Source organism: Saccostrea echinata, unplaced genomic scaffold (assembly GCF_033153115.1).
Source record: "Saccostrea echinata isolate AGI-Se365-2 ecotype Australia unplaced genomic scaffold, CSIRO_AGI_Sech_v1 ptg000005l, whole genome shotgun sequence".
Lineage (NCBI taxonomy): Eukaryota > Metazoa > Mollusca > Bivalvia > Ostreida > Ostreidae > Saccostrea > Saccostrea echinata.
The window spans coordinates 17,034,489-17,171,122 of record NW_026889754.1 but is presented as its reverse complement, the minus strand read 5'-3'; the positions used below and the strand labels follow the sequence as shown (position 1 = coordinate 17,171,122).

Here is a 136,634-nt window from a genome sequence, read left to right as displayed (position 1 = left end):
TATACATACATCTCTACAAAATTTAGAGAGGGGAAATTGAAAATTTCTTATTTTTTATAAGTTCAAGAGAGATGACTCTGTCAAAAATCATCGGACTGTGACAAAATTCGAACTTGACCTGCGTATTCCTATGACGTATCCATATGAAAGTGTGCAACTGTTGCAGAGACAGGTAGAGCTTTTTCCAAAAAGCTTCCCGTCTTTTGCAACAACCTTAAACAATAAACTGACCGAAACTTATCAGGTCATATAATTCTTGAAATTGTCTTGGCTTTGTATGTTTTCATTAGTTATTTTTACTGACATAAGCCGGTTAACAGATGCTCGGCTGTCTCCGTTAACTTCACTCTGCTGCCGAATGATTTCGGTTTCCTTTGTGATATGTAGATGAGGTGCGAATCGGCAGAGGTGTGCCGAGTGCTGCCGAGATAAGAAAGGCAGTGCAAATCAAAGAGAAAAAGAATACATACAAGCTGTAAAGCTTGCATGTAATAAGCTTGCATGTAATAAAGATCAATTCTTTTAACAATGAAAATATAGATACATGAAGGTTTTTTGGTAATTGCTATAAAAAACTAGCATGTTATTTCGAATTAATTACTGCCAATTTCCACTGTTCGTTTTGTCATATTTTTTTACGATTGAAAATCTTGAAAAAATGGTTAAGTCGTACGAAATTAGATCATCAGAAAATTATCTCCCTTGCCTTGAACAGCTTTCAAACAATGAAATAATTTTAAAAAAATCTCATCATGCAATTTCTACCAATCACAAAAGAGAGGAAGTGCATAGTCCGAAGACTGTAAAATACTTCAACTCTGTATACCGTCTTCAAAGAAAGACGTTAATAATGAAAGGAAATTGAATGATGACGGAATGACAAAATGACGGAATAGGGTAACACTATATGCCCCGACCATTTCATGGCGGGGGCATAAAAAGACAAGAGGACCATGAGCCACATCGCTCACCTGAGCACAATGGCTAGGCAAAAGCTGAAATCAGTTCAGTATTGAAAAGATTACGGGGGGGGGGGGCGGGGGGGGTGAATTTTAAACTACCTGAAACTACTATCAATTTAACAAATGGCTTTGTTCTACTTGAGAAGTTTTTTTTTTTTTTTTTTTTTTTTTTTTTTTTTAATTTCCTATATATTCCCTTGTAAAAATTTGATCCCCCATTGTGGCTCCTCCCTATCCCACGGGTCATTATTTGAACAAACTTGAATCTACACTACCTGAGGATGCTTCCATATCAATATGACTCAACATAGCTTTCCTGATCTTGAGAAGAATTTTTTTTTTCAATATGTTCTTAAGATTACGGGGGGGGGGGGGTTGAATTTTAAACTACCTGAAACTACTATCAATTTAACAAATGGCTTTGTTCTACTTGAGAAGTTTTTTTTTTTTTTTAAATTTCCTATATATTCCCTTGTAAAAATTTGATCCCCCATTGTGGCTCCTCCCTATCCCACGGGTCATTATTTGAACAAACTTGAATCTACACTACCTGAGGATGCTTCCATATCAATATGACTCAACATAGCTTTCCTGATCTTGAGAAGAATTTTTTTTCAATATGTTCTTATGTAAAACTGTCAATCCCCAGTTGTTGCCCCACCCTACCCCTGGGGGTGTTCATTTGAACAAAATTGAATCTACACTACCTGAGGATGCTTCCATATCAAAATGCTAAACATGATTTTCTGTCCTTGAGAAAAAGATATTTTTCTATATGTTCCTATGTAAAATTTTCGATCCCCCCATTGTTATCCGACCCTATCCCCGGAGGTAATCATTTTAACAAACCTGAGGATGCTTCCATATCAAAATGACTAATCATGGCTTGGCAGTTCTTTGGAGGAAGATATTTTCCTATATATTTTTACATAGGACTTTGATCCTCCATTGTGGCCCCACCCTACCCCCGAGGGTCATCATTGAACAAAACCCTAAGGATACTTCCACATAAATATGACCAATCAGGGCTTTGCTGTTCCTGAGAAGAAGATTTTTAAAATTTTTCTATGTAAAACTTTGATCCTCCATTGTGGCCCCACCCTACCCCAGGGGGTCATCATTTGAATAAACTTGAAACTATACTACTTGAGGATGCTTCCATGTCAATATGACCAATCAGGGCTTTGGTGTTCCTTGGAAGAAGATTTTTAAAAATTTTCTTATATATTTCTATGTAAAACTTTGATCCTCCATTGTGGCCCCACCCTGCCCCCGGAAGTCATGATTTGAACAAATTTGAATCTATACACTACCTGAGGATGCTTCCATATATGAATATGACTCAACTCATCATGGCTTTGCTGTTCTTGAGAAGAAGATTTTTAAAGATTGTTCCTATATATTTCTATGTAAAACTTTGATCCTCTATTGTGGCCCCACCCTACCCCTAGGGGTCAATTTGAACAAACTTGAATCTACACAACCTGAGGATGCTTCCATATAAATATGACCCATCATGTCTTTGCTGTTCTTGAAAGGAAGGTTTTTTTTAAAGATTTTTCCTATATATTTCTATGTGAAACATTAATCCTCCATTGTGGCCCAATCTCAACCCCAGGGGTCATGATGTGAACAAACTTAAATCTTCACTGCCTAAGGATGCTTCCATATAAATATGACCAATCAGGGCTTTGATGTTCTTGAGAAGGAGATTTTTAAAGATTTTTCCTATATATTTCTATGTAAAACATTAATCCTCCATTGTGGCCCCATCCCAACCCCAGGGGTCATGATGTGAACAAACTTGAATCTTCACTGCCTAAGGATGCTTCCATAAAAATATGACCAATCATGGCTTTGCTGTTCTTGAGAAGAAGATTTTTAAAGATTTTTCTTATATTTTTCTATGTAAAAATTTGATCCTCCATTGTGGCCCCGCCCTACCCCCAGGGATAATGATGTGAACAAACTTGAATCTACACTACCTGAGGATGTTTCCACATGAGTTTTATCTTTTCTGGCTCTGTGGTTCTTGAGAAGAAGATTTTTAAAAGATGCTATTAATTTTCCCCTAATTCGTAATTATCTCCCCTTGAAAGAGGGCGTGGCCTTTCATTTGAAGAAACTTGACCCCCTTCACCCAAGGATGCTTTGTGGCAAGTTTGGTTGAAATTGGCCCAGTGGTTCTAGAGAAGAAGTTAAAAATGTGAAAAGTTTACAGACAGACGGACTACAGACAAAATGTGATCAGAAAAGCTCACTTGAGCTTTCAGCTCACGCAGGTATGTTAAGGCAGTACACAGATCATTTTTCGGCGAATTTAGACTTTTTCCATAAAATTTGACATTGATAAATCGAAAAAGCCATAGATAAAATATTTACTATTATTATCCATTGAGTCCTAGGCTAAAAAGAAGCCCTACGACGTCATCACGTGACATCTATAAATAGAAAAATTGCCTTAACGAAAAAGTGAAAAGTTCAACACTACTCCGGGGATAATTCATTTCCTGAATGCTTTATGGTAGATTTGATCACGTGCCAACCCGTATTTACATCCCGATAAAAGTTTTAAAATGATACCGTATTACTTATATTTACATTTGTGACCAATTTATTACAAATAGTTGGGTCCTATAGTTTTAATCCAATAAATTTATTTTTTAAAACCTCAACGGTATAAATTGAATGTGTTGAACGCATCGATTACTTTTGACGTCACTATGAAATTACGTAGATCGTTTATTACTAAACAATCAATTTATGATCACATGACGAACCTGTTTTTACACAGGTGTAAAAACGACTTGTTCAAATAGTGTTATTTAAAGGAAAACATTTGCAAATGTAAATATTTCCTTATGAACCACACACAACATTCACGGTATATGTTTTAAAATTCCCGTTTAATATATCTGTTTACATGAATTCTCGTCACGTTAAGCTTCACTCTGCAAATATTTGATCAGTAGTTATGACGTCATGGGTTTGGTATTTAACCCATGCGATAAATACTTAGCTATTTATACCACCCCTAAACGTTAAGATTTAGTTTATATTATGTTTTTGAATGATTTCAATTATTTCGTGGACCTTATATTAAACTTTAAGGACAGACGATACGTTCCTCAATAATATATAATATTTTCTAAGATTTTGTCATTGAAGTATCGCTACTTTAACAAGTTTCCTCACAAAAAAACTGAGATACCTTACCAGACATTTGTGTAAGATACCAGAGGATGTTGTTTCCTATAAAATCCTTTTGGAAATGAAAGAAAAAGTGAGCAAGCTCACATACCCCACGCTCCCCCAAAACTCGACAATGCAACACGTAATGAATGGCACAATGCATTTTAAATACACAGTATAATTCAAAAATGAGTTTTCGAAAAAGAGTAGGCTCACTGGGGGCCGCCAGAGAAACCCAAACCTTTCAAAAACCGATTAAACTGATTATACCGCCGAAATATGGCTGAAAGATTGCCAACTCGGCGTTAAACAATATTTAATCAATCAATCAATCAAAAAGGGGCATTACTTGCAAAAAATCATCACATCAAAACTTCTTGCATATAAGGACATTCAAATCTTTGTATGATACAAATTTAATTGGGCTGAAGTTTCTAGATAAATAATGGAATCAAAATTTCTTGTTAATAAACAAATCTATACATTATGTCTGAAATACCTACAAAGTTTCAGGAAATTCAGTGCAGGAGTTATACTGACAAACTGTTATTTAAATTCCTCAGTAATTTCGATTTATTAATTAGTGTAAGTCCATGTCCAACACATGACAATTTACACATTTAAATAATTGATGGAAGCAAAATTATGATGTAGTCATATGAATTTGTTTATATACTGTACTTACGAAATTATTTAAGGCAAAGCACCAATTTCGGGGGGGGGGGGGGAACTACGCAAGATTTTGTGTGTCTGTATGTTAAATCATTAATATTTTGATCTCAAAATCAATAGGGGTCTTTTAAGATCATAAAATATTTCACATAAAATTTCATTACAAATGCTGATTCCAGTGGATTTCCATATTACCTAGCTGGAAAGTTTCTTCAATAATAGGCAAAACTCTTAAGGCAAAAATAATGGAATTGGAATTTCCTGGTAATACATGTATGCACATCTACACACTGTGTACTAAATATCTGCAAAGTTTAACCAAATTCTGTGCAGCGGTTTAAGAGGAGTTACGCTGACAAACTGTTCATCTCTATATTCAAGATATGGCCAATAATCTAAGTTGAAAAGTGCCGAAATTCCCAGAAAAAATAAAGGAATCGGAATTACTGGTAATATGCACATTTACACATTGTGTGCTAAATATCTGCAGAGTATGACGAAATTCTGTGCAGCGGTTTATGAGGAGTTACGCTGACAAACTGTTCATCTCTATATTCAAGATATGGCCAAAAATCTAAGTTGAAAAGTGCCGAAATTCCCAGAAAAAATAAAGAAATCGGAATTTCCTTGTAATATGCACATCTACAAATTGTGTCCTAAATATCTGCAAAGTTTGATGAAATTCTGTGCAGCGGTCTTTGAGGAGTTGTGCTGACAAAAAAACAGGACTGACGGACGGGTCAAAAACATTATACCTCACGCAACTTGTTGCGTGGGGTATAAAAACTTAATTTGCCAATATCACATTTTTTAGTGTTTCAATTTTTTAAAGACAATTAGAAACAAGTTTAGAAATCAGAAGGTAATTAAAATTTGGAATATTTTCCATACAATACGAAGATATACAAAACAGATATTTGAGGAACGTATTGTCTGACCTTCAATACAGATATAAAGAAATCATTTTCTCTTAAGTTCACGTCATACAGCTTACTATGACGTCATATTGTATAGACATGTAAGATATCTGGGTGTAGCCTTAACATACCCGCGCAGGTGAGCTAAAAAAAGAAAAAAAATTAATTGAACTGTCACTCGTCAAAAACAGGTTTCAATGAAGACCAGATGGAATTAAAATTGAAAATTTTTTTTCTTTTGGATTGATAAAATTTTTTCAACATTGTATTTGACTCTAAGATGACATTATAGAACACTGAAATTTTTCGCCTGCATCAAGCAAGTGAAGATATATTGTTTTTTTTTGTATAACAAGTAAGTTTACAATTCTGTTATTTTTTGACAAAGCCTTACTGATTCTAACAAATATGCACATATTCGTACTATCTTTCGCGCATGCGTATAACTACTTCAGCGAGTAAATGTAATATAAGTATCTTGTTTGTTACTTACCAACACAGATTCCCTTTAAGACTTGTATGTCATCAAGCATTGCCACACTAATGGGGCCTTCCATAAACACTGCTCGGATATGTATCTGAGAAAAGATGAAAGGTGCACCTCTGTATCATATACCCCCCCCCCCAAAAAAAAAAAATCACAAACCCTTAATTATAAACGCCAAAAAATTATATAATAAAATGACGTTATAATATATACATCTTAGAGTCTAAAAATTCACATACTCAAACATTTACCCTTAATTCGTATGAAGCAGATGGCTTGAAAACATATATCCTAGCACCACATAATACATATGTGGCCTAAACAATCCCATTCTAGAAATGATACATGTGTAGACTATAAGAAATCACTTAAGCATTGAAACAACATTTTAGACGTTCATCATATCATGACACGGACGGCTTTGCTGACATGTCACGCGCATTAGAACGTTATGAAAATTTGTCTTGATAGCTGTCCGCATTATGGCCCAATAAGCACCCAAAATTTATAATTCAGTACTTATATTTATTGATTTCATGGTAGTTTGATAAAATATCGCTTTTTTAAATATATTTTGCTTGTGTAATTTATATACACATAGCTAAACTCTGGGAGCAGCCGTCAATATTCAATGTCAGCGTGACTTTTAGTTTCGGTTTATGGAGTTACACTTGTGAGGCCTTCAACAATTTGACGTCAAAATAGAAAATCATTACTCTAACGTCTCCGTCCGTGTTAAGAGAGAATGTCACGAATCATCAAGCTTCAGATGGAAACTTAAAATTTTGACTTCCTGTTTTCTTTTATTGGTTATAAAAAGTGTTTATAGTACACAACTTTTACATACATGAAAATGATGTTTGACCAACAAAACTATTATTTCTTTCCCTTATTAAGTTTTGCCATGGAAACCACTGTAATTTAAGAAAACAAGCTTCAGTTTTCACTTTTATAAAAGAATATTTTTACAAAAAGAATACAGATATCACCTACAACAGCCATGACTTAAACTTATATATATAAAATCTACAACAAGCTGAACATTAAAATGAATTTGATTCTTACACAATAAAGGTTGATCTTCAAGAATCTATACTTATAAATTAATAAATTTTGCAAATAAACTCCGAAACGGATGCACCAGAGTTTTTACTTACTCCACTAAGAATACACTAAATACAATATGATGTCCGTAAACTATATTTAGAATTCACTCGCATTGTAAGTATCGTACATTAAATTAAAAGTCTACTTTTATTTTCTATAAACAGCCATAAAATAGCAAAAACATGAGTACGGTGGCGTTACCGGTTGGCGGATCTAAGTTTCAGGCAATTTTCAATGAAACTGACAACAATCAATCGTTTATTTATTTCATAAAACGTCATCACTGAATTATTCAATCAAAACTTGATTTAAATGACATAAAAGAAATAAGTTGTGAGAACCGATTAAAAAGGGAAATGTGCAAATTATTTTTGTCATTCATCGATCTTAATATTGACGGAAGCTTCTAGAACATCATATAGCATCGAGCCCGATGTTAAAAAGAAACCGAGACGATTATAGCTACAGGAACATAAAAAAAATCTTATGTGTGAATGGTCATTGAAATAATGGTAAATCATTGATAACACTTTAAGTTGTGAATAAATTTATATATCGAAAGACTATTACATATATGTAATAGGTTTTCCTAATAATTTTACTAAGAGCATCGTGGCAACGAACCCGAAGTACATTTTCTACTTCGTAATAAAATTGCTTACATGAAAAGAGAAAATTAATGAATAAGATATTGCTCATATACAATTAAAACTGTAAAACTTTGTGCTTTAATCAATACATTTCAGTTTTTTTTTTCTGAATACAGTCTTTTGTATCAAATACTCGGCTTATTCATAGGGCGTTAAAAGCTAATTTTTACACAGGTTTATATAATATTTAATTATTTATGTACCTTATTGATATGTTAAAAGGGTAAAGTACATTTTTTATATATCAATAAGGTACATACATATTTATAAACCAAGACCCAAGTACCTGTGAATTTTTACCCCCCTCCCCCCCCAAAAAATCAATCAATTTATCAGTAAAATGTGCGTATTCGCTGCTTTTATCTTTGACGGAAATGAAATAAGAGCATCTGAAGTACAATATCCATAACATAGTACATGTAGAACAGGTTTCACAATAAACGTCAATTAATGAAATTGTTATTTTTTCAAGTTTTTACAAAAGGGGGTGGGGTAGGGGGTTGGAGACGCACATACAGGATTTTGAACAAAGTATTTCTTCCTGCTATAAGCCTGCAGGCTGTCAGTAGAAACTACAATATATTTTCTGTTGGTAGTGGTATAAATTCAATTACCCGCGCTTGCGCGGGGTTTCAGCTAGTGACATAAAAAATTGAGAAGCATTTTTATCATTTTTATGGAAAAAACGGTTAAATTTTATGCTTTTACTCTTAAAAAATGTTAAAAATACACAGCAAATTTTAAGGAAAACTTTCAATTTCTTCCAAATTGATAATTGTTAATGTATATTTGCTATTATACTCTTGCATTATCAATAAATATAGTGATATTATGAGATAAAAATCCTGTTATGTGTCCATAGCAACCAATTTTACTGCATAGCAACCAAGGCATTTTCAAGAGATCGTGTCAAAAAATAAAGGAGAACATGTATTTAAATACAAAAAATTAGATAAACAAGCTTCATTTCTCTTAGGAATAATACAGCATACTTAAATTTCAGCCTTAATCATATTCTGTGCATAGCAACCAAATGATGTCCATAGCAACAGTTAAATTATGTTTTACGCCAAATAAAGGTTAAAAACACACATCAATTTTTAAGGGAAAAACCTTCAAATTTTTCCACATTGATATTATTTCATGTATATTTGCTAATACACTCCAGCAATATCAATAAATAAAGTGATATAATGTTGAAATAATTATGTAATATGTCCTTAGCAACCAATTTTACTGCATAGTAACCAATGTATTTTCGAAACACTGACAAAAAAGAAGAAAATATGTATTTATATACAGAAAACAAGATATTTAAGCTTCAACTCACTTATAAATTATAAAAAAAAACATACTCAATTTTCTGCATCAGTTATGTAATCTGTGTATAGCAACCAAATGAGGTCCACAGCAACAGAGCTGAACAGACATTTTGTAATCCTTAAGTTATCAAAAAATGCTGGTAACAGTCCAATGAACTATATATATATATATATATATATATATATATATATATATGAAAATTCAAACAAAAACATGATAAATTTATATATGAGAATTGTTTTTTTTTTTTTGTTTTTTTTTTAGGTTTAACCTTTACAAAATTTGTCTTAAATTCAATATTTCTCTTCTTTTAATTGATTAGTCATTCCTCATTCAACGAAAGCTTCAATCCATTTAATTTTCATCTGTTTCTTGATAGGGCAATGCCCATGTTTACAGCATTCAAAGAAATTATCTCAAACTGTAGTTTTTGGAACATAATCATGCAGAGAGACCCATAATGCTGGTGGCTTCTGTCATCTCACTTGTCTCAGTCATGTCTGTGTCTTCACTCCCTGGCAATCACAGTCTCTCATGAGAATCTGACTGCTGTGTAAAAACTTAAAAAAATAAAAATATTAAACAAAGTTGCCCAAACTACATTTCCTTACATGGAGAAAAATTGACAATCTCAAAGGATATTTTTTCCTTTAATCTGAGTAAAATTAAAATATTACCTTGGGTTCAAATTAGCAATTTATGAATTAACAGAAAAAAATAAGAAGAGTTCCAAAGGTCACACTGCTCACCTGAGCCACCTATGCAATGCTATTATTTTTTTTAGAAAGTTTTTGAAAAACATTCCAATCTATATTCCCATGAAACATTCATGTTCTTACAAGGGCTGTACCCTAGCATCAAGAGGCCATGACTTATACATACTTGAATCCACTCACAACAAATGAATATGCTGGATAGCAATGTGACTTATGTAGCTAATCTGTATAATGTAAAACTTGCTTCCATATTTCAGCGCCACTCAACCCAGCTTGTATTTACAAGACTTGAGAATTTTGATTTTATATTTTTGCTTGTAATTGGCACAAAAGGATACAATGAGTTCATTAAAGAAATGAATTCAACTTTTGAAAATTCATAAGGACATGTCCGTCTGTCTGTCCATCCGTCTGTAAACTTTTCACACTTTCAACTTCTTTTCAAGAACCACAGGGCCAATTTTAACCAAACTTGGTACAAAGCATTCTTGGGTAACAGGAAGTTAAAATGAATGGCCAAGCCCCCTTCCAAGGAGAGATAATCAAGAAAAGACAAAAATAGGGTGGGGTCATTAAAATATCCTCTTCTAAAGAACCACTCGGCCATGAAAGCTGAAACTTGTGTGAAAGCATCCTGGGTTAGTGTAGATTCACATTGTTTAAATCATGACCCCCGGGGGTAGGGCGGGGCCACAATAAGGAATCCAAGTCTTACATTAAAATATGTAACCAAAAAAATCTTTAAAAATCTTCTTCTCAAGAACCACTGGGCCGGAAAAGCTGAAACTTATGTGGAAGCATCCTGGGGTAGTGTAGATTCTAAATTGTTCAACTCATGACCACCGGGGGTAGGGCGGGGCCACAAAAGGGAATCCAATTTTTACATTGAAATATGTAGAAAAAATCTTCTTCTCAAGAACCATTGGGCCAGAAAAGCTGAAACTTATGTGGAAGCATCCTGGGGTAGTGTAGATTCTAGATTGTTCAAATCATGACCACCGGGGGTAGGGCGGGGCCACAATAGAGAATCCAAGTTTTACATTGAAATATGTAGAAATTTTTTTTTAAATCTTCTTCTCAAGACCCACTGGACCAGAAAAGCCGAAGCTTAAGTGGAAGCATCCTGGAGTAGTGTAGATTCTAAACTGTTCAAATCATGACCCCTGGGGGTAGGGCGGGGCCACAATAAGTATTACGAGGGGGGAAATCAGGTGAAAAACAGCAAGGCCAAAGTTACTCAGGTGAGCGTTGTGGCCCATGGGACTCTTGTTTTAAAGATGCCACTAAATTTTTGCTAGGTTTATTCCCTCTTGAAAGAGTGTGTGGCCTTTCTATGAATAAACTTGGATTTCCTTTACCCAGGGATGCCATGTAATACTTTTGGTTGGAATTGGCTTAGTTTTTCTGGAGAGTAAGTCAAAAAGTTTACAATTGGACAGACAGACGAACACTGAACAAATGTGACCACTTGAGCTTACAGCTTAGGTGAGCTAAAAGGTGCAAATAAAAAAAGAATCCCAATAATTATTATACATGATAATATACTTACATTATCTTAAGATCCATCTGTGCCTAATATAACTGATACTGGTTTCAATAGATCATTTCTTCATTCTCTCTATGAAAGTATAAAAAAATTATAATTATAGGTTTGACCTTGAAAACATGCCTGTTATTATACTGACTTTTCCGTGAATGTCAAAATGTGACACACACCCTTTAACTTGAAATTTGTCAGAGAAATAATCAATGGAGGAAAAAAAAGACCCCTAGACCTCGGAGGCACTTGATTTAACAGGAACATAAATGCAAACAATAGGTCACATATAATGTTTATATTCACGTTCGATATTGTCAAAATTTTACACAATACATGGTTCTAATTTAGCCTTTAATAAACAGTTCTAATAGATGTAATTAGAATATGAAGTCCGCCGACAACCTGTATTATACGTAATAACACTCCACATGCTCCTGTGCTAAATATAGTGCCAAGCGACTTAATACGATAAATAAAAAACAAAAGAAAAAAACGGGGCGGGACACTTTGAGAGGGTCGAGAGAGGCCGTAGGGAGTTATGGTATAAAATTTCATTGCAAAAGCTCAAAAGATTCTTGAGATATCGTCCGGAAACGAAAGTGTTGCACACAGACGGATTGTATGAATTTACGACCTTGAATTTTGACCTTTTGACCTCAAAATCAATAGGGGTCTTCCTTGGGCCACAGGGAGTTGTTATGTAAAATTCCATTGCAAAAGCTCAAAGGATTCTCGAGATATCGCGCGGAAACGAAGTGTTAAAACAGACAGAATTTATTAATTTATGACCTTGTCGTTTTACCTTTTGACCTCAAAATCAATAGATTTCTTCTTTAGCCCATAGGGAGTTGCTATGCAAAATGTCATTGCGAAAGCTCAAAGGGTTCTCGAGATATCGCGCGGAAACGAAAGTGTTACAGACAGTCAGAAATACAGACGGACGGACGGACTTATACTGTAAACAGATGATTGGAGAAAATTCGGATTAGGGAGAAAATTGATCGCTTTTAGAAATATTTTTTTTTAAATTGCATTACCTGATTTGTCGTAAGGTTTTTGTTGTTGACAAGATTCCAAGCTTATGAATCTTTTTCCCTCTTGAAACAACATGAATTTTCCTTGATTCAGTGCTCCAGAACATGGAAAGGTTGCAGACATTTTTTATTTCTATCATAGAAAAGCTTCCAAGGGAGGTAATTCATGACAATAAAAGATGGGAAAATTACCCATCAGTATGATAAAAAATCCTTTCAATTTAAACCCACTTAAGAATGCTTCTTAATTTTAATTTTGATATAAATAGTAATAATGTTCACCTTTTTGAGAATAGCGTCAGATATTTTTTTATTTTCTTGTTGTAGATCTGAGAATTCAGTCACCGAAACAGGGTCAAAAATAGGCTAAGTGTATGTAGAAAAACTAATAGAAATTTAAAAGTTTTTGTTCACATGTATAGACAAAATATAACAAGAGGCCCAAGGGCCTTAACAGTCACCTGAGTACAACAATTTAGGGGATCCATAAACTGATAAATGAAGCTCTAACTAATGCCCAATAGCAAGAAAATTAGTACGATTAAGATCAACAAAATAACTGGTCTAGTATCTTTCTATCTGTCTCCCATTTATCACAATTACCAAGCAATCTATAGTATTACATGTACCTCTCACATTGACCTCACTTGGCCTTTGAAGAACATTTAAGAAGATAAGTTATTTTTGTTTCAGTTTTATTCATCTATTATTTCCAAGTCTACCTGATTGTTAAAACTATGAAAGTACTTTTTATTTTTATATTATACAATAAATGTTCTTTCATAATTCTCTTATTCTATTAACCTTTCAAATACATTATCTACAGTGATTAATTATCAAAAGTGAATGGCAAAGGGGAATAACTTCACTCAATAGAATACAAATGACAAGAGCCCTGGCCAGGACCAGAACACTTGACTAAATGTCCAGATGTTGAAAATTTACATATTTGGAAGAGGTAGCATCATCATCACTATGCAATTAGTTGAAGATTTTCAAAGAATTCACATATTTTCACTATATTATCAATAGCCCCCTCCCCCTCTCAGAGAAACAACAGAACCCCTGGGAGCACAAGTTTTAAAAAAATTGTAAAAGCATCCTTGCTCATCACAACTATACACTTGTTTCTTTGCTTTATAACCAGGAGTAGAAAAAAAATATTTTGAAAGAAATTATGAATTTTCACTATATAATCAATAGAGTAGTCCCCCCCTTTTCACCAGAACCCGTGACCCAGGGGCCACGAAATTCACGATTTGGGAAGAGGCAGCCATGCTCATCATAACAATGTACTTAGTTACTTTATTTCATACCCATGAGCAGAGAAGAAGATTTCAAAGATATAATGCAATTTCACTATATAATCAATAGATCCCCACCCTAAAGCCAGAACCTCTGCCCCAGGGGCCATGAAATTCACAATTTTGGAAGAAGCAGCTATGTTCATCATAACAATGTACTTAGTTAATTTATTTAATACTCATGAGCAGAGAAGAAGATTTTCAAAGATATAATGCATTTTCACTGTTTAATCAATACAGCCCCTCCCTAACACTAGAACTCCTGACCCAGGGGTCATGAAATTCACAATTTTGGAAGAGGCAGCCATGCTCATTATAACTATGTACTTAGTTACTTTATTTCATACCCAGGAGCAGAGGAGAAGATTTTCAAAGATTTAATGTATTTTCACTATATAATCAATAGAGTCCCACCCTAACACCAGAACCTCTGACCCAGGGGCCATGAAATTTACAATTTTGGAAGAGGCAGTCTTGCTCATTATAACTATGTACTTAGTTAGTTTATTTAATACCCAATTGCAGAGAAGAAGATTTTCAAAGAATTAATGCATTTTCACTATATAATCAATAGAGCCCCGCCCTAACACCAGAACCCCTGACCCAGGGGTCATGAAATTCACAATTTTGGAAGAGGCAGTCTTGCTCTACATAACTATGTACTTAGTTAGTTTATCTAATGCCCAGGAGCAGAGAAGAAGATTTTCAAAGAAATAATGCACTTTCACTATATGATCTATATAGCCCCAACCTAGCACCAGAACCCCTGCCAATGGGGCCATGAATTTCACAATTTTAGTAGAGGGCTCAATCCTTATTACAATCATACCAACAGTTTGACTGCTTGATGTCCAGGAGTAAAGAAGAAGATTTTTAAAGATTGCATTAATTTTGGTGGTTTTAGCCCCACCCCTCAGGCCCCAGGGGGGGGGGGGCAGGGACCATGAAATTCACAATTTTTGTCCCCCTTCACCCGCAGATGCTATATGCCAAAACTGGTTGAGCGGTTTCAGAGAAGAAGCTGAAATGTTTAAATGTTAACGCACGACGGACGACGACGGACAAAAACAGATAGCAATAGGTCACCTGAGTGACTTAGGTGACCTAAAAATACTAGTTTTTTAAAAATAATTTTAATCAGTTTTATTAATATTTATTGATTTTGTATTTGTTGTACTAGGCAAAAGTATTGCAAATTGACTGAATCTGAATTTTTCTAAAGCGTGTATATTACTTCCTTTGGGATATGGTTACCATGGAAAATATTTGGCAAATCATTATAAAATTTTACCAGAAATGATAAAACTGTTTAAGAAGTTTATTATTGCAAAAATCCCGAAAATTTTCAATTTTATAGTTTCCATCAATTACATTGAGTAAGCTTGATGATTCATGACATTCTCTCTTAAGCAGACCCGTAGGAAGGAATATTTCAGTCTGGAAGGACAATTAAACATTTTCATTTGGGGGGAGGGGTGTACAACCAAGAAAAAAAATCCTCGACAAGTAAAATAAAAGGAGGGTGCCATCACACCCGACTTTATTAATGAGAGGGCACAAGCATGAAGAACGTATGTCTTCTATATTTTTATATATATAGGCAAAATTATTGGAGGAGCCCCCCTCCCCCCCCCCAGTTCATACGGCCATGTCTAGGTGTCTTAAAACTTTCAACATACTATACAAGACAAGAAAAATTCATATGGAATGTAAAGATTAAATGCTACATGTACATGTTAATAAAAAATTTCACATATAAATAATGCATAAATATCCTAAACTTATACATACCCGGAAGTACTTGACAGATGGCAACTGGGCATAACCATAACTTAAATTGAAAGTGTCTTGTGTGGAATGTGTAATTATTGGAATATCGTTGAAGAAGGCGTCAAAGTCTGTTTGATACGACACAAACAAGTACGCATTTCCAGTTAATAAATATCTGTACCGTAGGCAACGAGACTCGGTCGGATCCACAGATAATTTGGGTGAATATAACACACTAAAAGTTAAACTATTATGATGAATCTCGTCGAATAAGTTATCCGAAAAAACCATGATTTTGCCATATATATCAAGCTCTGGAAAAAAAGAAGAAGCTCAATTGAATCAACTCGGTCCAAGATGTTCTTAAGAGTTTTGCTGTTCTGTAGATTTATTTGATTTGAAGATTTAGGGTTTTTTGTTAACATGCATTGTGTAAACATTGATCCCCCTTTTTTAACCTCAGCCCAGTCCCTGACTTCATAATTTGAAAAATAAGATTTGAATCCACTTAACTTGGGAACATTTATTCAGCGGTCAATTTTTAGCGGAAGATTGTGGAGGTGACAAAGAACTGCGAACGATAGCATTGTTCTCCCGCCTACCTCCAAGTCAATTTTCAAAAATTAACACATTTGAATGATTTTTCATATTTATATAGATATTTATATGAATTTTCATAAAACATTATTTGTTTAGAAAAACAAAGAGAGATAACTCTATAATTTGGGTAAAACTTATGTTTTTCACTATAGAAATCAACGGAAAACGGAAAATATTTTTAAAAAATCTCCCCCCCCCCCCGTGAAACAAAAATTCCTTTTTACAGGTAATATGGACTGTCATTTCACAAATTCACACCAAAGCTTTTTGTGTTTCACGGGGGGGGGGGGGGGGGACATATGTTTACAGACAAAAAACTACAAAAATGCTTATTTTTTCACCAGTTTCAGAGGGTTTTACAACAAAAACATTGTATTTTATTAATAATATATGTTTAATTTTATATGCGTAAAACATAAAAAGAGATTTAAGGAACATTTATTCATATCCAAGAATATTTTAAAATGTGTTGATGCTTTAAAGCCCGATTTCAATGGAAAATATCGTCTACCCCCCTTATTTAAAGAGCTGGAATTATGGGTAATTAACTATTTAACACTGGCAGTAAAATTATCAGTCAATTACCATTGAACTGTTCTTTGCATTCAACAAAGATTTTACTGTCAAATTGTCATTAGTATTAAATTAAATGGGTTTAAAATGTAGGCGGGAATCGAGAGTTAGCGTGCGTAGTTCTTTGTAAAAATGGCAGTGCCAAATCATTCCTAAGATATAAATATTGCAATAGCCAAATATTCCAATAACTTAATCCTGACATTATATAAATGCGTCAGATCTTTTTCTCAAACATGTTAAGCGGCTCATGTGCCACAGCGCTCACGTGAGTCATTATGGCCCTGCTGTTCTTCATCAGATCTCCCCTCATATGGCTATATATTCTTATGTAAAATTTTAATAGCCTATAGTGTGGCCCATTATGGTTTTGCTTTTGAGATGAAGATTATTCCTACATATTGCAAGGATACTCCCTTTTAAATTTAATATTTATGGTGTTATCGCCATTAAATTTAGTATTCATGGTGATATCGCCATTAAATTTAATAGCGATGGTGTTAACAGACACCGTCAATTAAGCCTCTTTTAAATCATTTGATTCAAAAAAAGGTATGATTGATTAAATTGATATTGAAACATTTAAAATGTTTCCAATCTATATTTATGTCATACTTTTAAAAACAATACGCTCCATATCCCACCTACACAAATACATGTACAACAATACTAGTAATTAAATTTACTGTGGATAATTTTACACATACATTGAAAAAGCAAAGTAAATTCTCATTTTTGTCAGTTGATAGAAATACCAGTAAATATGAATGAAAAAAAAGAATCTTAAATACGTCTTTTGGGGATTTCCTTAATTTTTCATCTTTCAACGTTACAACACATTAAGATCTAAGTATAGTTTGATGAAGAGATCATTATGAATTGTTTTTAAAAAAAATTAAAAATGAATTTACACCTTTGCATTTCAACATTAAAAGAATGTTCTTCTACGTTTCACTTCTATATTTCTTTTACTATATAAATAAAGCATGTCCTCAAATGACTGCAAGTTATTGATATATGTAGACATGAATTCTGAAGGCAGAAAATCATATATATTATACACTGAAAATAAACACACATTAGTTAATCTGATAAGGATATTGTCAAGTGTTGACCCGATCAGCTTCATTCCTACTGTTTTGCTGGACATGACTGATGCATTCCAGAATGGCTTAATGTTCTGTTACCTGTTATTCATAATGTTTTAATACTAATACCAAGATTTATTTTGTTTTAACGTCCAATGCTCTGGTCTTGAGTGATTATTAACCCTAACTAAAAATACTGTCGTAAACTATAGTTGTAGTATCAAAGTTTTCACTATGGTAATTCAAAGGTTTTACTATAGTTAATCAAAGTGTCTTAACTAGGATTTTCAGATCGTTATATTTTATTTTTTTTCAAATTCCTATAGGCAATTTTCTAATATTAAACTGAAATATTACTTGTATATTTACATATTCTTTCAAAAATTTACATCATTGGTATTGAATTCAGGAAATATAAAGACTCTTAATCTTCAAACAAGTTCTAGAGTAAAGTGTCATTGTTAATCAAAGTATTTACTATATTTAATTATAGTAAACTATATTATTTTTTGTTAGGGTTAAGCGCGTTTCCATTAGTCCTCATGCTCTCCAATTAATAGTTAAGACAGTAGGATTTATTAATTACTGTGGAATCATTTTAATTAATAAGGGTCAATGTTCGTGGGCAAGCAAAATTTTTCTTGTTCGTGGGACGTAGTTTTGTGGGTTACGTGTTTATACAGAAGATTCAATGAAACGGTGTGTTTACAAAACAAACAAACAAAAAAAAAAAAAAAAAAAAAAACGATCATGGGGATGTTAATTCGTGGGTAAGGGTGATCCACGAAATCCACGAGCATTGATCCCCACGAACAATGATGATTCCACCGTATTTGTTGTTTTACGTCCTATTCGAAAATTTTTCACCTATATAGAGTCGTCACCCTATACTCGTGAAGGACTTCAAATTGAGAGCTATACTCGGCACTCAGGGCCATTGAGCAGTGAAGGTTCTTTATCCTGCCGATACCCACCGTAACATGGGGCCGCCTACATTTTAAGGTCATATCCAAAAGACTCTGACTTTCACTTCTAATGCCACGCTCTTTGCGAAAGAAAAAGTCACGACCTGTGTTAAACGTCTTTGGTTGGACAAGGTGCTGGGAACGAGAATCAAACCCGGATAATTCGAGCGCCCTACTGCTTGGCTACCGCAACATGTATAAAGTGTTGTAAAGTCATTCATGGGACAGTTTGTCACATTAAAATCTACATCTATATAAATGGTCTATATTCGAACACGCAAGCAAAATCATATTCCCCTGTGGTGAGCCTGCGTTTTTCACTATGTACATAGTTAACACTTTTTATGCCTCAAATTACGGGACCTTTAAATGTAATGTTGAGTCTGTGCGGCAGTTGGACACGTCAGTCATCATAGGAAAGGACGTTCTTATACTTCTCTAGAGATTTTAGTAAATTTTGCAATAGAATGGTCATGGCAGACTTCAACACAGTTTACCTGGTATTACATATATGTATGGTCCCACTTTTCTGAGGTAAGCCTTGTTTTTATTTTTTCATTAAAATATAAATGTTGTAAATACATGTATCTTAAAAAAAAACAGTTTCGGAATTTCTCAACATAGTCAGCCTTAACTGTTTTGCTGTTTGAGATTAATTATTTTTATATTTCTGTATACGTTATTTATATGTATAGTTGGTCAAAAGTGTTCGAGTAATGATTGTTTTACGGTGTCCCGTTCGTGTCTTTCAGTATGTCCTCTGTTCTGTAATATTTGTTATAAAGTTTAAAAGTATAATACGTATATTGTAGTAAAGCATCTTTATGCTATTTGTACGTCATATGTAAATGTGTATGCACTGTATAACTTACAATGTGTAAAGTGTATGTCCACCTTGACATTATAATGTGCATGGGTAATTAACAGGTCCTCTTCCTGTTGGTAGATGTCCCGGCACCAGACACGGTCACATCTAGAGTCTTGGGCGCAAGACGTATACCTTTTGTGTGTGTAGGCCTCCACGGCAGTAGGACAGGAGGATATATTTCCGTACCAGTCCGGAGACCAATTGTATCGTAATTAAGGACAACCGTCATCGCCGAGTTGAACACTGACAGTTACCCAACTCAATCCAGTTTATGTTGTATATTTTGGATTATTAAATGTAAATGTTTTAAAAGTTGAAAGAAAATTTGTTGTAAATAAACCAATTAAAAGGGTAGTTTGGATCAACATCCTGTACGCTTGGTCATTAACATGACAAAATTGGTCATTAACATGAGAGTTGCTTACCAATTTTCGCCCGCGTGGCGCAGTGGTTAGAGCATCTGTTCTTGAATCGCGGAGTAAGGAGTTGATCCTTATGTCGCGGGTTTGAATCCCACTGTGGGACGTGGAGACCGGTCCTTCGGATGAGACCGTATAAACCGAGGTCTCTTGTCGCAGTAGGTGCTGGCACGAAAAAGATCCCTCATTGCTCGATGACCCTGAGTGCCAATTAAAGGTCAAAATTTGAAGCCCTTCACCGGTATATGATGACGTCTCTATATGAGGGAAAAATTTCGAATGGGGCGTAAAACAACATACAATCAATCAATCAATTTTAGGTTTGTTTTGGCTGGGACTAGAACCACGATCACAGAGCGAGGGCTCTACCAACTGAACTACTGTGAAGGTCAATTGAAAACAAGAAATTGGAGTAACTTTGGGCATTTTAGTGTATATCATGAGGATTGTTTATATTTACTCTATCTATTGAGTGTTTTTTCTTAAACACTTTTTTGAAGACCGGTAATGAAAATATACAGGTTGCACAGCGATTCCTCAAATTTTCATATTATGACATCAATTTTCAGTGGGAATATACTATAAACATGTAGCAAATTGATGAGGCCAATCCCTATATATGTATTGAATTGAAAGAAAGCATATCGACCGAGCAGGAAGTGCTAAGGTCTGTATATCTAGGGACTGTACCAAATCAAAAGGCTATATATTTTGTTTTATTTATTTTGTGTCAGTTTACAAAAATAATTTCCAAATTTATGTTTCTAATATACAGAAATTTCTCGTATAAATAAGGCTTATTCTGACGCAACGATTACAAATAATAACAGACGAATCTGATTTAAAAGAAACCAATAAAAACATCCAGTTTATGTTGCACTACTCGTATTATGAACTAATCGTTATTGTTTCACAGGTTATTGTTTTCAAGTTTAGAAACACCAGGAATGTAAGCTTGTTTAGAAGCTTAAAACAGAAACATCCAGTTTATGTGATGTTTTAAATTTGATCATGTGATCAAGCTTCAACAACTTAGATAGCTAGTTGGGAACAATAGAGGAAAATAGCACGTTTAGCAGTAAAAATAACACGTTTTCCTACAGTAAAAATAACACGTTTTCCCACAGTAAAAATAACACGTTTTCAAACAGTAAAAAAAACATGTTTCATACACGTTTTCACACAGTATTAAAGTAATACGTTTTCACAGACTAAAAATAGCACGTTTTCACACAGTAAAAATAATTTAACACGCTTTCAAACAGCAAAAATAACACGTTTTCTCACAGTAAAAATAAAACGTTTTCACACAGTATAAACAACATGTTTTCACACAGTAAAAATAACACGTTTTCACACAGTAAAAATAACACTTCTGATTTACCTGCCTAAATACACATTGTATTATACAGGAAGTTAATGAAGACTTACCTGGTGAGATGTTGTATACCTTGTAGTTAGTTATTGCCCCTAGCCTCCAAGCAATTGCATTGGCAAAACTTATATCGTTGAAGCAGTCCCGGAAGTTACCATTTATTCCACAGAATTGCACCGCATGATCGAAAGCTGTGAAAACTTGTGGGTTCTTTAGTACTCTTCAGTTGCACATATTCGGATTAAATTGACAATTCACTGAAAAGAAAAATAAAAAATGAAAGCATATATATTCCCTGTATTTTTATATATACATATTCCCTGTACTTTTAGACATATATATTCCCTGTACTTTTATACATATGTATTCCCTGTACTTTTATACATGTGTATTCCCTGTACCTTTATACATATATATTCCCTGTACTTTTATACATATATATTCCTTCATCCCCTGTACTTTTATATATATTCCCTGCACTTTTATACATATATATTCCCTGCACTTTTATACATATATATTCCCTGTACTTTTATACTATATATATTCCTAAGAAGAGATATTGTACATCGTATTGGTAGCTTAGCAACAAACAAGTTTGTACAGTAGTTTTTATTTACGGTTTTCATACACTTTTTGGTGTGTGTGTGTGTTTAAGTTTTGGTATGCCTGGTTTCTCTGTTTGTATTTAATTTTCATTTAATGATCAGGAATTTTGGTCTAGACTTCGTTTCCGGCGCTGGTCCTTACAGTGAGTTCCCGACATGCTGCAAAAAGAGTACATCTTTTGAGCAGATAACTTTTCCAACAGTTTTTAAGATGGAAACCTTTTTATTTGGCGGATCAGTTTTGCATGTATCGGAAATATGTAGTGCTTGTATTTTGATTTTTGATAATTTATGTGAAAAGAATAAATTGTGAACATAGTCATTTTTTGGAAAATATTGCATGTAAGGTACACTATTTGTCCAGATAACTACTACAGTTTTCAAGATAGGAAGTTCTTGTTTTACAGATCAATTGTACATGTATCAGAAATGAGCATAGTATCTGGATTTTGATTTTTAATAAGGGTACACCCCTTTGTCCGGATAACTTCTCCTACAGTTTTCAAGATAGAATTTTTTTGGTTGCGCAGATCAATTGTACAAATATCAGACGTACGTAACTTAGACTTTGATAATATATGAGAAAAAAATGCAAACTGTTTGAACTTGATCATAAACGCAAAATATAGGTACCTCTATATTGTTGGGTTGTAACCTCTTACTGTTTTTAGAATAGAAAGATTAAAAAAAATAAGAGAGAAATATCAGTAATGTTCACACAAATGGTAACCCGGTTTGCTGTCACATTGTACAACTTTTCCCTTGTTTTGCAAATTATTGCATATAGGGTACATCATTTGTAAGCATAACTCCTACAGTTTTCAAAAATAAGAACTTTTTTATTTTGCGGATCAATTGTACACATATCATAAATGCATATTACTTGGACTTTATTTTATGTTATAATTTTCATTTTTGATCATTTATGAGGGAAATACCATTTGTTGAACTTAGTCATTTTTGTGCAAAATATGCAAATGGAGTACATTGATTCTGTTGGCATTTCACCTCCTACAGTTTTCGGAATAGAGAGTTTTTATGATTCATTTCAGAAAACAATAGTAGCGTTCACACCAAAATAAAACAACAGTCTGCTGTCATATTGACAGCTTTCCCCTTCTCAGTGATTTTTTTTCTTTTGAAATCTAAAATGTGGCTCTATATTATAAGATCCTATAAAATGATGTACATGGCACCTTTCAGAAACACGTGCATGGACATGCAATGAAATCTGGCCCCAAGACCATAAACTGAGAACAGACTTAAGTCAAATTTTCAGATTAAAATAACTTCTGAAATAATTTTGATAACAAAACAAATATTTTACCATATGTGTAAATTAAAATAATTTAATTTTGCTTGTATTCTAGCCTCTGATTGGTTAATATCCAAAAAGGAACACAAATTATTTCTGTATAACCTGGTTTGGTATGGGGACACCCCCCCCCCCCCCTGACAACCAGCTGAATCATCTGTATCCATACAATCCTCTCATTTCCAGTCCTCGGGATTCATGGAAAATTCCAGATTTAATAAATGTACCTTTAACTTAACAATAATTCGATCTTACCACGTGTAAACAAACAACAAGGCTGCCGCTAGGCCTATGCATCAGTTTTTACCTCCCCTCGCTTCCCATCACTTCCGTTACTTCCGTTACTACGGTTGTATTATTGAGCGGCAAATTTGAACTAATAAAAAGCAACGAAATTTTGCACCCTTAGTTATTTAATGATTTTAAAATTAAATTATAAGGAATGACTCTAATTCTTGGCCAAATTATTCGAGTATAACCTGGTTTGGGTCAGTTTACGCTGTTTTATAATCCGCTTCGCGGATTATAAAGCGTAAACTGACCCAAACCAGGTTATACTCGAATAATTTGGCCAAGAATTAGAGTCATTCCTAAAATATTTTACAAACCTGCACATTTTTGATTATTTATAATGTATTATAAATGACAAGCTATTCAAAATCAAAATTTTGACTTATGTCTGTTCTCAGTTTATGGTCTGGAGGCCCGATTGGCTTATGCTCACTTTCATTGATGTGCGTTTTACCTGAAATACTTTGTAAAAAAGATTGTCTATAATTTAAGACTGTACAATTTAAGTTTTAAGTAATTGAGGCACTAAATGGGTGTAGGGAAGTGTTTAGGGTAACATATGTGACCGTCATCGGTACAATAATAATTAGTTACGTTTTTCTGTTGAAACCCTTCTTGAAAGTAAACCTTGGAAACCTGTTATTTAAGGAGTCTCGTGGGTGTAAGTTCCAAACATACGATTTTTGAAAAATTTTGTATGGTGAATTGTCAGTTCATAAGTAAACTCTGTGCAAAAAAAGAAAAATATTCCCCGACTAGTTTGTCAGGTAACAGCGCTCAAAATATGGTCATTTTTATTGGTCCTACGTGTAATTTTACATAGGATTATATAGGGAAAACGGACAATACCTTCTTCATTTTACTATTAAAAAAGACACAAACATAGGATTTATTTGAAATTTATACCAAATCATCATCAAATATTCACCTTCTGAAAAATAAAAAAAAAATTGGGTGTTATGGACTAAATTTTCTTATCATTGACAAAAGTTCAAAAACTTTTACTGATTTATCTGTTATACTGATTTATCAGGAAATGCAAGTTTTGAATGAATTCATAATAAATGCAGAATGTGTACCCATCAATTTCTTACATTTAATTGTCTTTTAGTTTTAATCACCTATGTCATCACAATAGATCATTTAATGTTCAAGGTCATAATTATAAGGTCAAGGTTATGAAATAAAATTAACTAGAACTGTCCAAAGTGGACTTATACCCCCCGCTAGGTTTTTCAGAGAAGGTGCCAAGTCACTAATACTATGATTGGTGTTCAGAATTTGTTTAAACATTAACTGGTAATTGATCATTATAAATTTTTAATAAATGAAACTAAGGCGTAGCCTAATTGAACATCAATACTGATTATATGGACCGAACACGAATTATGAATTTTTCCTTTCAGTGACCTTGAACTTGCACAAATGACCTTGGATCAAAGTCCTGACACACCCTTAGGTCATAAGCAATCTTTGTGCAAAATGGTAACTCACCAAGTTTATCCATAAGAAAGATATGGACCCGACAGGATTTATGAACTTTTTCTTTCATTGACATTGAACTTGCATAAATGACCTGGATTCAAGTTTTTGCATAAGAAAGATATGGACCAGACACAAATTATGAACTTTTTCTTTCATTGACCTTGAACTTTCCCATATGACCTGGATTCAAGTTTTTCCTAAAGAAAGATATGGACCGGACATGAATTATGAACTTTTTCTTTCAGTGACCTTGAACTTGCCCAAATGACCTTGGGTTAAGGACATGACACACCCTCAGGTCATGACCTTCGGTTAAGGTCATGACACACCCTTAGGTCATGAGCAATCTTTGTGTGAAGTAGAAGATTCTAATGCTCCTCCGTAAGAAAGATATGGAACAGACATATATGCACAGACAGCTAGACAAATGGACAAGGTCATTCCTTTATAACCTCCAAACTTTGTTGGGGGTATATTATAAAAATAATTAATATAATATGCATTTATAGTACATGACCAGATGGTATTCTTGCATATGTTTTATATACATTGCAAGAGAGAATGCATGATCATGTATCTCGAGAAATATGCATGCTTGCAAACATTTTTTCAATAAACTTTCCAAATTTTAAGACCACAGGTCAAGGCCAATTGTAGGAAAGTTGGAATAAAAACTTTAATAAAACAGTGGCTTTACATCTTGAATGTCTAGAATATACATGTATATTTTATATGTTATGAGACTGTGTAGAAAATACAGCAACACTGATCATACTGATATAGGAATAGAATCAAATTAAAATGCATGTATGCATCTTTTGAATATCATGTATAATGATAAAAATATAACAGGTATAAAAAAAATATAGAAATAATAGAACGATGGTAAACAAGCATTCTGTGAGTATTGCCATAGCAATACTAGTCCCCTATTGGCAAGTGAAATCTGGTTCCCATGAAAAATTGAAAATGTCCTAATTCAGTCAAAAATCAATGAAGCGGAATGAAATTCAAACTTGATATATCAATTAATTTAAAGTCTTATTAAAAAAAATTAGCTCAATATGTTCAACCTTTTAAAAGAATTGTGGAAAACCATTAAAAATTTAAAAGGTCATAGTTCTGTCAAAAATCAATGAAACAAAACCAAATGCAAACTTGATCTATAACTCATCAGGATACATTCACATACCAAAAATGAGCTCAATATCTCCAAGCGTTTAGAAAAAAGTATGGAAAACCAAGTGGGACAGACTGACAGACAGAGAGACAGCTAGACAACTAAACAGACAGACAGATAGATGGGCAGACAGACGAAGAGGAAACCTATAGTCTCCTCTGGTTTCACTTGTAGGGGACTAATAATCAGATTGCTTTAAAGCAAAATTTATTCCCCTTAACACACTGCATACTTTACAAATAATTCCTAAGTTGGATGTAAATAAGTATTTCAATCAACTTAATTTCATAAGAACATTTTTAAGGCTAGTCAATATATAAAATATTAATTATATTCAACTAGTACATGTGTATTACAGACTGACTCATGTCAATTAAGATATATACCAGATTTAGAGCTAGATATAGGCTGCTTGAATTGAATCATTATCAACAAGCATTCTGAGAGTATTGCATTAGCAATACTAGTCCCCAACCGGCAAGTGTAATCTGGTTCCGTTCCCGTTAAGAATTGAAAATGCCATAATTCCGTCAAAAATTAATGAAGCAAGACAAAATGCAAACTTGATCTATAACTAATCAAGGTAAAGCCACATACCAAAAATCAGCTCAATATCTACAAGCGTTTAGAAGAAAATTGCGGAAAACCCGTAAAAATTGAAAAGGCCGTAATTCCGTAAAAAATCAATGAAGCGGAACGAAATGCAAACTTGATCTGTAACTCATCAAGATACACTCACATACCAAAAATCAGCTCAATATCTGCAAGCGTTTAGGAAAAAAGTGCGGAAAACCAAGTGGGACAGACTGACAGACAGACAGAGGGACAGACAGACGGACAGACAGACAGACAGACGGACGGACAGACGGACAGACTCAGAGGAAACCTATAGTCCCCTCCGGTTTCACCGGTAGGGGACTAATAACATACATATAAAGAATGAAACACTTATGAATATGCAACATCTATGATTTTTCAGTTTTATGAGGACTACAGTGTATATATATTCATGGTGGAGAATAGATTATTGAAATGTGTTTCTCACGTTCCAGCATGCACCATACTTTTGAAATATAATCTCCAAATATTTCATTTTATTATTGAAATGCATACTGCATGTATATATAATATATACAGTGTACTTTACATGTAAACAATAACGCACATTTATAATTAACACATCATAAGAACTGGTATGCTTATCTTGCTTAGTTCCAGGTTTGTGTCATCATATTGTACAGAAATCAGGGATAAAAAAGTTACTTTACTAAAAAAATTCATGTATTCTAATTGAGAAAAATTTATTAGAGCAATTAAAAGAAAAGGAATAAAGGTTTTCAACCTTAAGGTTCTTATAATCAATTGACTTTATAATTTTGAAAGAAGAAGTAGGCTATAGTCATCAAATCCAAATCTGCAAGCAGAAATATATATATGTACATGTAATTCTTTTTCTAGGCAAGCATTCATGTACAAAATTCAGTGACTCAGTGGTATGCCCCTTTCTAAAATTTTTGTTATTGATAATTAACTAAAATTTCATTTCATATGATGCATTCTAGTCCTATAATGACAAAAAAATATATCCTTATAAATTATATTCAATAACCTGTAGCAACCTTGACATTAATATCAAATACTTTCCGACCTTTGACATTGTCTGTTGGGTAAAGCATCTTTCCTTAATCACTGTTAATACACTTTGTTCATGGAGCCACAATCTGGGCACTGGACATACAGAATCCTTTTCATTGTAAATTTTTCTGATCTACTCCTTATTGAATGCATTTTACAGATGATAAAAATAATAATATCAGGGGAGTAGCTCCAATTGTGGCAACTGCCTCATTAGATTTTTCAGCAACATCCCTTAATACATTGCAGAAAATATTTGTTTTAAAACTAATGGTTTTCATCCCATGTTTACTCCTTTATCCCGTGGATATCACTTATTGGATATTTTTTTGATATTTGATAAAAGGAATGTCCTGTGATTTGTGGTTGGATATGATTGTTATCCAACTTGTGTGTTTTTATCCCCTCGCCAAGGCTCAGGGATACAAAAAAAAATACACAACTTGTTGGATAAAAATCATATTCAACCATATATCATGGGAGATTCTATATATATTTAACATTTAAACAAATCTATAAAATGTTGTATTTTCATATAAAATTAATAAAATATGTATTGTACGTATGTTGCATTTCCATAGCAAAGTCTAAATAGTGCCTATATTTCTTTGTAACAAGAATAAAAAGTAAAATGTAGGTATAAGAAATAAAATATCATTTTTTGAGTTTCATCGGGATATGACATGAAGTTGGTGTGTAATCAATCTACTATAACACCCCTTGGGCATTATAGAATTTGATCACCTGACCGACTTCATGTCATATCCCAATGGAACTCTAAAAATGATATTTTATTTCTTAAATGTGTTAGAAGTTTGAACATGTTGAAAAAACATTTTTTATTTAATATATTTAACCCTTTTTTTAAAAAAAAAAAATGCAGCATCTTATGATTAAATGCAAACTGAGGTTTAAATATTGAAACTGGTAAACCTTACGAAATTTCTGTCCAAGACAAGTATGATTTTTACATTCTAGGCCTAAAACCCTATAAAAGAACAATGGATTTTTCTTCGGGTGGCTTCGCCCCCTGAACCCCCCTTCACAGCTCCTCCCTGGACCTGCTGGGGGCCTAAGGTGCTCCCCACACCCCGGCTGCAATAGTTTTGCCTCACTATAGAATTTTAAGTCAAGCTAAGCCCCTGAATATACCTACAGTAATCGTTAACACACAAGATTGTTGTGCTTACCTTGTCATTCATTTTGTAAACACTGAAAATGAAGCACATTACAGAAGTTGTTGAACGTGAATGAATCGCTAAAATGTACATAGAAATGATACCCATATTCTAATTATTTTGTTTACCATCTCTGACATTTCATTAAAGCGAAACACCCTGAACTAATGTTGAGATCCCGGGTTTCTGATTGAACACCGTTCAACACGGTGAAAATGAAGGTGTTTACCGAAAAACCGGAAGTGCATATATTTATATTTCTGATTATATTTTAATGAATTTAATTCACTGAAAACTCCTAGAAGAATTGCTTTTTTATTATTTTAATACGAGTGACCATTTAAGACTGCTTAAGAATTATTTTCAACTTAGCTTTTGTTTTACGACTTATGCGCGTCATCATGCGCAGAAGGCGCGAAGTTTTAAACCCGCGACCTGCCTTAACACTAACTCATTACTAACAGTTTCGTACTCAGGTAAATTTTAATCATCAGAAAACCGGGCAGACCCTTCAATGCAAATGTTTCCTTAGAGCGAGGAATAGTGCAGAAACTTCTAATGTATATTTGCTATCTTTTGAAAAATGATGAACCACACGTTTTCTGTCTTACGTTGATGGTTATCTATGTTGAAATCATAAATACACAACTATACAAAGATTCCAATTTTGAGGAAACAGCGCGAAAACAAAGATTTAGACTTTTTTGGTCAGGAATCGAGTTGTGTTTTATATAATAAGGAAAACTATGTCACGATTCCTATTAGATTGTGATAACTAGCTTTTTTACACAGTGTACACATTTGATGACGCTTCACTGATCTTGTGAGGACTTGCATCAAAATACTTTGTGTTGAGGAACATTTATTCACCGAAATAAGAAATCTGTATACCTACTTTTTTTTTCTCTTAAGTTAAATCCTTATCCGAGCCATGAGGATTATTAGGCCGATGTTTCCCTAACAAAAATTTTCTATAGTTAATAACGGGTTACGAGAACATAAAACCTAATATTAAATCTGCAATCCAAAGTAAACAAGCTAATTCAGAGAATTTGTGACCCCTGCTTAGGGAAAAAAGAAGAGCATGCGCAGTTCTGGTGGTGGTGGTGTTGTAGGGGGGTGGGGTGGGGGGTGGGTGGGGGTCGGACTCCCTCCACCCCCCAAATTGGTAGAATTGTTAAATGTATACATGTATATTGAAGCAAATGAAAAATGCCAATACGGATATAAAGATTTCATTGCTTATTCTTTAATATGTGTATAGAAGATTCTTTTTATATAGAGTATTTATCACACTGTAATAATGATTTTATGAGTTTGTACACGCTAGACGTTATTACTTTTTTCATTTCGCATGTTGAATACTATCATTTAGTAAATCAAAAAAAAAAAAAAAAAAAAAAAAAAAAAAAAAAAAAAAATCAGAAAAAAGGATTGTCCGGGATTTGAACCTAGGACCTCTCACTTGCTAAGCAAGTACCATACCCCTAGACCACGGAGGTACTTGATTACAAAGGAAGATAAATGCAAACATTAAGTCACATATAATGTTTATATTCACGTTCGATATTGTCAAAATTTTACACAATATATTGTGTCTAATTTAGCCTTTACTAAACAGTTCTAATAGATGTAATTAGAATATAAAGTCCGCCGACGACCTGTATTATACGTAATAACTCTCTACATGCCCCTCTGCTAAAAATAGTGCAAAGCGACTTTTAGTACAATAAATAAAAAAACGAGACGGGATACTTTGAGAAGGGCAAGAGAGACCATAGGGAAGTTATGGTATAAAATTTCATTGCAAAAGCTCAAAAGCTTCTTGAGATATCGTCCGGAAATGAAAGTGTTACACACAGACGGAATGTATGAATTTACGACCTTGAACGTTGACCTCAAGATCAATAGGGGTCTTCCTTAGGCCACAGGGAGTTATGTAAAATTTCATTGCAAAAGCTCAGAAGGATTCTCGAAATATCGCGCGGAAACGAAAGTGTTAAAACAGACAGAATTTATGAATATATTACCTTGACCTTTGACCTCAAAATCAAGATGGTTATTCTTTAGGCCATAACGAGTTGCTATGCAAAATTTCATTGCGAAAGCTCAAAGGGTTCTTGAGATATCGCGCGGAAACGAAAGTGTTACAGACAGACAAAAATAAAGACGGACAGACGGACGGACAGACAGACCCAAATTAATATCCCCCACTTTCAGTTAAAGTGGGGGACAAAAAAATACATAGAGGATATTCAATGTTTTGTGGTTGGAATTTATTTCACGAGTGAGACAGGATATCTTGATATTTTCACGAGTGCGAAGCACGAGTGATAATTTAAAAAAAATATCCTGTTTCATGAGTAAAATAAATTCCATTTCCAACTACAAACATTGAATTTTCAATTTATTACATTTTCTTTGGTTTTCCCTCTGCCCCTGTCTTTTCTTAACACGGTGTAATAGGCTGTGACGTCAAAGATTAACGGTTGAGACGTCATAACATAACAATTTGTGAGGCAGAAGACATTGTAACATGGATTTTAGCAAGATTTTAGAGACGGTTCGGTTTACTATCTCCATCTTATGACAGACCAGAAATTGTTTTTTACTAACTTTCATATCCTTGCACACTGTGAGAGAATATCTCTTTGGTATCCTTTCACATTGTGAGAGAATATCACTTTCATTCAATAAATCAATCATAGTATTTCACTGTTGAAAATGTAATAATTTGATTAATAATAATAAAAAACTTTGATTTTTCATAGTAAAAAAACTTTGATTTACTATAGTTAACCACGGGATTTTTAGGCCGGGTAATAGCCGGTTTCAGTGGTGCGAAGCGGATATGGATCATTCATTCCCCCTTGATGGATCTCCAGTCCCCCAGCATAAGTCGGTACCCATTGCATCTGGATTGACTGAGACAATGCAGATAAAGTGTTTTGTCTATGGACACAACACACAACATCAAGTGACCACAACCAACGAAGTGTGAACCAGCGACCTTTGGATTACTCGCCTAGTACCTTTTAATAGTAGTGAAATCATGTTAATTTGAGTATTTTACTGATCGGTTGTCTATTGTTTTATTCCAATTCGATTTATTGTATGTTGTTAACGTCCCGTTTGAGTATTTTTCACTCATATAGAGACGTCACCATATACCGGTGAAGGGTTTCAAATTTAGACCTTTATTCGGCACTCAAAACCATTGAGCAGTGAGGGTTCCCTATCACGCCAACGCCCACCGTTGGTTTTTAAGGTCTCATCCGAATGACCTGCAACTTTCACTTCCAAGTGCCGAGCACTTGCCGGAGGAACAGTTGTTACCTATTTTATATCGACATTGGTCAATCGCAGCTTTCATTCGAACACACGACCTTCCGATTACGGAGCGAGCACTCTACCGACTGAGCTACCGTGAAGGCAACTCCCATTCGAGAATCTATCAATCATATAGAGACACGACCGTATAGCGATAAACTTGGGGTTTCAAATCTAGACATCTACTCAGCGGCACTCATCAGACTTGAGCAGTGAATGATCTCTATCATGCCAACGACTTCCTTGAAACGGGGTTCGATCTCATTAGGAAGACCCCCAACTTCCACAACAAAATACCAAGTGCTTGGCGAAGAAATAATTCCTATCTATTTTTATACCCCCCGCAAACGAAGTTTAGGGGGGGGGTATATTGGAATCAGCATGTCCGTCTGTCTGTCCGTCTGTATGTAGACGAGATTTTGTCCGGACCATTTCTTGGAAACTGTTGCAAGGATTTGTCTGAAAATTTGTACACTTATTATTCGCCATATGAAGGTGTGCACCTGGTATTTTCATCATGATCGGATATTTTTTTTTTGCATTTTACAGGTGTTTTTTTTTTTCATTTTTATTATGTGGTTTTGTCCGGATCTGTTCCCAGAGGCTATTGCATAGATTTGTATGAAACTTTGTACACTTATTATTTACCATATGAAGATGTGCACCTGGTATTTTCAACATTATTTGGTAACTTTTCTGCATTTGACAAGTGTTTTTTTTTTCATTTTTATTGACTTAGTCATTTCGGGTTCATGTCTAAGGTTTGAGACATAGAATCTAGAACATCTGTACAAAAATGTGAACTACCGCTCAAAACTACTCATTAGAACTAAAAAAAAATCACAAAATATTAAAAACAGTTTTTACATAACACAGCAGATAGTGTAAATCTATTTGTCCCTTTGGAGTAATGAGTGGACATGCATCCAGTTAAAGATTAATTAATGAGTTCAGTGTGGGAAGCTGTTAGGGCATCTCTGATCAAGCACGTCTTATCTATATCTCCTGGGAATTGGGCAGAAAGAAATAAAGATCTCTGTTGTCTAAGCCTCTTAATTGTAATTTATGTCTGTCAAAATAAATAGTTACTGAAACCATCCTTTTATTTTTAAAATGAGTTTGATATAAAGGTATTAAGATCAATTTGACTTTGTATTATTAATTATGATTTTTTTTTTTCAACAATCAATTTGTAGAGTTTCATATTTCACAAAGATGACAGATAGTTGCAAACTATTTTTTCAATGTAAAAAAAACACTGTTATTATTAGCATTGATGTTTTATTAGGCTGCACCTTAATTTCATTCATTAAAATATAATATAATGAGTAATTAAATTTTCACTCTAAATGGTTAAGCAAATTGTGAACAACTCTAACATCTAGAAAACATTAGTGATGTGGTACCTTCTCTGAAAAACCCAGCGGGGGGTATTTGTACCTTTTGGACAGTTCTAGTTTTAATTGATTTAGTGATGTCGCTGCCGGGGCTTGATTTCCCTACCTTCTGATCACGTGATTGCGGAGCGAGCACTCTTCCGACAATAAAAAAGTGACGGATCAGGTATTTGTTTAACTCACCTAATGATTCCAATGAACCAATAGACAGGCCCTTGAAGCATAGGAGCAGCAAGGTAATGTAGATTTTCATTTTCTGAAATGAAGGAGGAAGAAGACGTTATAATTATATACGCACAGTCTGAATTGTGTTTCTTGGGAATCATCGCCACACTATAAATATACATGCATAACAAATGTAAACCAGCAAGTTATTATAAACCAGCAATTTATTATTTATTATATATTATCATTATTTTATTATATGAAATAACAATGGATGCCATGTGTAGTAATTGTTAAGCACAAACAATTAACCTTCATATAAGTTTTTTTATATGATTTTTTACATTTATTGTAAGGTATCCGACCCATATTAGGACCTAATTTTCTAACCTTAAATATCCATCCTGTATTAAATACTTTGATATTAATTTAAAGCATTTTAGAGTAGTATAGGATTTACCAAGAGAAATTTTCAAAAATATAATTACCTAAGCAGTAATTAATTAATGAAGATTGCATTGATGTCTATGGGGACAAGCAATTTTTTGAAAATAAAAATTTAAATACTAAGAATATCAAAAAAATGCTGCGGTGGAAAGATGTATTTAATTATAAGGAATAGAAAAGCGATTGAAAACTAAATTTTTACCAGATAGATTTTTTTTAGAGTTGATTTTTATTGATGTAAAGCAAAGGGGGATAATTCAAGGACAGGACAAGTTCAAAAATTAGCTAGGACACATTCCGCTCTTAAAAACTGATACTAAAACATGAAGATTATGTCTACATATAATGAGTATTCAGCCAATATATATCTGTTATACATTCAGATTCACTGAATCTGAGGCTATTATGGGTCGGATACCTTAAATGCAGTAGTAGCATAGATTTACATTATCTGGAATGTTTACACCTGCTCAATGACATTAAAGATCACATCAAGACATGAAGTATAAAGAACTCCAGTTATCAAAATGTTTTGTAATTTGTCGCATTTGATTTAAAATGCAGTCAACAAGTATGTAAAATAAACTAAGTGCCTCGTCAAAATGGGTTTCATTAGATTGGACTGTTTCTTAAGAATTTATATATTATTTTGGGAATTTTCTTGCCTACATCTGCAGAACTTTCGCAATTTCAACCAAAAAGGTTGAAATGGTAAAACAGAAAAAAAAATTGAACATAATGAACAGTGATCTCAGTATGACATATCCTACACATTCTAACATTCTCTAAGTGACATTACCGTTGATTAATACTCACCAATATGACATGTCCTACACATTCTAACATTCTCTAAGTGACATTACCGTTGATTAATACTCACCAGTATGACGTGTCCGACACATTCTAACATTCTCTAAGTGACATTACCGTTGATTAACACTCACCAATATGACATGTCCTACACATTCTAACATTCTCTTAGTGACATTACCGTTGATTAATACTCACCAATATGACATGTCCTACACATTCTAACATTCTCTTAGTGACATTACCGTTGATTAATACTCACCAATATGACATGTCCTACACATTCTAACATTCTCTAAGTGACATTACCGTTGATTAACACTCACCAATATGACATGTCCTACACATTCTAACATTCTCTAAGTGACATTACCGTTGATTAACACTCACCAATATGACATGTCCTACACATTCTAACATTCTCTTAGTGACATTACCGTTGATTAATACTCACCAATATGACATGTCCTACACATTCTAACATTCTCTAAGTGACATTACCGTTGATTAACACTCACCAATATGACATGTCCTACACATTCTAACATTCTCTAAGTGACATTACCGTTGATTAACACTCACCAATATGACATGTCCTACACTTTCTAACATTCTCTAAGTGACATTACCGTTGATTAACACTCACCAATATGACATGTCCTACACATTCTAACATTCTCTTAGTGACATTACCGTTGATTAACACTCACCAATATGACATGTCCTACACATTCTAACATTCTCTTAGTGACATTACCATTGATTAATACTCACCAATATGACATATCCTACACATTCTAACATTCTCTAAGTGACATTACCGTTGATTAACACTCACCAATATGACATGTCCTACATATTCTAACATTCTCTAAGTGACATTACCTTTGATTAACACTCACCAATATGACATGTCCTACACATTCTAACATTTTCTAAGTGACATTACCGTTGATTAATACTCACCAATATGACATGCCCTACACATTCTAACATTCTCTAATCGACATTACCTTTGATTAACACTCACCAATATGACATGTCCTACACATTCTAACATTCTCTAAGTGACATTACCGTTGATTAATACTCACCAATATGACATGCCCTACACATTCTAACATTCTCTAAGTGACATTACCGTTGATTAACACTCACCAATATGACATGTCCTACACTTTCTAACATTCTTTAAGTGACATTACCGTTGATTAATACTCACCAATATGACATGTCCTACACATTCTAACATCTCTAAGTGACATTACCGTTGATTAATACTCACCAATATGACATGTCCTACACATTCTAACATTCTCTAAGTGATATTACCGTTGATTAACACTCACCAATATGACATGTCCTACACTTTCTAACATTCTCAAAGTGACATTACCGTTGATTAACACTCACCAATATGACATGTCCTACACATTCTAACATTCTCTAAGTGACATTACCGTTGATTAACACTCACCAATATGACGTCCTACACATTCTAACATTCTCAAAGTGACATTACCGTTGATTAACACTCACCAATATGACATGTCCTACACTTTCTAACATTCTCTAAGTGACATTAGTGTTGATTAATACTCACCAATATGACATGTCCTACACTTTCTAACATTCTCAAAGTGGCATAACCGTTGATTAATACTCACCAATATGACATGTCCTGCACTATCTAACATTCTCTAAGTGACATTACCGTTGATTAGCACTCACCAGTATGACATGTCGAACATTTTCTAACATTCTCTAAGTAACAATATCCCTGGTGCTGTGAAAGAAATTCAGTTTTAAGTGCACAAATTCATGTTAATCACCAAATCTTTTATGAATTAGATTTATCTGAAAAAGTAAAAGCATTCATATGTATTTAAAATAGACATATCCTGTCGGAGTATCGTTTACTTCACAATGACGCCAGATATCTTATTTTGACTCTTTGTATGGATTTGCCCAGGTAGGTGGAGATAAGTCACTTCGTGTAAAATGAAAAGACCATGAACATTTTCATTTTCTTTTAAACAAAGGAATATGTAGAATATGAAACTGATTTTAAATGGCAAAAGTGATCAGATAAATGATTTCCCTAACCATCTGAAACGGGATATCTATTTTTATTATTACTGTTTTCCATTAGTAATTATTGTAAAATCATTTTCATATGGTGATTGCGTTTAAGAATTGGTGTACGTTTTCATTTGGTGCAAATGTATTGACGTGCTCACTGACAAAAAATGTACGGAAGCCGGTTGGTGCAAGTAGAAAAAATATTTTTATCTGGCGGCCGCCAAATAAATAACTAACGGTCGGCAGAAACTTATCTGGCAGCCGCCAGAAAATTATTTGGCAGCCGCCAGATAGTTTCTGACGGCCGCCAGTTAACCATTTGGCGGCCGCTAGATTAATTTTCTGACGGCCGCCAGATCTTTTTATCTGGCGGCCGCCAGATAATTATTTGGCGGCTGCCAGAAACTTATCTGGCGGCCAGATAATATATTTTTTTCTACCTGGCACCAACCGGCTTCCGTAAAAATGTGATTCTAAAAATAAATGTATAAAAGACATTAAGGAACGTCATTGCATCGACACAATTTGGTGAACTTGCGTGACAAACGCCATTTTGTTTCGAAATGATCAGATTTTGTCCTAACCAAAGTCACCATACACCGATAACATCGGGTATACCATTTATACATGCAGGATGTATACTCTAATTGTGAATGGAATGTATCCTCTCGAAACGACGGGAGGATGACGAACGTATCCCTTTTGTAAACATAATTTTTTTGGATGTATCTACATATTTCACTGATTTTATTCACATTTTTTTCTAATATTTAATAATTCAGTATCAAACAACTCAGAAGTTTATATAAAGTCATAAATTAATGCTTCTACCGGAAGTACATGCTTTCCAGCGAAATATACCCAAAAAATTGAAAAATTAGACAAGATATTTCCACTACCTTACCATCGCTTAGAAGATACACTTAGTTTACAAAAGGTATACACCAATATAACCGGGGATATTAGAACTCCCCATGAAATCACGAAACGTTTAGATACAAAGTAAAATTTATTTACTCAAATGTTTGACATTGATCATTAGCTGATTTGTACGGAAACGTAAATAAAATTCAATTTTGGTATCTCGAACTCCGATATCTTGAATAGCACGGTTATGTTGAAGTGATTTAAAAGGCCAACCCTCTATTTTTTATTTTAACCTCAACATCTCGAACCTTCAGATATCTCAGAGTTTTTCTCTGCCAACTACATAGACTGTATTTGAAACAAAGAGGGAATATCGTTATACGTACTTTTTTTCACCTGCTTTTGACTGCAAACAATATAATCTCTTCTTTCCATGTGCTTCTTTAGCATGTCATCATTAATTAACTTTTGCATCCTTGAGTACAGGAGACTCTAATTTGTTGAAGGACCAAGCCCTCTTCCAAGGGGAGTTGGAGATAGTAAAGGAAAGGCAAAGATAGCGAGAGATCAATAAAAATCTCAAAAATCACTTGGCAAGAAAGGATAAAACTTAGGCGAAAGCTTCCTTACGTAGTGTAAATTTTAAATTGTTCAAATCATATGCCCTTGGGGTAGGGTGGGGATACTATAAAGGATCGCATTGAAATATTTAAAAATCTTTTCATGAAACGCTGGATCACAGAAGTAAAACACCCTGAGATTGTGTAGATTCTAGATTGTTAATATCATGGTCCCTATAAACGGGTCAAAGGATAAGGCCAGAAAAGGGGATCAAAGTTTTTCATTGAAATATATAGGGAAAAAATCTTTTAAAATCTTCTTCTTTAGAACCATTGGACCAGAAAAGATGAAAACTGATGTGAAAGCTTCCTGACATAATAAAGATTATTAAGGAGGAGAAGGACACATGGTCACATGACTCTGTTTAACTACGTCATAGTTTCCGTTTATATAAGTACAAAACGTGTAAAGCGTCAGTTCTTGTATAAATTTTTGACAATGTTTTAACTTTAATTACCATCTTTTATCAAAAAAAGTAAAAAGTTTCAACATTCTGGTAAACATTAATTAAATTATGAAAAAGGTTGATCCACTCATCTGTTTCCTAAACTAGGCGTCCAACAAGTCGGTGACGTCATACACAATCTGTAAGTACAGCACGATCATACTCGGTGAACACAAGGGCGGTATTATTATGTAAAAACAGGTCATAATTGGTATATGATTAAATATTTTGAGAACGGGGAACACAAAAATTATTTTTGCATGGCTGATGACGGAAATCTTATGTAGGTATATCTTATTTCGCTTATTTAGCTTACGTGTGACGTCACAGTTGGTTTTCCCGTACTCAAGAAATGTAACATGACACGTTTTTTGTCATGCTCATGTCCTCTTTAACGATGTCCTGTGAAATATTGAGGTCAGCTTCATCATTCGAAATTTTTACAGTTAATCAATAATTTGAAGGATTTGCATTTCAACGTAAATAAAAAAATATTGAATGATAGAATTTTTTGTAAATTACGTTTTTTACAGTAAAAAGTGCGTAATTTCCATATCCAGATGCAGTGTGATAGACAAAGCTTGCTTTTTCGAATTTTAAATTTATTTATACTCTGAAATATTTTAAAAGATACATGTCCACTTTAATATTTTTTATATATGCTTAAAAATCCCATTATGGACAGAGTAATGAGTCCGGAAACATGGAGAATTAAAACTCCACTCAGATACTGTAGGGCATAGTATTTGTCAGTCAGTATCTCCAAAATAAGGTTAGAAACCGAATGATATAACTGCTTTAAGATACGTGGGACATGCTTAATTAGAAATATACAAAATATGAAAAAAATTGAGCGACAAGTATTTTTTCACCTCAAGGTCCTTCTCCTCCTTAATTGTTTAAATCTTGGCCCTTTTTGGTAGGGGTCTGCCACAAAAGTGGGTCCGAGTTTTACATTGGAATACTTTTCATTTTGAATTAAAAAGTTGAAAATTATATGTGAAAGCTTTCTTATAATGTTGATTCTAAACTGCAAAGATATTGTAGAGCCATAACAGGAAAGGTTTAACTTTGGACTCTATAAGAAACTGGGAAAATATGAATATATATTGAACTGATAAAACGTACATTTACACCATATTTCACTTGGTCTATTCATGAAAATATTCAAATCATCTAAACTAATCGAAAACAGTCATATACCAAATAAATATTTACTTCCTGTTCGTTCTGGAAATCATTTCCTTATATATACATCCACTGAATATTATTTCCTTTATTTCTTATAAAACCCATTGATGTTAATCAGTCAGTAAACAACACTAGGCAAGCCACCTGCAAAGATTTCTTAAGCAACGGCTGTTCCATCAATTATGCATACAATGACATTCACATCTATAATACAATATTTAACATATTTAATTTACTTTGGATGTTTTTCATAGAAAGATATAAATATAAAGAATAAAATGTCTTTCTTTGTTTGTTAGAACATGAATTAACGTCGCAGCTATTGCAGAAAAAATTCACATAATCCGCTCCGCTTACGCGGGTTACATGTTTGTATTTTTTCTGCAAGAGCTGCGACATTAATTCCTGTACTTACAACCAAAGATGCATTTTATTGTTTAAGTAACTGATCCGTTTATTTCAGTGTAAAATCTGCAAATTCTGAAGTTTTGTATTGCAAAGCTGTTTTACTCCTGTTTGAAAACAAAGAGATCATACATCGTAATGGTTGTCATATGAGACGTGAAAAAACTTATCTATACAAATCTGGACGAGTGCACACGCATGCGCTGATCAAAAGATTTCTAACGTGATAGTGACGTAACCGATATCCTAACAGGAGATGTCAATAAAGATAAGATAAAATGGATTGCTTTTATTGTTACCACACACATACTTTGTTATATTTCTGGTATATATAAGTCATTACAAATGACAGAGTATGATGCAATTAGAATTTTAAATTTTACATCTGGGCTAGGATAATGTGATTTACACAATGGTAAAACTAATGAAACCATTTTACAAAATAGTAAGTACTATTTTATTCTACTAGGTACAAAAATCTATTAAGTTCATTTTCGTGGAGCTGATTATTTATTTATTTATTTATTTATTTTTTTTAGTTTAATGCTTTGAGTTTAGCTTAGTGCATTAGGGCAAATAAAACAAGAAAAATATAAGTCATATTATGGAACTTATTGTCGTTTGGACATATGTTGCCTGTTCACCATTCCTGAGATAATAATTCGTCAATTCCTCGTATTTGTACTAAGCATGATTGAACAGAAAATGAAGTAGGACTTGTGGGAGCCTTAGCTGTCTTGTTTGATATGATTTGATTATGTGATGAGGCTTCCATAATTATATGGTGTTATTTTTTAATTATATGCCAAATGAAATATTTTTAATACAATAGTTCATATTTAAAGACCCATTTTTTTACCGTACGGTCACCTGAGGAGGACGACTTAACGTTTTCATCGAAATTTTTATAAGAAAAAAAATATCAAAAAGAAATATCTTTTTTTTTTAATCGTAAAATTAAATGTCTTATTTCTTATTCGTTTCATTGCTACAAGAACTTCTTCCCTCTACGGATCCCAGTCATTGAAGGAAGAGAGGGCTTGAATAGCCGCTAATTTTTCTTCGAAGAGTTCTACAGTTACCTTGGACGTCATATCGCTTACAAGTACAAAACAGCAGCGAAAATTGAAAAAAAAAATCACGGTCACTGTTTAATTATCTACTTTCAATTAAATTTCAAAAATAAAATTACCAACCAATATAACAGCGACATGATTTTTTTTTTAACCAGAGTGTGTACAAAGCGACCATTCACGCGGCACATGAAAGCGTTTGATGCGTGACCAGATAATTGTTTTCAAAGCATGCAAACTCAGATTATCAGGTAACCCACTTAGCTGGCCAGTCAATCAAATCAGAAGCTATTGTTTTTTAAATGATTGACAGGCAGTATATTATTGATCTTGAATTAGGTAGATTTCGGGGCGTTTACATAAAATTACGTGTTTAATTAACAATTATCAAAAGAATGTGATATAGTGGGTTTATTTTTCCTCAGAATTATACACTGTACATGCGATGGCCACAAAACTATACATGTATATTCATATAAGACTCGTAGCGGAAGACTTGTGCGAGGACCTGCAACTTGGTGGGTTGGGGTCCGGACTCCCCCAGGGATTTGAGAGTTAATTAAGTAATAAAAATGGCCTTGGATCTTCAGATGAGACTATTGTAGTAGGTGCTTGCACCAAAAAGATCCCTTACTGTTCAATGCTTCTCCACCCCTTTCCTCTAGGAAACACAGCATCCTCATAAAATAGTATGGGGAGTCATGTTTATTAAGAAAATTGACTTAGAAAAGTGGATTGTCCTACATCCATCCCTTCCCCCAGCGAAATAAATATTTTGTTGCGCAGTGTTGTATTTTTCCTGTTTTGCAGAAATCTCTTTAAAGCTTGGTTATTCTGCAGGTATTTCTTCAAAATTAATATTTTGAGAGTGATTCTGAATAAACGCACTTTACATGCCGTATAAAGTTCCAAAGAATGAATCACACTACACTAATACATATACATGTACATGTGTATAATGCAGTTTCTAAGTACGTTTTTCTCAATTTCAGAATAACATGAAAACTGTTTTGCTGCTATTATGCTCCATTAGCTTGTGTGATGGTTCACTGAAATCACTAGGTAAGACATGTTTCAATACTCGTAAAATTTATGAAATTTGACGATTGCACAAAGAAGGTTTACAATGGTTAGAGCGAAGATTTTGCCTAGTTCTAGCGCCACAAAGTAAGAGGTGATCCTAAGATCGCAGGCATGTCCTTCCCATGATCGTAAGATCGCAGACATGACCTTCCCATGATCCTTAGCTCGCACACATGTCCTTCCCATGATCCTTAGGTCGCAGCCATGTCCTTCCCATGATCCTTAGATCGCTGCCATGTCCTTAGCATGATCCTTAGATCGCAGCCATGTCCTTCCCATGAGACCTTATAATATAAGGTCCCTGGAGATGGCAGCAAAATGATTTCTAGCTACTCAAGGGACAAAATTTCTTAACATATCTCCTAAGTTGCAGCCTTCAACAGCTGCAGGCAATCAAAAAATTGATATTAAATATTTGTTTAAGCAAAGAAATAAATGATCTGACAAATGCTTAAGTCTTTGTCAAACAAGACATGAAATTTAAAAATCTTTAATATACCAATTTTTCTCAGAAACACCAAGGCATTCTCTCAGGTGTGTATTACTTCAGCGTTATTTGTTACAATATCTCAAAATAAGTTTGAAAGAACCTTTATTTCACAATTTCAACATATTAACAGCAATTACTTTAAATCATAATTTCATGCAGTAAAATATCCGCTGTATGTGGTTTCGATTTCTATACATGCACGCAATTTATCATGTTATTTCATTTCAGTTTTAGAGGTGCTTGGACAAAGATTTGAAGTTGATATTTTCTCGAGTTTTCGGTATAATATCATGACTTATATGTTGCTATAGCATTTCAAACGGAAATAAAATAAAAAACTTATTTTATCTGGAAATTATTGAAACTACAAATTTCGGGACGCGTTTGAAGGATACATCCTAGCACTTTCATAAACCAGACTTTATCCTTAATACTTAAGATAAGTAAAATTTTTGTTGTGTATTAATGAAATATATTCAAACTATAATCCAGAAAATTCAAAGTAGAAATGTAAGAAAGCAAAACCAATTCACCAGTATTGTCAGTCCGTGCTCAGTGATGTGTGCAGAGTTTAACAAATTGAATACACTCGGTGAAACATAAACATTAACAATAACAGAGCTCGTGCCCTGTTTACAAAAACAGTTTACGTTTCACGGGTGTGTTCAGTTTGTTTAACTCTGCACACATCACTGAGAACGGACTGACAATACTGGTGAGTTGTTTTTTGCTTTCTCACATTTCTACTCTTTATTTTCTGGATAATAGTTTAATTTTTTTCATTAATGCACAACAAAATTTCTACTTTTCTTAAGTATTAAGGATAAAGTTTACTTTGTGAAAGTGCATAGATTTGTCAATCAAACGCGTCCTGAAATTTGTAGTTTCAATAATTTCCAGATAAAATATTTTTTTTTAATTTTATTTCCATGTGAAATGCTATAAAAACATATAAGTCATGATATTATACCGAAAATTTGAGAAAATATTAACTTCAAAACTGTGTCAAAGCACCTTTAATACAAATCTAATTTCATTCGGACTTGTTTAACAATAGCTCAATAACGACAAATCCTGAGCTTTACAGTGCTTAATTTTTCCAGTGAACTGTGAATTTAAGACAGACCTTTGTAACTGGAGAGTAGATGACATAGGGCCTCTGTTTCTAGAGCACGCAGTGATGATATGTGGAAATAGTGGAACACCTAGAGGATGTGACAGCGTATACGATATTTATCCAGCAAATCATTGGAGGATAGGGACCATAAATAATAACACGCTATATAAGATACCATCAGGTAAATCACCAATAACAGGCTATATAAGATACCATCAGGTAAATCACCAATAACACGCTATATAAGATACCATCAGGTAAATCACCAATAACACGCTATATAAGATACCATCAGGTAAATCACCAATAACACGCTATATAAGATACCATCAGGTAAATCACCAATAACACGCTATATAAGATACCATCAGGTAAATCACCAATAACACGCTATATAACATACCATCAGGTGAATCACCAATGATAGTCTGTACTACATACCATCAGGTAAATCACCAATAACACGCTATATAACATACCATCAGGTAGATCACCAATAACACGCTATATAAGATACCATCAGGTAAATCACCAATAACACGCTATATAACATACCATCAGGTGAATCACCAATAACACGCTATATAACATACCATCAGGTAGATCACCAATAACACGCTATATAACATACCATCAGGTAAATCACCAATAACACGCTATATAACATACCATCAGGTAGATCACCAATAACACGCTATATAACATACCATCAGGTAGATCACCAATAACACGCTATATAACATACCATCAGGTAGATCACCAATAACACGCTATATAAGATACCATCAGGTAGATCACCAATAACACGCTATATAAGATACCATCAGGTAAATCACCAATGATACGCTATATAACATACCATCAGGTAAATCACCAATAACATGCTATATAAGATACCATCAGGTAAATCACCAATAACATGCTATATAAGATACCATCAGGTAAATCACCAATGACACGCTATATAAGATACCATCAGGTAAATCACCAATGACACGCTATATAAGATACCATCAGGTAGATCACCCATAACACGCTATATAAAATACCATCAGGTAAATCACCAATAACACGCTATATAAGATACCATCAGGTAGATCACCAATAACACGCTATATAAGATACCATCAGGTAAATCACCAATAACACGCTATATAACATACCATCAGGTAGATCACCAATAACACGCTATATAAGATACCATCAGGTAGATCACCAATAACACGCTATATAAGATACCATCAGGTAAATCACCAATGATACGCTATATAACATACCATCAGGTAAATCACCAATAACACGCTATATAAGATACCATCAGGTAAATCACCAATAACACGCTATATAAGATACCATCAGGTAAATCACCAATAACACGCTATATAACATACCATCAGGTGAATCACCAATAATACGCTGTGCAACATTTTATCAGGTAAGAATTGTTTTGAAATCACCAAATATCATATCGTCCGGTAAGTTACCAATAACACGCTGTATAATATATTGTCAAGAAAACAACCAATAATGCGATATAACATTGTCTGGGAAAACACCAATAATTCACCGAATAACATATTTTTCACGGAATATCACCAAATAACAATCACAAATAGCCGCGCAGCACATTAAAATGTTTCCCACTTAGATACTGTAGCGCATAGTATTTGTCAATCAATATCTCTAAAATAAGGTGAGAAACCTAATGATATAACTGCTTTAAGATATGTGGGATATACTTAATTAGAAATATACAAAATATGAAAAAAAAAATGAATGACAAGTATTTTTTCAGCTCAAGGTCTTTCTTCCCCTTAAGAAAATGTGTTTGGTATATGTATATAACTGCTAGTATGCTCAGATTTTATTTTACAGACCTAGATATGAAGGTCAGTAAAATGCTGTTCTCCGACAATCTGAACCCTGTGTTTTGGATGACCACGAGTTTACTCTTCTCACCCATAATATCTGCCGATCCGAACCAGCCTCGGTGTTTAAAGTACAGATACTTAGTTACGGGGGAAGCACATTTGTTGGTTGCGTATCTTACAGATTTTGATAACGTCTTCAACGATATTCCCCTACAATCTCATTCTCGGAAGCACGCTACGCATTTGAATTTAACGTATGCATTCGTCAACCTGCCATTTGTGAACGAATTCAAGGTATATGGATGTTTATGTAAGCATGCATTACTCCTACATGTTTATAATTGAACCGCACCATTTATGCTAAAATTTCACGCTATTGTTATACATATTTGCAGATACATTTCCGAGCAACCTTCATGCATACATTAGAGAGCATTGCGATACTTGGTGATGTGCAGATCTCTGATGGCGTATGCCCTAGTAAGTTAAATTCATATCTGATGCTAAACTGTCCCATGCTTTTTGAAGGATAAACATTTGATTTTCCATCCTTTGGACACCCAACAAATTACAACGCACACATATATATTTACGCCCTCTCAGCCGAAGCAGTTAGAACTAAATTCCAATTGTGTTTAGATCAATTTCCCCACATGAAAGGGCTTTGACACAGATCTAAAGTTGATATTTTCCAAAATTTTCATTATAATATCATGACTTGTATGTTGCTGGAGCATTTCACACTTAAGTATAATAAAAGCTTGTTTAGAAACTTCTCTTATACCATATACCTAGTAGTGTATCAGCCCTAATACAGGCATATTGGACTAGTAGAGAGAGTATCTGGGAACTAGGTCTGTCTTGCCCTCAGGGCTGAGATATTCCTGTCTCAGCCCGTTGTCAAGGGACTGTCTCACCCTCAAATTTTAATCCATTATTTCTGTTTAATTTGTGTGTATTAATACTAAAATTCATATATAAGTGTTAAAAAAACAAGTATTTATTAATGCTAGAATATTTACAAAAAAAATTTTTAAGAAGTGCGCCAAATGATGGTACCTGTGACGTAAGAGAGGTAACTCTTGTTTACTTAGAACAGCAACACTTAATGTTTTGAAAAGAAATTAATGGACGTTTATTTGCTTTGAAAGTAAGGCAATACCAAGTTTTCTCTTAATGCGTCATTTTTTAGTTTAATTCATATCGTAAGCAAAACAAACAGTTACTATAAATCTTAGACCTGAAAGTTGTAATGATTTTTGAAAATGATGTAACCCTGTTTGATCCAAGGTAAAAGCAGAGCTATCTTAAGTTTGGAACCTTTAAATCTTCCTAATCTCTTGTGCTTTGGGATGTAATGTAAGTTCGAATTTTGCGACGCGTTTGATTGGCACATATCATTGCATTCACATCGTAGAATTTATCCATCATACGTAAAAAAAAGTAGAAATTTCGTCCTCACAAAAATTAGGGTACATCAACAAGCATACCTGTAAGATTGAGGAGGATGGTATTTTCTGTTTAATCTTACAGAAAATTACATGAATTGCTTGTTTCACGATTTTTGGTTCATGTATTTTTCCAGATATTTTAAAAACGGTTTTGAAATCAGAAAATATTAATAATTATAAAAGATTTTGGTATATTAAGAAGAGATACAAAATCAGATATTCAAGGAACGCGTCGCCAGACCTTAAAATAAAAACCTTCGTTTTCTGCTATGATGCTTGTATGACAAGTGCTAAGACGTCTTGTATTTTTATGTTGTGACGCATTGAAAATGTCAGTGGTATTCTACAAGTTTTTTTCCCTAAATAACCCGAAGAATTGCATATTTATTTAATGAAATTAATTTTTTTCAGTAGGTTCTTAAAATTCAGAACAAACTTGATTGATTGATTATTTCAGTCATATTTCGGATGAAAATTTAGTTCATATGACCGGTTTTGTGTTTCTTTGGCAGTCCCTCCGTGAGCCAACTCTTTTTTGAAATCCAGAGAAACGATCTTTTACGTGCCAAGGGGGTTGTAATCCTTGACACAGGGCACCATTTAACGTCCCATTCGACGGACTGAAAATTTAAAAATATATTGATTGATTGATTGCATGTTGTTTAAGTCCCATTCGAGAATTTTTCACTCATATAGAGACGTCACCATATATCGGTGAAGGGCTTCAAATTTTGACCTTTACTCGGCGCTCAGGGCCATTGAGCAGCGAGGGATCTTTATCGTGCCCACGCCTGCCGTGACACGGGGACTAGGTTTTTAAGGTCTCATCCGAAGGACCCGCAATTTTCACTTCAAATTGCCGATCGCATGGCGAAGGAACAGTTGCTACCCATTTTTTAGCGACTTAGGTCAGTCGCGGCCGAGATTTGAACTCACGACCTCCCGATCACGGAGCGAGCGCTCTACCTGAGCTACCGTGAACGGTTTTAAAAAATATAAAAACAGTTAAAATATAGATTTCTCCCTGTTCATCGATAAAATTGCTTACATTATGTACATCTAAATTTTACTATAGAAATCAGGTTTATGAAAGTAATCTAAAACTGAATTAAATTGATATTTGTTAAAAGTTCGTGCATCGTTCGTACATTATTAAAAAGTCTATTTCAAATAGACGGAAAATCAGTAAACTCATGAGAAAATGTGATTATATATATTTAGCGGACAGTCACAAAATATACATTGTGGCTGAAATTCTCGATTAAATAAGTAGGCTTGCGTTATTTTAAAATAACCTATACGTATCCTCGAAATGATCACTTCGTCCTGACGTTTCAGCCCGAACTCAGATGATTTGTTAACTTTGTTTTGTATAGCATATACCCGGTATTTTGTGTGTATCACAAAATTGCCAATAAATTTGCCAAAGAGAATATACATTACGTTTTACAATGTATTTCAGATCAGTATAAGAATTTTTAAAAAGAGTAATGCCATTCTGAAGTGCCATTTTTGCAGCACTGTCAGCCTTAGTATTTCTGTAAAAGAGAGGTATGTCAAGGCGGATGTGACCGGTCGGCAGGGGATGCTCACTCCCCCATGGCACCTTATCCCACCTCTGAAGTTTTAGAGGTCCGTGTTTGCTCTGCTCCAAAATTTGTATTGTTTAATTGACTTTTGAGCTTGAATACTGTTCGTTATTATCATTTATTATACTTTCATGTTAAATACTAAAATCTGATTGGTTTAGACGCATTTAACAATCCGTAATGTTACCCTCAGCGTTAGCAATACACTTGACAACGGGTAACATTACGAAAATATCACATGCGTTTAAATCATGCGCGTACGGTTCACCGTAGAATTCTCAAAAACGTCGGTTGTGCGTTTGAAAGAAGCCGAATAAACGATGTCAATAAAAGCTTGCGTCTGATGTAGCTTACTTGAAAACAACAAACGACAGACGAAACATCCTTGCGAGTGCAAACTTTAGATGATAAAGGACTTTTTGAGTAGCAAACAAACAATAAAGAGGTTGGTAAATCTTTTCCGAAGCTTTTTTATTGAGAAAAATAGAAGCGGGGAGTTTGAAATCTTTCTAAGCGTGAACTAAACGACGATCTCCGATTTTTTTTATGACATCCGAAATCAATAAGACATTCAGTATAATAAAATAAAAAGTGCACGTTTTTGAGGGTAACAGTTGAAATTGACACCCCTCGGAAAACCATTGTCAACCTCCGCTGACGCGTCAGTTGACAATGGTTTTCCTTGGGGTGTCAATTTCAACTGTTACCCTAAAAAACGTGCACTATTTATATAATATTTCATTGAGAAGAAAAAAAATTACAGGCCAGGCTTCAGAATTCAGTTAGAATTTCAGCCATTCATGAAATTAATATTTATTGTTAACTTACACTTGAAAAAATAAAAATATCAATAAGAACGGGAATCATTTTTATAACATTTCAAATTTTATGTTTTCTATCATAATTCTTTTTTTTTTTTTATAAAAGTGTACAAATTCTTACTATACTCTAAAACTGTTTCATGATCCTGGGGCCAGGTGTTTTTCGTGTCCATGAAATGAATGGACTGCTTAGAACATCGACTTCAGTTTAAATAGGAACTTACATTTAATGGCACTTGATACAAACACACGTTTTACAAAAATCTTGAATATGTAGACCAAACCTATGTTTAGATATGGAAAAAGATGAACTTAATGTCCTATAAATGCCCTGCTGACGTGAAAGTTTTAAATACGAGAAAGTCCAAGATTGTGTGAAAATAATAATAGGTGGAAATGGCACGATCATGACAAAAATATAATATTATGTTACTGCTTTTGATTTCTGAAATCGATATTATCTATACCATAACATAATTAAATCGCGTGAAATGGTGATCACTTACAATGAAATATGGGAATAACGAAAAGAAAGCTAGCTCAGAAGTCCATTTAAACAATACAAATCGAGAGCAGAGCAAACACGGACATCAGAGGTGGGATAAGGTACCATTGAGAAGTAAGCATCCCCTGTCCACCGAACACAACCGCCATGTGCTCCTTGTTATGATTGGGCAAACGGAAAAATCCGTGGACAATTCAGTGTGTGTAAATAATGGACTAACATTAGACAGCATTCGACTTAACGATAGTTTGTATTTACATAAAAAGTCATTTATGGATCATAGAACATGCGAGATGCTATTTTCATAGGTCCGCGCTTGCTCTGCTCACATTTTATATTATTTAACTGGACTTACTTAGCAGGATTTGTCGCCCGCATGGCGCAGTGGTTAGAGCGTCTGCTCTAGAGTCGCGAAGTAAGGAGTTGATCCTCACGTCGCGGGTTCGAATCCCACTGCGGGACGTGGAGACCGGTCCTTCGGATGAGACCGTATAAACCGAGGTCCCGTGTCGCAGTAGGTGCTGGCACGAAAAAGATCACTCACTGCTCAATGGTAAGTGCCGAGTATAGGACAAAATTTAAAGCTCTCCACCGGCAAGTGGTGGCGTCTCCATATGTGTGAAAAATTCTCGAGAGGGACGTTAAACAACATACATACAAACAAACAAACAAACAAAAACAAACTTAGCAGGATTACTGTTTGTTATCTCTACATGCCATTTCTTAACAAAAGTGAATTGGAAGTACCTTATTTTTCATACTTAGGTGTATGTCCAGAGAATTCTTTCCAGTGTGGTAGCTCCGAGTGCCTAAGACCTGACCAAATGTGTGACAAACAAATTGATTGTTCTGATGGTGCAGACGAACAGTTTTGTGGCGAGTAAAAAGTAACAGGGTCATGTGATAGAGAGAGAGAGAGAGATAATATGTGTGTGTGTGTTTCAAAATTACTATTAGAGAAAGAAATAAAAGAAAAAATGATCGGAAAGAACGAGTGCACTTATGGGCCCCGATAAAATGTGAAAAAATGAAGAATCAAATTAAGCATAATTTTTCATCTCAGATCATTAATTGATATTTAAACCATAAGATTCAACAAATTGTATCGGTGAAATTCATGAATATACAAAGAGCAAAGCCATACAATGTGGTAGGAGTCAGCCGACATTCGTGATTTTCTATAGTAAATCGAGGACGGTCATTCATTTCAAAGCTTTTGTTTACTGTCAGCCTAACGTTGTACAAACTTGTGCGAATGACAAAAAACGCATTATACATTTACAAAACTTGTGTGAAAGTAGGAAAATTGTACAAGATTAGGCTTGTACTTAAAATATTAAAAATGTATGAAAAGTTCAATGTTTTTCCTATAGCAAGTGAGAGCTATTTACCTGTATGACCTTTGTTGAACCCATCCGTGGAATAAATTATTTAAAATACCGGTAGTCACGTGATTTCAACCCAGGTAAACATTCCTCAAAGTGCTCACTGTAAAAGATAACCACGTTTGTATCATTATATCGACGTCGTGCCGCATAGAATAATTTGTTTGTACTTGGTTTTATGAACACGGGAGGGTTAGGAGAGTTTAGTGTCGTTAAAATGTCATCATGCATGAAAGTGTCAAACATTTTTAACATTCATGCAAGACAATGGTACCGGTAATGAAAGCCCTCTAAATACACTTTTTTCATTTTAAAATTTATAGGAATTAATGTTTTGAATTAAAATACTTATTGTATTATTTCAAATACAAGCGTGCAAATTTCTTAGTTTGATCACTATGGCTACAGGCATCTATTCAACTTCATTTGATTTTTTCTCAGGTCAAATAGCGCAAGATTATCATTCGGAAAACGCGCCCGTCAATGATCCACCATCAGAATGTTCAAGTGTCCAATTTAAATGATTTAAATAAACGAAACTCAAATAGGTTCGGTACGACTTTTCCGGATTTGAGGTATCTATAGGCATTTAAGGGTTTGGTTTTGTGTGCAGCCAAGTGAGACTCACTAAAAATAAAAACCTTAATATCTCAAAAATTAAGCCTTGCTAACACTTGAAAACTGGTCCATGTCATCTTCATAATGAAAACAATCTCTGGGTATATGCATCTTAATTGACACTTGCAGCAGTTTGCAGCTATGAAGTGCACAATACACCTGCAGGACTGCGCAGCCACAGGTTTTAGTAGTGCACCAAAAAATCCAAAAAAAATATGAAATAGTTAAACCAATTAAGTGGCTACAACTATTTGTGAAGAACCTTTGTTTTAAATGTAAACTCGCTACAATAGGTACAATTCTTTAAATGCATACTTGTTAGTTCAACAAGAAAATGTTAGCCATGAAAGTAGTCCCAACCACATGGCAATGTGTTAAAAATAGAATTAAAAAGACTCACTGTTGATCTAAAAATAGCACTTTATATGAAAGCCCAGATGTTTCTAAAGTATTACTCTTTGGTGTGTACAAAACACAGGGAAATTAATGTTAGAAAAATAATTTTCTCCTTAAAAAATATGCCAAATAAGATGTTAAAAATCTGCAGGGGGAATGAAAGTGTGCAATTTAAATAAGAGGCCTGGCCCACAACGTTCACTTGAGTCACCTTGGTGTTCTTCAGATTTCTAAGACATTCTTATCCCCATTAATTGTTCTTTCTATATTAGTCGCAAGCTGGTATATAGCCCTAACTCTGAAACATTTCTTAATTTCGGATTCTCTCAATCAAATCTCCATACTCAAAATGTAAAACACTTGCATTTAGCTTATACACAGAGAGCTTTTCTTATATAAAAAAAATGAACTTGATACTTGTAAATTGTTTACAGTGTCATATAGGTCTGATAAAAAAAAATTTGAGCTAATATTGTGGCCCCACCCTGGGGTCATAAGGCCATGTCTAATCCAAAACTGATTCCACAACAAGAGGATATTTCATTATCAATATGGCTAACATGGCTTATATGTTTTCTAAAGATTTTTTTTTCACATGTATACATGCATTTACCAATTTATATATAAAATCTGATCTTAAATTTATTTGAAGAAGAAAAAAATTGAAAAAAAAAATACAAATAGGGAATATTTTATTATTATTATAATATTAAGTCTGGCCCATGATTTAGACCAACTTGAATCTTCACTACTTGAATCTTGCATACTTTATGAGTAAATCATTACCTTGTTGTTCATTAAAGGACGATCTTTTTCCTATCTAATCCCATGTCAAACTTTGATACCCGTATTTTAGGGTTTAATTTTTTTGGATGACAGATGGACAGACACCAGAGACTCTTTGATCAGAAAAGTTCAATAGAGCCTCTGCTCAGATGAGCTAAAATGACTAAAATGTCTTTGATTATTGTAAAAAAGTCACCAAGAAGAACAAAAGAAAAGGATGATAAATGAACTTTTTTTAATCTTTATCACTTCCAGGATATTATATTTCTTTTAACATGTTAACCAGCATATGAAAGTTTGACTAATTTTTGTGAAAGTTTCTTTAAAGACATAAGGTATAATTTTATAAATAAGCTTCAATTCTAACAATATAACTCTAAGATATTTAAGACCTGTGTTCTAAGCATGGGTTTCACAAGAGTGACTTTAAAACATTTTTTGCATTTAATGCACTAAACAATAAATTAGATAAAACAGTACTATAGTATACTGTATCAAGATCCCAAAATGTTCTTCATTGTAAACTCGTGGAAAGTTCAAATACATATTTTTGTTTATGGTCATAATATGTTCTTTTTCAATGATGTTTGGAAAGTTCAATGCATTTGTACATACATCCATGAAATCAGAAATATTTAACTTTCTCAGGTCATATAACTAAATCACAGTCTTCACATGTTGCTGATATTTTCTCCAACGCTGCTTTCCAAAAGATTAACTGTTGAAACAAACCAACATGGATCAAAACTTCTGTCATTTGAATGATCTCCTAACTTTGAAATCTGTAAAATATTAAATATAAATAATTTACAACATACGAGTAAAAAACCAATACTGTCGATCACTCTCAAAGAAGGAACTTAATGAAAGTTAAATCTTTACATCATGACTAAGTAAAAAGCATGCAAAGATGGACATGTAAATTTCAGGGTCAAAGGCTACACATCCCTCAGCAATGATGGTCACATTGTAAATGTTGCTCAACACTGATTGTTGCATTGAATATACCTCATTTTAATTGACAATTGTGTAGATCAGAGTATTTTAATCCATAAAGGAGATAAATGAGTCTAATCTGTATACAAAGAGGTCAACTATAAATAAGATCAAGGTAAACCCAAGTGATTGTCATATCATCCTGCCTTGGGAAGTAGATGAGACAAGCATATAAGATTATAATTAAATAAAGCAAACAAGTATCGGTACAAAATCTGAAGGTTAAATGACAAGGAAAGGATTTGATGGCAGAATTTTAAAAACCTGATATGATGACATGTGTGTTAGTAAGCTACAAGAAGATGATCAGAAATAGTTCATTCCAAAAGAGATTGAAGTTTTCAATTATTTACAAATAACCTCTGATGCAACTTTTCTTTTTTTGTCACTGTTTACATAAGATTTGTTTTATAGTTAAAGTCAACTGCAACATAAACAATTATTTTTATTGGTTTATGACGTGACATCACACATAATGTTTGATTATTCATGATTACGATACTTTATTCGCTCAAATAGCCACGGGTAGGAGAGAGCTGTAGGCGGACTCCCACCATGGCTTGAGACAATGTGATGGACACATACACAACATTCACTTACACAAGATCTTTCTTTTCATCCAACCGCATATATATTTCTCATCATAAAAATTGTACATTCTTTCATTCTGTACACATAGAATAACGTCTGAATCCAATCATACAAAATGAAAATGACTAGTCAACTCACCGTGATTATAACACCTACCTTATATGACGTTGCGCACGGTGTTGGTACACATTGACGTTACGTCAAAATAACGTAATTAAAGTCATAACGTTGTTACAAAGTTTTAAACGTTATAATTGCATATTTTAGTTGTTTAATGTGAATTTTATTTATTTATTTATTTTTTAAAATCTAAATAAAATTACAGGGCACAAACTTTTCAATTTTTGAATCTTCATTGAAAGTATTCAGATGTACACTAAAAATCTTATAATCTTATAAATAAATTGTAAGATTTTAAATATGATATTGCCACAGACATACATATCCCCATTCATATCCTTGATTCCTCTTTCTATTTCTTTTTTCTCACTTTGTACTATCTGTCTTGCAAGGAGAAAACACATCAAGTAGCTTTCTCTTTCAACTGTCTCTCCTTCATTTTTTTTCCATTAGGTCATTTCTAGTTTTCTATTTCTATCAAGCCCCGCATGCGCCTTGGTTTTTGACACCCAAGATAAGAGAAAAGCACAGAAAATCGGTAGTCCTTTCATGCGCGGTTCCAGGAATTTTTCAGAAGGGGGGTCCAACCAATTAAAAAAGAAATATGACTCTCAAAGTTTTTGACAAGCAAAAAAAAATTATAACTGAAAATCCTAAGGGGAGGGGGTCCGGACCTTCCCCCCTTCTCGACCTCCCCCGCCTGCCTTTTTTAATGAAACCTTTTGAATTCTATCATTTGCTTTCTATATTTTTCTAAAATATGTTAAATTAGGTAATGTACTTAGCATTTACAACCTTGATTTTGCAAAGGAATATATTTTTCTACGATAGAGAAAATGTGTCTTTCTGCGAGAAAAATGGAATTATGAAATCAAAACATTTGGATGATGTCATTTATATGACAACCGATGTACAAAGTAGGATTTTCCCATAATCACCCCCCCCCCTTCCCCCGGATCTATACTCAGGAGTGGGACTTCCCCCGAGGGGAAATCTTACACTAGAGCCTATTTTCCCCCTCTTTCTTTCTCAGAGTAGGTTTTCCCCTGTTCTATCAATGCTTAAATCATATCGACATTATTAAAGTTTATATGAAAGTCAGCTGACTTTTTAATAGAAATATTAGTGTTTTCGCTCAGGAATTGTTCAAATTTAGTATGAAATTTTAGTAGTTAAAAAAAGTACAATACAAGAAGCACTGCTCTTTCAAGCTGTAGGATAGGTATGACCCCTTGACCACAGAGGTGTAATACTGGACAGCTATTTTAAACTCCAGAAACTTGGAGAGACACTTAATCAATATTATGCACATGTAGTTTGATGAAATATAACTGGAGAAAAAAAAAATTAAAAATAAAATTCCTCGTTTTTTTTTTATAAATAAATTAAATATTGACACAACTAGACTTTTTTATTACAATTTTTGTGAAGTTTCATTAAGATTGTCTACTGCGAGAACACCTGTGGAAAAATTGTAGAAGGGGCATTTGTAACCATGTGTCGCCCCCTTGCCCTCATATATAAGTACTGGCATGATATTTTATAGGAGAAGGGGTAAATTGGTTCTTGAGGGAATTGCACTTTATAACTGTTACACAGAGTAGGGCTGTATCAATATTATCAATATATTGATACGTAGCGACATTTAAGAATGTATCGTATTGCAAAAATAACTTCCAATACGTATCGGATAGGCAGATTTTCTCATAATGCTGTGAAAAAGTTAGGAATTTCAATCACTAAAGGTTATATTTTCACTGTTTTGAATTAAAATTGATTAATAATAATATAATCATTAAGGAGATAGCACATCTTAGATAAATATTACAAAATACATAAACTTTATTCTAACTTGTTGTTTTTACAGTCATTAAAAGTTTGAATTTGAAGTGTAATTTTTAGAGATAGTGAGAGAAGACTTTTGAAATGGGTTTTAAAACAATTAGTTTTTATAAAATTCATGCATTAGATGATTTATAAGACTTTTTTTTATAGATTTGTTAAAGAGTCCAATATATCAGATATCGCATTTTAAAATATCGTATCGAATTTTTTTGCTCAATACACAGCCCTAGGGATTCCCCCGGAAAATTGAATCTGTTGAGGGATTTCTGAAGGGGAAATTCTACTCAAGAGCCAGTTTTCTGAAAAAGACTTTAGAGGGGAAAGACTGATAAATCAGGGCTCTAATTGGCGACTAATTTGGTCACCATGACGCCTTAAAATTTTGATTGGCGCCTAAAAAAAATTTGTAAGTCGCCAAATTGGCGACTATTTTAAATTGACTTGGTGATTGTCAAATTACTGAATTATTAACATTTTCAATTAAAAAAAAAAAAAAAAAGAGCAGAAAAGAAGTTTACAAGTTAGCAATGGGCATGTCTCTATATATATTGACTAATATCTGTTTTTAAATTAATGCTTAAAAAAAATTACCTGGCGACTAAAAATTTGCATTGGCGACTAATTTTTTTTGGTTAGGAGCCAGTTGGCGAATAAATTTTAGAGATCACATGGAGGCCTGTACATGTATAAAGTTCTTGTTTTAATTTTGGGCTTTTGTACTGATATGTTTTTGTGAATCGGACGGTAGATTGGTTCTAGAATTATAGAAGGCCGCTAAACTGAAAAAAAAAATTAAATGGCCTTATATTGAATTGAACTTTTCTTGTTTTTTTTCAGCCCCAGTAGTTAAGCTCTCTTTACAAATCGGGGGGGGGGGGGGGTGGAGGGTATTGACATGCAAAAAAAAAGGAGGGATGGGGACGTTTCGCGACTAAAAACCCTACCAAGTTGACAAAAAAAGGCTTATAGCCAAATTCAGAAATTCTATTACTTTTTTTGGGGGGGGGGTCTCATTCTCTTTATTAGCAACAGAGAGAGAGAGAGAGAGAGAGAGAGAGAGAGAGAGATATAACAATAAAGTGATATGTTTAAATATTGCTGCAACAAAATAAAAAGGGGGTACCGGTGTTTGAATGAAAATTTTCAGAAAATTTAAAACGAAAGATTATTCTAAAATAATTGGAGAAGGACCTCCTACCCTTCTTGGTACTCCGGACCTGCAGAAAATTGGGGAAAAAAAGATCACGGCGATAATAATTTGACGCTCCCGACGTGATTCGTATATATGTAGTGTGTAAAATGACGTTTTTCGTACCTGTGACAAATTGGCTACATTTATATTGATGCTTGTATTTATTTCATGTAGATGATTACCGTAAAAATTATGTTATTATCTAATACAGTATGAAATGTTCGTTCAAGATACAGTAATGATTGGTATATATATGACATTAATTAATGTATATTTGATATGTAACTGAGACATCTAAGTTACAGTACAGCGACTCGTACGTGTATGACAAAATGGCTACACTTAACAAAGCCTTACTAATATCTACGTATTAGCAGTAATATGACATTTATCAACATAATTAATTTTAGAAACATATGCACTTAAGGATTATTTATCAAAATTTCTTTTTGTTTGGCATTTATGTCTAGTACACATCGCCATGTGGGCTAATGTCAACTTTAGGAAACGATTTTTTTCTGTTGGACATTTTACTTACGCACTGTAGAATCAGCCCAAACTCATGAAATTGAGAAAATGATATTAAAAATTCAACAATATCACAAAGTATGCATCCAAATTATTGTATTTCCTAAATTTCATTCAATTTAGAGGACTGGGAGTGGATCTTTTTATATATTGTAGTTGCGCGAACAAGAATTCATGTGACGTTGGACACGGGAATTTCGCCGTAATAACCAATAATGAATAGAGCCGTATCATAACTAAAATATTTTTAGATTATTAAAAAGAGAATTTTTAGAATAATTTATTACCTTGGATAAAATAATTAATTTCATTTTTAATTTCTAGTAACTTTAACATCTTGAAAACGCCAGTTTCTTTACGACATCTAAAGAGTCAGATTTTATAGTACCAACACCGTGCGCAACGTCTTACCCGTATACACATGTCTATTAAATTAACAGTTCATTGTGATATAAAACTCACCTTACAGGGGAGGTTCTTGGGAGGCCTCCATCACAGGTAATTACAGCAGAAATTGGCAGTCCTGAGAAAATATCTGAGCAGTGTTTTTTTTTTTGTGAAACAAGGCATTCTGTAAACATGGTAAATATAGTTATAATAAATTTTAGGGAAAAAAAAGTTCAAAAACAATTCTTTTAAATCTAGATATTAATATTAACCTTTGTTGAACATGTTGAAGGCTGTCTGTGTTTTAACTGAATGGTATTTATTTCCTGAAACTGTGTTTAATAAAACTTTTTTTTCTGAGACATTATAACAATAGAGTTTTCCTTCAATCTCTCGAACGTCATTAAATGTGAATTTGAATTTGAGTATTGTTTGTTATCTTTATATTTCATTGAAAGTCCCTTCCATTTTTTCTTTAAGCATTTTAACCTCAATGTGTCAAACTATCAGATTCCTCGATTTTTTTTATTGGTCCCATCAGGATAGAAATAACACTAAGGTTTGCCTGTACCATTAAAATGCTGGTCCTCAAAAAAATAAATAAATAAAAAAATAAACCTTGAGATAAAGTGGTCGGTAAATGTACATTAATTTTTTTTTCTCCACTTTATAGAAAAATCTTAGAGGTTTCTACAAGAATATTATAATGGTATTTATGGATCAATACCAAGATTGAACCCCCCCCCCCCTCCCCAGCACCTTATCTCTTCCTTACAAGTGCAACCAACAACCTAAATCTGATTGAGCATATCATGAAAAACTTTCATAAAATGACCATTTAATTAAAAAAAAATATGATTGGTAGCATTTGATTCAGCATGCTCAATGGTAACTTAAGATCAGGTAAGACTCCCTTATTACTCCCTTTTTGATGAAACCAATACAGTTGCAGAAATTCAAGTTTTCAATCTTAACCATTTCAACTACAGAATAATATTTTATGCAATTTTCATCTTTAGAAAAAAGTTATTTTTCAATTTTGCTGCACTCTTCATTTGATGAACAATTTACATATCAAGCAATAAGCAAGTTAAGTTGACATCCTTGAAAATTTTTATCGTTTAATTTACTTTTCCCCATGAGAACTACGTACACTGCACTAATCTGCAAATTAAAATGACCAAGTCTAAAATGATGGTTTGTATACATAGTACAAACTTATGTGAATATTATTTATATAAATAATTAATAATACTTGCATCTCTTTTACAAAAAGTAAAACAAAAAAGCAATAAAATTTGAATATTAAAATTTTGATTTACAAATAACACAACTGATTTACCATATATGTGTATTACGTTGAGCCACTTCACTTAGCCATCATTGGACATTTAACTTGGTGTGTCTGAGGCTCAATGAAGGATCTTACACAAAAATCAATATTTGAAACCCTGTTTTTGACTGAACTATATTTTGATACAATGACGAATTCTTTTAGTATTTTGAAACATAGTAACATTTATTACAGGAACCTTTTATGTTGCCCGCTACCAAATTGTGGTCTGCAAGAAACACGTGGAAATTCTCGGATCCTTCGTATAACGTTTTACCTTTTTAAAATCGATGTGCATCTGATCGCAGGCGTTGTCATACTCGAAATGTATTACTGATACTAGGAATTATATTATATATCTGAGATAAGGCTCATAATTCACAATAAACACAAAAAAAAATCGACTTACCGACTCCTACTTTCACTTTAACCGAATATCGCATGACAGACCTTAGATATAAACTACGCAGAGGGAATATAGTTCTTAATTTTCGTGCAATATTTTTCAATAGTATATGACATTGTCCTACATCTGTAAAATTAATATGCTTATTTGATAAACAAGTAATTAATAGCCCTTACCTGCAAAAGAAATAACAGACGTTAACTTCAGTCGGAACTGCTAAAACTTGGCGCGTATTAATTTAGCTAGTCCATTGTAAAATCAAAGACGGAGCATTCCCTGATATGACGTAAACATCGATGTTACTTTTATAATAAACAATATTAAACAATTCGATCGATACATTCTAATAGCAGGAGATGTTTTACGAGATATCTCTCTAATTGCTTTGTGTAATCGGGGTACTAGAGACATCAGATTGCAGAAATAGTCAGTAGGTTTCAATACCGGAATGGCAGCTCTCAGATTTCGCATGGCGGACATGCCTAGTTGATGAAAAACAGACAGTTATGGAAAAAGTACGCACAGAGTTGCTAAGAACGAAACAAATAGTTGTACCCATGACGTTCAACTATCTGCACATATACAACAAATGTCATCTTCTTGTTTTGTTAGACCTGTAGCTGTGCAGTCCTGCAAGTGTAATATGCACATTATTGCTGCAATTCACTGCAAGCGACAACCAAACTGCATACATGTCAAGACAGCTTTCCCATGGAAGGTGTCAAAGGTCAGTTTTCAAGAGTAAGCAAGAAGTATTTATTAAGATTTTTATTTCATACGAGTTTCACTTGGATAAACACAAAACCAAACCCTTAAAAATCTTCATTTGTTTCAAACCCATGCTGATTTAGGTGATGTTTTAACGTGGTTTTAAGTAGAAATATCCACTTGTGTTTAACTATTACCAAAAAAAAAGAACAATTTGGTAATATATTCTAAAGTAAAACGGCACTGAAAAAGGGCCAATTGAGCATTGCTTAAGTGCACTTGTCCTTTAAATGGATAACATATTTGATGTATATAATATTTTCCAGAATCACATAACTTAAGAAAATTCCATGATTTTCTTCTTCAGAATGGAATGACAGGTACCAGATAGATGTGAATTCTACCCTAAACTGCAACAGCGTATCATTTCCAGAAAATTCGTCATTTATGTCCAAAAAAACAAATGACGGAAGAATTGTAATTGAAAACAATCCTAGCCATCAAGTTGTTACTAATTGTTTCTGGAATCTTTCTTTTGACTATGAGTGTATGAATGTCTCTAAAACTCTTGGTAATGTATGTTTTTCGCATTTTTATGACGGAAGTTTTCAAAATTTCCCACAAATCTTCAACCAAAACAAGTCTATCTTTCTATCTTGCTCTGGGTGTGCTTTGCAATCTTCAAGTAACTGTATTCAAATTGCTACATCTCGGTGTCGGTATCTAAACTTCAGCACAGAAAATGAATGTTATCTCTTCCAGGAAAGTGCTTTCAGGACATTAAATAGTTGCATACTACGAAATATATCGTCTGTAATCAACAACTGTAATAGATGCATACAGCTTGTCAACTCATCTTCAATGATTTCAAATGTGGAATGCTTTATGGAAAAGGAAACTCTGGAAATTGTTTCTTTGAATGTTAGTAGTCTGATTATATGTGAAGAATGTCAGGATGTACCTTCAAACTGCAGTAAAGATGCCAACGTAAGTTTGTCCCAAACGGTCACATGCTCAGATTGTTTAGACACAAATATTTCTGTAGACTGCAGTCAACATAACAGAGACCATTCTGTCACATGTCATCCTTTCTGTCCACCTGGGTGCAACTGTACCGGAGAAAGCTACATCTGTGTTAGAGATCGGTGTCCAGCCTTCACAGAGAGAATCATTCTAAAGAACGTTGAATGCAATAGAATAGTTTTCGATGACAGAACACGCGAATATTTTGTCGAAAGCAAACATATATTTAAACTTGAAATTCGTAACTCGGTTATCACAAATCTAACAATATTTTCTTACGCTAGTATTTCTCTGCACAGAATCCTTGTAATGCATAGTATTGTTGAAAGAATTGATATAGATCCCTACGATAAAATAATGTATTATACATCATTACTATCTATTCACTTGTATAATATTACACTCTATACGTTTATGTACGGCCCTGAGGAAGTCAGGGACATATCGCTGACGGCAACAGGCAATTCAACATATCACTTTACCAGAGCTACCTTTTATTTCAACCCAGTGACCTGTGATATTTCTGGTAACGCCTTGGAGGATTTTTTATTTTATGATCAATGGATATCCTGTTTAGACGTAGTGAATGCAAGCCATAACGAATTGACAGAAGAAATTTATTCCGATCCCAGGATACTTGATTTAAGTCACAACAAGTTAACCCGATATCACCACTTCAATCAAAATGTCTATGTATTATATATCAATAACAACCGTCTTCAGTCGTTAAAACCCGTGTCTTATATAGAAGGAGAGAGTGATAACCTAAGAATAGCTGATTTTTCATACAATAACATATCATCAATCAATGCTGGTGACATCGTTGCGATTAAACTGATATATTTGAATCTCTCCAGAAACCAAATTAAAACTATACACACCGAGGCTTTTCTTGAGATCACCCTTCTTATCTCCCTTGATTTGTCCCACAATAAAATCGTACAAATCTTTCACGGTACTTTCTCTGCACTTGAGAACTTAGAAGAGCTGTACTTGCAAGGAAATCCCTTTCAGGTCGCTGTTGACATGTTTAAAGGTTTGTATAGTTTAAAGATGATGGAAGTAAGTTTTTATACAGTATGCTGTGCTAGACCAAACAGCATATACAATGTCAAATGCGTAGCTCCTGTGAATGAAATTTCGTCTTGTGAGCAATTAATAGCAGTACCGCCTCTCAATGTCGCTATATGGTACATAGCATTGATTGCATCTTTTGGAAATATGACTGTTTTTCTATATAATGCCAGTAATTTCAATAGCAAAAAAGCTGGGGCGTACCATATTCTAACATTGAATCTGAGTTGTGCTGATTTTTTGATGGGTGTTTACTTGTACACTATTGCTATCATAAATCTACATTATACAGGGCAGTACGGTTTAAACGATTACGTTTGGAGGCATAGCACTATCTGTACCCTTTCCGGAATTATTGCAACTCTATCAAGCGAAGTTTCTGCTTTTATTGTTTTGTTGATCACTATGGATAGATTTATTGCAGTCAAGTATCCATTTTCTGACTTTAAACTTACTAGAAAAAAGGGTTCTGTCCTCTTGTTTATTGCTTTGACTCTATCTCTTTTTCTTGCTTTGATCCCTTTAATACCGGATCCTAATCTTGAAAACTTCTACGCACAGTCTGGTATCTGTGTTTCTCTTCCTTTGTCCATTACTAGAAAGTCTGGATGGCAATACTCCATGATTGTATACGTGGGAATCAACTTTCTTCTTTTTCTTGGAATTCTTGTTGGACAGATTTCAATATTTGTTGAAGTGGTCAGTGTTGGGAGAAATGTGCGGTCGACGAAAACAAAACAGCGGGAATCGTCGTTGGCGATGACACTGTTTGCGGTCGTTGTGACTGATGTGTTTTGTTGGCTACCTATAGGGACGATAGGTAAGTTTTATCGTCAAACTATGCATTATGAGAGAATTTAAATGCGTAATAAAAACCATTTTTAATAGATTTGAAGATCAGAGGTCCGTTGATACGAAATTATGAGAGAGGAAATCCCGTCATGGAAAAAAGGTTCTGAATTAGTTATCGTTGACCTGTCGATTCGTGGGTAACGAACCAATAAATCCTAGAAAATTTACCTTACGAACTATCAAAAACTGTAGGCAACCTCAAACGAAGTTAATTCACCCTAAAACATAGCTGACACAAAAAACTTCAAGAATCTCTCGTCCCGACTCAATTTTGTCCTAGATTCGATTGGATTTTTTATCAGCTGAATTAAAAACTGTATGTAAACATCCCGTAAAGAAGAAGGAACGTTTGGGCTTTACTGTGCCCTAAAATTTAATGTTCTTGAAAAGTTATTAAATTGGCTATAATATGAGTTGAGTAGATGAATATGATAAATCATTAAAGAATATGGCATGAAGGAGGACCATTCTGGAAATATGACGTCATTAATTTGGTACATTTCTTAAATTTATGCAGAAAAGCCTCAAAATGACTCATTTCTGTGCTTAGTTTCCTTTAGAAAATAGTGTCCGCAGCCCTCGCCCACTTCAATGTTTAGATATATTATGTAAAATGCTTTGAAAAGTCACATATCTCAAAATCTTTGTGGGCGATGCATGCGCTGTATGTTTTCTGAAAGAAAATTCCACCGAAAGTTCATGTCTTCTGCAACTTTAAAGAAAATACGGGAAAATGCACAAGTTCATAACGTCACAAATAGCATTTAAGAGGTCATATTGGAAAACAAAATTGTATGTTTTTACTGCATGGAATTTCAATAATTCAGAAAGGATGAAGTTTAATTTCTTCCATCACTTCTAAATTTAGGAGAAATACAGGGCCAGATTTGTATTGAAACCCTACCTTGTTCTTCCAGCTTTATTAAAATTCTGGGTGTGCTGATTTTTTTGTATACTGAATAGCTATGTGTTTTTGTATACAAAAAAAAAGATCTGAAAAGGAATGCTATCAAAAGTTTGTTTTGAAGTAGGGAACCGTCATTGGATTCTGAGGGGGACTATGGCATTTTCTTTGGATTCAGATCGTTTATTTTGATGCAAATGTAGGACAGAAGGCAGATTATTTATTTCCATCGCGGGGACCGATTATAATTTTCTTCCTAAGTGAAAAAAGGAAAAACTTGAAAACTGTATTTTTCGGAGAGTGGGGTACCTTCACCAGGTAAGGACAGATTAATTTCTTCCCAGTTGCGGAAAATTTCATTTTTGAACGTTTTCGGGGACAGATTATTTATATCTAAAATCCCCCCCCCCCAGTCAGAACCAAATTGTCTTCCCCCAAATACCGCTTTCTCAAAGTTATGTGTTTTTTTAAAATTTGTTTTCTTTATTTTGTTTTTTTTTTTGGAAAGTTAAATACATTGACTGAACCTGCAATAGTATCTTTGAAAGTATTCGTTGATTTCTAATTTAAAATTTAAACTATCTATGTATATACATACTGCAATTATTGCTATATGGAAAAGCTGACGTTTTTAGGGATTGGGGTAATTAACTTTCTATTACACAGGAATGCAGACTATTTTTGGAATTGAGATACATGTAATTATTTCTCTGTTACATTGATTATTGTTTGTGTGTTGTTAAGCGTCCCATTCGAGGATTTTTCACTCATAGAGAGACGTCAACACACGCCGGTGAAGAGCTTGAAATTTTTACCTATACTTGACACTCAGGGCCATTGAACAGTGAGGGTGCTTTATCGTGCCTTCCGTGACACGGGACCTCGGTTTTAAGTTCTCATCGGAAAGACCCGTGACTTTCACTTCTAGTACCGGGCGCTTGGCGAAGGAAGAGTCACTTCCTATGTTTACGTCTTAGGTTAGACGCGGCGCGACGAGCGAGAATCAAACCTGGGCCTCCCGATCACGAAGCGAGCGCCTTACCACAAGGCTACTGTGACCAGTCTTTCTGTTACACAAGAGTGCTAATGTTTTTTAGGAGATTGAAATTAATTATCTCTGTGTTATAAAAAATAATGCTGATGTTTCTTGGGATTGAGGTTATTATCTTTCTGTTCTAGGAATGTTGACGTTTTTTGGGATTGAGGTACAGCCTGACGTTTATGCTTGGATGATAGTTGTCGTTCTGCCGATTAACTCCGCCATTAACCCAATATTATACACCTTGACTGCATTCATCAGAAACAAGGTCATGTCACACAATTTATTTGGATTGTTGGCTTTAAAAGGAAGATTGTGCATTAGTTTTATGTTTGTTTGTCTGAATAAGATTTTTCTAATTCAACGTTTACAGTTTTGTAGAGCAATAGTTCTGTCCGTCAATATTCGAAATGATTTGATAAACAGTGTCTCTTTGCCAGTAACTGAATTTTCATATGCAACTTGTAGAATTTTTTATGATGGTGAGGTTTCCGTATCTTTTAAACTCACCTGAGCTGAAAACTAAATTCAGCTTTTCTAATCACATTTAATCTGACGTCCGTCAGTCAACTTTTCACATTTTTAAATTCTTCTCAAGGACCATTGGGCCGATTTCAACCAAACTTGCCACAAAGCATCCATTGGTAAAGGGGATTCAAGTTTCTTCAAATAAAGTCTTACTAAAAACATTTAATGGCGTCTGTTGAGCGTCTTCTTTTCCTCTTTCAAGAACTGTTTGACCAGCAAAGATTAAACATATGTGAGAACTTCGTTACAGAGTGTTGATTCAAGTTTGTTCAAATCATGACCCCAGGCTTAGAACTTAGACCCTTTCAAAGTTTAACATAGAAATATGAAGGAAAAAATGTTTAAAAATCTCCTCAAGTAAAACAATACCATGTTTTAGTCAATTTTATATGGAGGCATCCTCAGACATAAAGATTCAAGTTTGTCAATATCATGACCTCGGAGCTAGGACGTGGCCACAAAAGACAATGAAAGTTATACATAGGACTATATAGGAAAACCCTTTAAAAGATCTTCTCAAGAACAGCAAAGCCATGACTAAACGTATTAATGTTAATATTATGTGGAAGCGTCTTGAGGATGTGGGTTCATATTGTGATCTCCAGGGTAAGGGCAGGACCACATTAGGTAATAAAAGTTTAACATTGGAATTTCACGGAATTTTTTTTCCCTCAAGAACATGCAGCAAAGCTACAATTCATATTTATATGGAGCCTCTTCAGGTATAGTTGATTCAAGTTTGTTCAAGTAATGTTCAAGTTTGTTCAAGTAATGAATTCCAGAGTTAGGGCGGGTCCACAAGAGGTAATCAAAGCTTTACAAAAGAAAATATTGGAAATTTTTGTCTTTAATGAACAGAAAAACCATAGGGCATATTGGTATGTAAGCATCCTGAAGATTTTTCTAGATTCAAGTTTGTTCAGATCATGGTCCTTGAGAACAGGGGCTCATAGCTTTACAAGGGAGAACATAGGACGAAATTATTAAAAAGTTGCATGATCACAATCTAATTAATGATAAAAAATGCTAAACATGTGTTTAAATTTTTTTTATTAGAAATATGCGCCCTGGGGTGAGAGTTAAACCTTACTCTAGAGATCCGGTACAGAAATAAAATGTCCTCGAAACAGCAGACCCACGTTGATCTTACTGATATTTAAGCAACCCTTTTTAGTTGATTTTACTTTGAATAAATTGAAACTCCTTTTGGTCTAGATTTTGGTCTACAACATGGATTCAAAATATTTACGAAATGAAAGAGGGTAAGTTACAAAAAAATCTGTTTGGCCAAAGTGACTCGGGTAAGGGTTGTGGCCCATGGGCCTCTTGTTTTTTGTTATTTCTCACTTGTCCAAGGGAAGGTGCATGGTCAAAATTCACTTGCCCTACCTGAATTTTTGTTTGCCCTACCAACATGACCTTAAACTAATACTGTATATATTTATATATATTTCAAAAAATAGGAAGACAAATACTGAGTAGATCATGCAAGCTCCTGTGTCAAGCTTTATTTCTATGACTTACATATGGATTCAATTTTTTAAAGTCACTAGCCCACGAGCAAGTGGTTGATAAAATTGCACTTGCCCATCCTTAAGATTCACTAGCCCCGGGCGTCGGGCAATGGGATTTGTCATCCCCTGGAGTTGAAGTTCAAGTACTGCGATATGCATATTTCAATCGGATTTTGACCAAATACTGTTCTGACGTCATAGCCGACAATCTAATGACAGAGAGATGAGGAATTGCACACTGTTAACGAAGTTATCAACGACAAATGCAGTCTAATTACAAAAAATGCTGAAAAATTTTAAATTCCTAACGTGTATTTCGTTAACTATAGAAAAACGAACTAGTATTTAGGTACAAGGCATTTCTAATATTTCTGATTTTTATTCTAAACTTTTAGAATCTATAGCTTTGATTACGGTGATGTTTTTTGATGGGGAAATTATTTTTTAGTCCACAAGCCTTTACTTTACAAAATATACGAAGGTATATTTGCATAAATTGATATTACAATAAAAACGAACAACGAAAAGTTCTATAACGTTAATTCTTTTGAAATTAAATTGTTTAATACGTGTGATTAGATGAAAAATCAACTTACATTGAAAGGCGAGTTTCAACGTGACATAGTGATCAGCCGTTGTACATGTCGTCTTTGACGTCACACAGGCACGTGGTCGATATCAATGTATAATGAAGGGATTTTGAACAATTTTGAATCATTTTAAACTAGTTAAAATTGCATTACTAGATAACGATGAAAGTGAAGAACCAAATTCACATGACTGATAACATATAAGAAGCTGGTCATTTTGCACTTTTAAAGTTTTTGAAGAGTTATCTGCCCTTGATGCCCAAAAAGCTTAAGAAAACAAAGAACAAAAGAAAATTGTAATTTCGTCAAAATATCAATGTTGAATGATTATTTTAATTCATATTTTAATAATGAGAAAGTGTATGCATATTTTCACCAAGAGCTTTTTATGAAATTCAAAATACTTTTTACAATATCTTAATAACATATGCATTACCCATAGACTTCAATGTAAAATTCAAGGTGCAATTAATTTGACAATAATCAAGGTTTTTTTTTAAATTTCTTTGGTGGTGTATTTTTATTTCACAACACCATCAAAATTATACCATAATTACAAATATAGGATCGTTCATTTATAAGATACAAAATATGGTCGTTATACATTGAATACCTTAACTTGAATTTTTCATTGAGTCAATCTGTGTTGCTTTACCGCTGTATATCCGCAGTAAAAACACAAAAATTATAAACTGATATCATAAGAAAGTTAACATAATTTACACTTTTAATATCATGTAAATGAGAAACATGGTATGGGTAATGCTTTAAGCAATGTTGCAACCGTTATTTCTGAATCAACAAACGAAGAAAGCATTTTATTGTTTAAATAAATGCTTAGTGGTATATAAAAACCGTTTTAATTTCTTTTTCAGAAAAGATCGAGAAAATATTGCTAAAAAGAAAAAGCAACTGACTTCAACTGAGGTATATAAACACTTATATTTGAATTAGCAACTCGATTTCTGCTTTGTTCTCAAATACTCATTTCTTTAATAAGTTTTTCAGGACACAATTAAACACTAAAAAAACTTGGGACAATATCTCGTCACACTCCGTCCTTTCTTTGTATTCTGTACCTTTTTCTTTCAAATATACCTAATTCACTTCTAGTTTGTGGTTCAGAAAGCTTTTTAAATGACCTGCACAATTTGAATTACATGCATACTGTAAAATCACATATTTTCTTGGGATCAAATTTTCGAGATTCGAGCAAAAATTATTAGGTTCGTGATTTCATTGGTGAACAAGTGCAGAGTTGTTACATGTTTGAAATTTTACATTTTTGTGGTTGACATGAATTTATTGGTCTTTTCATACCACGTCACCTCGCCTCACCTTACCTATCCTTTTCGTGCCTTCTGGCACATAAAGCCCCAATACACTGCCTCGATCACCTGCCTCTGTCTTTGGCTGCTGCCCTCGCTGACGCCCAGCTATACCATCCCAGCTGTAATCTTTCTTGTTCCGTGGTTCTTCTCCAAGTTGTTTTTGGCCTGCCTGCTTTCCTCTTTTCTTCTGGATACCATGTCATTGCAGTAGTACAAATCCTGTTTCTTTCCAATCCAATACCACTTTTCTGAGAGTTATTATCTTACTCGCTCTAGTTGTTTTCATTCTATGATGGAGATCTTCATCTGATATTTCATCAAGCCACATTAACACGTAAAGAAGGAAAGTTAAACCTCCATAAAAATTAGTGATTTTACAGTATCTTAATGATTTCCCCTTGGAAGGAGGGTTCTTATCTAAACAAATGTGAACAACACATATACAACAAATGCCTTTTGACAAATTTAGTTCATATTTACATATTGGTTGTAGTAATCTTGACAGTCTAAAAAGTTTAGGACAAAAGATGAAAATAGGTCAAAATTCCTAAAAAGTAGTCCAGTTGTCCAATATTTATCAATATTCATTTCCGGAATATCTTATCTAAACCATGATGTTTTATGACAATATTTTTGCGTCTCGTACAATTACATATACTATAGTTATATTTTATAAATTGTTTTATACTATAGTCGAGACCAGAAAAAAAGCAGTCAAAGAGCCATCAGCAGCATGTCAGGGACTCCTTCCCGCAACAGAGACATCAAACATTGATCTAGGGAACACAGGGACTCCTTCCTGCAACATCAAACATTGATCTAGTGAACACAGGGACTCCTTCCTGCAACATCAAACATTGATCTAGGGAACACAGGGACTCCTTCCTGCAACATCAAACATTGATCTAGGGAACACAGGGACTCCTTCCTGCAACATCAAACATTGATCTAGGGAACACAGGGACTCCTTCCTGCAACATCAAACATTGATCTAGGGAACACAGGGACTCCTTCCTGCAACATCAAACATTGATCTAGGGAACACAGGGACTCCTTCCTGCAACATCAAACATTGATCTAGGGAACACAGGGACTCCTTCCTGCAACATCAAACATTGATCTAGTGAACACAGGGACTCCTTCCTGCAACATCAAACATTGATCTAGGGAACACAGGGACTCCTTCCTGCAACATCAAACATTGATCTAGTGAACACAGGGACTCCTTTCCGCAACAGAGACATTAAACATTGATCTAGGGAACACAGGAACTCCTTCCTGCAACATCAAACATTGATCTAGTGAACACAGGGACTCCTTCCTGCAACATCAAACATTGATCTAGGGAACACAGGAACTCCTTCCTGCAACATCAAACATTGATCTAGTGAACACAGGGACTCCTTCCTGCAACATCAAACATTGATCTAGGGAACACAGGGACTCCTTCCTGCAACATCAAACATTGATCTAGGGAACACAGGAACTCCTTCCTGCAACATCAAACATTGATCTAGGGAACACAGGGACTCCTTCCTGCAACATCAAACATTGATCTAGGGAACACAGGGACTCCTTCCTGCAACATCAAACATTGATCTAGTGAACACAGGGACTCCTTCCTGCAACATCAAACATTGATCTAGGGAACACAGGAACTCCTTCCTGCAACATCAAACATTGATCTAGGGAACACAGGAACTCCTTCCTGCAACATCAAACATTGATCTAGGGAACACAGGAACTCCTTCCTGCAACATCAAACATTGATCTAGGGAACACAGGGACTCCTTCCTGCAACATCAAACATTAATCTAGTGAACACAGGGACTCCTTCCTGCAACATCAAACATTGATCTAGGGAACACAGGAACTCCTTCCTGCAACATCAAACATTGATCTAGTGAACACAGGGACTCCTTCCTGCAACATCAAACATTGATCTAGGGAACACAGGAACTCCTTCCTGCAACATCAAACATTGATCTAGTGAACACAGGGACTCCTTCCTGCAACATCAAACATTGATCTAGGGAACACAGGAACTCCTTCCTGCAACATCAAACATTGATCTAGGGAACACAGGAACTCCTTCCTGCAACATCAAACATTGATCTAAGGAACACAGGGACTCCTTCCTGCAACATCAAACATTGATCTAGTGAACACAGGGACTCCTTCCTGCAACATCAAACATTGATCTAGTGAACACAGGGACTCCTTCCTGCAACATCAAACATTGATCTAGGGAACACAGGAACTCCTTCCTGCAACATCAAACATTGATCTAGTGAACACAGGGACTCCTTCCTGCAACATCAAACATTGATCTAGGGAACACAGGGACTCCTTCCTGCAACATCAAACATTGATCTAGTGAACACAGGGACTCCTTATTGTAATAGTGGCATCAAATATTGATCTAGGAAACACAGAAATTCCTTCTTGTATCAGTGACATCAAACATTGATTTAGGGAACACAGGAACTCCTTCTTGTAACAGTGACATCAAACATTGATTTAGGGAACACGGGAACTCCTTCTCGTAACTGTGGCATCAAACATTGATATAGGGAACACAGGGACTCCTTTATTAGTGGCATCAAACAAAAGATACATTGTGTCGGGACCTCCTCTCTATAACAGTGACATAAATGTTGATTTATAGAAAACAAAATATACAGCGTTTCAGGCACTCCTTCCTGCAACATGTGACATTAAACAGCTCCATAAAACACAAAAGGTACAGCGGGTCAGGGACATAGGAAACAAAAAAATTCTCCGAGGACCGTTAAACAACAAATAAACAGAACACAAAAGATATAGCGATTCAGGGACTCCTTCCTGTGGCTCCACGAGTTTACTGTTCCGCTTATAATTTGGGCAAACTTGTTCGTGAAAGTAAACGCTTACCTTCAGAAGACACAAAGGACCTCTTACCTACAGCTTTGAACTTAAAGACTAACTACGAAATCATGAAGTAAGAAAGAAGAGCAGATAGGAATAAAGTACACACATTTGACTACGCCATAATCCCTATTAATATTGCTGCTTTACATTATTAAAATCACTGGAAGTTGTGTAACTTGTTATAAAGATTGTTGTGCCTTTATCACCTTATATATTTCAAAAGTTGTAACATTCATGTGAAAAAATATCGATTGATCAGCTCCTGTTTCCCCTGTACTGTGCGTCTAACAAGCCAGTGACGGCATGCATAGTCTGTAAGTGCAGCAAGATCAAGTACATGTTGATTACACTGTCAACTGTTTAATATAAAACAGGTGTTTGCCAGCCCATTTTTTGAGGTATTAAGTGAAACAGGAAACAAAATCACAATTGGGCTTGGAAGTTGGTTTTTTTTGTATTTTTAACTTATATGACTCGCAAAGGGTTTCATATCGTCATAGTTGCTTTTCAAAAAAAAATGCAACAAATTTTCCGCTGTCCGATTCACAATAAATAACAACTTCCCCGATGTCGATTCGGTGTGTTAATATTCTTTTTGTGTAAAAACAATGAATTCTGTTTCATCCTGGTTCAGTTTGAGTAGATTTGTACACATCCACATTATTTCACCATGGAACATCAAAAGAATTTATTGATTGATTGATTGTATGTTGTTTAACGTCCCATTCGAGAATTTTTCACTCATATAGAGACGTCACCATATACCGGTGAAGGGCTTCAAATTTTGACCTTTTCCCGGCACTCAGGACCATTGAGCAGTGAGGGATCTTTATCGTGCCAACGCCTGCCGTGACACGGGGCCTCGGTTCTTAAGATTTCATCCGAAGGACCCGCAACTTTCACTTCAAAGTGCCGAGCGCATGGCGAAAGAAGTTGCTACCCATTTTTTTATAGACTTAAGTCAGTCGCGGCCGAGATTCGAACTCACGACCTCCCGATCACGGAGTGAGCGCTCTACCGACTGAGCTACCGTGAACGGTCTGAAAAGATTTTATTGATATGACGTCTAGATTTCATACGGCTTGGCCAAGATTAGGTGTCAATGTTGGTTGCAGATTTAAAAAAGTCAAATGAAATATATTACATGTATGTTCTATATAACTCTACATCCTTTTGGCAGATTTTTGAAATTTCTATCCAATTTTCACGAACGGTTAGAATATTTTCACTTTAACTGTAGTGTCTTCCAAAGTGGCCTACGGACTATACATGTACCTGCAGGCATAGGGTTCATATATTAATACATTCATTCAACTGAACAAGAAAGACATGATTGCAATATTGTAATATGAACTCTTCAAAAAAATATTGTTTGACACCCCCCCCCCCCCCCCGAGAAAAATCACATAACTCATTTCCATAAAAATGATACAGTATGCGAAGGACATGGGTAAATCTGCTAAACTTAAGGACTCTCTCTACCCTTCTTGATATTCTAAGTGTACTTTTGGGTAATTAAACTGATCCATCCTTTGATTTAAAATAAATTCATTGCAATATTCACTGTTTTTTCCAAAAATATTCAAAATGTTCATTGATTGATTGTATGTTGTTCAACGTCCCATTCACTCAGATAGAGACGTTCCATCTAAGGATGCACGCTACTGGAATTATACTTCGGATGTTGAATATCTGACCTACAATGAATTGAATTTAAACTAATATAATGTAACGGCAATAGGTAATAAAGGGAAGGGTACAGGGCATTCCGAGAGGACCCTGAGTTCGTAAAACCCCGAGTTCCCAGGTATGCCGAATGGGCTGATCACGTGATATACCCATAGTATATATAAGGCCTCAGAGACTCAACAAGTAGAGCTTTTTCAAAAAGCTTACCGTCTTTAGCAACAACCTTAAAAACAGTAAACTGACCTAAACCTATCAGGCCGTAAAATTCTTGAAAATTTCTTGGCTTTGTATTTCTTCATCAGTTTTTTTCTGACCAAGTGAAAGGATGCTCGGCTGTCTCCGTAAACTTCGACTCTGCTGCCGAGATCATTCGGCAAACCTCGGCTGATTCCGTCACCTTTGTGATATATAGATGAGGTACGAATCGGCCGAGGTGTGCCGAGATTAGAAAGACAGTGCAAAACAAAGGGAAAAAGAATACATACAAGCTGTAAAGCTTGCATCCAATAAAGATCAATTCTGTTAACAATGAAAGCTGTAAAGCTTGCATCCAATAAAGATCAATTCTGTTAACAATGAAAATATAGAAACGTTTCTGGTAATTGCTATAAAAAATGTTATTTCGAATTAATTACTGCCAATTTCCACTGTTCGTTTTGTCATATTTTTTACGATTGAAAATCTTGAAAAATTGTTAAGTAGTACGAAAATTAGATCATCAGAAAATTATCTCCCTTGCCTTGAACAGCATTTCAACCAATGAAATAATTGAAAATTTTCTCATCATGCAATTTCTACCAATCACAAAAGAGAGGAAGTCTGTAAAATACTTCAACTCTGTATACCGTCTTCCAAGGAAGACGGTAATTAGGTTGGTTACTGATACGGTTACTGATAGAGTTAGTCAAGAAAAGTCGCAGATAAGCAGCAGCAGAAGACGGCCAGCGTAAAGATATCGGTAAGTCTGTTCGTAAGTCAACATTGCTATGCAATTTGCTGAATAGTATTTTACCTGTGCAACTGTCTACGTGAGCGTTGCATATGGAGTCTTTTTCTAACTAGAAGTAACTGGTCGCTTCTGATAGAAGTAACGTACCGGCGCTTTGGTTGCTTCTGGGGGCGCTTCCAGAGTTAGAAGCCCCATCGATTAGGAGGCAGTTGATTAAATTATTTTGTTTATTTGCGTGTTAGGGAAGCACCCTATATATGTATAGAAAAAAATGCGGAAAACCAAGTTGGACAGACTGACAGAGGGACAGACAGACGGACGGACGGACAGACTCAGAGAAAACCTATAGTCCCCTCCGGTTTCACCGGTAGGGGACTAATAAATCAAGGTCCCATCCTGCAGTTGATGCAGGCACGAATTTAAAAAAAAAAAAAACAGTGACCGCAACTAGAAAGTGGTCTTTCCAACGGTCTGGCCTTTTGCAAACTTAATAATAGGTTCGTATTTGAAATTGGAAATTTCCGCTCGTTTGGAGGTAAATGTACTATCCATCTTACAAAGAAGTGCCACTCTACACATGTACCACCGCCAAAGAAAAATTGTGCTAACGATCTTGTGTGATTCATGATGACGTCGGCACGGCTGATATAACCAAATGTTATGTTTTAGCCGGTGCTTCACGTACTGCTAGCTGTTTTTAGTCCCCAACCTGTGAAACCGGGGGGGGGGGGGGGGGGGGCGATAGGTTTCCTCTTCGTCTGTCTGTCAGTCGGTCCCACTTACTTTTCCGCACTTTTCCCTATACGCTTGCAGATATTGAACTCAGTTTGGCATGTGCGTATACATTAATGAATTACAGATTAAGTTTGTATTTCGTTCCGTTTCATTGATTTTTGACCGAGTTACCGCCTTGTTAAATTTTTAAGGGGAACCAGATTTCTTCTTGGTTTTCCGCACTTTTTTCCTAAATGCTTGCAGCTATTGAGCTGATTTTTGGTATGTGAGTCTATCTTATTGAGTTCTAGAACAAGTTTGCATTTTGTTCCGCTTCAATGAATTGCCAGTAGGGGGTGCTAGTATTGCTTATGCAATACTCTCAGATTGCTTGTTATGGTTGACTAAGACTATAGATTGCTTTGCTCGATATACTAATCTTTATTTAAAGAGAAAGATGTCCTGCAATATTCTTTGGCATTTGGTCGATTTCTGATGCCTTTCTCAGTACAGGTATGAAGATCATCAAACCCTTCTTTGCTTAATCCTGTAAGCTAGGTTTAGGTATTATGTTTCATTCAGATTATTTTCATTATGAAGAAATGTAGAACATCTTATTAGAGAGAGTATGTTGACAAGCTTTAGACTGACTTGTAAAAAAGCAGTAAGGGTGCGTCTTTTGACATCGATGATACAGACAATTTCCTGAAGGTGGGCTAAAAAGAATGTTTTAGTATTTCTTAGTTTTGATGTTGGGACGTAATCAGCATCTGTTTCACAATCAAGGACAACAACCCTCTTAGACGTCTTCTCCAGACTATAATGCCCTAGTCGACATTTATCGCAAATGGCATCTTGACTAAGACTAGAGACAACAATCAATCAATCGTTTATATGGTAGGCTAATGTCTGTTAAAAGCTGTTGAAGACGTTCAAAGCCAAGAACTACAGTACTCAAGAATAATACGGCCTGATAGGAGCATGTCAGTTTACTGATTAAGGCTGTTGCTAAAGACGGCAAGGCTTTTTAGGTCACCTGAGTCACTCAGGTGACCTATTGCTATCCGTTCTCGTCCGTCGGCGTGCGTCGTGTGTTAACATTTGAATATTTTTAGCTTCTTCTCTGAAACCGCTTAACCAATTTCAACCAAATTTGGCATATAGCATCTATGGGTGAAGAGGGTGAAGAACAAAAATTTTGAATTTCATAGTCCCTGCCCCCCTGGGGCCTGAGGGGTGGGGCTAAAACCACCAAAAATAATGCAATCTTTAAAAATCTTCTTCTTTACTCCAGAACATCAAGCAGTCAAACTGTTGGCATCATTGTAATAAGCATTGAGCCCTCTACCAAAATTGTAAAATTCATGGCCCCAGGTTCAGGGGTTCTGGCCCCAGGATGGGGCTATATAAATCATATAGTGAAAGTGCATTATTTCTTTGAAAATCTTCTTCTCTGCTCCTGGGTACTAAATAAAGTAACTAAGTACATAGTTATGAAGAGCAAGAGTGCCTCTTCCAAATATGTGAAATTCATGGCCCCAGGGTCAGGGGTTCTGGTGTTAGGGCGGGGCTCTATTGATTATATAGTGAAAATGCATTAATTCTTTGAAAATCTTCTTCTCTGCTCCTGGGTATTAAATAAAGTAACTAAGTACATAGTTATGAAGAGCAAGAGAGCCTCTTCTAAAATTGTGAAATTCATGGCCCCAGGATCAGGGGTTCTGGCCCCAGGGTGGGGCTATATAGATCATATAGTGAAAGTGCATTATTTCTTTGAAAATCTTCTCTGCTCCTGGGTATTACATGTAAATAAAGTAACTAAGTACATAGTTATGAAGAGCAAGAGTGCCTCTTCCAAAAATGTGAAATTCATGGCCCCAGGGTCAGGGGTTCTGGTGTTAGGGCAGGGCTCTATTGATTATATAATGAAAATGCATTAATTCTTTGAAAATCTTCTTCTCTGCTCCTGGGTATTTAATAACGTAACTAAGTACATAGTTATGAAGAGCAAGAGTGTCTCTTCCAAAATTGTGAAATTCATGACCCCAGGGTCAGGGGTTCTGGTGTAAGGGCAGGGCTCTATTGATTATATAATGAAAATGCATTAATTCTTTGAAAATCTTCTTCTCTGCTCCTGGGTATTAAATAAAGTAACTAAGTACATAGTTATGAAGAGCAAGAGTGCCTCTTCCAAAAATGTGAAATTCATGGCCCCAGGGTCAGGGGTTCTGGTGTTAGGGCAGGGCTCTATTGATTATATAATGAAAATGCATTAATTCTTTGAAAATCTTCTTCTCTGCTCCTGGGTATTTAATAACGTAACTTAGTACATAGTTATGAAGAGCAAGAGTGTCTCTTCCAAAATTGTGAAATTCATGACCCCAGGGTCAGGGGTTCTGGTGTAAGGGCAGGGCTCTATTGATTATATAATGAAAATGCATTAATTCTTTGAAAATCTTCTTCTCTGCTCCTGGGTATTAAATAAAGAAACTAAGTACATAGTTATGAAGAGCAAGAGTGTCTCTTCCAAAATTGTGAAATTCATGACCCCAGGGTCAGGGGTTCTGGTGTTAGGGCGGGGCTCTATTGATTATATAGTCAAAATGCATTAATTGTTTGAAAATCTCCTTCTCTGCTCCTAGGTATTGAATAAATTAACTAAGTACATAGTTATGATGAGCAAGAGAGCCTCTTTCAAAATTGTGAAATTCATGGCCCCAGGGTCAGGGGTTCTGGTGTTAGGGCGGGGCTCTATAGATTATATAGTGAAAAGCATAAATTCTTTGAAAATCTTCTTCTCTGCTCCTGGATATTAAATAAATTAACTAAGTACATAGTTATGATGAGCAAAAGTGCCTTTTCAAAAGTTTTGAATTTCATGGCCCCAGGGTCAGTGGTTCTGGTGTTAGGGCGGGGCTCTATTGATTATATAGTGAAAATGCATTAATTCTTCTCCTCTGCTCCTGGATATATAATAAAGTAACTAAGTACATAGTTATGATGAGCAAGAGTATCTCTTCCAAAATTGTGAATTTCATGGCCCCAGGGTCAGGGGTTCTGGTGTTAGGGCGGGGCTCTATCGACTATATAGTGAAAATGCATTAATTCTTTGAAAATCTTCTCCTCTGCTCCTGGGCATTAAGGTGATAAACTAAGTACATAGTTATGATGAGGAGGTGGGCCTCTTCCAGAATTGTGAAAGCCATGGCCCCTGGGTCAGGGGTTCTGGTGTTAGGGCAGGGCTCTATAGATTATATAGTGAAAAGCATAAATTCTTTGAAAATCTTCTTCTCTGCTCCTGGATATTAAATAAATTAACTAAGTACATAGATATGATGAGCAAAAGTGCCTTTTCAAAAGTTTTGAATTTCATGGCCCCAGGGTCAGCGGTTCTGGTGTTAGGGCGGGGCTCTATTGATTATATAGTGAAAATGCATTAATTCTTCTCCTCTGCTCCTGGATATATAATAAAGTAACTAAGTACATAGTTATGATGAGCAAGAGTATCTCTTCCAAAATTGTGAATTTCATGGCCCCAGGGTCAGGGGTTCTGGTGTTAGGGCGGGGCTCTATCGACTATATAGTGAATATGCATTAATTCTTTGAAAATCTTCTCCTCTGCTCCTGGGCATTAAGGTGATAAACTAAGTACAAAGTTATGATGAGGAGGTGGGCCTCTTCCAGAATTGTGAAAGCCATGGCCCCTGGGTCAGGGGTTCTGATGTTAGGGCGAGGCTCCATTGATTATATAGTGAAAATGCATTAATTCTTTGAAAATCTTCTTCTTTGCTCCTGGGTATTATTTAAACAAACTAAGTGCATGATTATGATGCATAAGGATGCCTCTTCAAAAATTGTGAATTTCATGGCCCCAGGGTCAGGGGTTCTGGTGTTAGGGCGGGGCTCTATTGCCCAGATAGCATGACTACGTTGGGCCAACATTGGTAAATAGTTGTATGGTTGGCGTTGGGTGGACAACGTTGGGCCAATTTCGGACCAATGTAACCATGTCAACCTTCTTGATCATGTTGGGATTCCTATGTTGGCCCAACGTTGGTCCAACCTAACCAACTTCTATATTCGCTCAACTTTTAAAGGGAAGTAGGATTCTAGCCCGATGTTAGCATGTATAAGTGTTTCAAGATGGGATATTTATATTGGGCCAATGTTGGCCCAATTATTGTATTGCCAACTAAATGATGGTGTCCATGTAAGCTGATGAGCGTTACGTTGGGCCAGCGTTGGTTGCAAGTTCTTAAACCGTTATGTTCCCAATGTTGTCCCATTGAACTGTTGTGTTGCAAGCTTATTTGATTGCAAAACATTAATTTAGATGCACATTCTGAAATAATAGAGGGTATTCGCTGTCCTTGCTTTTAATTGGATGACTGCATCTGTTTAGATCTGATATTTTCACCATTCTTATCTTTGAACTAAAGTGATCACAGCACCAAAAAGTTTTTTGTCCTGTTTTTTTTTTTTTAAGTAGGTGCATGATTATTTATTAGTTTTAAAATCCTTAGCTCTAAATTATGAATTATTTCATGAGCGTTGTATTCATGAGAATAAGAGAAGACTGAATAACATTTAAAAAGTTCCCAAGAACAGGATGTGAATGAAGCCTACATATACATAAGTCAAGATAACACAGCTTTATAATGAAATTGAAACAAAAGTTAGGCGTTCGCTAAAGCTTGGAGAGTCGCGGCGATTAAAACACCAAACTGTTGGGTGAGCTGTCAGATTCAATTGCTCACAGGTGGGCGATAGACAAGAAGGGAGATTTAAAAACTATGGATTATACCATTGTTACAGCTGCATCTTAGAAGCGATGTAAGTATAATTATTAGTCCCCTACCGGTGAAACCGGAGGGGACTATAGGTTTCCTCTGAGTCTGTCCGTCCGTCTGTCTGTCCGTCTGTCTGTCTGTCTGTCTGTCAGTCTGTCCCACTTGGTTTTCCGCACTTTTTTCCTAAACGCTTGCAGATATTGAGCTGATTTTTGGTATGTGAGTGTATCTTGATGAGTTACAGATCAAGTTTGCATTTCGTTCCGCTTCATTGATTTTTGACGGAATTACGATCTTTTCAATTTTTACGGGTTTTCCGCGATTTTCTTCTAAACGCTTGTAGATATTGAGCTGATTTTTGGTATGTGGCTTTACCTTGATGAGTTATAGAACAAGTTTGCATTTCGTCCCGCTTCATTAATTTTTGACGGAATTATGGCGTTTTCAATTCTTAACGGGAACCAGATTACACTTGCCGGTAGGGGACTAGTATTGCTAATGCAATACTCTCAGAATGCTTGTTCTTATTAATTCAACTTTACTGTTAAAATTGTTCGGAATTCATCCTTTTCTTGTTTATGCTCACAAGCAGTATATAAGTTAATGTAAATATGAATTATATATGTGTATACAGTTGGCACATACATGTACTTTAAACTTTTATTTACAGTAATTTCTAGTGCTCATTAAGAAATACAATAATAAGTAAGGTAAAAAACATCTTTCAACTTGTCTCCATCTATTGTCTATTGTGTACACGATTATGATTTTAACAAGGATACTAAGGTTTATAGATCAACATGTACTAGTAGTATTTTACATCGTTGTCTTTAAAAGACTTAATTACATGATTTATATATTGGAGTCTGTACGTATTTGCTTTGTTTCTAATACCAAATTATTTGTATTTTCAATCAGAGACTGTAAGGAAAACAAATGTTGTAGCGGTAACTGACAATGAAACTGAAGAACATAAAGGACTGTGTGAAGTACGTATGCCTAAGATCAAGACGGAGGCCTGGGGAGGCGACAACGGGAGGAAAAAAGAAAAAGCGGGAAACAAAACAAAAGGACAGTGATAGAGGAAGTGAGCCAGGATTAAGAACTTTAAATTAATATTTTTTCATACATTTCCACCAATATCTATTTTAAAAGTAATTTTGTAAATTCTGATTGAATTGATATATATCTATAAAATAATTTTACAGTGAATCACTTGTAATGTTTTCTTTGAACGTGTATGCATTATGAATGCAGGTTGAAGTGTGTATTATTTTTTTTAAACAATTATGAGAAAGGTCTATATAAAGAATTATTTATAAATGTATTTTCAAGAAGTATTCATTCAATTTATTTAAACAGATGTAAGTTTCATCCAACAATTGGCCAACAGAAAGAAGATTAAGGCCAATAAACCGTAAATATCGGACCAATCATTCAATGAAGGGTCAACGTTGGGCCAACCTAACTAACCGATTGCAAATGTTGTTTCTGTGTTGGCTGTTAGTTGGCTTACTATAATAACTACGTTGGCCCAACAATATGCCATCTGACATTTCAACAAAGGCCCAACATTGGGCCAACCTAACCAACCAGTTGTTAAGGTTGGCTGTTAGTTGGCTTACAATTATACCTACGTTGGCCCAACAATATGCCATCATGTTGGACCAACATTGGGCCGATGAGCAAAATGACCGTAGGCCAACGTAGGATTACGAACAATGGGCCAACGTTGGAAAAAAAATTGGGCCAACGTTGGCCCAACAATGTCTTAACGTTGGCCCAACAATATCTTGCTATCTGGGTTGATTATATAGTGAAAATGCATTGATTCTTTGAAAATCTTCTTCTCTGCTACTGGAGATTATCTAAACAAACTAAGTGGATGATTATGATAGGCAAGGATGTCTCTTCCAAAATTTTTAAATATATGGCCTCGGTTTTTGGGGTTCTTGAGGAATGGGGGGGGGGGGGGGGCTCTATTGATTATATAGTGAAAAAGCATTAATTCTATTAATTAATCATTAATTAATCCTGTCTGCTCCTTAGCATTGAGCTGATAAATAAATTGCTTAGCTATGATGAAAATGGGAGCTTCGAACAGAATTTTTAAATCTTGTGGTCCTAGAGTCAGGGGTTCTGGCATAACGAGGAAGGGGGGGGGGGCTTTTGACAATATAGTGGAAAAGTGTTAATTCTTTGAAGTCCATAGTTATGATGATGAGGGTAACTCTTCCAAATTTCTAAATTTCTTGACCCTTGGTCTTGGGTTCTGCTTTGTTGAATCTGTAGTGAAAATGCATTGTACCTGTGAAATTCTTCTCTGCTTCTGGGCATATCGAGAGAAAACTGAGTAAAAGTTTAAATGATATAAGTAAGCGTATTTCTACCAGATTTTTGAACATCTGGACCATTTGTCTAAGCATTCTAGTCCTGGGCAGGGCTCTATTAATTTGTATTCTACTGAGAGAAGTTATTCCCCTTTTCCATTCACCTTTGATAATTAATCACTGTAAATAATGTATTTGAAAGGTTAATAGAATAAGATAATTATGCAAGAATGTTTATCATATAATTCAAAAAGTATTTTCTTAGTTTTAATAATCAGGTAGACCTGTAAGTAATAGATAAATAAAAATGAGACAAAAATAACTTATCTTATTAAAAGTTCTTCAAAGACCATAAGAGAGGTCAATGCTAGAGGTCTTAATATGGGTTTAAAAATAGTACAGAAGTACTGATAGTTTGTTAATAGCCTGCATGGTGATAGTGTTAAGTGGGGGACAGTTTAGAACTTAATTTATGAGTTGATACGGAATACTAGACTAATTATTTTGTTGATCCTGATCTTCCTACCTCTCTTGCTTTAGGGCAACAAAGCTTCATCTATCAGTGTATTTAACTTCTAAATTGTTGTATTATACTTAGGTGACCGTCAAGGCCCTTGGGCCTCTTGTTTAAAAAGCTATACTTGTATAGTTTAAACCTTTTTTTTTCAAATATGAAATAGAAACAATAAAAATTAAAAATGTACACACATTATTCATTAAAATTACACCGAAATATTTATTTTTGGAACATTTGAAATTAAATCTCCATCTGTAATTTTCAATCACTTCCACTGATAAATTAGTAGAATATTAAGAAATTCCACGAACTTTTGGATCAACCCTCGTACATATGTTTATTTATTATTGATACATACCTTTAATTTCATACATTCTTTCAACAGCTGAATTTGGGTCATTCTGGTGATTTTTAGTAAGTTAATCTATATATATTTGGATAGACGTGCTTCCATCCATCGGCGTCCGTTGAGCAAGAAAAGTCGGATATTTGTAGTTCAAATTCTCTCTTCCGTGCCTCCCGAAATGCAACATAATATCCACGAAAACTTTGCTCTGTAGAGATTCATGATTGGTTAAATCAATGGCATTGTACAATTTTTCTAGATCTGCTGTTTCGATCAAGAGGCGGATGATGGTCAAGCCCTCTTTCCCCTGAGTTTTTAATCGTGGTCATGAATACTTTCGATGCAATTTGTAAATTCTACACCAGGGATAATATCAAAATTTTTCAACATTACTTTCATTTAACATGTTTAAGGGTTTGTAGTTCCATAACTTGTCCCCCCCCCCCCCCACACACACTTAATTTTTAAAAATAAATTAATACAGTCACTGCATTTTGTTGAGAAAACGGCAATATTCCTATTTATTTCAACACTTTTCAGAAGAGACGCATGACATGATGTTTTAAATCGTTCCAGAAGACTATGTTACAAATGTACAGTTCCTGATGCAACCCGTCCCGTCTAAGAGATGTATTTTTTTCATACAATTATAACGATGGTGCTCTCTATTCGTTTTCTGAGATTTTTTGGGTACTTGTATATCAAAAATAGTGTCTAGGTGAAAGAGGGAAAAAGAATAATAATATTAGCCACTGTAGTAGGCTCAACAATTCAGTACTTAATAATTTTCTTTGTTAATTCTCGTGTGAAAAAACTTGGTGCTGCATCGCTCGGGTTCGTTTATCATCTAAATCATAACCGATAAATTGAAATTTGAGACTTCCTGCCATGTGGAATAGAGCGGAGGTTCTTTTTGACAGACGATGTAGATGTAAGTTTACTTTCTTTACGTTGTATAAATAAAGAAATTATGAAAACACCTAATGATAAATTACTTAAAGATAAGAAAAATAGAAAAATGCTTTTTTTGTTTGCACGGAATTTAAAGTTGCAGAAAATGGGGCATACATAACGCAGGGTGTCCAGTCACTTCGTACACAAACCGAGTCGTACACAAACCAACTCGTATACAAAAAGTCAACTCGTACACAAAAACCAGAAGTCAACTCGTACACAACATTTATATACAATCGTTATGATTTAATTTTATACAAATAAGGTTTGATAACACGAAGTGTTACTTTTCTTTAAGTTTTTTAAGTTTTTTTCCCCTAAATATTTAAATAATTCAACTTCCCTGAGCTGATAGGATAGGAACATCAAAGACATCAAAGAAGTATTGTTAAACCAACACCTTTTCATTTAAATAAGTTTAAATAAGTGCAAGAAAAATGTGTTATACAGTATACCATTAAATTCTTACCATGTATTTAGATCGAATTTACTATCTACACTATATATCTATTTAACATAATAAATTAGGATGCTATAAAATATTATATTCTACATCAACATGCATTACTTGCATAACAGAAAACTTTTTAGAAATATAAAAACTACGTATATCAATTCCGTTGACAATTAGAAATCAATTGGAAATTCAGAGGCATAAACTAGTTAAAAATGTACAGAAAACACATTTGTGTACGAGTTGACTTCTCAATTTTTTTGGAAACTATGGCAAATATTACCTTAAATCACATAGGAAAACGTATGTATGAGTTGTGTACGAGTTGACTTCTGGTTTGTATACGAGTTGACTTTTTTTTGTGTACGAGTTGACTTTTTGTATACGAGTTGGTTTGTGTACGACTCGGTTTGTGTACGAAGTGACTGTAAATCTAACGCAGGTATATGTATTTATTCTGCAACATTCCCGTACTAACCAGCTGCTACAATCAGTGCATAACTAACTCGATTTAGCTACGTAGCTTGAATTACCTACAAAGCTTTATTTACTTACTCGAAGTAGCTTTATTAAGCTACTAAATCAAACGTTTTTCTTAAATTAGCATTTTTCTCAGGATGTGCAGAAAATGCACTTTGATGCAGTGATAATTTTCAACTCTTAACTCAAAAAATCACTTTTGAAGAAGTGTCTTTTTCTGTGCAATTGCGATCAAAGTTCTAAAAGTTTTGGGGCTGTATATAATAGGCCTAGTTCATTTGTGTCCAGACAGTTACTTCTTGGATACAATAACAAAGAAGATAGGTCTGGTCTGTCTGGTTAACATGATGATAGTTTTCAGTAGGCCTGAATAAGCAAGAGTTATTTCCCGTTGGCCGCTATATTGGAGGTCCCTTCATTATTCAACCAACCAACTTTAAACTTTTTATACTGGTTATTGTGGGATAGGAAGCATTGTTTTTCTGAAAAATATACATTTGTTAAAGCCTCCTTTCATAATTTTTATTTTTGGAAAGATTTTCCCTCAAATATTTGTGCTACACCCTCTTAAATTTGGTAATTAGCCCCTTCACAATAACTGCGGTATTACTCTTTTGCAGGGCAAAATAATAAATAACGTTTGGCGAAGTTTTTGTTGAGGGATAATTAAATGACGTATATTAAACAATCACTTTAAAATTTAGGTCATATTTCACCAAACTATATCATTTTGCCCTGCAAAAGAGCAGTACCGCAGTTACCGTGAAACGGTCTATAGCTAAATAAAGCTACCTGAAGTAGCTAAATACATTTATAAACCTACAGTAGGTAATTCTAGCTATGTAGCTAAATGTACTGATTGTACTGGACCTGGCTAACATAGAAAGAAACACATTTTATTGTTTATAATATTTATGTGTATATTTTGTTTGTTTATTGTTTAACATCCCTCTCAAGAATTTTTCACTTATATGGAGATGCCACCACTTGCCAGTGGAGAGCTGCAAATTTTGACCTATGCTCGGCACTTAGGGCCATTGAGCAGTGAGGGATCTTTTTCGTGCCAGCACCTACTGCGACACGGGACCTCGGTTTATACATTCTCATCCGAAGGACCGGTCTGCAAGTCCCACAATGGGATTTATATATGTGTATATGAATATATATAAAAAGTAGGCATAAGTAATTAAATCAGGGTTGCAAATAAAATTTTAAACCTTAGGATGATGTGGGCCCCAAAGTTTACAAGTTTTGCTAGCCCACATTGATCTTTTGGGGCCCAAGATTTTCTCTCTACTTTAAAAAATTCTCAATCTATTATTTTGTATTTTAATTTCTAGAAGTATACTTGCTGTCAATGGTCTTTCATTTCTCTTATAATTGAGACACAATGAATGCAGATGCCACCTTTCATTTGAATGGTTGAAATGGCATGATGAAGTTTAAAAAAAAAAGAGCAAGGTCCACACCCCATGTTAGTGACATATTTTGGTATGACAGTCTGAAAATGTATCAAAAATGAACAAGTGAAAACTTAAACATGTTAGAAAATAAGTATTCAATTTGCTAAAAAAAACAAAAGCTTCCTGGGGGGATTCACCTGCCCCTTTCACCACCCCACCAGAGTATTGCCATGGACCTGCCTAGTTATGGCGGTGGTATCCCAAATGAACACCTGATGAATACCTTTTGACTTTTTGGGAGTTATTATATAAGGGCTATATGGACTATACACGGCAAGGGACACTAATCATTCATCTAAAACCTCTCCAGGTGTACTAAGAAGCTATTCATTACAGTACTGTTGGTTTAACTTTACTGGTATTTAACTGTGAAAATATTAAAGAAGAGCATTGTCAATATGCGAGTTTCGAGATTGTAACTCTCCTATGATAGAGGCACAAAGAGTGTCCATATCAGCATAAATGAATGATGGCTATGGATTTTTAAAATTCACTTAATGATGATGGTAAGAAATGATCATTTTGATGGTTTTATAAAGCTCTATTATACAAATTTACAAAATTTGCTTTCACCTAGGATACTTGAAAACAAAAGAACCGTCATAGTATTTGTAAGAAAAAAAATAATTCTTTGATTGTACAAACCTTTTCTAAAAAAAGGTATTGGGTTCTTTGAAGTTTTTATAAGGGAAAGCTGACATACAATGATCACATGCGTGTGTATTTTCTCTTCCCTCATTTGATAAGTTCTTATCCACTGATGTTTTCTTTTGTTCCGAATTTTATTTTCTTCCGATTTTTGTTCATAGAAAAAAATGTCGCCTTTACTTTAATTCGGTAATTTTCGAGTCGAAGAGTACATCCCAACAATCAGTTATGATGGCATATCGATGATGTAATGTATCCAATATATAAATAACTGTCCCACCTGCCTGTTTACGCGGAAACAAAACTCCCCTCTGTAACAAAAGAGCGCATCAAGGGAGATAATTTCGAAACTTGCGTATTATACATTCTTTTGTTAAACACAAACTATAATGAAATATATTATTAAGAAGAATATTTTCATGATTTTCATTGGCTTAAAGGACGTCGCACGATATTCATCCGTTTCTGATATTGATGCGAAAGCGTGTCCACTGAATATGGTGTCATGTGACTCACCGTTTCTGTACGTACATAATTAACACACCGTGGCAGTGTAATATTAGAAGTATGTTTAAATTACCTTAGTGAGGTCTTGACAGCCAATCAAGTCTATTACATGTACAGCTAGGACTATCAGATTATTCTTTTGGAGTGATTATATATTAGTTTATAACTAATGTCTTTAGGGTGCGACCATTGCGTCGAGTGCAGATGTACTATCAACAACCTTTTCACAGCTTGCGCACACATTTAACTTTGATCCGCCTCTTCAATCTTCAAACCGCATGAGACACAGTCTAGACCATGATGTCAGATGATGTCATATGTTGGTTGCAATTCCATAATGGAGTCTTATGCCCTGTTCACACGGAGTGTTTAATTCGTAGTAAATTAATGCGAAGTAAAATGATGCGAATTAAATTGCATTCACACGACAGCTAATGCGAAGTAAACTAATGCGAATTATAATTTTATTTCTACAACAAGGCTATTCAGTGAGATTTATAAATCACGCCTATTGTGCAGAGTAGATACACATTTGACAAAATGTCATAGTGTCTGTGTACATTTTAGTGATTAACATAATTTTCCTTTGTTTTCCACTCAAAAATAGCACAAGTACCTATATTTGACCATCGACATGTGGTCTGTGACTAAATTCTGCCCTTACGCATGCATCAAAATTTAATTCGAATTAGCTTCGCTTAGCGTTCACATGGAGCTAAATGCGAAGTAATTTAATGCGCAGTAAACTAATTCGAATTAAACTAATTCGCATTAAATTCTCCGTGTGAGCGTGGATCAAATTTAGTTCTCAGTAACTTATGTTTCATTCGAATTAAACTTTGCGTGTGAACGGGGCATTAGATAGTGCAATTTGTAACAAAAGACATTGTAGAGTAGATGCAATTATTTTTTTTGAGCTTTTTACAAGAAATAAATCTTAACTAGAAATGTTAACCTATTATATTCACCATTTATTTATCACATGGAACTGTGGGAGGAAAGAAATCTGGGGGACTCGTGTCAAGTGAAATTGACTTCAAACAAAGAAAATGATTGTGACCTCTCAAGTTTGGTCGCCATCACTTTCTGTGTCTTCGGTCAATATCACGTACTTGACCATGTAGACATGCGTCCTTATAACAACATATCAATCTACAATGAAGTCCATGATTCTTTAAATGAGGATATTCAATGTTTTGTAGTTGAAATAAATTCCATTTTCAACTACAAAACATTGAATTTTCTCTTTATTATGTACATTTCCTTTGATTTTCCCTGTGCCTCTGTCTTTTCCTAATGCAGTGTCATCGGCTGTGACAGCATAGATCAGCAGTTGAGGTGTCATGATAGCTAATTGATAGAGAGATTGAAATTGGAGAAACTTTTGCAGTTTTAGTCTAAATTCTGCATGGAAAAATGGTTATAAATAGAGTCCTCATCAAACTGTGTAAAATTTGTCTCATGAAACAAGAATTCCAGTTCTAAGTGGAGGTAAAGTGGTCATAACCTGAGAAACTCATAATACCCAGTTTACCTTCAAGGCCCATGGGCCACTTGTTATGCGTAGAACTGGCATTTGTAAAATGTCAGAGGTTGAAATATATGGTAGCCCAATGCCCTGGGCTAGTCATTTTAAGACTCGGGCAAGTAATTTAAATGTAACGATAGTCCGTCGGACTAGCAGAACAAAAAAAAAAATTCTCGATCGTCAGTTTACTGTAGCTTTTCTTTGTAGACTGGTTTCTTTTGACTGAGAACTAAGTTAATTTGTTTCTGTCACTTAAGCGTTTGACATTTTAATTTGTAATGTTATGTTTTCATTCTGCATGAAAATTGTAGGGCTAGTTAGTTTGAGATTTGGGCTAGTAAATTTTTACTGCTCAGTTGCCTCTGGGCTAGTGGGTTTTCCAGAAAAAATTCAACCCCTGAATGTTTGTAGATTCTTGTTTAATTTTACAGATTAAGATGACTACTAAGGAACATGAGCCACTTAAAAAAAGAACGAAGAAGAGGACAGCAAGGGATCTTGAAGAGGAGGAAGATTCAAACTCGGTAAGAATAGGCTATTTAGCTCACCTGAGACAAAAGCTCTAGTAAACTTTTCTGTTTGAATTGTTTAGATTGTAACCCCAGGAGAAAAATCTTCTTGTGAAGAACAGCATGACCAGAGTCATATTGCTATGCCAGCATCATAATGTAGTGTAGATTTAAATTTGTTCAAATTGTGGCCATGTGATAGGGTAAGGGTAGGTGTTCAAAGTGTGACAAGAAATATATATATAGGAATATTTTCAAATATCTTCTTTTATAGAACAGTAAGGCCACAGATAGATATTGATTAGCCAGCATCCACATGTAGTAAGATTCAAATACATTATCCATTCAACCATGGTGAAATCATTGCTTTTTTGGGATAGGGTGCATGTACACAAAAGCAGATCAAAATTTGACACAGAAACAAGTAAGGATGTCTTCATAGAAAAATTACAAAATTCTCAAGCAGTGCCAAGGTTATTCCACAGAGGATTATGGGACATGAGCCTCTTGTTTAGGCGACCATAATTTGATTTTTAGTTTTACGGATTTTTTTTCAGGAAAGGTCAAGTCATAGGACGAAAAAAAGAAGACGATATTACACATTTATTATTTATTGATACATAATTTTGTGTGAAGTTACACGGTTTTTGAAAACAATGAAACCAATCCAACGATACTGTCCTTTCACCATTCTGCACGTGTTTTATGTCCAAATTCAAATGTCTAAATGATTTGCTATTATAAAACACGGATTGGACACAAGTGGCTTGAAAAATTCTGGATTTTTATTTTTTTAATGCAAATTTTTAGAGTTGGGGCATCCGTAAAACTAAAAATCAAATTACAGTCACCTTAGATGCTTACAGTTTCAGATATGCATTGTTTTCTGTTTAAATAAAAGGACTCTGAAAATGAAACATTAGGCTCCAGTAATAAGAAGAAATGCCCACCATCAAATCATTCAGACTATTCAACTGATTCAAGCCAATCAAGTAAAGAACAAGGAACCTATTCGACCAGTCATTGGAGTTACAAAGATCTGAAGTCTGTAAATATCTTTTATGAGGAAACACAAGAACCCTTGGAAAAATTTATCAGTGAAGTGAAAGATGTTCTTCAGAGTGAGAGATATTTTTTCCCTGATCCCAGCAAAATGACCAATATTTTGAGGAAACATCTGGAAATTTTGACATTTTCATATGATTTGGCAAAACTTAGAATTGTACGGAAGTACGGTGTCCCTAGAGAGGAGCTGGAGAGAATATCAGAGGAGATGATGGAATATGAACGGCAGTGGACACATGGGGAAGAGCCAGAAGAAACACTACAGAAGAACCAGTAAGTTTATAGTTACCTCTGTCATACACTTCTGTCAAAATCAGTTTTTCTGATCAAGATTTTCTGTCATCTTAGGAATATTTATACAAGAACCAGGCACGGATCCAGGAATTGAAGTTAGGGGGGATGTGGGGGCTGCCTTAAACCCCCAGTGGGTCCAGGGCTAAGCCCTGGTGGGGGCCAAGGGGGCGAAGCCCCCGGACGCTCCTGGATTTAGAGATTTTGCAGGGTAAAAATGAGGTCTACCGAGTAGACATTTTTACATTTTCTTGACGAAACTATGATTTACGCCAACTTTAACAGTTTTAGGGGGGTGCACTCCGGGTGCACCCCCCCTTAAATCTGTCACTGAGAACGTATATTATGTATTGCACAGGTTTAGAGCCAAAGGCTGAACTTAGTTTTCCTTATCACAGAGTGTCTTGTGTTCATCTGTTTGTCACAAGCTGTCATCGCCGTTGTCATTAACTTTTCACATCTTCAGCTTCTTCTCTGGGCCACTGGGCCAGTATTAATCAGAACCACTGGGCCAATATTAATCAGAACCACTGGGCTAAAATCAACCAGAACCACTGGGCCAATATCAATCAGAACCACTGGGCCAATATCAACCAGAACCACTGGGCCAATATCAATAAGAATCACTGGGCCAATATCAATAAGAAACACTGGGCCAATATCAATAAGAACCACTGGGCCAAAATCAACCAGAACCACTGGGCCAATATCAATCAGAACCACTGGGCCAATATCAACCAGAACCACTGGGCCAATATCAATAAAAATCACTGGGCCAATATCAATACGAGTCACTGTGCCAGTATCAATAAGAATCAATGAGCCAATATTAATCAGAATCATTGGGCAAATATCAATAAGAATCAATGGGCCAATATCAATACGAATCACTGGGCCAATATCAATAAGAATCACTAGGCCAATATCAACCAGAATCACTGGGCCAATATTAATCAGAACCACTGGGCCAATATTAATCAGAAACACTGGGCCAATATCAATACGAATCACTGGGCCAATATCAATATGAATCACTGGGCCAATATCAATACGAATCACTGGGCCAATATCAATAAGAATCACTGGGCCAATATCAGTCAGAATCACTGGGCCAATATCAATCAGAATCACTGGGCCAATATCAATAAGAATCACTGGGCCAATATCAACCAGAATCACTGGGCCAATATCAATAAGAATCACTGGGCCAATTTTAATCAGATTCACTGGGCCAATATCAATCAGAATCACTGGGCCAATATCAACCAGAACCTGCACTGGGCCAATATTAATCAGAATCACTGGGCCAATATGTTCATGGTGACTTACTTATCACTTGTCATTCTCTGAGGACCCAAGACTAAGTTTGATAATTCTAAGCCAATTAATACCTAAAATATTTAATTATTACCATAAAATAACCATAACCATAACCGTAAAATTTCAAAAGTAGGTCATAGTGACCTCCTTTTCAACTTTTCAATGTTCATTTGTTTCAAAATGGCACTCCCAGCAATGTTTACCCCTTTTACTTATAGTACATCGTAGTTATACTTCATATTATAGTCAAGACAGCAAAGACAATCCTTTTTTTGGTTCATAATCTACTGCAAAATGTAGAGGACGGTTTTCATACATTCCCCCTTGAAAAGTAGAGGGGTATATAGTAACAGAATACAGGTATGCTCTTCCGTACATTCTTTCGTACAGCCTTCCAAATGCCATAACACTTGGGGATACCCTTCTCTTATCAACAACTACACCTTCACCTCTGAATAAAATTTAATGAGGCTTTCACAGAGTCTTTATTACATATTGCCATTGTGACCCTCTATTTTACATTTCAATCAGACAGATATTTTTGATTTCCCACAGCAATAACTGGTCTTTGCCATTATACTCTAATGGGAGCAGGGGGTATCATTTTGTCAGTGCTCGCAGTACCTCTAGTTTTGAACTATTTCAGTGTAGGTTCCATGTATAAGTATGTGAGGTTTAAAGTTTTCTTGCTTCAGTCAATTCAAAGTGCACAGTTTATTGGTAAAACTTATAATGTGATGCTACCATGGTATTGATGAAATAGTCTTATTTAGTCAAGTTAAAAACAAAAATAGCAAAAATAAGAGAAAAACTGACATATTTCTTTTCAATTAATCAGCTTTTATGAAGCATTGGACTCATCTATGAGGAACCATGCACTGAAACTAATAATCAAATTGGACTTTGCTGTGGGAGATTTTGCATATCAGACTGTTCAACTTGCCAAACAAATTCTAATTGGAACAGATTGTCCTGAGGATACAGAATGTAGAAATATTTTCCAGATTTACTGTGAATTTTTTGGAAGGATATTCTTTTTAACTAGTGGGTGAGTTGATTTAGTTCATTAGTACCAGGCACAAGTTGACTTAACTTTCCAGATAAGAACAATATAAAAATTAATCCTCCCTTCCCCTCACTGCAGAAAAAAAATTGAGATAGATACTACAGTTTTTTTAAAGCTGAATTAAGAACCAGAATTAAATTTCCAGATAAGAAAAATATAAAGTCGTCCTTTCACCTCACTGCAGAAAAAAATTGAGATAGCTACTACAGTTTTTCAAAGCTGAATTATGAACCAGAATAAAATTGGACACTTCCAATTCCTCTGATCTTGAACAAATGACCTTAGACACACTCTGTGGACATAAGCAGCCTTTTATTAGTTTTAAAGTTTTAATAGTCATAGGTCGGGTGCAGTTACTTTGTTTTGTCATTATGTAATTCTGTCGTAACTTTGACCTCCCTAGTACCTTTTGAACTATAGAAGTTAGAAACTTTATTTGACATAATTATAGAAATATATGAGCATAATAAGAGCTTTGATATTTAATAATCACTATTTTCATCTGTTTGTTTGTCTATGCAGCTCATACTATAAACTGGAATGTCTTAGTTGTGTTTCTACAATGCTTTATTTTTTTTTCAGTGTAGTAATTCAGGGGTCCTTTACTTTTCAAAATCGAATCCTGAGGATCACTCCTGATATTGTCTATCATTACATCCCTGATAAATGTTGTAATTCAGAGGATGAGCAACTCTTGTTTATTATACAGGTAATTATTAGGCCCCATCTTCAAAGATGGGAGGGCATATTGTTTTGCTGCTGTCTGTCCATTGGTCTGTCTGTCGGTCCACCAACAGTTTCCATACATTTTCTCCGCAGACGTTGCACATACTGAAATTTGGTATACAGATTTATCATAAGAATATATCTAAGTCAAGTTAGGTTTTGGGTACTATCAAGCAATTTTTGACAGATTGGCCTTATGGACTTAGAAAAATTCCAATTATTTTCAGTTTCCATTCATTTTCTTTGCAGAGGTTGCACATTCTGCATTGAAATTTGGTATACAGATTTATCATCAAAATATCTAGGTCAAGTTCTGTTTTGGGTATGATTGAACAATTTTTGACAAAGTTATGCCCCTTGACTTAGAAAAATTCCAATTATTTGGGGGGAAGGGGGCATAAGTGTTTCACATTTCACAAACATCTTTTGTTTTACTTTTAATTAAGTAACACTGAAAGTTGATGATGTTAAATGATTGAATGATTGTTGCATGTTTACAGATGACAGACAATCACTCCTGAAACTTTCAGATTTCAATCTGACACTTAGCTTTTCTGAGGACTTGTGCAGGCAAAGTTTTTAGTCCAAAATTAAAAAAATTGTCATTTGCAATAAAAAGGTGATTTTTTCATTTTATTTACAAGATATCAAAATCCCCAATATCAAGTCTGTGACTTTTTTGAAACAGATAGAGTAGTTCTTTTTTAAAAAAAAAACAAAAAAAAAACTTTCCTATTGCAGGCAATGGAATACATGTATATCACTTCAAACTGACCCAGATGTTGCAATTGAAAGAACAGTAGAACTGAATTCAAATCAGCATGAACAATGAATATTTTTAAATTTTGTGAAATTTGAAATATTTAGAAAGAAGAAGGTGCGGTTTTAGCTTTATTGTGCCCTAAAAATTTAATGTTTTCAAAAAGTTTTGAACCTGGCTTAAATATTAGTTGAGTCTCTGACTGTGATAAATCAGGAAAAAATATGGCATAAAGGAGTACCATTCTGGAAATATGACATCATTAATTTGATGCATTTCTCTATTTTGAACAGAAAAAGCCTCAAAATGACCAATTCAAGGGTTTTTTTCCTTTACAAAATAGTGTCCACAGCTGTCACCCACTTTAATTTTCGGATATGTTGTGTAAAATTCTTTGAAAAACCACATATCTCAAAATATTTGTGGGCGATGCCTGTGGACAATATTATCTGAAAGAAAATTTCATTGAAAATTGGCGTCTTCTACAACTTTTTAAGAAAATACGGGAAAATGCACAAGTTTATGATGTCACAATTAGCATTTAGAAGGTCATGTGAGAAAAATGATTTTATGATCTTTCTGCATAGAATTTCCATGATTCAGAAAGTATGAGTTTTAATTTTTTACATCACTTTCATTTTTAAAAAAAACACAGGGTAAGATTTGTATTGAAACCATACCTTGTTCTTTGTTCCATTTTGTTTTCATGCTGATGCAGCCATTTTAGAAATTTAAAGTCCCAGAATGTTGAATATACAATTACACTTCAATATTATGTAGATTGATATACATTAAGATGAAAAGAAAAAAAAAATAGAAAATATCCCCGTTTTAGTATCACATAAGCTAAAAGCTACGTGTAGCATGATCTTTCCTGATTGAAGCTTGTCCGACATCCGTCTTTTGCCTTTTCTGTGTTGTCTGTCCTGTGTTGCTTGTCCTGTGTTGTCTGTCCTATGTTGTCTGTCCTATCCTGTGTTGTCTGTCCTGTATTGTCTGTCCTGTCCTGTGTTGCCTGTCCTGTGTTGTGTGTCCTGTGTTGACTGTTCTGTCCAGTGTTGTCTATCCTGTGTTGCCTTTCCTGTGTTGTCTGTCCTGTCCTGTATTGCCTGTCCTGTCCTGTGTTGCCTGTCCTGTGTTGCCTGTCCCGTGTTGTCTGTCCTGTGTTGCCTGCCCTGTGTTATCTGTCCTGTGTTGTCTGTCCTGTGTTGCCTGTCCTGTGTTGCCTGTCCCGTGTTGTCTGTCCTGTGTTGCCTGCCCTGTGTTATCTGTCCTGTGTTGCCTGTCCTGTGTTGTCTGTCCTATGTTGTCTGTCCTATCCTGTGTTGTCTGTCCTGTGTTGCCTGTTCTATGTTATCTGTCCTGTGTTGTCTGTCTTGTGTTGCCTGTCCTGTGTTGTCTGTCACGTGTTGCCTGTCCTGTGTTGTCTGTCCTGTGTTGTCTGTCCTGTCCTGTGTTGTCTGTCCTGTGTTGTCTGTCCTGTGTTGCCTGTCCTGTGTTGTCTGTCCTGTCCTGTGTTGTCTGTCCTGTGATGCCTGTCCTGTCTCTCCTGTCCTGTGTTGTATGTCCTGTGTTGCCTGCCCTGTGCTGTCTGTCCTGTGTTGCCTGTCCTGTGTTGTCTGTTCTATCCTGTGTTGTCTGTCCTGTGTTGTCTGTCCTGTGTTGCCTGTTCTATGTTATCTGTCCTGTGTTGTCTGTCCTTTGTTGCCTGTCCTGTGTTGTCTGTCATGTGTTGCCTGTCCTGTGTTGTCTGTCCTGTCCTGTGTTGCCTGTCCTGTGTTGTCTGTCCTGTGTTGCTTGTCAACTTTCAACAAGTTCAACTCCTTTTCAATTTCTTCTCCAGAACCACTGATAAAATTTTCTCAATTTTCTTGCCACAAAGCATCCTTTGGTGAAATGAATCAAGATTTGTTGATATGTAGGGCCACATACATCCTCTCTCAAAGAAAGTAATTAAAAGATAGTAAAACCATCTCATGAACCACAGGGTTAGAAAAGACAAAACTTATGGAAATGCTTCTTTATAAAGTGTAGATTCAAATTTGTTCATTTTAAGGCCCTTGGGATAGGGTGAGGCCACAAGTTTGAACAACATTGGAATATATAGGAAAATATTTCTCAAAAAGAACAGAGACATGTTTAATTAAATAGTAATGTGTATTAAGATGCAAGCATCCTCTAGGTATTACAGAATCAAGTTTATTCAAGTTATGGCCCTTGGGAAAGGGTTAGACCACAATAGGGAATATACATTTTACATTGGAATATATAAGAAATATATCTTTAACAATCTCCTTAAGAACAGCAGCATGACTGTGCTCTCAGATGCCTTGTACATAATTCGGTGGTGCACGTTCATTTGGGGAATTTAGCGTAAGGGTTTGGGGAATGTTAGATAGCACATTAATCCAAATTTGTAAGAGAACAATGATTGTTTATCAACGTGTTACACACTACACATTCAATCCAGTGGCATATTCACCCTTTAGGTAGAAATTAACTCATCCCCAAATTTACAAGTTTTTCAAATTTTAGATGCTCAGGCCATCTTTAAAACCAATCTTTATTTGCCCACTTCCAACACAGGATATAAACTAGAAATATGTTCATAGGACATGAATGCCCTGCCGAGGGTATATTAGTAATGCAACATTTTAACACAAATTGAGAAAAATAAGGTCAAGGTCAAAGGAAAGGTCAAGGTGAAAAAATATTGATGCAGTTGAATAGCTTACATCAGTATGTATCAGCATATGAAGTTTGACACTAATTTAAGAAAAGTGAGGTCAAGGTCAAAGGAAAGGTCAAGGTCAAAAATTGTTGATGCAGTTGAAAAGGTTACATCAATATGTATTAGCATATGAAGTTTGATAAAAATATTATGAATGGTTTCTTTAGAACTGAGCTAAACACTAATTTAAGAAAAGTGAGGTCAAGGTCAAAAGAGAGGTCAAGGTCAAAAAATGTTGATGCAGTTGAATAGCTTACATCAGTATGTATCAACATATGAAGTTTGATAAAAATATCTTGGATAGTTTCTTTGAAACTGAGCTTTGAACAGAGCTAAACGCAAAGTGTAATGGAAGGACGGAAGATGGACATGACAAACACTATATGCCCCGGTCATATTCATGGCGGGGCATAAAAAGATGGGTGAGTAGGTAGCTAAGAAACTTTTTTTTCATAAATTTTTCAATTCAATGCTAAACTTTCAAAATTAATTGAAAATGGAGCTTTCAATAAAATAAAATGGTTGTTGATGCGGATAAAAAAAAAACCAGGCTGAAAAAAAAAGTGTTTCCTAGTGGTTAGAAAAAGTTTTGAGTTCGTCCATTTTTAGTTGGTCAGGAGAAGGCAAACAAACAATTTATTTTTAAAGATGGCCTGGTGAAGGACCAACTGACTAAAACTGCCAAATTTGTGTGAGTTCTTAGATTTGTTATCCTTAAATTATAGGCAAATAGAGCTGCAGATTCTCCTGAGGATGCGACAGACATTAAAGAGATAGTGAGAGAAGATACTATGGGACAAGTTGGAGCAGAGCTTATTGGCCTGTCACGTCGTTCAGTATTTTATCCAAATAGTCTTGGAATCATTTGTATGGAAACAAAAGTAAGAATTCCTCACCCATTACAAGCAAATGAGATGGCATAAACTAAACCAGGATCATAATTCTTTATATGTAAAATTGATGGAAAGTGAAATCTTACTGGCAAATGTCAAATCTCAATGACAAATATAATAAAAAATACTGAGAGACAACAATATGGGTAAACAGGTCTGCATCATTAAAAGCATTGGAACCATGTCAGCCATAGTAAATTTGAATCAGCAAGAATCAGCCAGCATGTAGGCATGATTCTTAGAGACTAATGCAGGGATTTATGTAAAAGTTATTACTTCTTATTCAACATAACAAGATGTGCAACTGGAACTTTCAAAGAAAAGATGAAACTTATGTGAAAGCTTCATTACTTATGATTCAAGTCTGTTCATATCATGACCCCAGGGGATAGGGGGTCCACAACAGGGGTCAAAGTTTTACACAAAAGTATTGGAAACATCTTTAAAAAATCTTCTTGTTAAGAACAGCAAATCCATTTTTAGTCATATTAATATAGAAGCATCCTAAGGTAGAGTAGATTCAAATTTGTTCAAATCTTGACCCTAGGGGGTAGGGCTGGGCCACAAAATAACACTATTTTTTAGCTCTTCTGAGTTTGTCAGTTAATGCAGGGTTAGAAACTCCCTAAAATTACAACTCGCAAATAATTGCAAGTTCTATGAAAGTGAACTCGCAATTTTATAACACTACTCGCAATTTTCATATAAAAGCCTTTTCAAAATTAAAATTAAATACCGGTACATGTAACTTAAGGAACAAGTTACTACTGTTTGTTCAATACACAAAATACAACTACAATTTGAATTTTATTCAAATTATTGATTTAAATCAAAAGCATTGTGTTCTGTCATATTATATAATTTTGCTAAGTTTCAATGCATGTTTTTTTTTTCTCCTCACTTTATCTTGATAATTTAACTGCAATACGAGGAAATAAATCTTTGGTACTGTATTTATACATCTATTATAATAAAGTGACAAAGTTCTGACAAATTTTATAATAGAGTTTCAGAAATAAGTCATTCACAACTGTTTTCTTTTGCGAGGTTATATTTAACTCTTTTCTCATCCCTCTTTATTTTTCAAGATTTCAAATGAAACATATGATCATCATTGTTTGTGCTGTTCATTTGTTTTCAGCACCCTCTCCCAACTGCCGTTTTAAAAACAAAACAAAAAAAACTAGCCATGCTGATATTTAAGGACCCTCTCTACACCGCACCCTATTTTCAGGGTACTTTTGTGTAATTAGACTGACCCACCATTTAACATAAAAATAGAAAAAAAATGGAATTTGAACTGTATCACATAATTTAAAATAAATCCAAGTATTCTAAACATTATATTTGACCAAGATGAGTATTTGAAAACTTTATTTACATGTATTTTATCCATTTTCCCAAGTAAAGGCAATTTTTCTTTATTATTACTTCATTGTCTTTAAAGATTTTTTTCTGAATAAAAAAGGCACGCTCCCTATATTAAAATGAGTTAGTTAATTTCAAAATATCCTCCTTTGTGCTGTATAATTTTTTCAAAGTCCAAAAAACATTTTTCATCGGTGTATAGAGGGTCCTTAAAGAAGGGGGAAAAAGAAAACTATAATCAAGAAGGGACTGATTTTTTCTCAAGGAAAAATAATCAAATCGCAAGTTTTTGCGAGTTACCTAATTTTTAACTTGCAATTTAGGAATTCTAACTCGCATTTTGTGAGTTATATATAGTGAATTTCGAACCCTGTAATGCCTCATGGGGCCTTGAAATGTGTCAACCATAAAGTAGGTCACCATGTCCTTTTTCTGGAAATTTTTTGCTAATCATTTTCAAAACATTTTAGTTCATTATTTCGAATACTGAGAGGTTTAGAATCATCTGCTCGTTTGTAATTGTAATACGAAGAAATAGTAGTATGAACTAATAAGTTGATGCACAATGGGGTCTTGGAACACAATGACCCATGGGGTCTTGGAACACAATGACCTACTTTTTACATTTTGCAGGTACTCATTTTATATTGTTTTAGATGCATATTTTGAACACTTTATACTCTGAGATCATCAACTTAAGGCCTCAGAGTATATCAACCAAAAAGTAGGTCACAGTGACTTGGCTTTATATAAATATTTTACATACTAAGTGGCCTGGAATCATCAAACTTTGTCAGGTGATGCAATCTTTGATTATTTAATATGTTTTCTCTTGTAGTTAATTTTTGTTTTCCTGAAAATATCAATGGAGCATTCAGTCAGCATACATAGTGGAGATAAAGGATCAGCAGAAGATCCAGGGAAGATTATGTACACCCAGCCGTTTGACATTCTTAAACCAGAAGACAGACTGAAAATAGCAGACTTCATGTTCTGGCTAGGATATATTCAAAATCGCAGACGATATCCCTCTCTCTGATTATCATCACTGTAAACTAAGGACCCTTTAAGTACATTTGTTGTTTATTTGCAGATAAGGGAGGGCATATTGCTTTGCTGCTGTCTGTCTGTCTGTCTGTTTGTTGGTCCCCCAACAGTTTCCATTCATTTTCTTTGCAGAGGTTGCACATACTGAAATGAAATTTGGTATACAGATTTATCATAAGAATATCTAGGTCAGGTCTTGTTTTGGGTATGATCAAGCAATTTTTCACAGAGTTATGCCCCTTGGACTTAGAAAAATTCCAATTATTTGCTCTCCGTTCATTATCTCTGCAAAAGTTGTACAAATAAATTACTGATATATCATGAGAAATGTGTTTTTGCCAAAGATGTGGTATTGTAGAATACTTTTTCTGGTTGATGCATCTCAGATAGTACCGGTAGGTGACCCCTATTGATTTGAAGTTCAAAAGGTCAATTTTATTTCCATGTACACTGTCCATAATGTATACTGCCCATAATAAAGGCTTGTGCACCCTATAATGTATGTCGGGGGGGGGGGGGGGGGGGGATAAGTGTTTCACAACCATCTCTTGTTACTTAATAGGTTGGTTACTGACTGTCCATAGGAATATGTCAGGTTGTTCAAATCTAGGGACTGTCCATAGGAATATGTCAGGTTGTTCAAATCTATGGAAGGTGAGGCAAAGTATTTTGTTTTGTCAAGGACCAATAACAGTTAACAAACCTACCTAGATCAATACAGTTAAGAGACTTTTTTGTCTGTGCAAATATCCAAATATTAAGGAGTAGAGAAAATTTTCAAAGGTTTTTTTTTTTAATATCTGACCAGCAAAGCCCTCAGCCATGAATTTCAAAGCTTGAGTACTCATCATTTTTTAAAACAATTTGCCTACTAGATGTCAATGACTTAAGACATGTTATTTTTTGTTACATTTAGATATAATGCATTTTCAGAATATAACCAATTTAGCCCCACCCCATAGCCTGAACCATTAAGCCAAAGGCCATTTATTTATTTCACAGTTTTAGAAGAAGGTTCATGAGAACTGAATACCTTTTTTATTGCAGCAATGTAGTTTAAATCATTTTGTTGAAATTTCAGATTATATATTATTGTTGTATATCTGTGATTGTATATGTCTATGCATTGTATATATTAAGTATACACATATTTGTTGTATATCAGTGTTTGTGTACAAGTTTATTTGTTGTATATCGGTGATTGCATATAAGTCTCTTTGTTGTATATTTGTGATTGTATATATTAAATCTAATTGTTGTATAACAGTGACTGTATATGTCTATTTGTTTAATATCAGCCATTTATTTAAATATATTTGTTGTATATCAGTGATTATATATAAATGTATTTGTTGATATCAGTCTATTTGTTGTATATCATTTATTAAAGGAAGTAAAAACTAACGGAATGGAGGTCTGAAAAAACATGCAATATAGGAGAACACGGAATGACCTTGGATCAATGTCATGAAACACCCTCAGATCTTGTACAATCTTTGTACCCAGTGTGAGCTTCCAATAATTTTCCATTGCTAAGTTATGGCCTAGACAAGAATTTTGTATGTTTTCTGTCAGTGTCCTTGAACTTGCCAGAATGATCTTGGATCAAGGTCATGAAATACCCTCATGTCGTACACAATTTTTGTTAGAAGTAAGAGCATCCAATGATTCTGCATTACAAAGTTAAAGCTTGGACAAGAATTTTCCAATTTTCTTTCATTGACCTTGAACTTCCAGTATGACCTTGTGTTAGGTGTGGACAAACCCACTGGTCATGAACAAACTCCATACCAAGTATGAACTTTCAATAATTTTCTATTACAAAGTTATGGGTAGTACAAGAATTTTATACTTTTTCTGCCAGTGACCTTGAACTTGCATTATTGACTTTAGGTCCATAAGCAATCTCTGCATCAAGTATGAGCTTCCAATGAATATCTATTACAAAGTTATAGCCTGGACTGTTAGATAGTTGAGGGAATTCTTACATATACCCCCCAAACTTCCTTTGCAGGGGGTATAATAATTCCTGTTCTGATTGTAGCATTCTAACATTCAGAGGTTATACTTCATATATATATTACTTGTGATCTAAAAGTGTACCTTGATCTTGAGTAAAGGTCAATTGGACAAGTTCAAGAACACTGGAAGAAAAAGTATAAAAGAACGAGTGCACTTATGGGCCCCGGTAAAATGTGAAAAAATGAAGAATCAAATTAAGCATATTTTTTCATCTCAGATCATTAATTGATATCTAAACCATAAGATTCAACAAATTTTATCGGTGAAATTCATAAATATACAAAGAGCAAAGCCATACAATGTGATAGGGGTCAGCCGACATTCGTGATTTTCTATAGTAAATCGAGGACGGTCATTCATTTCAAAGCTTTTGTTTACTGTCAGCCTAACGTTGTACAAACTTGTGAGAATGACAAAAAAAGAAAAACCCATTATACATTTATAAAACTTGTGTGAAAGTAGGAAATTTCTACAAGATTAGGCTTGTACTCAAAATATTAAAAATGTATAAAAAGTTCAATGTTTTTTTCTATAGCAAGCGAGAGCTATTTACCTGTATGACCTGTTGAACCCACCCGTGGAATAAATTTAAAATACCGGTAGCCACGTGAGTTCTGCCCAGGTAAACGTTCTTCAAAGGTGCTCACTGTAAAAGATAGCAACGTTTTGTATCATAATATCGAAGTCGTGCCGCATAGAGAAGTTTGTATGTATTTGGTTTTATGAACACATACATAAAGCGTCAAACATTTTTAACATTCATGCAAGACAATGGTTACGGTATTGAAAGCCACCTAAATACACCTTTTTTTCATTTTAAAATTTAAGGATACTAATGTTAATACTTATTGTGTTATTTCAGATGCAAGCGTGCAAATTTCTTAGTTTGATCACTATGGCTACAGGCATCTATACAACTTCATTCGATTTTTTTCTCAGGTAAAATAGCGCAAGAAGTATCATTCGGTAAACGCGCCCGTCAATGATCCACTATCAGATTGTTCAAGTGTCCGATTTAAATGTCTCCTCCCCTTGATTTAAATAAAGGAAACTCAAAATAGGTTCGGTACGACTTTTCCGGATTTGGGGTATCTATATGCATTTAAAAATCTTCAATTGTTTCAAATCCATGCTGATTTAGGTGATGTTTTAACGTGATTTTAATTAGAAATATCCACTTATGTTTAACTATTACCGAAAAAGAACAATTTGGTAATATATTCTACAGTAAAACGGCACTGAAAAAGGGCCCATTAAGCATTGCTTAAGTGCACTTGTCCTTTGTGTCTAGTCCATAACTTAAAAAAGAAGAACATTCAAAGTTCGAGCTTTGCATAAAAATTCCTTGATCTGAAAGTGTGTCCTGACCTTGACCAAAGGTCATTTGGGCAAGTTCAAGGTCAATAGCAGAGACCAAGTTTTTATCTGACTACAATGATGGAGCAAAACTCCTGCACACACAATATATCACTTTATTCATGAATATTCTCCATCTCAACATCTCACAATATTAACAATTTCATATCATTATTTTCTTTTTACATTAATATTCTTACAATGCATATTAAATTGAGTTAAAAAAACCATGTCACAGATCATGAAATAATAAGAGCAAATGTAGTAAAATATCTATATAATTATAACAAGATAAACATTTAATGTAACCATTTCAACAAGTTTATGATTTGTGATTTGTACGGGAGTAAATTCCCACTGATCAACAATACACTGTTTATACTCATTAGGTACAATTATGATCAAATGAAAGAAAAAGTTAGCAAGCTCACATACCACACACTCCCACATTGCATGACAATGCTACACTTTAATGAATAGCAATACAATGCATTAAATACAACAAATAATTACCTCCCTCCTCCCCTTTTACAGATGTTTGTCAAATCAGAATCAGATCTGTAATATCTGGAGGTGCATAGAATAAAACATTTCCAAACAAGAAAACAGCTTTTCTTCATCATTTAAATTCATAATGCACGTGCTAAGCCATTCCACACAATTTGCACATAAAATTTTGGCAATACTTCTAATTTCAAAAGGATCCTAACTCCAAGACTGACAAATTAGTGCAGCAATATATTTAAGTTTAGCCAAACTTCTAAGTTCAAAAGGGACATATTTTTCAGAAAAAAGAATGAATTAGAATTTCCAGTGAATTTGCACATCTACATATTATGCCCTTTTAATCTACAAACTATCACAGAATTCTGTTTAAATTTTTCTGAGGAGTTACGTTGACAAGAACAGGACTGAAGGAAGACAAACTTCTAAGTTCAAAAGGGGCATAATTCCCCCAAAAATTGAAAAAAAGAATTTCCTTTGAATTTACACATTATGTCCTTATTAACCAAATTTTCATGAAATTCTGCTGAGCTGTTTCAAAGGAGTTGAACTGACAATAGTATACATATATTTAAGCTTAGCCAAACTTCTATAAGTTCAAAAGGGGCATATCTTCAAAAAATAAAGAAAATGAATTGAAATTTTCTGTGAATTTGCATATCTTCACATTATGTCCTTATTATCCAAAAAGTATCATGAAATTCTGTTGAGCGGTTTCTGAGGAGTTTTGCTGACAAGAACAGGACTGAAGAAAGACAAACTTCCAGGTTCAAAGGGGCATAATTTCCAGAAAAAAAAAATGGAAAAAAGAAATTCCTTTGAATATGCTCATTATATCCCTATTACTGTATACAGGGAAATATTCGCCCCATTTTATTTTCGCCCTTGTCGAAATTGGGTGAATTTAAAACAGGGCGAATTCAAAGAAAATGGCATTATCTCTTAAACAGAACTGTGTCTGGGTGAATTCAAAATGAGGCAAAATTGTTTGCAGGTGTGAAATGGCAAAAGTAACCCTGTATACAGTGACTACAAAGTATCCTGAAATTTTGTTGAGCAGCATCAGAGATGCTGTGATGACAAGAACAGGACTGAAGGACTGACTGACAGAAGGGTCAAAAACATACCCTCTACAACTCGTAGGGTGGGATGTAATAACACACGGATGAACAGAAGTGGGTAAACAATATCGATATTATAGATACATGTGCATGTATATCACAGAAAGTCATATTTTCTGGGATCTTGTACAAATCCCAACCAGAACATGAACTCAGCTATTTTCAGTCTGTCCTCTGCTTTAAGAATGTCAAATGGTTCGGTGTACAGAATCTTCCCTGGATTTTGTGTTGTTTCTGTGTCCCCTTTACGTATGCTGACTGAATGTTCCTTTGATATTTTCAGGAAAACAAATATTAACTACAAAAGAAACAATAGGTTATATCAAAATAATGACTACAAGAGAAATTATAGGTATTCAAAATATTAACTACAAGAGAAAACACAGGTTATCAAAGATTAAATTGACAAATGTTATCAAAATGTAAGGCAAAGCCTCACACAAAAAGCAATTTCTAATGTCTGGGTATGATTTATAGATACTTAAGAATGGCCCCGATATCTTTAGCTATTCATTCAACCAGAAAGTGTATGTTAGTTACAGCTTCAAAAGCAAGTCTGCTAGTGTGCATCCTTGGATGTATCATCCCTGCAAGTTTGGTGATCATTGGGTTACTCAAAATGATGTAATTTTGGGCCTGCTTTAAAATCTTAAACCTGGTTATTCATCCAGAAAATAAAGGTCAGATATACAGCACCTAAAGCAAGTCTGGTAGTGTGCATCATACATCACCAGATGTATCATTCATGCAAGTTTAGTCATGATAGGGTTTTTATTTATTTGGAAATGGATCTGCTTCAAGAACTTTTACTTGTTACTCATTCAGAGTCCAAAGTCTGGTTGTGTGCATCCCTATATGCATTCACTTAATCTATGCAAGTTTGATTCAGGTAAGAACTTATAGTTACTTGGGAATGGACTTGCTCATAAATCTTAAATCTGCTCCATCAATATTAACATGGCCATTCTCTGGAAAATATTGGCTGAAAATTCAGAATCTAAAATCTGATTTGTACAATGAAACAAACTACTGTATATACTTGCCTATAAGTCGGTTGTATTTTTTGAGGTTATTTTGGAGGGATTTGCCATTGACCCGCTTATAAATCGGTACAACTTTTTGCCAGAATCAGTTGACCATTTCAAATCATTTCTCTGATGTTTTAACCTGGTTTCGATTAATATTTTTAGAAATGATTCCAATATTCAATTTGAAATCATTAAGAACAAGATGTGTTTGTGAAACATTGATGCCCTCATATGGCAACTAATAGCAAAGGTTAAACTTTCTCAAATGCAAATCAAATATGTTGGTACCCAAAGTAAGGTCTTGTCTTGAGGAATATACCTGTGAAATATAAAAGCCCTGGCAGCAACCCTAGAATAGATTTGGAAAAGGTTAAAGTTTTTCAAAAGTAATTCAAACATCAAGGTCAAGGTCAAATGGTCAAAATTAATGGTGCCTAAGGAAAGGCCTCACAAGAAATATACAGGTGAAATATGAAAGCTGAAGCACCAATCGTTCAAAAGTTATGACCAAGGTTAAAGTGTTTCAAAAGTAGGTCAAACTCCAAGGTCAAGGTCAATGGATTACAATTGTTGGTATCTAAAGGAATGTCTTGTCACAAGGAAAAAACATGTTAAATACGAAAACCCTAGCAACAACTTTTCAAAAGTTGTGTCCAAGATTGAAGTTTTCGAAAATACGTCAAAGTCCAAGGTCAAGGTCAAAGTTGTTGGTATTCAAAGGAAGGTCTTGTCACAAGGATTATATATGTGAAGTATGAAAGCCCTAGCACCAACGGTTCAAAAGTTATGGCCAATGTTAAAGTTTTACAAAAGTAAGTCAAACTCCAAGGTCAAGGTCAAAGGGTCAAAGTGGTTGGTATCCGAAGAAAGGTCTTGTCACAAGGATTACATATGCTGAGTATGAAAGCCTTAGCTCCAACCATTCAAAAGTTATGGCCAAGGTTAAAGTTTTTCAAAAGTAGGTCAAACTCCAAGGTAAAGGTCAAAAGGTCAAATATGGTGGTACCCAAAGAAAGGTCTTTTCACAAGGAATACACATGTGAGTATGAAAGCCCTAGCACCAATCGTTCAAAAGTTATGGCCAAGGTTAAAGTTAGGGAAAATTTTGTAAAACTGGGTCAAACTCCAAGGTCAAGGTCAAAAGTTCAAATATAGTGGTACCCAAAGAAAGGTCTTGTCACAAGGAATACACATGTGAAATATGAAAGCCATAGCTCCAACCAATCAAAAGTTATGGGCAATGTTAAAGTTTTTGCAGACAGACAGACAGACAGACGGATGGACAGGGCAAAGACTATATACCCCTGAATCTTTGATAGGAGGCATAAAAATACATAATGCACTCTTAAGATAAAAATAAAGTTATTAAGATATGTAAATACTTGTACTTTATGTATAATTTTAGAATACATATATGACATAATATATCCAGACTTTGTTCAACGATAATAGTGGAGAATGTTTATAAAATACTACATTTCGCAGTCCAAAAAAATACTTATCTTTTTATGACTCACCTAAAAGTCAGACACAGAGTTTTGGACCAAAATTTAACTCGCAAAAAACCGCTTATAGGCGAGTATACTATACATGGTAGATGCATCATCCATGAAACCCGGATCAATATGGGGCAGGAATTACTTGGAAATTAAATAAACCCATTTCAATCTGGCATGTCAGCACCAAGACATACAGTTTCATTAATGGTGGTGTGCCTCAAGCACTTAAACTGACAATTACTGTATACAGGGAAATTTTCGCACCCATTTTATTTTCGCCCCTTTCGCCCTCTTTGCTAGTGGGTGAATTTAAAACGGGGCAAATTCAAAATAGACAGCATAATCTTTTAAGCAAAAACTTTGCCTGGGTGAATTTAAAGCGGGGCAAAATTGTTTGCAAGTGTTAAAGGGTGAAAATAACATGGGGCGAAAATAACCCTGTATACAGTATCTACATTTTGTTCTGGACAAGCAATTCTTACTTTTGTTTCTATACACAGGATTCCAAGACAATTTGGATAAAATAATGAGCGTAGTGACCGGCCAAAAAGTTCTGATCCAACTTGTCCCATGATATTTTGTCCAACTAGCTTTTCCATATCTGTTGAATCTTCATGAGAAATTTCATCTTTTCTGGCCTAAAATTGAAGGATAGCAAATGTTAGGTGTAACAAGTAAGTATTTGGCTTATAGAAATATAAAAGAAATACTGTGAAACATGTCTTATCCAGATGATGTGTAATACAAAATTTTGCCTAATACAATCTAAGCTGTAAGTCCATTACACTGAATTCCATTGTTTAAATAGTTGTCTAAACCAGAATGTTGTCTAATCCGGCCAATTTATTTGGAACCAGTGGTGTCTGGATAATACAAGTTTTACTGTACCGGTATTTATTAACAGAAATGGAAACCGTATATGCCCCACACATTTCATGGCAGGGGAATAAAAAGATGCTACCAAGATCTTCATGGATTATTTATGCAGAGTTCATAATTTTACTCATGGTTTATGAATAATTCCAAATCATCTGGCAGGAGTGTTTTGGAAACTAAACGAATCCTGGGGTCATGAACTTTTTAAACCTGGAAGAGGACACATTGCTCATAATAACCATGCAGACAGTTTGCTTCCTTGATGCCCAGGAGTAAAGAAGAATTTTTTAAGATATTCATAGGATCTGTCAAGGTTTGTGGTTGGATGTGATTTTATCCAACAAGTTTGTGTTTTCTATCCCAGAGATTCATAGTTTACTTTTCTAACAGTCATTGGGAAGGCCATCAAGGTCCATGGGACTATGGCGCAACTGTCATAGTTTCTAATGGGCCATCTATATATTCTAATGGGCCATTTTAAGAAAAAACAAAATGATAAACAAATGTGAAATACGAACGGCAACACGTTTCTTTATTAACCAAATCTTATTTTTCACGTATGCAGTGTAGTATATTAAAAGGAACCTGCAAACAATATAATTTTCTCATATATTGAATCAATAACGTCAAACTTTCAATGAAACATTGGAAGTGTATACCTTTGTTGTCCTAAATAAAGCGCCTCATGTAACAGGAAGCAGTTTTTGCTGGGTTTTTAACCAATGACATTTGTTGTATTAAAATAACTGCATTTAAAAAGAAAGTAAAACAAGCAAGAAAGTCGTACAAAAATATTTTCAACTAACATCGCTTAATTTTGAATGCCCACCTTGGCGCCACCAGTGGTTGATTTAATGCGCCAATTTTCACTTCAATGTGACTATGGCGCATGGCGCAAGCCCTTCCCAATCACTGTTCTAACACAATTTTAATATATGAATCTATTTTCTTTGACTCTCTCACTTTCATGCAAAAAACCACTGTGATATGAAAACGATGTCATATTACTATCCACTGTATTAAGGAGTAAACATATATGATAAATTGCAATACAAGATAATTTTACCTAACCCTTGGGGCATGATATTTGTTGTTTAAAGTCCCTCTCGAGAATTTTTCACTCATATGGAGATGCCACCACTTATCAGTGGAGAGCTGCAAATTTTGACCTATACTCGGCACTCAGAGCCATTGAGCAGTAAGGGATCTTTTTCGTGCCAGCATCTACTGCGACACGGGACCTCAATTTATACAGTCTCATCCAAAGGACTGGTCTCCACGTCCCACAGTGGGAATTGAACTCGTGAAGTGAGGATTAACTCCTTACTCCACAACTCTAGAGCAGACACTCTACCAATGCGCCATGCTGGTGACAAAAAAGCATGATAATTATAATACATCAATGAGATTACCTCTACAATGAAGAAGAGTTCATCTGGAGGATAGCCACTATCAGCGAGGTAGTTATACACTCTATCTGGTGTGGTCCACACTGTACGGTTCTCAAAAGTAAAACATCCTGCATGTACTTCACTGAAAAAAAAAAAAAAAACTGTAAAAATTCTCAGAACACTAATAAATAGCATGAATAGGTTTTGATATTCAATGTGGTAATTACAAAATGATTAGTTGGATATTTTTGGGGCTTGGTGATGATCCCCTTTGGTTCAAGAATTTTGACACAAATCAGAATTTTGACATAAATCAGAACCATGTGTTACCTTGACCTTATAAAAGTGTCCTTGATTGACTGTTGTTTCATGTCCCTTGCAAGAATTTTTCATGCATTTGAGATGTCACCACATACCAGTGGAGGGCTTCAAATTTGGACCTTTACTTGGAACTAGGGCAATTTAGCAGTGAGGGTTCTTTATCAACTCCTAGTGTGCCACAGGACCTCAGTTTTTAAGGTCTCATCCTAAAACCTGTCTTTCACTTCTAGTGCCAGGCACTTCATGCACTTGGCGTAGGAACAATCACTACCTAGTATGTTAACATTGTAGGTTTGATGCAGTGCCAAGAACGAGAATCAAACATGGTATCTCCTGAACACCAAGCAAGCACTCTAGCTACCACTAGTCTGGACTTAGTCATGACTTGAATGAAGGTGATAACATACCAAAAGAACTTTTGGGTCAAATATAAGCCTCTAATGCTTCTCTGATATAAAGATATGACACAGTGATGCCGATATACCCTTCCAAAGATTTTTTGGAGGGATGGGGATCATATATAAATGGAAACTACAGCTTTAATAACCTATTGTTTGACTTTAAGGTGGGGTCATTCATTCTTTGTTTTTAGTAGATTATATAACAAGCATGCCATATGCAGGTTAAATTGGTAAACCATGTTAACCTGCATTGAAACCCAGATAGCGCGTGTCACATGAAGAATCTGAAGCCTCATTGGTGACAAACACCCGTAATATAACCTCTTAATCGTTATGTTAATGTAGGAGTAAAAATATATTAAACATTCTGCAACTCGGACACATCAGAGCCATGGTGCCCATAACTATCTATCCTTAGAAATATCATCAATGCACTTCACATACACTTAGGAATTGACCTGCTGTATATTAGCTTATAAGCTTAAACTTGATCATTCATCTCAAAGATATAGGTCAACATATATGTAATTGCCAGTATGCCTCCCAAGACAAAACATACAAGTAAGTTCTGTCAATGTAAATATGATCTCCTGTGCAGTACCATTTGGGCAAGCTAGGTCAAGATTTAAGAAACAGTGGAATCTGTTAAAGCTGAATATTGGTATTGATATACAGTTGAGCCTCATTAATCTGGATATATTTTCTCCAGCAAATCCTCTTGATTAATGAAGCACCTGGATTACTGTAGATATAAATGTTAATTCTGTTCCCAAAAATTTCATTCGAAAGGTGACTCTGGAGATCTGTAAGATCACTCTGGATTAATAAGGCTCCACTGTACATCAACTACTGCTTTGTGCTCATGATCTATACTTACCCTGAAACTAAAAAGAACATTCTCCCAAATATATCAAAGTAATTCTTGAGAAAATTCCCAGAGATTTGCACAAACTCTGTATCCTGACAACCATGTAATCCCCCTTGCCCTCCTCTGGACTGTTCTCTAGCTTTTCCACCATGATGACCCTTTGACCCTTGACCTCTAGCTCTTCCACCTCTCCCTTCATCACTCTCCTTTTCAAGTAGTATCTTTCTGACAAGTTGAATGGTCTCCCCAGCAAATGTCTGCACAGCAAAATCCAACACATCTATCAGTTTTTGTGCACTTTTCTTTGTAGATGGATCCAACGCTTCATAAAATCTGAATTGAAAAAAAACCCTGTTTTTCTCTTATTTGCTTTTTTTTCCCTCTTTGCTATTTAGGACTATTTCATCAAATGGAATACAATGGTAGCATCATGTGTAGAAGTTCTACGAAAATGCTGCAGTTTGACTGATACAGAAGGAAGAAAACTTTATACCTAACATACTTATACATGGAACCTACCCTGAAACAATCCAAAAAGTGTCCTCCACATTTTGCAGTGGAATGTAAACCCACTAGCTAAAAATTATTTTCTTAATATGAAGCAGAACTACTCAGCATTATTAGCTATGAGTTCTAATGGGGGTAAACATTGCTTAGTAGAATGAAATCAATGAATATATTATTTTATGTCCAGTAATGGATGCTACAATGTTCATCAAAATAAATAAAAAATTAATAAAAAGATCTATGGATCAAGATGATGTGTTATTTGAGTTTTTAAAAAAATCAAATATTTACTTTTGCAAAAACTTTAAATTACTCCATGTTAGGAAGATTTCGTTTCTAGGACTCCAGTGGTTGTTTAAAGGAATATTTTTGTGACCCCAACGGTGAGCCCATTTTTGCCTTTTCTTGATTATCTTCCTTAAGTACAGGATTTGGCCCTTCATCAGATCAAATTTCTATCTACGGATGAATTGTGGCAATAAAGTTTGGCTGAAATTTGCCCAATATCTCTGGAGAAGTCGAAAATGTGAAAAGTTTACAGATGACAGAAGCCAGACAGACAACAGAATATTTTTGATCATAAAAGCTCACTTGAGCCTTTAGCTCAGATGAGCTGAAACTTTCTAATCAGAAAAACAGACTTTGACCTCAGGTAACCATGGTAACTTATCACTTACTGGTTCTCATTAAGCAATTTTTCTGAGTTTTTATTCCATTGCTGCAAATATTTCTTCATCTCCTTCAGTATCATGCGCACCTCAAAGTAAGGATTGCTATACACACGATCATCTCTAAGATCTGTCGTATCGTACGAAAAGGCCAAATTTTCAAGATGTCTCTTCAAAACACTGTTCATTCTGCTGGAATCAGGGCAAAAACCTTTCGCATTCATAAATGCATCTTTCACTTCTTTGATAAAATTTTCCAAGGGTGTCTTCTCATAACTGATATTTAAATTCATCAGATCCTTATACGTCCAATGACGTGCAGAGTCGTTTTCTTTGTGCTCACTCCAGCAGCTTGAATCTGTCTCGCCTTCATCTTCATCACCAGTTGTATAATCCGAGTAAGGGGAGGATGGCTCTTTCTCTCTTGCCTGTAATTCTGCCTTTTTGTAGCTTGGTGTTTCACTGTCCAAGTCCTTCAAGAAACAGAAAAATATGCATAAGGAAAACTGTAAATACAGTTGAACTTCAGTATCTCGAACACTGATATCTCGAATACCATGGGTATGTTGAAGTGATTGGGAAGTTCTAACCACGTTTTTCTTAAGTATTTTACCCTCAATATCTCGAACCCTCGGATATCTCGAAGTGTTTTCTTGGTCCCATCAAGTTTAAGATAACGAGATTTGACTGAATTTAAAAAAAATGCCCAGGGTCCACCATGCTCACCTGAGTAATCTTATCTCTGCTTCAGAAGATTTTTAATGTAAAATATTGAATACAAATTTTACCCCACCATGAGTCTGCACTATACTTGGATGCTTGCAAATTATTATTACTGTTGCATTGCTGTGTTTGAGATGAAGACTTTTCCCCTATGTATTTCAACATGAATATTTTACCTCTTATTTGTAGCCAACTTAATCCTTTGGGCCATGGTTTGAATAAATCTAGGAAAACTTGCATAATAAGATTTATTTTTTTGTTTGAACCTTCCTGCAAATTATCTTTAACATTATTTCCTACATACTCCCATGTAAAGATCTGATCTCCTATTCTGGCTAAACACTATACTTTGGAGGACAATTATTTGAACAAATATGAATCTGCACTACATGAAGATGCTTGCGTATTAATATCACTAATCATGACATTGCTGATTTTGATTTTTTAGGATTTTGTCCTACTCCATATACAGTCAAACCTCGTTATCTCGAACTCGATGGGACTGAGAAAATACTTCAAGATATCTGAAGATTCGAGATATTGAGGGTAAAATACATAAAGAATAAGTGGTTGGGACCTCCAGTTCACTTTGACATATCCATGGTATTCAAGATATCAGTGTTCGAGATACTGAAGTTCAGCTGTATTTATTCTTATTAAATAAACCTTTGATCACTTATGGTGGCCCAATCCTACCAGAGAAGGGGGCTATGAATTAAACTAACTAACATCTGCACTAAACATGCTAAATGAGGATGCTTACATATAAATATCAATGATGATGAGGCCATGTTAACCCCTGGGTTGAGGGGGTGCACCATTTAAGTGAAGTAACTTGCCCATGCTTACAATGATAAAGCAGAGTTTTTATTGTCCGACTATATTTGAATCTGGAACTGTTAGGTCTGAAGCCATCCATTGCACCATCACTTCATTATATACAGTGTATATTGAGATTCTATACAAGAAGATATATGTGTGAAATGTAAGAAACATGCACATAAACATGTGCTGATATCTGATTGGTTAATATACTGATAGCAGTAACTCAACAGGTTTTCAATGAAATTCTTAATAGAAATTTATATGGCAATTTCTGAAAAACAGGTATATAGATTTTGTGTGGAAACGAAAGTGTTACAGACTGACAGAAATACAGACAGACGGACAGACAGACCAAAATTAATATCCCCCACTTTCAGGGGACAAATAGGCCTGTGAAGGTCCATTTTGATTAAATCTTATTTAGTAGAATAGGAGAATATTATTGTGGATAAGAGATGAGAAACACTTTTCAAGTGGGGGGGGGCTATAAAAAAAATTTGGATGAGAATCTAGAATTTTTTATTATGGCCTTTCAGGTAACTTACTTCACTTTTTCGAGTTCTCTTGATCAAAGGTTCAGGTGAATCTTCATCAGGATCACATGCTTCTCTGTTTTTAGTTGACTTGGCCAAGGGCTCAGGTAGTGCCATTTTTTTAATCTATTCAATTACAAATCAAATGTTATAATAAGTTTCTAATGATGTCTAGGTTTATCCTTCACTTAAATAGCTAAATCAGGGATCTTTATATTAACTACTTATTATTTAATATATTCTCATTATATCGCGGGTTCCATTGTATGGCGGTATTTTCCAAAAATTAGGATATATAGCTCATATCCTTTTTGTTGATGGACTATCTGTCTGTCATCTGAATGTTGACTTTTGTGATGGTTAAAAAGTACGGAACACCTGTTGGAAAAATATTTATTCAAATAAAATGAAATTTTACAGATGTCCATTCCCGTTTTATTTTTATTTAGACCATTGAATATATAACATGGTTGTGGATAACCACTTGCCCACTCACAAATGCCAGTAAAATTTGCTGTAGGCGATTAGATATTAAAAATCTGGTCGCCCACATGGCGAACGTTTTTTTTTCCCCAGAACATAATCACATTTCAGTTTTATATTTTATGCATGTATTTTCAGTTTTTAAGAAAATGCTCTACTAACCCAGATTATTTGTGTTGCGTACAAGCATATTATTCAAACATGTACGTGACTGAGATCAAATATGGCGATTTATTGAAGTGGTTAACAGTCTAGACAAACTCCCATGAACTCCGAAAATGAAGTATTTGGCTCCATCATGCATTGCGGCAAAATGGCGTCCGATGTATACAAACAATGGATTGTCGTTTACTTTCTCCAAATATATGGCTGTATAATGGCTGTATTTAGTCCATTGTGACTTTATTTCAATTTTTGTTGAATGGATAATTACATTTATTAAATTTTTTGTGGATATTGACTTATTTATCAATTCAAACTTGCATAATAATAAATTGGATATACGACATCGAATTCAATACTGCCGGTAAGAATTATCTTATTATTTGATTTATTGTCTCATTGATTTAAATTTTTAATCGTTCCTACAATAAAGGTGCTTTTATTTGTTTTTGATGATATAATATATCAGACACCCAGCTTGTATTTATTTTAATCAGGAAATGCGTATTTTTCACCACGAAGCAGAAATATTAACAGGTTCATTTTTAGAAGAATATTGTGACCTTAATTTCTTGAAGAGTGTTTTTTAAGTTTTCATATTGATAGATAATAGTTTTAAAAATGTTTTCATACTAATATCTGTTCGTATGTGGTAAAAATCGGTAAATAACATTGGTAAGAACTTGTGCGTTCGATTCAGATGTCGAACACAAATTAAAAACCGCAATGCTAATTTATGTGTAAAATTCAGTCAAGTTTTTAACAGTTACAATATATATTGTCTCATTTTGCATATATATCCCTTTTATTAGATGCATATTTACTTCTCAAACATATAATTTTCTCTGTAATAGATCTGACTTCAAACGTCATTGCAGACTTTGAAAATAAATATCTCCTTTTCTGCAAATAAAATAAAAAATCTCACAAATACAATCTCTTCCGAAGTCTTTAATTTAACATTTTTGACTACTGGCATAATTGCCATACTTTCCAAAACTTTGCACGGACAGTTTTTGTAAACCCATCATTTTTGCCAAAAAATCGTCAATTTTTGTGTGTGTGCGCATGCGCGAACTCTATTTTCGGAGTCTTTTTCAGTCTCAATTTCTTACTTCTGGAAACACTGTTTTTGGAGTTCATCTAGACTGGTTAAATCTCTGTTAAAGAATTTGAATTACCGTGTCAAATGCACAATAAAAGATCGGAACCAAACTTCATCATAGGTAATTTAATATGCCCCCTTGTTAAACCATAGACGCTTCAGCTGTATAAGGTTAAACACTACAAAATGTAATGAACATATCGGATCAAAGTTTTTAGAAAAGAGATAACGTGACAAAAATTCGTATACTGCAAACATATCGATACTACGAATAAAAAAAATTTATTAAAAATATTTAGGATTTATTGTTGTTGTTATTTTTAATTTACATAGAATGTGGACCCGTGGATCACATTGTGGGCCCGTAAAATTTGAAATGTTGGGGGCCCACATGGCCCCTAAGGTTTCAAAAGTTAACTACAATCCTGTATAACAAAGTAAAATCCATAATAAAGTTCATATTTTGAAAGCCTTATTACATGTACTTGTATTATTGTTAAGTTTATATGTAGATTTACATCAGAAATTAAAAAATAAAAATTGTACTTTGTGACAGTGCCAAGCCTATATGTTTTTCAATACCGCGATACAATGAGACTCTCCACTTTCGGTCCTACTAAACAGAGTACGCTAGAGTACGATAGAGTACTTTAGAGTACGGTGGTAAAATTTTTATAATTTAATGCAAATAAAATGCTTTTTATATATGTTTCTACATATTAAGTTTAACATAATATTAAATATATATCTTGAATAATTTGTGTATGTTTTCATTATTTTCAGAATTATTTCAATTAATCGTTTCTGGTTATGATTTACCGTTTGACCCCGATCCCGATCTAACAATAGAACATTTTACTTCTATCATCAAGATAATAGCTTGTTTTCTTGTCTATTTTACATACACACGTACGTTTAAGTTTTTTGAGGGTCCACTTAACATAGGTATTTTTCATTGAAGTAACTTATATGCACATTATTATTTATATGATATTGAAATAGAATTTATCTATTAATAAAACTTTTTTTTTAGTTAACGTTTATTATTTGTATGTGATACTGAGTTGGGGTTTTAATGTAAAATTTTTTCAAAAACATAATTTACAACATGTACAAGAAAATAAATCATTATTTTTTTATTTAGTTTCAAATTGGATGAGTCATTGATGTAATTTTCTCGAATCAAAACAAAAATCGGGATGTCAGCTTATATTTTCTGGTCAAAATATCGCTAAAAAACAAAATTTTGAGACAAATATTGCAATGTTATTTTAAAATGATGTTTATTTAAGTTGTTTGTATATATGTAAACAATCTAATTACATTGAATTATAAAATTTTACCAGCATACTCTAAAGTACTCTATCGTACTCTGTTTAGTAGTACCCCTCCACTTTAGGAGGTAAATATAAAAAATAAACTACAAAATAAACGAAGAAAGATTAGAAATTAATTAGCCACTAAAAAGTAAGGCCATTGATAGGTTTATGAATACTATTTGGTGAAAAGTTAATGTAAGAATTTTGAATAACTTTTTCACACAAAAGAAATAAGTACCGCGATGTGACACCAGTATACACATGTACAGGTACCATAGTTGCCAACTCACCCGATTTCGTCGGGTTACACCCGATTTTTCGACCCTTAACCCGATTATTATTTATGACTCGGCGGGTCATACTTTTCACCCGATTTTTTCCGAACAACCCGAAAATCTCCCGATTTCCGGATTTGGTTCCTAAATTAGGTTACACTTTTTACTTCCAGTTACAACCCAAACTTGGATATACGTAAACATTGCCGATGGTTATGTTCAGTACGCAGTGTACCAGTAAATTATCAGTGCAGGTGTAAACAATTACCTGGGAGTTGTTTTGACAAATCAAAGTTTGAAGCCAGTTTAAACTGGCTTTCGATAGAACGAGATCGTTATCAGGGCCAGCAGGACAAATTGAACTAAGAAAAAGAGAAATGATATTTATGTACATAGCAAGGAATTTTGGAAAAAACTTTTATTAGATAAAGTGTTTGAAGATAGTGTAGGCATAACTGTAAATTTAATAGCACTTGTTAATAAAATTAATTCGGGAGAGGAAAAATAACTTCCAAACCAAGATTGGAAAACTTTCAAATTTAGTACAAACTTTCCATGTGCTTCAAATCAGCAATGCAGATTCTGAAAAGACTTTCTTTTTAAAAAATATCCACACTTAATTCAGGTCATTACTGAATACTGAAACCTGATGCTCTTTTAACATTTAAATTTAATATAAATTAATTTTTTGTCATTGTAAGCTAAAGCCTCATTTTAATAAAATAATTCTCAAAACACAAATGCTTATATATACATATATGTATTTAATTTAATCATGGTAAATGTGTCGTGAATGTCGTTACGCGTTATGACCAGATTTTTTACTTTCCAAATCTGGTCATGACCAGATTTTTAGATGTTGGAGGTTGGCAAGTATGACAGGTACATCATGTACAGTGGGTACACTGGCTTAATCAAGATACCTTCAATGGACAACTTTCACATTTGCGCGAGTTATGTAAGGGGGGAAACAACTTTTGTATGAAACTTCATGGGTAATTGAATCCATGTTAAATGTTTTCGGAGGAAATAAAGAATGAATGTCAGAACAAAAAATGCAGTAGTGCTTTCTTTTTTACCAAAACAAAAGTAATGCAAAAATAGTTAACTTTCAAGTATGATCGCTGTCAAGTTCGGCGACTGGGATGTAAATCAATTGTGACAATCCTTGAAAAACACTCACCAACTGATAATATTCGTAAACGATGACATGAAGAAATCTTCTTGTCCATCTCCCGCTTTTTAAAAAATTAATTTCGGTATACCGAACCCGATGCTGACTCGTTTCCGCGAAGTATTCCATTTCACGCCTACCTTCCATTTCAGACCAAAATGTCCAGTCATCTATGAATTTTTTTTTGAGCGGATACTTGTCGTATGTATATGTACTGAGTATTTTTGTTTTGTTTTGTTTGTTTTTTTTGAATACTTTACTCGAAAATCTTGCATGTTCTTCATATCTGGCAACTTCTTAAATTTTTTGGTCCCAAGACACCCGCCCCCACCTCCTCCCACCCCACCCCACTACAAATTGGGTGGAACATTTTAAAGACAAAACATTTTAGTAGAATTTATCCCCCCCCCTTGAAAAAAATAAGGGGAAAAAACTCAACATGTTCCAAACTATGTCTTGAAAATTTAGCATTATCGGTATTTCATAAATTCTGTTCATCATTATGTTTCTGAATATTTGCTGTGTTGTATGAAAATCTCTGACAGCTGAAATATACATATGTAGCTATGAAATGCCATATTATATTCATAAATGTTTATATATCTGTTGTACTGATAACAGGGTTTGGGAGTCAGGTCAGCCGGACAATAAAGGGTATTCTAGTCACAAAGCCACGTACAACACTAGTTAGACCAGTCAGTTATAAACGTTTTCACAATATACACACGGAAAATGTTGGGTATACTATGTAATGAAAATAAAATATTGATAAACTAAAAAAAATAAATAAATAAATAAAAGGTGATAAAATCACACACCATAAACAAGAAAAAAAGTTCACACTCCTGTCCGGTCCTCCCTTTATCCCCCCCCCCTCCCCCCGCCAAAAAATGTCAAGTTCAATATAAATCATTGCTTCTAAAAAATTATTCATCGGAAAAAGGGGTGTTAAATGAGGGTTTTACTCACAGTATTTTATATCCTTGCAAGGTAGGAGCTTCTGGGGGGTTGACTCTATGTAAGATTTGATTCCACAGACGTTAAAATATTTATAATTCTCATAATTAGGATTTTGGGAGGACTTAAGAAAATTGTGTCATATAAGGGTGTATATATTGAGTTACCTATAGTTTATTTTCAACAAAGGCTGCCTGCCATATTTCTCAGTGAAAAAAACATTTAAAGATGTAACAGGGGAGGAGAAAAATGCGACGGACCAGACCGGGATTCGAACCTAGGCCCTATAAATCTTAAGTCAGATACTCTTTTTTTTGGGGGGGGGGGATTCGAACCCTGGCACCTGAATCTAAAGTCAGGTACTCTACCAACTGAGCTATCTGGCTCCGGCGATCGAACCATCCCTCTCCCATATATAGATGACGTTATTTCCTTGTAAACATATATTTCGTATAAGAAGAGGTATTTAAAATTTACACGATCGAGATAGCTATCCTTCATTTTGTTTTCAAATTAAGAGTGTCAAGTTTGTCCAAAAAGTACATGAACCTTTTTTTTTATCTTGCAAAAAGTATATTTTTTTAGGTTCTGAAACCTATAATTTTCTGAAACGTAATACTTTTAATTGAATAAAATTTGCATGTGTCTTGCAAAAATTCTACTTTATCAATTTTTCCCGTTTTTCCGTCACGGTGTCTCTTTAAATAAAATTGGTTGAGCAGTTACTGATTACAGTTTATATATACGTCTTTAATTTTTTTTCCATGGCAACAGTGACAATTTTTAATCTTTTATTTACATGCACAACTAAACTTAGTGGTATAAATATTGTGAAGTTTCAATAAGATTGTTCAAGCCATTTGGAAAAACTCGGTTGAAATATAATTGGAAAAAAATCGGAGCAATAAAATTATTGTGTTAATTCGTTCGGGTGATCGAAGAAAAGCAATGATCCGTAGAGGTACTTTCTCCTCAGAGTTTTTTTTTGGGGGGGGGGGGGTTTGTTTTGTTTTTTTTTGTTTTTGTTTTTTTTTTTTTTGAATATTCAAAACTTGTTCCTTTTTCAGAAACCAGATTTGAATTGATACGTAGAGAAAATTTCTCTGCAAGTAGCCTTATTTAATATTAAATTATTTATTATCAATGAATAAAAAATTACTTTTTTCGTGTTGTGACTTTACATTTTCAATGTGCTTATTCTAAAATTTTTGGCCCACAGTGTTCACTGTAATACATGTATTGTTTTGTACACGTCGCTTATAGAAGAACACGTCGCTTATAGTAGAATATACTGCCTGATTATCTTTGCAGTCGAAAAACTTTTGAAATAATAGAAAACACTAAAATTTGCATTATAGATATTCCATGTCACTTGGTACAGAAAATCCTTTCATTAATTGATTTTCTCTTAAGTGGCGGGATACATGCCAGCTCTAAATAACAGCTTTATAAACTGATTATAAAAGCCAGTAAGACAGAGAGGTTGTACTGAAAAACAACTTCGTATCTTTTGTAGTTAAGAACAAATCCCTATATTGTCAAACATAACCGGAAGTGCGGATGTATACATTTAAGTGATATTTGAAACATTCAATTTCGAACGGAAGTCATGAAAAAAAAAGAAAGATCTGATAAAATTAACAAACGAAGAAAAAAATAGTTTTTGTTTGAAAAAAAAAATATTCTCAAAGATGTTTTGCCATTGTGATAATATTAGATGAAATGTTCGAATGAAAGAGACGTATGTTTCTTGGAAGTTTGAATTTGTAAGTATTAGCTTTAATGAAAATAACCACTGATTTGTTATAACAGAAAAAATATATTTATATGTTTATTTTAATTTCTTTGTGTTGGAGAGGACAATCTAAGTTAGTAGAACTTGTGTCCAATCCTATTGATAATGTTTCAATAATTTACTCATATATGTAAACTCTCCTTTTCTACTTTTTTCAGACGAAAATGAAGAGGCTCATTTTATTGCTGCATTCATGTTGTGTCCATCTTTTTGTTGATACAATGGAATTATCAGGTAGGTCTTTTTCGCTTGCATTTCTTTAAATTAAAAAAGTGACTCCCATGCATTGTCTCTTGACAATTATGAATCATGGGGGGGGGGGGGCTCTTTTTTCTTGACACTAAGAAAGGTACAACGTTTTGGAGATGGCATAGAGGGAAGTTAAATAACGTTCTTGAAGAAAATCGGAGAATAGCAAAAATGGATCTGGAATGAAAGGGTTGTACTGTTTGAGCATAAGCAAAGAATGTCAAAACTGTGCCTTAGTTTTGACAGACTCTTGGAAGGTGGTGGGGTTAATGAAATGTAAATTCCAATTTTTCTTTGTTAAATATCACTGCAATTCATCACATGGAAATAACGTTAATGGTAACCTAACGGCAAAACTGTGATAAACATGATGACTTCAACTTTTCTATCGTCAACTTCCCTTACTTATGTAGCAATATAGCATTACAACCTACATATGGAGTTTATGTCTCCCAGTTCATTCGATACGCAAGTGATCTACGTACGCACAATTTCTTAAACGAGACAAGCTATGGTCAAATAAGTTGATGAAACAAGAATGTGCAAGTCTGTGTGATTTACACACCAATAATTCACACTAAACTTAAAAACATTCCATATATTTACATTTTACATGTTCAAAAGCACCAAAAATATACTTAATGTTTGAATTATTCGCAGCCATATTTCGTTACATTTTTATTAACGTCTCTGTAGCTTATTGTGATGTCACTTTAGCGCGAGTTCCTCCATGTATATTTCTACGCGTGAGTATACAAGAAAATGCCGTTGTAATCAATTTCATAGTTGGCTTAGTAGAAAAATACAGCAAATGTAAATATATTATGTCCATATATTTTGCCATTGAATTTTAAATCAATTAAGGGATCGGTTCTCGATGATCATTTTTTTTCCAGAGATCTTGCCAATTAACCGCCAGTTTTGCAATAGACATATCCTGTGAAATGTTGAAAACAAAATGATTTACTTCTCATACCTATTTTTACAGTGAATTGTGACTTTAAAACGAATCTTTGTAACTGGACTGCCCGAAGAAAAACAGACATTCACATCAGAAAATGGATTCAGCTCTGTGGATTTCAGGGAAGAATAAAGAACTGTATCAACACAAACAAAATTTACCCCGCTAATCCTTGGAAAGTAGGAACCATCACAAACAACAGCCTTTATGACTTACCACCAGGTAAATCACCAACCACAGCCTGTATAACATATACCACAAGGTAAATCACCAACCATATCCTGTATAACATATACCACCAGGTAAATCACCAACCACAGCCTGTATAACATATACCACAAAATAAATAACCAATCACAGGCTGTATAACATACCGCCAGATAAATAACCAATCACAGGCTGTATAACATACCACCAGATTAATCACCAATCACCGGCTTTATAACATACCACCAGGTAAATCATCAATCACCGGCTTTATAACATACCACCAAGTAAATCACCAATCACAGACTCTATAATATACCAATAGATAAATCACCAATCACAGGCTTTATAACACACCGCCAAATAAATCACCAATCACAGGCACTATAACATACCATCAGACAAATTACCAATCACATCTTGTATGTACAATTAACTACAGAACGATCTTCAATACAGGCTGTATTAATTTCGTACATGTGTCACAGTCCATACATGTGTCACCAATCACAGGCCGTAAATATACCACCAGGCCTAGGAAAATCATCAGTCACATATCACCAATCACAGTCTGTGTAACATACCATAAGATAAATCATAAATCACATATCACCAATCATAGTCTGTGTAACACACCACCAGATAAATCATCAGTCACATATCACCAATCATAGGCCATGTAACATACCACCAGATAAATCATAAATCACATATCACCAATCATAGGCCATGTAACATACCACCAGATAAATCATCAATCACATATCACCAATCATAGTCTGTGTAACATACCACCAGATAAATCATAAATCACATATCACCAATCATAGGCCATGTAACGTACCGCCAGATAAAACATCAATCACATATCACCAATCAAAGGCCGTGGCGCAGTGGTTAGAGCGTTCACTCTAGAGTCACGGAGTAAGGAGTTGAGCCTTACGTCGTGGGTTCGAATCCAACTGTGGGAAGTGGAAAAGGTCCTTCGGATGAGACCATATAAACCGAGGTCCCATGTCGCAGTAGGTGCTGGCACGAAAAAGATCCCTCACTGCTCAATGACCCTGAGTGCTGAGCATAGGTCAAAATTTGTAGCTCTCCACCGGCAAGTGGTGGCGTCTCCATATGAGTGAAAAATTCTCGAGAGGGACGTTAAACAATAAACAAAGAAACAAAAACCAATCAAAGGCCGTGTAACACACCTCCAGATAAATCATCAATCACATATCAGCAATTATACAGGGAATAGACCCCGGTAAAATTAATCATAACTGTCCTTAAAACACCAATACCCCAATGTCGCATGTGTACTAAAAAGAACACGTATGTTGTATACGTAGGAGCAAAAGACACGTATGGCTTGCACCTTGCCCCCCTTTATTGTGGTGATATTCAGATACATAAAAAGGAGGTAAAAAATGTTGAACGTGACATTCTCTCGCTTGGAAAAATTTTTATTTTATAAGCTTGTTACATTAAAGGATTTTGCTTATTTATCGTACAAATAACTCAACATTTAATCGGAAGAGTTCAAGACTCTTGAACAATTCCTGCCCTTATGAACGTTCTGATACTTTCGTACTTAAGTAAACATGTTCCACTATCACCACAATACTAAACAGACATAATTTGTACAAAGTAATAAACAGATCAAGATAATCAAGATACTACTGGACTCTGTTTACCAGATGCAGGCTATAGAAAATGTTTAGTAAGACCGTCAGCACATCGAATTCATAAAAAAAGAGTACGTTCATTTTTCTACTTAACACAAGGTGTCTTAAGAAATTTCTTTTGTATCCCTATGGGAGGGGATGGGCCACGGTTCCAGTTTCCAATGTTACTGTAATAGAATCAATTTAAAGTCCAAATAAACTTTGTAGTATTGTAATAAAATTGTAATTTTTCTCAATCGATATTCAATAATTTATTTCGCAGATTTAAATATGACGGGCAGGAAATTCGCCTATAGCGATAACACCAACTATAATGATTTGCTTGTGTCCTACCCTCCTCATAATGTCAGTTCACGGCTGTTATATTCACCCAAAATATTGGCCACCTCCCGGCTCCGGTGTTTAAAGTTTAAATTTCTAGTGACGGGTAGGTCCCACTTGCTAATATCATACTCGAAAGACCTAAGAGACATCTACGTCAACATCCCACTCCGGACGTTCGCAGTACCCACTACAATGCACCGCTTGCAGTATGGATTCATCAAATTGCCGTTTGCGAAAGAATTCAGGGTTTGTAAAATATAACAATTTCTGTTACTTATTTCAATGACAAAATAATTTATTAGATTAAGGCATTTTATATATAATAAAAGATTCGCCTTACCTTTTACATTATATTTAAATATCTGAATATACATGTAGTGTATTATAGTACAATTTTGATGTCCAATGAATGTGAAAAATGGAAATACAGAGATTTATTATCAGTAGTACGCAATCATATTTAAAAAAAGATCAGAATTAAAAAAAATCAAATAAAAAATCAAAAGGAAGGAATACACGATGACCAAAAGATCAATTCAAATCTTTTCAGAACGCGGTGAGGAGTTTAATATTGCTGTCTTACTTTTGTACAATCTTTCAGTTACATTTTCGCTGTTTTTGATAACGATGTGATAAGTCTTAATTAATTTTTGTACAATTTTTCAGTTACATTTTAGGGCTCTTTTTGAGAATGATGTGACGGGTCTTATATTGTTTACTTTTATACACTTTTTCAGTTACAATTTTGGGCTGTCTTTGAGAACGACGTAAAGGGATTTATATTGTTTACTTTTGTACAATTTTTCAGTTACAATTTTGCGCTGTCTTTGAGAAAGACGTAAAGGGATTTGTATTGTTTACTTTTGAACACTTCTTCAGTTACAATTTTGTGCTGTCTTTGAGAACGACGTAAAGGGATTTATATTGTTTACTTTTGTACAATTTTTCAGTTACAATTTTGGGCTGTCTTTGGGAAAGACGTAAAGGGATTTATATTGTTTACTTTTGTACACTTTTTCAGTTACAATTTTGGGCTGTCTTTGAGAACGACGTAAAGGGATTTATATTGTTTACTTTTGAACACTTTTGGTCTGTCTTTGGGAACGACGTAAAGGGGTTTATATTGTTTACTTTTGTACACTCTTTCAGTTACAATTTTGGGCTGTCTTTAAGAACGACGTGACGGGGCTTATATTGTTTACTTTTGTACAATTTTTCAGTTACAATTTTGGGCTGTCTTTGAGAACGACGTAAAGGGATTTATATTGTTTACTTTTGAACACTTTTTCAGTTACAATTTTGGCTGTCTTTGAGAACAACGTAAAGGGATTTATATTGTTTAATTTAGTACACTTTTTCAGTTACAATTTTGGGCTGTCTTTAAGAACGACGTGACGGGGCTTATATTGTTTACTTTTGTACAATTTTTCAGTTACAATTTTGGGCTGTCTTTGAGAACGACGTGACGGGTCTTGTATTGTTGTCTGATGTTGAGCTCAGGGATGGAATCTGCCCTGGTAAGAGCTTGTCCTGTATTAAAAATCTATTTTGCTTCACAAATAAAATAATTGTGGAATTTACAATTATTTTTTCCAATATAGATTCTACAACAAATAAATGTTACGAAGTCGCATGTACAATGTATAAACATGAATATATCCATTATAACGTCAAAATAAATTACTTGTCAAAAAAAAAAAAAAATAAATAAAATAAAATAAAATAAAAATAAAAATACAGCAATCTCTCTTTGTTCAAAACTGAAAGTTTAATGGCATTTTTTGTAACCAATCCTCATATAATTTATGTTAGCATGAGAAAAGAATTGATTTTTTAAAAATTTCATTAGGCACTGAACTACAACATTTCCTCTACCCCTAATAAAATATACCTGTGTAAATAGTATAGCCCAAGTCCCAAATATAATAAGAAAAATTTCTTAAATATTTTATACTTTAATATTGAAAAATATTATCGTTCATCATGCCAGAAACGACTTTAATTAAAATAAAAATGGAAAACTGAGTCGAAGTAAATAATTATAACGTGTTTAGTTTTTACATCAAGTTCTCAGTCCTTCCTCAACATTGATGCATCCTTTTATAGAATTTTAAAAGGAAATATAGACTGAGGTGTATCCTCAATTCATATATCGCAACATATAAAAATTTTGGCTTTAATGTGCTTTATATTTCTTTTTAAGCTTGTTAAAGCAAATCACAAATCAAACAAAGAAAACGTGCGAAAATAGTTTGCTGGTGGAAATTTTAAGATTTAATCTCACATTTTATGTTTTGGCGAAGGGGGCTTAGGTACGGCAATACCCCCTGCAAAAAATAAAATAGTATGTTTGAACAAAATACATGTAAATCAATGATGCTAGGTTTTGTTCATTTGTTATATGATGATAAATGATTTCACGACTGCACTAGAACCCCCAAAAATGATTTCCACTTATAAACAATTCCTGACCTATAAAAGGGGCACTTCTTCCATGCAACCCCATCTGAGGATTTTATTTCCTTTTAAAAATTACAGTGGAGCCTCATCAATCCTGATACCATTATCCAGACAATTTACTTAAAAACACAAGTGTCCGGAGTCGCCCGCGTGGCGCAGAGCGTTTGCTCTAGAGTCGTGGGGTTAGGAGGTGATCCTTACTTCATGGGCTCGAATCCCACTGCGGGAAGTGGAGACCGGTCCTTCGGATGAGACCGTATAAACCAACGTCCCATGTCGCAATAGGTGCTGGCATGAGAAAAGACCCTTCACCGCTCAAAGGCCGTAAAGTGCTGAGTGCAGGTCTAAATTTGCAGCCCTCCACTGGCAGGTGGAGGCATTTCAATATGAATGAAAAATCCTCTAAGGGACTTAAACAAACAAACAAACAAGCAAACATATTTATATATAATTATTAATACTCATATAAAGTATAAATGTTATGCTTATCACTTTTTAGCTCACCTGAGCTGAAAGCTCAAGTGAGCTTTTCTGATCACATTTTGTCCGTAGTCCGTCTGTCCGTCCGTCTGTAAACTTTTCACATTTTCGACTTCTTCTCCAGAACCACTGGGCCATTTTCAACCAAACTTGCCACAAAGCATCCTTGGAAGAAGGGGGTTCAAGTTTGTTCAAATGAAGGGCCATGCCCTCTTCCAAGGGGAGATAATTAAGAATAAGTGAAAATTTGGTGTCTTTTTTTAAAAATCTTCTTCTCAAGAACCATTGGGCCAGAGAAGTTGAAACTTATGGGAAACCTTCATTACATAGTGTAGATTCAAGTTTGTTCAAATCATGACCCCCGGGGGTCGGGTGGGGCCACAATGGGGGATCAAAGTTTTACATAGGAATATATAGGAAAATTCTTTAAAAATCTTCTTCTCAAGAACAACAAAGCCACAATTAGTCATATTGATATGAAATCATCCTCAGGTAGTGTAGATTTAAATTTGTTCAAATCATGACCCCCGGGGGTAGGGTGGGGCCACAATGGGGGATCAAAGTTTTACATAGGAATACATAGGAAAATTCTTTAAAAATCTTCTTCTCAAGAACAGCAAAGCCATGATTTGTCATATTGATATGAAATCATCCTCAGGTAATGTAGATTCAAGTTTGTTCAAATCATGACCCCCGGGGGTAGGTTGGGGTCACAATGGGAGATCAAAGTTTTACATAGGAATATATAGGAAAATTCTTTAAAAATCTTCTTCTCAAGAACAACAAAGCCACAATTAGTCATATTGATATGAAATCATCCTCAGGTAGTGTAGATTCAAGTTTGTTCAAATCATGACCCCCGGGGGTAGGGTGGGTCCACAATGGGGGATCAAAGTTTTACATAGGAATACATAGGAAAATTCTTTAAAAATTTTCTTCTCAAGAACAGCAAAGCCATGATTTGTCATATTGATATGAAATCATCCTCAGGTAGTGTAGATTTAAGTTTGTTCAAATCATGACCCCCGGGGGTAGGGTGGGGCCACAATGGGGGGATCAAAGTTTTACATAGGAATACATAGGAAAATTCTTTAAAAATCTTCTTCTCAAGAACAACAAAGCCACAATTAGTCATATTGATATGAAATCATCCTCAGGTAATGTAGATTCAAGTTTGTTCAAATCATGACCCCTGGGGGTAGGGTGGGGTCACAATGGGAGATCAAAGTTTTACATAGGAATACATAGGAAAATTCTTTAAAAATCTTCTTCTCAAGAACAACAAAGCCACAATTAGTCATTTTGATATGGAATCATCCTCAGGTAATGTAGATTCAAGTTTGTTCAAATCATGACCCCGGGGGTAGGGTGGGGTCACAATAGGGGATCAAAGTTTTACATAGGAATATATAGGAAAATTCTTTAAAAATCTTTTTCTCAAGAACAACAAAGCCACAATTAGTCATTTTGATATGGAATCATCCTCAGGTAATGTAGATTCAAGTTTGTTCAAATCATGACCCCCGGGGGTAGGGTGGAGCCACAATGGGGGATCAAAGTTTTACATAGGAATATATAGGAAAATTCTTTAAAAATTTTCTTCTCAAGAACAACAAAGCCACAATTAGTCATATTGATATGGAATCATCCTTAGGTAGTGTAGATTCAAATTTGTCGAAATCAAGACCCCCGGGGGTAGGGTGGGTCCACAATGGGGGATCAAAGTTTTACATAGGAATAAATAGGAAAAATCTTTTAAAATCTTTTCAAGAACAGGAAAGCCATGATTAGTCATTTTGATATTGAAGCATCCCCAAGTATTGTAGATTCAAGTTTGTTCAAGGCATCCTCCAGTAGTAGGGTGGGGCCATAATCGGGGATCAAAGTTTAACAAAAGAATATATATAAGAAATATCTTAAAAAATCTTCTTCTCAAGAACAACAAAGCCATAATTAGTCATATTGATATGGAAGCATCCTTAGGTAGTGTATATTCAAGTTTGTTCAAATCTTGAACCCCCCCTCCCTTCCTTCCCCCCAGGGTAGGATGGCAGACATCTTTAAAATTCCGTTTCAAGAACAGCAAAACCATGATTAGTTATATGAATATAGAAGCATCCTCAGAAAGTTTAGATTCAATTTCATTCAAAACATGGCAAATGGGGATAGGTTATGCCTAGAACAGTTGATCAAAGCTTTACGTATGAATATATAGAAGAAGAAATCTGCTGACAAAGAACAGCAGGGCCATATTGACTCAGGTGAGCGTTGTGGCCCATGGGCCTCTTGTTTGTAGATACATGTCCAAAAAACGCCTTCCAGTGTTCCGGCTCGGAGTGCATAAGTACCGATAAAATATGTGACAAACATAGCGATTGTTTCCTCGGTGATGACGAATCATTGTGTTGTAAGAATTAATAGTTATTATCTTGTTATATGAACAGAATTACTGACCTTTTCAAGAATTGACTAGCATTATAACGAAGAATTCCCTTTACATGAAAAATTAGTGTTACCTTCCTATATACAATTCTTCAGTCGTTAAATTAAATAGACATAACTTATACACAATGATTTAGTTTTATTTTATCCTGATTTTTATTTTGTAGACTACAATTCCTCCAAAATAAACAGTAGCAATGTGTTAATTCCCGAACACAAAACAAATGCCAGTTTTCCCCAAGAACAGAATAAATCTTCAGACGGTGAAATTGATGTGAAATGTTGTGGGAATATTTCTGATGAACACATTTGTGGCCTTGTCTCAGCTATGCTAAGTGGTAAATGTTTACAGCAGAGTCAAAAGAAAAGATTGAAAAGTTCTCAACTTTCTAATTCAAACTCGTCACTAGCTGAACTTTGCTCGCGCTACAACAATTCTGTACAGATGGTTTGCATTGGTTGTTTTCTGGAAACCGCTGGTAATAACATAATTTGTTGGTTACCCTATTCTTTTAATTCAAACGAAACGTCTTTGGCCAACTCGTCATTATGCCTTCAAAATCTGACGGATCCTAATGACTGCGACAGTTCACATAGCAGTTACTCAAAGATGGTTAATATATGCTCAGAACTTGCAAACAACAAACGCGTTTCAGTTCTGTGTACACAAAGTCCACTGTCCCCTAACGTCAGTGAAATTTTATCGGGTTTGTACATAAATGAGTACAACTTAACATGCCCTCAATATGAAACAACAGGACTTATCATCTATGAAAACTGTGTGCAGCCTTTTAATACGTCATCATGGAATCCCAACATATGCTGTACACTGAAAGAGGGAACATCACAGACTGAGTTACCCATTCTAGATAGTGAGACAAGTCGTAATGAATGCTATGATAGAAACGTTACCTCGGAATGTGTAATAGGTTGTAACAAAACTTCATTCAATGGAATCACATGTGTAGAATCTTCTGGTCGAGATCTTTCCTCAGACTGCAGTGAACTAAATAAAGAAAGATCTGTAAGCTGTTCTCCTTTTTGTCCCCCTGGGTGTAACTGTTCAGAAGAAAGTATTCTCTGCGAGAGAGGAGGGTGTCACGCTTTCACAGAAAGAATCGTACTACGTAACGTTGAATGCAGAAATTTCGAGATGGATGACGTCCAAAACATTCTTTCCTTAAAAAGTAGACAAATTTTTAAACTTGAAATCCATAATTCAAGAATTACAAATTTAAAAATACTAGCGTATTTTCAACATTTTATCCACAGGATCACTATTGAGAATAGTATCTTTAATAAGATTCATATTGAATCTTTTGTTAATAATGCTCTTCAATCATTTCTCACCCTTGATCTCTACAACACGACTTTATCGATCTTTAAATTCAAAGATTTTCCATATCTCGTTCTAAATTCTTCTAACAAATCATCCAATCATTTTGCCAGAATGGTTATTCAATCCACTCCCATGACTTTGGACATGTCTGGGAATGAGTTAGGGCATTTGAACTTTGATTATACTTTCGCCAGTTATTTTATTATCCCTGATATGGTAAACCTCAGTCGCAATGCTTTAACGGAAGTTCGTCCCATTTGGACATGGGTTCTGGATTTAAGTCACAATAACCTCGCTTTTTACTCACACTACACTATTCATTTAGAAGTCCTCTATTTAAATAATAACCGTCTTCAGTCAGCCAGAAGGGTAGAAAACTACGATCCAAATGGAGACGATCACCTAAGAATACTAGATTTATCATATAATAATATAACAGCCATCAACACTGGAGACCTTCTGTCTTCCTATTTGATATTTCTGAATCTGTCCAGAAATCATATCCAAACTATACAGGCAGGAGCTTTTCGCCGAACTATCCACATCGCCACCCTAGATCTGTCGTTTAACAAGATCTCTCAAATCTTTGAGGGAACTTTTTTGCCTCTAAAGGACCTTGAAGAGTTATTTTTGCATGGCAATTCCTTCCAGGTTTTCGATGGAATGTTTACTGGGCTTTTCAATTTAAGAATCTTGAGAGTTAGTTTTTATACAATTTGTTGTGCAATACCAAACAGCAGGTATGCTGTGGAATGCATCGCACCCTTGAATGAAATTTCGTCATGCGAACATTTGATCGCTGTACCAGTCCTTAATGTTGCTGTATGGTACATTGCATTGGTGGCTGCGTTTGGAAATCTAAATGTCCTGCTGTACAATATTGGTCATTTCAGAAGCAATAAAGCCGGAGCATACTATCTTCTGACGATGAGTTTAAGTTGTGCCGACTTCTTGATGGGAGTGTACTTATATATAATTGCTATCACAAACCTGCATTATTCTGGACAATATGGTCTGAATGATTATGATTGGAGGCACAGCGCTACCTGTACCTTTTCCGGAATAATTGCCACTCTTTCAAGCGAAGTATCTGCCTTTATTGTTTTGCTGATCACTCTTGACAGATTTCTTGCAATCAAATTTCCTTTCTCGGATTTCAAATTTACCATAAAGAGAGCGGCTTTTGTAATGGTGACTGTGTGGTCTTTTTCCCTGATCATGGCTCTGATTCCTCTTCTTCCAGTCACAGATCTGGATAATTTCTACGCACAGTCTGGTATCTGTGTTTCTCTTCCCCTCTCTGTAATCAGAAAATCTGGATGGGAATACTCAATGATTGTGTTTGTTGGCATCAACTTTATACTTTTT

At 34.6% G+C, this 136,634-nt stretch overlaps 5 protein-coding genes across 5 annotated transcripts in view; 3 read left to right on the top strand and 2 right to left on the bottom strand.

The window, feature by feature from the left end:
- The first annotated feature begins 63,190 nt into the window (after window positions 1-63,190).
- LOC133179733 (G-protein coupled receptor GRL101-like) lies at window positions 63,191-71,935 on the top strand. The gene is made up of 4 exons (XM_061314427.1): window positions 63,191-63,292; window positions 64,052-65,222; window positions 67,338-67,491; window positions 71,854-71,935. The coding sequence occupies exons 1-4, from the start codon at window positions 63,191-63,193 to the stop codon at window positions 71,933-71,935; spliced, it is 1,509 nt and encodes a 502-aa protein (XP_061170411.1).
- A 14,355-nt stretch (window positions 71,936-86,290) lies between these two features.
- Window positions 86,291-103,567, top strand: LOC133179732 (uncharacterized). Its single transcript, XM_061314426.1, has 8 exons — window positions 86,291-86,336; window positions 91,871-91,963; window positions 92,850-93,286; window positions 95,463-95,672; window positions 96,273-96,399; window positions 98,233-98,793; window positions 100,633-100,788; window positions 103,007-103,567. The coding sequence occupies exons 2-8, from the start codon at window positions 91,877-91,879 to the stop codon at window positions 103,205-103,207; spliced, it is 1,779 nt and encodes a 592-aa protein (XP_061170410.1). The 5' UTR covers window positions 86,291-86,336; window positions 91,871-91,876; the 3' UTR covers window positions 103,208-103,567.
- A 4,012-nt stretch (window positions 103,568-107,579) lies between these two features.
- On the bottom strand, window positions 107,580-111,366 carry LOC133179843 (uncharacterized). The gene is made up of 2 exons (XM_061314545.1): window positions 111,228-111,366; window positions 107,580-108,516 (listed from the first exon to the last, which is right to left on the bottom strand). The coding sequence occupies exons 1-2, from the start codon at window positions 111,342-111,344 to the stop codon at window positions 108,316-108,318; spliced, it is 318 nt and encodes a 105-aa protein (XP_061170529.1). The 5' UTR covers window positions 111,345-111,366; the 3' UTR covers window positions 107,580-108,315.
- Window positions 111,367-111,825: 459 nt separating this feature from the next.
- Window positions 111,826-117,975, bottom strand: LOC133179731 (uncharacterized). The gene is made up of 5 exons (XM_061314424.1): window positions 117,871-117,975; window positions 115,787-116,250; window positions 114,612-114,935; window positions 113,034-113,154; window positions 111,826-111,831 (listed from the first exon to the last, which is right to left on the bottom strand). The coding sequence occupies exons 1-5, from the start codon at window positions 117,973-117,975 to the stop codon at window positions 111,826-111,828; spliced, it is 1,020 nt and encodes a 339-aa protein (XP_061170408.1).
- A 7,374-nt stretch (window positions 117,976-125,349) lies between these two features.
- The window catches only part of LOC133179730 (uncharacterized), a 48,959-nt gene continuing 37,674 nt past the window's right edge, over window positions 125,350-136,634 (top strand). Inside the window, exons 1-4 of the mRNA XM_061314423.1 lie at window positions 125,350-125,362; window positions 126,366-126,560; window positions 134,095-134,951; window positions 135,624-136,634. The exon at window positions 135,624-136,634 is cut by the window's right edge and continues 163 nt beyond it. Of these exons, the coding sequence (XP_061170407.1) occupies window positions 125,350-125,362; window positions 126,366-126,560; window positions 134,095-134,951; window positions 135,624-136,634 (2,076 nt within the window). The remainder of the gene's footprint in view (window positions 125,363-126,365; window positions 126,561-134,094; window positions 134,952-135,623) is intronic.

What these genes read in the sequence shown, in the direction of transcription:
- LOC133179733 (XM_061314427.1), top strand. Translation starts at nt 63,191, where the DNA reads ATGGAAAAGGAAACTCTGGAAATTGTTTCTTTGAATGTTAGTAGTCTG. An exon ending in GCTACCTATAGGGACGATAG is followed by an intron (nt 65,223 to 67,337) that starts GTAAGTTTTATC and finishes TTTCTGTTCTAG; the next exon opens with GAATGTTGACGTTTTTTGGG. An exon ending in TCACACAATTTATTTGGATT is followed by an intron (nt 67,492 to 71,853) that starts GTTGGCTTTAAA and finishes TTTATACTATAG; the next exon opens with TCGAGACCAGAAAAAAAGCA.
- LOC133179732 (XM_061314426.1), top strand. Translation starts at nt 91,877, where the DNA reads ATGACTACTAAGGAACATGAGCCACTTAAAAAAAGAACGAAGAAGAGG. An exon ending in AGGAGGAAGATTCAAACTCG is followed by an intron (nt 91,964 to 92,849) that starts GTAAGAATAGGC and finishes TTTAAATAAAAG; the next exon opens with GACTCTGAAAATGAAACATT. An exon ending in ATATTCTTTTTAACTAGTGG is followed by an intron (nt 95,673 to 96,272) that starts GTGAGTTGATTT and finishes TTTTTTTTTCAG; the next exon opens with TGTAGTAATTCAGGGGTCCT.
- LOC133179843 (XM_061314545.1), bottom strand. Translation starts at nt 111,344, where the DNA reads ATGGAAAAGCTAGTTGGACAAAATATCATGGGACAAGTTGGATCAGAA. An exon ending in TCCTGTGTATAGAAACAAAA is followed by an intron (nt 108,517 to 111,227) that starts GTAAGAATTGCT and finishes TTTCTTTTGTAG; the next exon opens with TTAATATTTGTTTTCCTGAA.
- LOC133179731 (XM_061314424.1), bottom strand. Translation starts at nt 117,975, where the DNA reads ATGGCACTACCTGAGCCCTTGGCCAAGTCAACTAAAAACAGAGAAGCA. An exon ending in AGAGAACTCGAAAAAGTGAA is followed by an intron (nt 116,251 to 117,870) that starts GTAAGTTACCTG and finishes TGTTTCTTGAAG; the next exon opens with GACTTGGACAGTGAAACACC. An exon ending in ATGTTCTTTTTAGTTTCAGG is followed by an intron (nt 113,155 to 114,611) that starts GTAAGTATAGAT and finishes TTTTTTTTTCAG; the next exon opens with TGAAGTACATGCAGGATGTT.